The 129318-nt window shown below is 35.8% G+C and overlaps 24 protein-coding genes and 2 long non-coding RNA genes across 33 annotated transcripts; 13 read left to right on the forward strand and 13 right to left on the reverse strand.

Annotated features, from left to right (window-relative positions):
- Nucleotides 1-10630: 10630 nt before the first annotated feature.
- On the forward strand, nt 10631-11391 carry LOC110844453. Its single transcript, XR_002547433.2, has 2 exons — nt 10631-10920; nt 10993-11391. It is a non-coding gene; the product is annotated as an uncharacterized LOC110844453 (long non-coding RNA).
- Nucleotides 11392-12075: 684 nt separating this feature from the next.
- Nucleotides 12076-14040, reverse strand: LOC110844245 (2-oxoglutarate-Fe(II) type oxidoreductase ppzD). Its single transcript, XM_022090398.2, has 4 exons — nt 13262-14040; nt 12645-13017; nt 12477-12587; nt 12076-12410 (listed from the first exon to the last, which is right to left on the reverse strand). The coding sequence occupies exons 1-4, from the start codon at nt 13543-13545 to the stop codon at nt 12177-12179; spliced, it is 1002 nt and encodes a 333-aa protein (XP_021946090.1). The 5' UTR covers nt 13546-14040; the 3' UTR covers nt 12076-12176.
- A 44-nt stretch (nt 14041-14084) lies between these two features.
- LOC110844261 (facilitated trehalose transporter Tret1) lies at nt 14085-17094 on the reverse strand. Its single transcript, XM_022090419.2, has 5 exons — nt 15900-17094; nt 15674-15812; nt 15333-15604; nt 14906-15251; nt 14085-14802 (listed from the first exon to the last, which is right to left on the reverse strand). The coding sequence occupies exons 1-5, from the start codon at nt 16029-16031 to the stop codon at nt 14183-14185; spliced, it is 1509 nt and encodes a 502-aa protein (XP_021946111.1). The 5' UTR covers nt 16032-17094; the 3' UTR covers nt 14085-14182.
- Nucleotides 17095-21838: 4744 nt separating this feature from the next.
- On the reverse strand, nt 21839-23566 carry LOC110844855. 2 transcript variants are annotated; one of them, XR_004833972.1, is made up of 4 exons: nt 23408-23566; nt 23138-23311; nt 22264-23065; nt 21839-22191 (listed from the first exon to the last, which is right to left on the reverse strand). It is a non-coding gene; the product is annotated as an uncharacterized LOC110844855 (long non-coding RNA). The 2 variants fall into 2 exon arrangements; XR_002547463.2 differs by having other exon boundaries at nt 22300-23065; nt 23408-23565.
- Nucleotides 23567-23710: 144 nt separating this feature from the next.
- Nucleotides 23711-26600, forward strand: LOC110844935 (galactose mutarotase). The gene is made up of 3 exons (XM_022091270.2): nt 23711-25763; nt 25835-26073; nt 26161-26600. The coding sequence occupies exons 1-3, from the start codon at nt 25170-25172 to the stop codon at nt 26408-26410; spliced, it is 1083 nt and encodes a 360-aa protein (XP_021946962.1). The 5' UTR covers nt 23711-25169; the 3' UTR covers nt 26411-26600.
- On the reverse strand, nt 26487-32641 carry LOC110843102 (UDP-glucuronosyltransferase). 3 transcript variants are annotated; one of them, XM_035847727.1, is made up of 15 exons: nt 32289-32641; nt 31084-31338; nt 30856-30960; nt 29079-30777; nt 28919-29007; nt 28527-28843; nt 28323-28444; nt 28011-28239; nt 27869-27947; nt 27581-27778; nt 27447-27498; nt 27348-27364; nt 27131-27248; nt 26975-27059; nt 26487-26908 (listed from the first exon to the last, which is right to left on the reverse strand). In XM_035847727.1, exons 4-15 carry the CDS (start codon nt 29180-29182, stop codon nt 26657-26659), a joined length of 1662 nt encoding a protein of 553 aa, XP_035703620.1. In that variant the 5' UTR covers nt 29183-30777; nt 30856-30960; nt 31084-31338; nt 32289-32641; the 3' UTR covers nt 26487-26656. The 3 variants fall into 3 exon arrangements, with proteins under 3 accessions (XP_035703620.1, XP_035703619.1, XP_021944717.1); XM_035847726.1 differs by lacking the exon at nt 32289-32641 and having other exon boundaries at nt 31084-32253; XM_022089025.2 differs by lacking the exon at nt 32289-32641 and having other exon boundaries at nt 29079-30960; nt 31084-32253.
- A 422-nt stretch (nt 32642-33063) lies between these two features.
- On the forward strand, nt 33064-34391 carry LOC110843737 (L-selectin). Its single transcript, XM_022089765.2, has 6 exons — nt 33064-33258; nt 33352-33594; nt 33685-33848; nt 33937-33981; nt 34060-34080; nt 34174-34391. The coding sequence occupies exons 1-6, from the start codon at nt 33159-33161 to the stop codon at nt 34249-34251; spliced, it is 651 nt and encodes a 216-aa protein (XP_021945457.1). The 5' UTR covers nt 33064-33158; the 3' UTR covers nt 34252-34391.
- A 3697-nt stretch (nt 34392-38088) lies between these two features.
- Nucleotides 38089-41962, forward strand: LOC110843319 (ionotropic receptor 21a). The gene is made up of 12 exons (XM_035847175.1): nt 38089-38722; nt 38794-38897; nt 38987-39134; nt 39197-39310; nt 39424-39591; nt 39711-39765; nt 39878-39949; nt 40019-40377; nt 40461-40782; nt 40887-41098; nt 41187-41412; nt 41493-41962. Exons 1-12 carry the CDS (start codon nt 38673-38675, stop codon nt 41817-41819), a joined length of 2157 nt encoding a protein of 718 aa, XP_035703068.1. The 5' UTR covers nt 38089-38672; the 3' UTR covers nt 41820-41962.
- LOC110843763 lies at nt 41954-43092 on the reverse strand. The gene is made up of 3 exons (XM_022089795.2): nt 42920-43092; nt 42617-42833; nt 41954-42531 (listed from the first exon to the last, which is right to left on the reverse strand). Exons 1-3 carry the CDS (start codon nt 42978-42980, stop codon nt 42021-42023), a joined length of 789 nt encoding a protein of 262 aa, XP_021945487.1. The 5' UTR covers nt 42981-43092; the 3' UTR covers nt 41954-42020.
- A 633-nt stretch (nt 43093-43725) lies between these two features.
- On the forward strand, nt 43726-49021 carry LOC110842685 (adenosine deaminase). Of its 2 annotated transcripts, none has more exons than XM_022088468.2 (11): nt 43726-43906; nt 43992-45295; nt 45383-47156; nt 47258-47319; nt 47431-47556; nt 47647-47785; nt 47847-48081; nt 48165-48245; nt 48337-48390; nt 48465-48612; nt 48704-49021. In XM_022088468.2, the coding sequence occupies exons 3-11, from the start codon at nt 47085-47087 to the stop codon at nt 48924-48926; spliced, it is 1140 nt and encodes a 379-aa protein (XP_021944160.1). In that variant the 5' UTR covers nt 43726-43906; nt 43992-45295; nt 45383-47084; the 3' UTR covers nt 48927-49021. The 2 variants fall into 2 exon arrangements, with proteins under 2 accessions (XP_021944160.1, XP_035703150.1); XM_035847257.1 differs by having other exon boundaries at nt 43727-43906; nt 45380-47156.
- On the forward strand, nt 43849-44392 carry LOC110844377. Its single transcript, XM_022090563.2, has 2 exons — nt 43849-43906; nt 43992-44392. Exons 1-2 carry the CDS (start codon nt 43849-43851, stop codon nt 44390-44392), a joined length of 459 nt encoding a protein of 152 aa, XP_021946255.1.
- LOC110842686 (short-chain dehydrogenase/reductase family 42E member 1) lies at nt 45067-46236 on the forward strand. The gene is made up of 2 exons (XM_022088469.2): nt 45067-45295; nt 45380-46236. The coding sequence occupies exons 1-2, from the start codon at nt 45067-45069 to the stop codon at nt 46234-46236; spliced, it is 1086 nt and encodes a 361-aa protein (XP_021944161.1).
- A 716-nt stretch (nt 49022-49737) lies between the features above and the next one.
- LOC110842688 (trypsin-1) lies at nt 49738-50926 on the forward strand (the record flags this gene model as incomplete). Its single annotated transcript, XM_035847176.1, has 3 exons — nt 49738-50002; nt 50095-50517; nt 50608-50926. Coding segments are annotated over 3 exons (867 nt in total), but the record flags the coding sequence as incomplete, so codon positions are not given.
- Nucleotides 50761-52813, reverse strand: LOC110842687 (alcohol dehydrogenase). Its single transcript, XM_022088471.2, has 6 exons — nt 52264-52813; nt 51989-52187; nt 51701-51846; nt 51486-51588; nt 51104-51405; nt 50761-51047 (listed from the first exon to the last, which is right to left on the reverse strand). Exons 1-6 carry the CDS (start codon nt 52411-52413, stop codon nt 50913-50915), a joined length of 1035 nt encoding a protein of 344 aa, XP_021944163.1. The 5' UTR covers nt 52414-52813; the 3' UTR covers nt 50761-50912.
- An 858-nt stretch (nt 52814-53671) lies between these two features.
- Nucleotides 53672-56408, reverse strand: LOC110842684 (5'-3' exonuclease PLD3). The gene is made up of 7 exons (XM_022088467.2): nt 55590-56408; nt 55333-55507; nt 55022-55266; nt 54863-54938; nt 54511-54782; nt 54270-54432; nt 53672-54177 (listed from the first exon to the last, which is right to left on the reverse strand). The coding sequence occupies exons 1-7, from the start codon at nt 55700-55702 to the stop codon at nt 53812-53814; spliced, it is 1410 nt and encodes a 469-aa protein (XP_021944159.1). The 5' UTR covers nt 55703-56408; the 3' UTR covers nt 53672-53811.
- Nucleotides 56409-56608: 200 nt separating this feature from the next.
- On the forward strand, nt 56609-61319 carry LOC110843320 (SID1 transmembrane family member 2). The gene is made up of 15 exons (XM_022089280.2): nt 56609-57262; nt 57362-57504; nt 57596-57748; nt 57811-57958; nt 58040-58123; nt 58205-58548; nt 58632-59097; nt 59212-59583; nt 59654-59705; nt 59889-59967; nt 60068-60246; nt 60314-60540; nt 60614-60810; nt 60916-60967; nt 61047-61319. Exons 1-15 carry the CDS (start codon nt 56963-56965, stop codon nt 61107-61109), a joined length of 2859 nt encoding a protein of 952 aa, XP_021944972.1. The 5' UTR covers nt 56609-56962; the 3' UTR covers nt 61110-61319.
- Nucleotides 61320-61959: 640 nt separating this feature from the next.
- Nucleotides 61960-66719, forward strand: LOC110844544 (SID1 transmembrane family member 1). 2 transcript variants are annotated; one of them, XM_035847256.1, is made up of 15 exons: nt 61960-62841; nt 62926-63059; nt 63125-63253; nt 63342-63510; nt 63582-63668; nt 63747-64033; nt 64093-64363; nt 64435-64702; nt 65022-65105; nt 65164-65228; nt 65320-65414; nt 65496-65650; nt 65735-66048; nt 66164-66397; nt 66477-66719. In XM_035847256.1, the coding sequence occupies exons 1-15, from the start codon at nt 62650-62652 to the stop codon at nt 66537-66539; spliced, it is 2547 nt and encodes an 848-aa protein (XP_035703149.1). In that variant the 5' UTR covers nt 61960-62649; the 3' UTR covers nt 66540-66719. The 2 variants fall into 2 exon arrangements, with proteins under 2 accessions (XP_035703149.1, XP_021946460.2); XM_022090768.2 differs by having other exon boundaries at nt 61961-62841; nt 63122-63253.
- A 2050-nt stretch (nt 66720-68769) lies between these two features.
- LOC118434239 lies at nt 68770-70804 on the forward strand. The gene is made up of 4 exons (XM_035847178.1): nt 68770-69720; nt 69819-70145; nt 70210-70542; nt 70630-70804. Exons 1-4 carry the CDS (start codon nt 69134-69136, stop codon nt 70802-70804), a joined length of 1422 nt encoding a protein of 473 aa, XP_035703071.1. The 5' UTR covers nt 68770-69133.
- LOC110844622 lies at nt 70584-76842 on the reverse strand. Of its 2 annotated transcripts, XM_035848327.1 has the most exons (7): nt 76392-76842; nt 76222-76291; nt 76018-76110; nt 73839-73935; nt 73065-73771; nt 72738-72996; nt 70964-71498 (listed from the first exon to the last, which is right to left on the reverse strand). In XM_035848327.1, the coding sequence occupies exons 1-5, from the start codon at nt 76406-76408 to the stop codon at nt 73518-73520; spliced, it is 531 nt and encodes a 176-aa protein (XP_035704220.1). In that variant the 5' UTR covers nt 76409-76842; the 3' UTR covers nt 70964-71498; nt 72738-72996; nt 73065-73517. The 2 variants fall into 2 exon arrangements, with proteins under 2 accessions (XP_021946721.2, XP_035704220.1); XM_022091029.2 differs by lacking the exons at nt 72738-72996; nt 73065-73771; nt 73839-73935; ... (1 more) ...; nt 76222-76291; nt 76392-76842 and adding an exon at nt 71634-71967 and having other exon boundaries at nt 70584-71498.
- A 392-nt stretch (nt 76843-77234) lies between these two features.
- On the reverse strand, nt 77235-79721 carry LOC110844946 (E3 ubiquitin-protein ligase CHFR). The gene is made up of 5 exons (XM_022091284.2): nt 79372-79721; nt 79148-79258; nt 78429-79067; nt 77838-78354; nt 77235-77745 (listed from the first exon to the last, which is right to left on the reverse strand). Exons 1-5 carry the CDS (start codon nt 79588-79590, stop codon nt 77552-77554), a joined length of 1680 nt encoding a protein of 559 aa, XP_021946976.1. The 5' UTR covers nt 79591-79721; the 3' UTR covers nt 77235-77551.
- Nucleotides 79722-81416: 1695 nt separating this feature from the next.
- On the reverse strand, nt 81417-83762 carry LOC110844289 (altered inheritance of mitochondria protein 3). The gene is made up of 3 exons (XM_022090458.2): nt 83151-83762; nt 82928-83083; nt 81417-82792 (listed from the first exon to the last, which is right to left on the reverse strand). The coding sequence occupies exons 1-3, from the start codon at nt 83280-83282 to the stop codon at nt 81527-81529; spliced, it is 1554 nt and encodes a 517-aa protein (XP_021946150.1). The 5' UTR covers nt 83283-83762; the 3' UTR covers nt 81417-81526.
- An 874-nt stretch (nt 83763-84636) lies between these two features.
- LOC118434296 (phosphatidylinositol 3-kinase 2-like) lies at nt 84637-88615 on the reverse strand. Of its 2 annotated transcripts, none has more exons than XM_035847408.1 (2): nt 88144-88615; nt 84637-87220 (listed from the first exon to the last, which is right to left on the reverse strand). In XM_035847408.1, exon 2 carries the CDS (start codon nt 87096-87098, stop codon nt 85116-85118), a length of 1983 nt encoding a protein of 660 aa, XP_035703301.1. In that variant the 5' UTR covers nt 87099-87220; nt 88144-88615; the 3' UTR covers nt 84637-85115. The 2 variants fall into 2 exon arrangements, with proteins under 2 accessions (XP_035703301.1, XP_035703302.1); XM_035847409.1 differs by lacking the exon at nt 88144-88615 and adding an exon at nt 87641-88118.
- A 4787-nt stretch (nt 88616-93402) lies between these two features.
- On the forward strand, nt 93403-94450 carry LOC110844011. Its single transcript, XM_022090090.2, has 2 exons — nt 93403-93886; nt 93955-94450. Exons 1-2 carry the CDS (start codon nt 93723-93725, stop codon nt 94202-94204), a joined length of 414 nt encoding a protein of 137 aa, XP_021945782.1. The 5' UTR covers nt 93403-93722; the 3' UTR covers nt 94205-94450.
- On the reverse strand, nt 94432-95901 carry LOC110844010 (uridine diphosphate glucose pyrophosphatase NUDT14). Its single transcript, XM_022090089.2, has 6 exons — nt 95475-95901; nt 95328-95371; nt 95179-95243; nt 94858-95077; nt 94708-94784; nt 94432-94631 (listed from the first exon to the last, which is right to left on the reverse strand). Exons 1-6 carry the CDS (start codon nt 95553-95555, stop codon nt 94480-94482), a joined length of 639 nt encoding a protein of 212 aa, XP_021945781.1. The 5' UTR covers nt 95556-95901; the 3' UTR covers nt 94432-94479.
- A 2402-nt stretch (nt 95902-98303) lies between these two features.
- On the reverse strand, nt 98304-99829 carry LOC110843953. The gene is made up of 4 exons (XM_022090022.2): nt 99441-99829; nt 99245-99378; nt 98970-99111; nt 98304-98876 (listed from the first exon to the last, which is right to left on the reverse strand). Exons 1-4 carry the CDS (start codon nt 99678-99680, stop codon nt 98430-98432), a joined length of 963 nt encoding a protein of 320 aa, XP_021945714.1. The 5' UTR covers nt 99681-99829; the 3' UTR covers nt 98304-98429.
- Nucleotides 99830-103235: 3406 nt separating this feature from the next.
- LOC110843323 (muscarinic acetylcholine receptor M5) lies at nt 103236-128125 on the forward strand. The gene is made up of 5 exons (XM_022089282.2): nt 103236-105026; nt 114095-114566; nt 120020-120199; nt 120284-120533; nt 127003-128125. Exons 1-5 carry the CDS (start codon nt 104352-104354, stop codon nt 127223-127225), a joined length of 1800 nt encoding a protein of 599 aa, XP_021944974.2. The 5' UTR covers nt 103236-104351; the 3' UTR covers nt 127226-128125.
- The last annotated feature ends 1193 nt before the right edge of the window (nt 128126-129318 follow it).

Below are 129318 nucleotides of genomic sequence, written 5' to 3' on the forward strand. Positions count from 1 at the left end.
ATGCATAAGAAAAAATACGTGCACAATAATAAATGCTTACCCATCAATGATTGTACGATTCACCGTAAATTTTCAAAGTGCATAATTCTTCATGCAGTAATATTTTTCTCAATGTTTCTACAATTTGTTTGTATTATGTAAATATAATATCGATTTCTAAGGCTATTTTAATTGTTGTTTTTCTGGGTTAATAATTACGTTCCTGTCTATTTCTAGTTTATTTGTACTCCTGGTATCATGTACTTAATTATATTTAACCATAATAATTGGCTGAATTTCTCCAAAAAATATATTGAAGCAATTATTTTTTGAAGTTCAATAGATAGATTTTCCTTGACATTAACGTTCATCATACACATATTTACATATGTAAATTTTAAAGGCCAAAACTTACTAATATGCATGTATTTTGGTCAACTTCGAAATAAAGCCAAACGAATAAGTTTTATGTATCAAACTTAGAAAAGTAAATGTTTTATTTGTTTAAAAACATAATGTCTCAGCTAATGGACACATAGGGAATGAAAGCTGTACAAACGCATTCGTGTCACAAGCCTTCCTCTAGCAACAACCTTTAGAAATTATAGAAAAATCGTCCACCATGTTTGTTCTTAATATAAAATATTTCATCTCACAACTCAAACTTTGTACATTTATAAGTTCTGTTCCGTTTCAGTATGACCCAAAACAATACAAACTGAGAAATACTAATTGTAAGAAGCAGGCTGTAATTCTTCAGCTTCAGTTTGTTTCAAATTTTGCATACGTTATGCTGATGTGTTATCACACTGTATTCCATCCTATAAAGGAGGCAACACTAACGCAAAAATTATTGGGTTATGGATTTCTGTCTGCATATTTTTCTTGTCTTGTTATGCGATCTAATTTTATATTCTTTTCTGATCAAATTGTGACGCTTGTTAATGCAATAATTAATTTTGAGAAGAGAAACAACTACAATCGGAAAAATTGCAGTGGAAATGAGGGCTTCAGGGGTAAGTCTAAGTATTTTTTTCTCATCATTAAGGTCTAAAGGTAAAAAACAAGGCGGTATACAGTTATTGTAGTTTACCTCTCTATAATACTTCTATAATCTTCTCTCTATTAAATATAACTTATATTATATAAGTACAATAACTTTACGTCTTTACTCCTCATTGGTAAAAAATTACATATTTGTGCAGGCGAACAAGTGTCAAGGCTGGTTTCACTACTTGGACTATATACCACAATAACCACACCATTTCTTCTCATAATGATTCTGCTGATGGATTCCTGTATGCCTCCATTCCTTGGTTCAATAATATTGGTGACAGATCAAGGACCCGTGACCTGTGGGAAAGCAGGAATAGCGACAAAAATAACAATCCTGAGTTTTGAGTCCTTTACGTATATGAATATGATAAATCCCGTTATTCTGCTTCTATTCGGAATATTTTTCCCGGTAGTTTGCTCGATATGCGAACATCTGCAAATTTTACTGGAAAAGAGGTACAAGTTTGGAATAATTTGTTTAAAAATAATTTAGCCTAAATTAGTTTTAAACAAATACGTTCACATGTTATTATTTCCAGGATGTCAAAGAGTAAGCAATTAGGAATCGTACTGTATCGCCAACTTTCTCTTTTGGAGCAAAATTTCAACGCCTGCTTTCAATCTTTGTTCCTACCCTCTCTTTTTGCAGGCCAAGTTTTAATCTTCGTTTTTGGATTGTATACTTCCATTAAAATGCACATCGTTATGTGGCAAGTTCCTGGGTTAGCTATATGCCCTGTTGCAGTTGTCAACACTCTTGTAGCCATTGTGGCCATCAACAGAAAAGCATCTCATGTGTATCTTAAATCCAAGGAAATCATAAGTCTATGGTGGTCACAAGTCGGTGGCGCAAAAAAATCATGGAGAGCAAAATTCGTACGTTCCTGTGCCCCCATGAAGGTTCGATTTGCATCGAATTTCATTGACCAACTTACACCGTTGATGAGTCTCAGTTTGTGCGTTAATGAAACTGTGCGTTTATTGTTACTCTCAGCATGATTCTCCTGCAAATGTTAGTTTCAACTATAGTTACAAAATTGTATAGCTTTAAGAAATATTGTCAAAAACATTCCGTGAGTGGATGGTTGTACTCTGCGACGACCAAGAAAGATCCCCTCGTCCAGGTTGGCTCAGTTTGTGGAGAAAGTCTCAATTTCGTGGGTGGTTTGACACGTCAGCCAGCATCTCTTTGCTCGTCCGTCACCCTTCGTCCTCATCCATCTCTTACCCCATTGCATCGAACGGTGTGCAGTGCATGTCACCATCCACTTGAAAACTCACTCAACATCTTTAGCCTCTGCTTAAGCATACACGTGCCAACCTCTTGAAGAATGAATTTTGAAATGTGTCAAAAAGTAAAAGTAAAATCAATAATGATCCTTGAAGAAACCTTGTTGATCTTTTAGACCATCTTTCAGATGTCAAATGCACCTTTATCTGAATATTTATTGCTTAATATTCACCAGCAAATAATCAATCAACCATAATGATCCCACCAGAAATTATGCATTAGCGAGAAAACTTTGCTTTGACAAATTGCTCAAGAAATCGGACCAAAGTCATGATACCCTGCATGTACGTACATAAATATGTGTATGTCAGCATGAATGGTGTCAATGTCAATGTCATCGTCAACTGCTGTTACGCTGCTTCACTTTAAGGATAAGTAAAATATTGACAAAAAACGGGGAACATGTTGACTGGATGACTGATAGCTGTTTCCAAGCCCTGTGGGACTCTACCCTCCGCCGGTCCCCATCTTGAACATGAAATAGTACTCATTTTATTGCTGGGATAAGATGACGTTGGTAGCATTCACAAATAGTTTTTTCGAGATATCAATTAAAGTAAATGCAGACATCATTGAAATTCTCTCAAAATAGGTTTGAGAAAAAACAACAAAATTTATGCACAATATTCGTATCTTTCTTCGATTGATCGCCTTCTTGTAAATCGCTTGGGTGGTGTCGAGACTGCTGTTATATTTTTCTGGGATCCGCATCTTCATCCTTATGGTCGGTAGGGAAATTCCTATTTTCATATTTCATTTGATGGGGTGGGGGAATTATGAAGGCCATTTGTTACCTTATGTAGTCAGCTATGTCTTGGGAAAAAGAAATAAAGAAAATTCATGTCTCCATCTCCAAGAAGGAGATGACTACGACGACGAAGACGACGTCCACCTAAAGACATGAATTCCAATCTATTTCTTAATATTATGTTACATTACTCAAATCAAATATTATTGCAGGCAAACGCAATAGACGGTTGTTCATTTCAAGTGGTATTCCATTTCCTCCGCATGCACTACGAAGCGTCAATCTTGGCCAACCATAGTCGTTGCCCTTGTCCCCGAATGGAATGCTTTCTCCGCTCTCAACCTAAAAAATATAATTGAGGGTCATGGTAGACATATAAATGACAAACTCAAGAAAAAAATGAAAAGGAAAAACTTTTATCAAAGAATTATGATGACTTATGGCGGCTTTTTGACATTTGTGGAATTTCTAGCAGTTACACATCTTGAATTTTTAATAAATGCACCAGATGCAGACTACTGCAATTGTAAAGGCCTTTGTTTTTTTTTATTTATTTAACTAATATACAACAAGCCAATTATCATGAATGTTCAGCAGATCTGGAGACAATTTCATTCATGGCGTCAATTACTATCTCGCTTTCATCGCAAGTTTTGTGGCGAGAAAGGCCAGAGGGATCTTCCCTCGCACTGATCCCCATTTTTTCTTGCCACTCGCATCTTCCCTTGTGACGGCCGGGTAGAAGATGGTCGGATTTGTGCATCAATATTTCATGTGAATTTTATCCCCGGAATAAGATGAGGCGACAACCGCATTACATTTACACTTGCACCACTCCAAACTCCAGCCAGACCACTTCACACGGCCAGACTGAGAAACTGCGACGATCCAGAAATGTCTCACAAGTCCAAGTAAAAGTGTCGTGAACGCAAGAAGGGTCACAATTTTAGAGGATCTACAACGCAAAATATTCTCACATGTATCAACGTAAATTACACACTGGGCTATACAAATTTCTTATTTGATAATTTGTTTAGGAAAATTGAATAATCTTTAGTGTACGATATAATAATCAGTAGACTTGAAATTTAATTCTCATCTTATGTAATTCGTGATGGATTATTTTCTGAGAATTCGCTTTTATGTATGTAACAGCATTATTTGGCATTTTATCACTCCAAGGTTATGATAAGTGACTGAGTTACAAAACGAATTTAAATTAAATTTTTTTTTGTTTTTAAAAAAACCTAAAACCCGTGGAAAATTTGTCAAGAGTCACAAAGGTATCGTATCATTGTTTTCAAAAACATTCGACCATCCACACCACGGAGGGAGTAATAAAAGTAGTCCGGTCAAATCGGACAAAGTTTAGAAGCGGACACTGCCAACTGCTCCTGATTCAGGCTAAGTGAAGGCTGCACTGTAGGTTTTATACAAATACGTAGATTTGCGAGATTAAGGAAGTCATATTTTGTGAATCCCCTCTCGACATGAATTTTTGAACAAATTTATTAAATGAGTTGCAATGCTAAATACAGACTCTGAAATGTAAGACGCTTGTCAGAAGTACTCTTAATCGTAGACGAGAATGCATGCTTTGTGGGATAAAAGAAGAGAAATAAGTAACCATTGCCATTGAGCGTGTGTGTGGGGTGGGTGGGGGCGAAGACGTACGATATTGAATTATAAGGGGAATTATCTGAAAACCGAAGGGGAGGAAATCAAATTCAGTGATGATTTGATATTCGATCTGACAGACTGCAGTGGGAATGCATAGTACGCGCTTGGTGAAACAAGTGAATCGTAAGATTCAATTTTATCAGATTACTAACTAGCTGAGGCCATTCGGATTGAACACGAAAAATCATAAAATACTTTATGACTTGCAAAATGTTAGAAGTGTATAAGCTAAACGTAGTGCAATGCATCAAATTCGGAAAAAATTAACCCTTGTCAAAATAATAAATCATGGCCAGTGACTTGTTCGAACCTTAAGCTGTTTTTTTTGCTAGGTACATAAGGTCGTAAAGATAAGTGCTTGCAATAAGTAACCTGTCTCCTGAGAGGTGGACTCAAACCAACACATGGGTTGCAAAGAAATGAAGGATTTCGACTCGAGTCAACTGTTGTGGCGAAACTGATGCAGGTTTCGTAGGAGAAGGGATGATGTACGATTGGAAATGTTAGTTTGACATGGAATAAAATGTCAAAATCAGGATTTATGGTCCCTTTGCAAGTGTAAATGTTGTGGGGTTAAAACAGCTCAATCTGATATTATACACGTACTTCAAACGCAGCTGATTTTAATCTTGTGAGCAAAGACAAATAACAATATGGAGAAAGACAAGGCATTATTTTTCTGCATAAAGGAATTTCCGATTATGATGATTATGTGGATAGTGGATAATGTTGAGCTTAGGATTGGATTAGCTCATACTCTTTGTAATACACAAGTATAAAAAAAAGTCTCAAACTGCAGTGAATATTTTGGTTTAGGCCAAGGCATTTTTATATATTTCTTAACAACTTTTGTGTACGTACTTACGTTTGCTGTACTTACTACTGCTCAAGAAATACGAGTTATGCAATACAACCTAAGTTTGATATGGTAATCTGTAATAATGCGTGAGTTATTGCAACGCCTACACTTTTTTATTTATAGTAAGTATTCTTATAACGTAGACATTAAAATTACATAAAACCGATACCAGCAAATTTTAAGTTTGCAATTTAAAAATTGGCAAAGATGAAAACGAGAACAAGTTTTCTGTCTTTCTTGATGGAAAATTTCTCTACGAAGGGGAGACTATATTGTGCGGATCTCCCTTCGCCTGGTGCAACTCAACCGAACCGGTGATATGCGTATGTTGATCTAGCTACTTAAATTGTCTCAAGATTCTGACCACGTTCTCCACATTCTCGTCTCCTCTCCGGTAAACGATGGCTTTAACGGCTTTCTCCCTCTTCTCTCTCCTTTTCCTTACTTCCTCCTTCTTCGCCTCTCCTTTATTGACAATCTCAAACCCGAAAGTTGGACGGATTTTCGTGTGATCATCAGCTCTTCATCCAACACTCACGGTTGAGTATGGAGTCAAATTCAGCATCTGAATCCAGCTCTCTTGGTCACATGCTGATCACCCAACAACCATCGGCGACAGCATCTTATACCCCTCCAACTTCTTCCCCACGAAGAAATCACGTTCCTACTTCGTAAACCTCAACAAGCTGACATCATCTTCTTGGAAAATCCAATGTCTCCAAAACATTGAAAAAAATTCCCGAGAAATTGGTAAAGCAAAGGGAAACGGGTGTATGCATCTTCCGCACCTTATGAAAACTTGATGACAAGGAAAAGGTCCAAAATCCAGAAAAATGTGTGCATAGAATGCCTGCCAAAATGTGACAGTTACAGGACAGCCGCGAGTAGGAAGCAGCGAAAGGGGGAATATTTATGAAAATTCGAGATTCCAAAACCGCACTGATGTAGTGACGCAGACGATTGCGCTGTAATGGGACAGTTATGAGGATTTTACTCGACTTCGTTGAGCCTGATCGTGATCATGATCCCATCATGAAATTTGATATTCACTCGATAAGCATCGGCAAGAAAAGGTGAATAATCTTGGCACATAGTGTTGTAACTATTCAAAAAAGAGGGGATGATGATGACGATGATGGGAATAGGATGTGAGAGACATTTGGATTTTCAGAATTATGCAAATTCTCATTATTTTATTAAAAGTAAATGAATCAGGGAATTTCGAAGAAAGTAATACTTGAATTCATCTCAAATGCTCGAAATGGATTTGCATAATGTGACCATGTTCGCCTTGACATGGAAGTTGTCGACTTGAGAAAAGGTATTGTATAAGACTTTTTCCAATGCTGGGAAGAAAAGAATTCAATTTTAAAGTGACTTGGATTTATGTGATATTTAACCAAGGAATGAATCAAATGTCCCTGGTGAATTACAGGAACCTTGAAGGTTGAATTGAATGAATGCTATTATAGATTTCTTTTCGGAAAGAAAATCAACTCGAACAGTTAACGATATATTGATGCAAGTGAATCATTAATTCTGTTTTAAACTGTTTTGTTTTTCAAAATCAAAACAGCTAACAAAAAAATAATTAGTTTGCCAATTCTCTTTTAGTTATTCTCGTGTACTGACCAAGTTCATGAAAAAAATCCCCTTAATGTTACTCCTTGTCCTACATTTTGCCAATTTAGCCTGCACTATAGAACAAATTTCTTAGAGCTATATTTTGCTGAGTGTTCAATATTAAATCACTGACATAACTAACAATATCACAAAACGGAGATTCTGCATAACCGAAACCCTCGTCGCTTGTTCAGAAACCAATTTGGAATGAAAGAGAAAGACGAAGAAGCTATAAAATGTGCTTCTGATGAAAATGGGCACTTGGCTTAATGATGGACATGAAATGGTATCAGACCAAAGAATCACATCGATGAGACAAAACGTAGTAATGATCCCGATCGAAGGACGACTTTCTTTTTCTGTCCGCGACACACGACAATGACATGAAAATGCAGCAGCAGCATTCATGTTGTGTGTCTACGTATATTATGTATGTATGTATACACACAAGAGGATATTCACAAGGGAGAAGGGTTACAGAAGAGCTCGGGAAGGTGCAATTATTAGCTCAATTTCTTGGGCCAATCTACTCCAATAAAGACAAATGGAGAAGAGTTTAGAATGCAAAGAGGAGATAATAACGATCAATACAAGGAGTTCCTTCAGCACGGACCCATCCACTGCTGCTAAACAAAGCAACACGACAATAATAATGTGATCCTAGCAATTGGGACACTTTATGTTTTCTCTGAGACTGGGAAAACAAAATTGCATTTTTCTATTCTATTCTACATAGAATCTTAATTCATGATTCCAGATTTCACTCGGGGGGAACAGATGTAGACTGAGGAAAGACAAGACAAGACGTTTTCTTCCGTTCTGGTTGGATGCATTACAGCTCAAGTGAGACTTTGCATACGAAATGCTAATTTAAGAGACGCACTTTAATCTGTCGATTTGAACGCTGTTCATGTACAGTAGTCGAGCTACATAAGTAGACAGCTACCGGAAAATGCATGATTGTTAGGTTGCAGATTCTCCTCGAAAATGATGTTTAGAATGAATGTTCGAAACGAAATCATAATGGAACACTCAATTTCAAGTTAAATTTAAAAAGTAAATCAATTAGAAAAACAATAACAATGTGAAATTTGACTACGCTGAGGATCTCATCCTCTGGTTAAACAATTTAGAATTATCAAAATGATTTTACTTCTACAAATAATGTGTCACAATTTAGATAATGAATCACTAGTAAGAAAATATTATCAATATTTTCTACGGTACTTAACACCGGCCAATTCTAATAAACTTAAGGTCAACATTAAATCTGCTTAATGAAAATAAATCCAAGAACTGCTATATATTTGAATCGCTTTTTACTTGTGTTTTATTCAAGAAGGAGCCGGTTATTATAAAACGGTTATTTAGACAAAAGAAATAGCATATTTATACACAAAATCAATTGATTTCTTACTCATACATATAGTTAGCAATTGCACATCTAGAAATTAATATATTTACCCTGGTTGCATCAGGTATTTATTACTCATATTTCATGTACGTACATATGTAGACATGCCTCATTCCAAGATGTACAATCATCCCTTTCTCATCTTTTGCGTCATGCGTTGATTATATTATTCTTGAGAAAACCTTGGAAAAGAAAAAGGCAAAAGCAAGTGGGGGAAAGTTTGTGAAGAGTTTTCAAAGATTTTTCTTACTTCTTCTGGCTTAACTGGAGTTGACTAGAGTGAGAGTGGAGAATGTTGAAAGAGGGTGGAATGCGATATGATGACTTTGGTTGTGTGGCATGTGCTCGGAATCATGATCAACTTTTTTCACCCTCCTCCACCTACTCAACCATCCACCACCCAAACTACCTCTCAAGTCTGGACGACCAAGAAAAAGATGATAAGTGATGTTAAGGTAAAAAAAAAAGCTCATCTTACTCTTGGTTAACACCGACTTTGACTTTCTCCCACACGTACAAGAGATGATGGCTATGATGATCTCAAATATTCGGTTGTGTTGATGATGATTATGATTTAAGGCTTGCAGAGATGAGTATGAAAAAGTGACGACTTACAGTTATGTAAGTTATGAAATCTGAAATTACTAGTGAAAATTAATGGGTTGCATCCTCAAGTGTAAAAAAAATTTATATTTCAGTACATATCTTTAAATATGACTGACTCCATTTTTGGTGGAAAAGTATTTATGTAATTCCCCCACATTTAAAAAAAATCTAAAATCATTGAAGGCTAATTTTTATCTGTACTGGTCGGAATCTGAGATGATCACTTTAGTATTGTTCCATTTCGTCTAGTACTAATTCATGGAGGAAAAAATAACTTATCTATTTAGGATTAGTTGGTTTTACAGATATTTCCTGCATCCTACATAGTTCTTTCCCCATCGAAGATTTTACCCCTGTTAGACCAGATTAGACAAAGGAAAAATGCCCAAGGAAGGAAACCACATTCTATTACAGATAATTACCACGTATTCCCCAATGAAGAGGGGGATTTCGATGTAGGCATTGTAGACATATGTAGAGGAAAATGTTATCAAAGATGTTAGTTGTGCAGTTTTTCTTAACCATTGATTTATCCAGAAATAGTACGACATACTTACGTACCTCTTACATGCGCAATATGACTGAGCACTCATAACTAAGCAAATTCACAGCACTTCCTGGCTATTACATTTGCGGAAATCTCGAGAATCACTGATGGATGTATTTACTCATATGAAGCATATTATTCTGATTTTGATAAGGTCGCATCAAATAAGTATCTGCTTCGGAGAACTGTTTTACTTTCATTGTCAATTCATTTACATATTTTTGGTCTACCTTTGGAGTATTCATATGTCTTCTTGATTAGAAAAAAATGATTCCACCCATAATTTAATATACAATATATACCCCTAAATTAATCTAATATTAACTGCCCAAATTTATCGTTCAATTTTTTGGATGAATTGTTGTGTGATTGAATTACCCAAGATCGAAATTGAAGCTAAGACGAGAGTAACAATTATTCGTGTATTTTAGCTAATTTGATAAATAGTCTAGTGCAAAACTTCTGAAATTATTGAGTTCATAATTACTTGCATTTATTTTGCGTATGATATCATGCATATGTATTAGACTACTTGCATACTTACATAGCCACTACGGTTGAGCAAAAGGCTGAACTTGGGGTCAAGTTGCTCACACCGAAAACAAGGCACTAAAAAACTTATCAGTGACAGTGACCCTGAATACCTCGCTTTCCAAGCTCCAATTCATCACCATTTTGCCGTTGGATTAATCAATACGCTTACTTATTCAGAATAAAACTATGTTGCTGTTTAAATAAAAAGCATTGAGAAGATCTCTCGAGTAGATATATGTACATGTACACATAATTTTGCATTCATTATTAGCGTAAATTTTCATGCATGGGTATTCAGGCTAGGCTTGTATTTCTGGTATATTTCGCAAGTTAAGGTCAAAGTTATGTGCATTCATTGAACTATAATTTGTGATGGCAATTCATGCTGGATTTAAAACTTGGTGTTGAACTAAACTTTATTTATCAGTCCACGATTAATTATTTGTGTTCCATAATTATACAAGTTCTAAACAACTAAGTAATTACGGTAACAAGTCTTGTACTTATCTGCATATGTAGTTTTAAAGAGGTATTTGTACTACATACCCGCTAGAGATGCATGAACATTTGGATCACGTTAAAGGTAAAGTTCAAAAATATTTCGTAATTCAAAATCTAATGTCTAACCATACTCGATTTTCTTGCATTGTTTCAGAAGGAGGACTTTATTCAGCGTCACCCCAGCCCTCATCGTCTTTCGGCCACCATTCAATCGTCGTAAACGGGACACGGTTTCGAATAGGAATTTGTGGAATAATTTCTATCACTGTTACCATTTTGCTCCTGACTTTGCTAATAATTGTACTTTTGGCTGCCGCAGTTCTTCTTTATTCTCCGATTCCATTAATTAAATTTGACTTGATTGGTAATATTACTGGAGCTATGAACGCGAGTTTAGGAACTCTGGGTCATGCTTATATCACACCCGAGCTTTCATTAGGTCTGAAGTTTATTTTGTAAATTCAAATTTATTTAACTATTACTTACAGTAATGAGAGACTGTTACATTTTCAACAATGAATTTTTCCAAATAAATCAGTCAAAATTATTGAAATTATTCAACGAATTTTTTTATCATCAGCATAATAGATCCATACATTGGCAAGACCCTTTAAATTTTGTTGATGGTTGTGTTTGTGGCATTTATAGAAGTTTTAACAGTGTCAACACTAGGTTGTCCCCTATTTCCACAAATGCTGAATCCTAATAAAGGAGTACAAAGTATCCCGAACAGTATGCTTTCCACTAATGTGAAGGATTGTTGCACTCGAGTGACCACTTCTATTGGGCTCCGGGTAGGTCCTTCATTTGATAAACAGGCATATTTTTCTACAAGAATACATGTTTCATATATGTATTTTTTATTTCGCGATTACCTGAGTCACCATCGCTAATATCCAACGAGGACAAATCATCATCTTCGTCTTCAGCTTGACAATGACAATATGAAATTGCTAGAGCAATTTGAACTAAAAATAAATATTTCTTGAACATATTAATTTTAAGACAGATTAATTTTTAAGAGACTTGTTGTTTTGTGTATAGAACCGAGGAAATGAATCCAGAAAGTTCTTGAGTCAATACTATGTAGAAATTTGTGAATAAAATATTAAATCTTTAGTGCCCACGAATATTCGAAATGCATATTTATGAAAGGGACAATTGTATAGGACAAATAAATATTATTGATGTACAGGTGTGTCCTGGTTTTACCTGAAACTGTTGACCCAAAACCTTATTGGCGAAATTTTGTACTACGACTGCATACATTTTTATTGTCAATTGTTTCTTATGTGCTATACATAGTCCATCAGTTCATATGTATGATACGCAAATTAATTAATATTGATAAGCTGCCTTAACTTTTGCAATGATGTGTTCATACGCAGTTGGAGCAGTTGAAGCTTTATCATTCCAATAGTTTTCCTCACCGTTACAAAACTTCTGCAGAATAGATGATCTGCTTGTTAACGGGGAAATTATGGTTGAATTATCCGGAGCAAAAAAGTATGCGAAAGAATATCTCGTCATCCGCCTATCGATCTCCTTCCCTGGAATAATCACTCGGTGTTTCTGTATTAAAGTATTTAAAATGTTTTAACCCAACTCTCGATCGTTTTACTTTTTTGTTATCAATACCGTTGCTGGAAAGTAACCGGAAGTCCATTGTTCCAAAAGGTCTCCAGTGTTTACAAGAATTGAGCCGGGGATAGGGGTGGCAGAAGTCCACTTTCCCAAGGATGTCTTGACCTTAATGGATGCATAAAGTCGTAAATGTGTACATTGTACAATTTTCTAAGCCAATACCTCTAATCCACCAATGTCATCTTGAAAGAGTAGGGTGCACAATTCGTAGTCAGTGTGTTCCGCGCATCGAATAGTTCCTACCGGAATTTCTGTTTCATTTGGAATTGGAGGATAATAAATGGCTCTCAAGTCGCATTCGTTGCCTGCATTTGAGTCATCTAGATGAGTACAACAGTTGTTAAAGAAGTTGGGGTCATCCAGTCCTAGAGAACGAGATAATAGTGGAAGGAGAACTAATTTCATAAACTTCTGACACTCCCTTTTAAATGTGTCCATTGTTGGACTAAAATCTGGACATTCGAGGATTGGGCGTCCTTCGCCAGACACAAAGTCGAAACCTTCTCTTAACTCAAATACTGAGTTAGGATGAAGCCTGTAAAACAAGTTAATATTTTACGTATTTAACAAGGAGCCAAATTAGGGCCCGTTCATATATTACGTCATCAAAAAAATCGGATTTTCAGACCCCCCCTACCCCCTTTAACATGGGCAAGATAGGCACGATATCATTAGTGGTCAGACCCCCTCCCCCCTCTCATGTTGACGTAATATATGAACGGGCCCTTATATATTTGCATTTAATTTTAATTTAAAAAAATTATTAAAGGACTGTTTACAGTTCTTGTCCTGCTTTAATCCATCCGTGGTTCGTATTGATTGGTATTTTTCTATACTTTTCCTTCAGTTCCTGATCTAAATTGAAAAAATTTGCACTTGCGGTGAAAGCAGAATTAATCACCTCGTTTGAAATCCGATGATTTGTCAAATACATGAACCCAACTTTGTGCAAGGCATCGCGAATTTGATCAACAATTTGAGCCAGGTGGTTAGGAAATTTTGTAATGTCAGTGTTTGGTTCGGTTAATTTATCCAAATCGATAATTGGAATTATTGTTTCCATTGTGGTGAATGAAATAGATAAGATTATGAAGTATGAAATTCTTTCACAATTTATTTAAAGAAAAGCTGTTATTTCATTATAATAAATTGTGTATGCAAATATATCACTCTTCGTACACAGTTCTTAATGATCACAGCATATGATTGATCACTTGGAGTTCACCATATATCGATAAGTTATAACTATAATTTATAGTCGATAAATATTATTATGGTACTTGCATAGATATGTAAATTCTTCTGTTCAGATAGGAAATTCTTCAGTATAAATATGTAGGTCTTAAAGACATACATTTTTTATCTATTCTGCACTGCAAGGAACAGCATATGAAATCAATGTCGTATAAGATGATGATCATGATGCTTACTTATGTATCTCCTGTGCCCAATCAATTGAAGTTTGACCAGGATAAATAATTCTAGAATATTAGTTATACGTATAAAATAATTTACTGGCCATGTCTTGAGGTAATTAAATATATTTCTATATACACATTTGCATACATATTACATATTCTATCACAAAACAAATACATATACAACACATATGAAATATTTGTTCAGAATATTTGTAAATATAAGTTATGTAAAATATCATTTGTTATAAATAAATTATACTATTAATAACTTTAATTAAATTAAATTACACTACTTCGATACCGAAATAACCGAAATGCATTTTGCATTTTTTGTTTGCCCGAGAAACCCAACTGGATCTGTTCGGAAGTCTGACCTTTTGTTTCTGGAACAAATATGCAAATAAAAATGAAACCCAGACCTGCAACCGCAGCGTACAGCCAGAATACTCCAAAATAGTAGATTTCTTCCTTCAAGTAAGGGAATGACGTTGTTACGAGGAACACGCAAAACCAATTGTACCCAATTATTAGTGGATTGATCAGGTTTCGCACTTGTTGTGGGAGAATTTCTGCAACAATGATCCATGTGACGGGACCCAGACCAATTGCAAAACCAAAGGCGAAGATTACAAGCGCGGTGAGAGGGAGCCAGAGAAAATCGGTATTGTCCACAAGCAGATAAAAATATGTCCCAAGTGTAAGGCTGGAGAGAGTTAATGTAGCGGAAGATATCTTCAATAGAAAGGTGCGTCCAAAACGCTCCACGAAAAATGTAGACATAAATGAGGCGATTAACTGCGTTGTTGCCAGAATTATTGAGGACAAGTGACCACTCGAAGTAGTGGATGAGGAGGATCGGTCAAATATAGATGTAGCAAAGAATGTGATCCCGTTCACACCTAAATATGTCGTCATAAAATGCATGAATATTCACATAACTTAATTCTTGAATTTTGAACCAGTACATGTCATGTAAACAGTACATGTTTTATAGTTACATACCTGTTAACTGTTGTATAGAAATGACTACGAGGCACACAAGGATGGATTTATAAGTTGCTTTACTTTTCCAAATTTCTTCCCCTTGTGGATTGCTCGAAATCGTTTGTGAGGTGTTTTCCATATTTAAGGCAATCACTTTGGCAGCTACAGTCCCATGAATTTTCTCCAGAACCTTGAACCCTTGTTCACACTTCCCATTAGTAATGAGCCACTTTGGCGAGTCAGGAGCAAAAGCGATGAGGATTGCTGCGAGGATGAGAAATGTGCACGCGACGAGAGAAAGATTGCTCCAATTAAGAAAAGCACCCAATATGTAGGAAATAAGTATTCCTGAGATCATTAGAAACTAGAAGGAAGGAAAACAATTTTAACATATTTCAAAAATCTATGTAAATTGTATGCAAAAGACGAAAATTATTTATCTCACCTGAGGCATTATACCCAATCGGCCTCTTCGTTGAATGCATGAAATATCCATTACATAGAGCGGCGCGCTGGATATTGTAGCACCGACTCCAACTCCTCCCAAAAACCTTCCCACGTATACGAGAACAATGCCGTGTGACATCCCAATCGTCACCCAAGACAATATCAACATCGAGATTCCTAAGAGAGCAATGGTCCTTCGTGGTCCAACGTATTTGAGGGGAATTGCAGAGATTATGCTTCCAAGTATTGCGCCAAGAGGCCCTAGCCCACCTAAAGTATCAAATTTGTAACTACATAAATGTTAGCTGACATGGGGGCAGTAAAAAATGATGATCTAACCAATGAGTGCAATTTGATGGGAATTCAATACTCCAAACGTTGCGACATCTTTTATCATTGATGGCACCGCTGACGAAGTGTATCCCAAAAAACTCCCACATGAAATGCAGGGTGCACACACAGACAAAACGGAGACTGACTATTGAAAATGCAAATACTTAGAATACTGTAATATGAATTATTTTTCAGTTTTTTTGTAATTTATATTTTTCCGTGCTAATAATACCTCGTACCACCAAACTTTTCCTAATTCGTCGACCTCATCGCTCTGGTCCTGACCTGATTCGCCTCTTGACTTCCCTACATTTCTCCACCTTTTGATCTTATCTGACAAAGTGGAAGAAGCTGAAAGTGTCATTCTTCACCCCAACCTCGCTTTAAAATATCAATGTAATAGCTTTTGCTGTATTACGCAATGTCAAGTTAAATATTCAGCACAACAATTTGCTGATTCTGTACATATTCCACATTTTAGTATCTAGCATTTACGACAACAAATATAAATTCTGTACAGCACAGAACTTTTGAATAAAGTGTCCTTTAAAATGCTAAATCACAACTGACAGTCGTAACTCATAACCAACTTATTTTATAGACTACTTATCCTGACGTTGCATCTAATTTTTAAATTCATGACGCCAACTTCCATCAACCCTACACTAAATAAATATCCCCTAAATAAATTTCACCCAAAGTCCGTTCATGAGCTTTTAGTTATGAATGAATTATGTTCATGCATGGGAGGTGGTGGACATGGATGGTGCAAATTCAGGTCCCGATTAAAGTAGTCCGATTAATCACATCCATTTCGTCGAAAAGAGACAATGTGCTAACATGAGATCGAAATATTTAGATCCGAGCATGCACGGAGTCTGGGAATTCATAATCATTACATCAAATGCAGAGCAGACAAAAAGTTTGACGTATTTTTTTATAATTATAATGGTCGTGAATCTGGTTGAATTTCGCGTCCGGATTTTACTGGAAGTTTGGTCTATTGTAACTTTTTTTCATTGATCGTAATAATTGTTGGGATTTTGGAATTGTACTTTAAAGGTGCGGTGATTAGAGCATTATACAGTCTAATCGCTGGGCGCTCTATTTACAACTAACGACACAAGTACATACTAAATTAGAAATAATAATAATATTCAAGCTTAATCCAGATATATCCGTGGAGCATGAATTTAATTAACTAGAAGATATATTAATTCTATTTGCAACATAATGCATCATGCATATAAATATTTCAGAATCACACAATTAATATTTTTATATTAAGTAAGTACTTAGCTTAAACTTTATTTGACGCGATTAATAACACGTCTTTCAATAAGGCCAAATCCAACTGCACTGTAAGGATAAGGGCAGTTGAAGTTTGTCCGGATAACTTAAAACTTGTATTTATTCTTAACTTTGATCACATTCTATGATCCCACAACAGAGAAATTCAAACTAACAGTACGACAAGCCACAAAATAATGGCAATGTCAAGTATAAGGCTGTATACAGTTACAGACAGTATTTATTTATTGTATTTACATACATCAGGTGTTCCGAGGTAATGCTAAAAAATTAAGGTTTTTAGAGGTTTGAGAATCTGAGATTTTTTAGTAATACCGTCGCATTGTTAGGTCGAAGATGGTAACCTACTCATATATGGAATGTGAAATATTACAACACCGTCTTGTCCAATAACCATTTATCCTTGCGTTAAATAATTTAATGTATGAATATAATTTTTATAATCCATCCATTCATTAACAGCAACAGGGCGGATGAGAAAACCTCGAATCACCTGATGTACCTCTTTAAAGCAACTACATACACACAACCTTTGTTTTTAATACAGTCTTCAAAGCAGGGTTAATTAATATGTAATTCTATTTAGAAATAAATGTTAAATATTCAATATTACGCTGTATTCACAACTCTTGTCTTGTTGACTCATATTATTCAAAGAGATGGATCTATTTTATTCTTGAACTGTATGTATAATGAATAGGCAGTAATGTACCCCATTGACGTACTTGGTAACAAACCCAGGTTAGCCTAACAAACAGGATGCTTTTTCCAAGTACTACTATGCAATACATATATAAAAAATTCTCTTTACGTATTATGAATTCTCTTTATTCATTGATTTTCTTTCGTGCAGACTTCAAAATTAATTTGCATTGTGTCTTCATGAGTTTCAAACGTGAGAAGTTAACGCTTAAATAATTAAAGTTTCTCCAATTTCAGTGTGGGTGGGTATGGTGTTGATCTAACAAGGGACACTCACGACCTGTTGTTTGAGTCCAGAGTACCCACTATGTTTTTTAGAATCTACTAGGACCCCAGATGAAGGATCCATTCATATTTCCGTGTAAAATTCATATTTGGCGCCATGGCGTGGCGCCAAACTTAAAAATTTGCATTTTCGACCAACTTCAAACCCCCATAACTTTTGCATTTTATGTCGGATTTTCAAAATTTTATGCTTAAAATGATCAAAAAAGTCGAAATTTTTGACAAAAAAATAAAAATAAAAAATTTCTAATTTTTGCAATATTTTTAGGATTTTTTCGACGAACCCCCATTTCGAAGAAAATTACGAAATTTTGCGAAAAGTTAAAAGCGATAATTTTAGAAAAAATTTCATGGAATAAGAAAGTTGAACTCTTTGTCATGATTTTTGCCAAAAATTTTGAAAATCCGTCCAGGATTTCAAAAGTTATGGCGGTTTCAAAAATAAAAACATTCAATTTTGGCGAATTTGGCGCCACGCCACGTCGCCAAATATGAGTTTTACACGGAAATATGAATGAATCCTTCATCTGGGGTCCTAGTAGATTCTAAAAAACATAGTGGGTACCCTGGACTCAAACGACAGGTCGTGAGTGTCCCTTGTAAGCTGGATATTTTTTTGGAGGAACAGTTATACACACACACCAAACGGATGACAAATCATGTTTGTCAATCATTTGCAATGCATTTTTATTTTGAATTTAAGGGAAGCATCTCGAAGTGAAAATATTGCCAATTATGTAACAGCAGTTCTCCAAACGTACATAAACGCGTGACTTTCTCGGAATCAGAATAAAGGGAAAAATATATTTCGACGTATATGCACACCTCAACAATATGCACTTCCATCGTGATCGTGCACTTTCATCGAGCAAGCCATCGACCTGGGAGGTGTTTTTCCCAAATGATATAAATATAAATGAAACTAATAAAATGACACTTTAATATTTTCTGATTTTTTAAATGTAGCCCTTATTATATGACATTGAACTTGATTTATCCACTTTCTAAATTAGGCAGATATCGAACGAGCAAAACTATGTAAGTATTCATTATGTAGCCGTGCGGCGCAGTCAGATTTGTAAGAATTTGTTAGGCAGTATTAAGTAGATCATCAAATCGTGCACAGGTGCTTCTAAGAATGGGTTTACATAACATACTGCATGTGTCTGTATATATTATGGTCGTATTTCGGTTTATGACTAATTGTTACAAAAAAATGAGAATACATGCGATAAAATTTGGACTACCCAATCATATTCAAATGAACCACATTTCCTCTGTCGAAGACATGATGCTAACTAAACCAAATGAATGAATGAACACAGATATATTTTAAATACGACGCAAAATATGACATGTGCTGTGGGTGATAATCAATTTTTGCATTATAATTTCAATAAACCATCCATTTCATTCACCACCAGATGAGCAGCGTCTTTTAGTGGAGAATCCCAACCTTTCATTATGTACAAGGATTGATCCTATTTATTAAGCAAGCTGATTCAGGTTCGTTATAAGATGCAGCTGAAATTATACACCGTCATCCTAAGAACCTACCTCAACTAATAATATTAATTTATGTATGACTTAATCTTGTTGACAACAAAAAAGAATGCAAGAGAAATGCAGAAAATTTATTCAAGTGCAGTAACGGAAAAATGAGCTCATCATTCTATTATGCCTGTGGAATTAAATAATCTTACCCGTCGCAATTGCAAGTCTCCGTCATTAATTGAATATGCATGCACAAAGTCGACAATCACATTGGAATATTTTAATAATTTTGATGAAATCAATGTCATTGAAACCGCAGCTAATCCCAAGTTCAACGAACGAAAATTTACAGTTTTGTTGAAGTAAAGAAGAAGCATTTCCATGAAGAGTACCAAGGCAAGTATTGTGCCTTTCAAAGTGAAAGTGAAAGAAAAGTGAAGGCTGAACAAATTCGGAGGGGTGCCCGACTATACGAGGAAGGAATAAATGAATCGAATTCATATGATATGCAAGTGAAAAGTGGAAATGATAAATTTTGTAGTTGAGTTGTTGATGCTCATAAAATCTCAGCGTCCCGAAAAATCTCCACTAACCCAGTTCCACACATTTACCACCCCATTAAAACCCTTATCATTCATCCCTATTCCGCATCCCTCCCTTGACTCATATATCATCGCATTTGTTCATGTGTGGTTGTAGCTTGTAACCCTCACTTACTTATTTTTATCTTGGTCCACAAGCTAGCCAATAAAATATCGTCATGGGTTTATCAATGCGCTCAACTTCCCCGAAAAGTGCATAATCTACTATTTGCAAGACCAAACTGCACATTAAGAAGAAAAAATGATTTATCAGCTAAATGAGTATAACAGTAAAGAAGTATAATGTTCCTTTCTATTATTCTGCATGAGTTGTTAATTATAAGCACAGCGGACTGTCAATGCAGTCGCTCAATAGGGGAAGAAGTGCATCAAAGGAGAAATACAGAACAAGTATCCTCCCATCGACATGCCACATTATCGAAGGGATGCTACTGCATTTGTCATCTCATCTGGAAATGAGTGTCGTCATGTTCTCATATTGTACGGAGGATGTATTTCTTCCCATTCAAACAACTCCAACATAAAATTCAAGCACATTCGTATGCTTTCTTTTTACTTGATCCACTTGAGTAAACTTGGAATTTAAATAATTAATATCAGATTTCTGTATGAATCTGGCAATTTAACATAAATGAAATGGAAGCTGAAATCCGATGACGCTTACATTGAGACAACCGAGGCAAGTAATGCACATATAGTGTTGGTAATTAAGCAGATCTGTAAAGGGTAGCAATGAAAAGATCGGTCACCCTTTACATATTCACATAAGTAATAATTTAATCGAGTTGAAAATAAAATTCGTTTCAGGGGAACTGAAATGCAAGGCCATAAGAAATCCCAAGGGTCATCATAACCCAGGATCTCCTATCAATCTATTTTACAGTAAGTCATATAATGCTAGTACTGACTTGAGTAAATTATTCTAAATGTGCATCTCAAAACCCATACACGTGAGCACATCTGTCGAATACTTATATGATATATACATACTTATTACTCATTTTTTGAGCGCACAGAGCATATAATAATTCTATATCTAATATCTGAATTACAAATAATCCTAAGTAATTGTAAAAACAATCATGGAAAAGGAATCCACTACAGCCATGCTTTGCAATTTTAGTTGAAATATTTTTGAATCCTGACAGAGTACTCTATGTACACGTGTACATAAGTGTGTATGTTTGGATAAAGAAACAAAAAGTACCCAACTAGCTTACAACGGGTAATGCTTATTTAATCGTAATGTGCAGCTGCACTTTCTTGATTACAAAGTAGGATACAATTGGGCTGGGGATAAGTGGAAGTAATGAAATTGAAGTCAAGCCTGGAAAGAAGGAATTCCAGACGTTTGGCTGAACAAATTCTCAGATTACTTCTAAAGCTACAGATACACAACGACTTTTGCTCTGTTACCTTCTTTTATATCTTGACTACAAAAAACATAACCATTATTTTGTAGATAGACAATAAATCCGGATCGGAAATTAAGTTAGATTCAAGAGATCAAGCAGAAGAATGATCTCGTTGTTTTGAGATTGCACAATTTGTACATGTGTACAGATGTATGTATATGTACATGCATACTTAGGATTAGATATATACACCAACTGGTGAATCACTGCTAGAGTATTAATTATTTTCGTAAGAAATTATGCATTTATGCATTTATCAGTGTCAGAGGTTGAGGACGGAGTTAGAACTTGGAAAGGACAAAAAAGTACAAGCAAGCAAATGAATAATATGAGTGAATGATCTTATTATGAACAAATGTCTCTAAAGATTCTCAGGCTGGACGAACAATCGTTTCGTTTTATTAAAAGTCACAATTTCAATTAAATAAGGAAAACCTTAATGTCTTGAATATTTTTATTTTCATCCACTCACAGTGACGTTAAGGACACAACGACAACGATTATATGGTTCGTAACCAAAATTAGCACAATGTTCTCCAGGTTGAACACAGGGTCCTGAGCAACCATCCCAACCAGAACTTGAGCATCCCGTCGTTATTTTTGTGGCTGCTCCTAAGATAATTAGCAAGACGATTAACTTCACGGTGGTGACGTTTTGCAGCTTTATTCCCATGCTACTTCAATAAAGTACTTGCTTTATCTGAAAAGATTTTAACTAACCCAGAAAAAAATCTTTTAAATTTTTTCCAAAAAAAGAATTAATTTTAAGTCTATGTATGTCTATTACCAAAATACTCTTATGTAAAATCCAATGTTAACTTACTTACGAAGGATCAAGTGATTCGTATGCAGGATTATTTGCAATACTGGATAAATACATGTGTGAAATAGGACAGCGCAAGCATGTATTTAACAGACACATACTGATAACTTGAGCACCGTAAAAATTATGAATGGAAGTTTTTGACCAAATGTTTTGATGTAAATGCAACCAAACACAAACAGTTGTACATACCTTTTGATTTAATATTGTTGCAAAAAAATTCGTCAGTTTGAGCGACAACAAGATTTCCAGAAGTGCATACTATTGGAGAACATTAAATATCGTATACATACATATGTATGCAAATGTATACTTGGAAAAATGATGAAAATTATCTCCGTGAGATTTGTTTTGTCGGAAAAAGGCTTTCCAAAACCAAGTATGCATAATATTGATTCAATACTCGTACTTGTGGAAAAAACCTGATTGTAACAAATGCTGAATCCAGCTTATACGAAATTAGAAAATTTCCATTTCCATTTAAATAAGATTTAATTTATGCTTGAATCTGTTGAAATCCCAATGAATTAATTAATCGATCAATCAATTATGTAGATACGTATGACTTCACTTTATGTCTACATTTGTTGTCTTTATTTTAAGTGTCTTTATAATTTGACAAAAAATCTTGCGCACCACACGTTACATCATACATCAAAATAATTTTGTATATACACATATTGCCAATTTGCTTTACTTAATAAAATATTAGTTCGTTTTCACATGTCCAGTTTGTTGAGGCATTCAACCCATTCTTCAGCTGCACCTATGAAAACAAAAAAATTGGATATTGCACTGTAATCCCATGCAAATTAACTGTACATTTGTCTCAACTTACAAAAACTCTACAGGGCTAGAAAAGGCATGGTGGATGTTGTTCTTGTCTTTTTGGTTACGTGAAGCTGGTGTACATTAACCATAAAACGAAGAGAAAGAATATTAATATCGAATATGTAATCACCAAGTTTAGCGTCTCACTGCCTCCCTTGTTATCTGGCATCTTGCACTTTTACTGCAAGAGAAATTGCGTTGCATAATTTTTTAGCAAAAAAGAAAATATTTACACAAGAATTGTTACATAACTCAAGGACATAAAACTTTCACTTACTCGCGACCACAACAAATCAACACAGGTCAAGTGTGCAGAGCTCGCTCAAGGTCCCGACCGATACGGATAATCTTCACGGTGATTAATGGAGACGCGTCCGTTTTCGTGGACAGTGTTCTTCGGTCAGTGTCAGTACCCCGTTTGAGTGAAGCGACGGATAGATGGATTTGTATTTTTGGACCGAGCTAAAAACAGATTTCTCCATCCATCTTCAAAATATTATTGGAACCATCATTTGCTGGTCGGGAATACATAGTTTGAAAATCCCAAATATCAGTGTGTAAAATGAGCTGCTGCTGTCGAAACGGATTATGGAAGATGGCCAAAAGTGAAAATGTAATATGGTATTATAGAAAAAAGACGCAAAATATATGAGAAGACATACATGTCGGGAATGAATATGAAATGGAAATGAAGTGAAGAATTGGCTAATTTTCTTGTTTTCCATACATCCACTGAGAATTCTGAAGATTTCCTTTCCATACGTACTTATGTATAAACGAGTTAATAACTACGTGCAAAATTCTAGTTGCTTTGCGTCTCCGCAGTTTAGAATGTTGCACACAGTTTTACGACTCCATGATGTAACTTGTTACATCCATTGTGTCTCATAAAAAAAATGTAAATATTTCTTTTGCGAACAGTTAGAGCTTGTGGTCCTAAAACTCTACATTCGTTTCTGATTGTCCCAAAGTGCTGTGATTTCTTGTGATTAACAGTTTATCAAGTTATCTATCGTCACATCAATTCTTATTCTCGGATGTTACAAATTAATGATTTTTTTTATTTCGAGAATTATGCTCGGTGAAATATTGCGTCTGATGAAGTAATAGGCGTGGCCAGGAGTATTTTATGTGGTAAAAGTTTGGCAGATGTCGTATAATAGTGACAAATAGTTGGACGATTGCCATTTATCAAAGGTTTTGGACGTTTCTACTATTCACAATAAAATGAATGATTTTTAAATACATAATACAATGAGTTTTTCAATCTGTACATATGTAGATATGTGAATTTTTGCATGGATTTCCGAACTGTATAGTTCTCCCCTTACAGTTTTACAGACACGACTGTAAATATGTATTGTATTTGTATGTACATAATAAAATATTTTGTATGGCCTCTCAGTGGTAGATATGTGAATGCATGCCGTTGAAATATTTTGTAGCGCTATTTTAATTTCATAAATTTATGAAATTAAAATAGCGCCACAAAATATTTATATGTACATATTTATATTCGTACATGTCAATTCGTCTGTTTGCGATTTGTCTAATTGCGATACATGCTTATTATATTATTCTGGACAAGGGTTAACCTATTTCTGATATTAAGTGTCCCACTATTTATTTAATTTATATTTAGGGATTTGGCTTGCAATTATACTCGGGAAATCATTAAATTCTCTGAATAAAATAACAGTTACATACACATATTAATTTCGACAATTGACATAAATACCTAATGTGCATATGTATATGAGGTTGAAAACATAATACACCAGTATTTGCACTAAATATTGACTGTAACCACTCTTTGTTTCATAAAATATTACTTCAAATTTGCTTATCACTAACCAATTAACGTAGCGATAAGTAATTAAACTACTTGGTCATCTGATACGTCATCTGACCCCTCTTCAATCCCGTCTGATATAAATATTAAGAGTTCACTCACAATTTTAGGCAGTTCTCGTTGTCATTGTAAAACTACACCTTTGTCAGAAATATTGTTCTGCAATTTCACAATCCTTATTTTTAAAATGCCACTGGTCACCACTACTACACCATTCGGAATTTACACCACCCCGGCCAACCCCACGGTTCCCATTCCGGTCACCAAATACACGCTTACCAACACAATAAATTCATTCTCCATTTCCATTATCGATTATGGCGCAGCCCTCACAAACCTCATAGTTCCCGACGCCCTTGGCCAGTTGACAGACGTCGTTTTGGGGTTCGACACCTTGGAAGATTATCTTGGAATTACATCGTTCGAAAACCCCTACTTTGGGGCAAGCATTGGCAGGACATCGAATCGTGTCCGCGCCGGAAGATTTATTATGGACGGCCAACAGGTCCAGTTGAGTTTAAACGACGGTCAGAATCATCTTCACGGAGGATTTGCTGGATTTGACAAGAGACAATTTAAAGCCAGTATCATTTCCGGTGGAAAAGTTGCCTTCAGCTATATTTCTACAGGCGGAGAAGAAGGGTATCCAAATTCGGTCATGGCCACGATCACCTACTCCATCAACGAGGAGAATGAGATAATCCTCGAATATCTCGCAATGTGCGATGGCCCGACTCCCATTTCCTTGACCAACCACACTTACTTCAATTTGACGGGACATGCAAGTGCAACATATTTAAATATTTGCGCGCATAGAGTTATTGGAAATAATTATTTTCGTTATTTTTATAGAAAACCACGGCATCCAAACTCGAGTCACATATGATCACTCTGTATGCAAATGAGTATACGCCAGTAGATGAAAATCTGATCATCACTGGAGATGTGACCCCTGTACAAGGGACCAAGTTCGATCTACGAACTCCAAAAGATATCAATGAGTTGATAACTAACGACCCGAGTGGTTATGACCACAACTTTTGTCTGAATCGGGAAGGAGTTCCAGATGGAGAATTGGTCTTAGCTGCCAGGTAGAACTGCTTAAATTCATATTTATAGCGAATGTGCATCATGGTCAATAAGTATTTAATTTAAAATTATTTTTTCGTGGAAACAAGGGTTTCTGTTCCCAATCTTAGTCTAGAGATACGAACTGATCAACCAGGCTTGCAATTTTACACGGGGAATTTTCTCCCAGAAACAGCTTTACTTCGGGGGAAGGAAAGTACATACTACTACAAGAACGGTGCCTTTTGTGCAGAAACCCAAGCGTGGCCGGATGCTGTGAATCATAACCACTTTCCAAACGTTTTGCGCTCTCCAGGAACTGTGTATAAGACTATATCTGTATATTCCTTTATCTACTAAGGATATATTGTCAAGTCAAAATTGTTGACATTTCAGGAACCGTGTTAAAATAATATTGTTGGAGTAAACAGCAAAGTATTAAAACGGTTTGTATTTATGAATTAATTAGTCACAGTCATTGGTGTAGTCATTACATAATAATTAATTAAGTCTATAACACAGACTCGCATATCACATTTTTAAAGATAGACAACCCGAAAATTTACATTGTTAATACTTTTCGCTATTTTGAATATTAAACATAAATTAATTTGTCTTTTTACTATGTGCGTTGTTGTTCGTGCTAGTATTTGTTGTTTGAGAACTAGATTCATTACCATTGGAAAACATGAATCTATTTAATAATCTTTTGCAGATGAAAAATGTGAGATACGATCCTGCTAAAAAGAGCAATAATAGGAAAAGCCAACAATCCAAATTCCGCTTCTGATACCAAGACAGATGTCGACCCAGTGGTTTCATGAGATCCAGCTCTTCTTGAGTGTGTCTCATAACAAACTATTAAATTTATGAAAATTATTACATTACTTCCATTATTATTGCATAATAAGATAAACAAATTACTTCGACCCACCACACCCCTACATCCACGGGGTCGAAAATCACGTCTCTAGCCAAGTTGGCAAGCTGTGAAACTCTTTCCTTGTACCTTGAGCAAATTATGATTAGCAATTAGACCGACATATTTCGATTAAGTAAACCGCAGTGAACCATACATACTTTTTATTTGTTAAAATTTCTGAAATCGCATTTTTCAAGTTTTCTTCAGTAAGTCCAACAAAGTCCAAGAGTACTGATAATCCCAAGTCAGCACTTCTCTGAGCATTAAAATCCTGATCTACATATATACATTACATATTAACATTTTTTTTAAATTTGTACAAAAATATCTGGAATCAATACTTGAGTTGATAGTATTGAGATTAAAATTTCTTACCTCCCAAAATTGGGAATCTGTAGATTAAATATAAAGGTCATAAATAAATATCTTTTCAATCACAAAGAAACGAGAATTTGATCTAGTGCTACAACTAACGTGATCATAGGGACCTCATGGTAAAGAGCTTCCTGTGTGCTTGGTCTGCCAGCTAAAAGTGAAATTTCGATTAAAACCAATACCTTAGATTACCCGTCCACCACAAAATTCGAAAGTGAGTGAGTGGTTGTTACCTTGAGTTAAAAATCCTCTAATTTTTGGATGAGCTAGAATATCTTGCTGATCAACCCACGGTACCATGAGCAAATTCTTTGGATAAATTTCAGGCTTCTTTCCGTCCCACTTCCAGATAAATTTTATATTTGGAAAAGACTCGATAGTATCAAAAAATATTTTCTTGAGTGCAACCGGAAGACTTGGAGCTTTCGCGACTGTTAAATACATATGTACATCTCATGTAATTTATTGTAGTAATTTCTAAATTTACATTAATTTGAAATATCTGAAAACAATGTATGTACCTGTTCCGAAACTCATAAACAAGAAGCCGTCACTGATGGAGCCATTTTCCGTTCTACTGTTAATGAAGTTTTCGACATCCTATAAAAAGTATGTATGTATGTAATATGACTGGATAATAACATTTACTTTTTAATTGACTACCTTAGCCAATGGTTTCCTTTCTTTGTTTTTCTTGATATGAATCCCTTCGACTTTTGCCACTAGTGGGGGCCACGATCTTGGATAATCAGAGATGTAATTTCCATTAATAAGAAGGAGGTCCACTTTTCCTCTCATTTCATGCACGTCAGGAAGCTGGTCTAGTCCCAAAGTTCTGCTAAAAAGAGCTGCGTACCAGGGATACAATGCTACGTCCATGACCAGGTAGTACCTTTAATTTATAAAAAATTTAAATCGTAATGTTTCGTCGACTTTGAAAAATGTATGTTGCGTGTATAAATATGTGTGTAGTACAAAGGAAGTATGGTGCCTATGACCCGGGCAACAAAAGTCAATGGAACCGGCCTTGTGACATCGTAGTCCGGGATGGAAGCTGATTCGGAGCTTATCCCAAGATACTCATATTGTTCCGTAATCTTTATCATAGTATGAAATGATAAGGATTGTTATCACATATGCATCATCAGGAAGCATAATACAAATTCATACTCATTTTACCAGAGGTATGGGAGAGAAAAGTGCGTGTTTCGCCCCAAAATGCAACGCCAGGCCTGATGAGCATTCCGTAATCATATCGCCTATTACGAGGTCGATTTTTGGCTTCTTTGCTAGCCATTCTTGTATTTCAGGTGATGAAAGTGTCACGTCGCATACTTGGTAGGAGAAAAGGTCCATAACAACGAAAAGTGGAGGAAGAATTCCATACGCACGATAATTTACATCGAAATTGTCAGTCAGAAGACTTGACACCAAGCTATGTAGTGCTGGTGGTACAATTTCGGTAACCTTCTGATGAGCCATCTTCCCACTTGGACCTACATATACATACATATGTTCTTTTATAAAACTAATTTTTACGTTAGAAACATTTGTTAAATCTTTATACAGACCAAAGGGCGAAATGAACGTCACATTATGACCCTTAGCTAGCAACCCTTCCACAAGCGGCCATTCTGCAACCCTGTGACTATATGTGGATCTAAAGGTTTAATAAAAAAAAATGAACGGTTGGTTGCCCCCTTTCGTAAGGTACGACGCTTAATTTCTTACCCTGTATGCATAAACAGTACATTAGCTGCAAAGCAGGTTTTATGAGCTATGAAAATCAAACCAATAATTGGTACGACCAGACTAAATCTGTTCAACGGCTTCATACTGAGAAAATAAAATCAACTGCTCACTGTCAACACCGAACTCGTTGTGAAGTTTAGATTTTAAAATTACTGCGATACTATATAATCATTCGTATGTAATGCAGTAAACATGTGCTAAAGGGCTGGCCGAATAAACAATCGTACATGCATACACATATGTACGGTAGGTATGCATGGACATTTATTTTGTAATATCGTTTGTAATGTACGGGATTGATCTGGGAGTACAAATACTTAGGTGAGAAGGAGTGTGTCCAAGTCATTTTCAATTCAAGTCAGCGCAGTACATGAAATTTTCATGATAAACAAATTTAGACTAGGTTGCATATGACGTGAGTACTTTTTACGAGCTCTATTAAACTTTTTTTGACCGTGCAAGCATGGAAAAGTAAGGGAAGATATGGGTTGTTTTTGTGTTTCAACCACGACCAGACGATGTCTGGATGACATGACAAAAAGGCGATAATCAGGTTTTCCTTATTAAAACCTTCAACCGCATGATGCACAGATTGATGTACAAATTAAAATACTTGTCAAATTCCGAATCGGGTGGTTGCCAAACACATCGTAAGCAATCTATTTACAATATATAGTTACTTACATACATAGGTACATAGTTGTAAAAAAGGCCGTTGTGCTAAACACTGTTATTATTACTCAACATAAAAATTAATGACTATTTATTAAGAATTCCCAATTCGAGTGGAGATAAAAATCGAATTCTTTCGACTTTTCCTCGTTTGATTGTCCACACGAGAGGTGGGCCAACAAACACGTAGTTGCATATACAGATTTATGAACAGACTGACAAAGTAGAACCTGGAGCTGAGTGCGCGTTACTGAATATCAATCTTCATCATCCAGTTGTGGGGCGCACGTTGCCAATTTTTTATCGAAGGAGGAAAATAGCTTTAAAATGTGTAATATGTAAATAAATGATAACAATTTACTTGTACGAATATACGAATGCGCAATAACGTATCCTAGTGTAGTAGCATTACATGAAGGAGTAAATTCATTTTTAGCCCAAGCCATAGTGTTCATGCATACATGTTTGAACGATTAATAATTAACTGGAGAACAAAGAATAAGAAATTTGTTGCTTGTTAGTCATGTAGATCATATCCCAGATAACAATTCGCTCTGAATTCTCTTATGTTTCGATATTACATTCGCTTTGATATCGATATCGAATTCGCCTCGAATTTCCAACTTTCGAGATAAATTCGAGGAGATATCGAAGGGAAATGTCCGCCGATTCGACAGAGAATCGATGGAGAATCGTATATCGATTTCGCCGGTAAGTCTTCGCGATTTCGTCTTGAATTCGATGAATATGTAGGAGTTCATAACGATTTCTAAACGAATTCAATGCGACTTCTCCACGAATTTAATGCGACTTCTATACGAATTCACTGCGAATTAAGTAATAAATCGATACGATTTCTCCTATATTTCGAGTTAATCCAGCTTATAGTTTATTTTATTTATTCTAAATATCATGTAATATACATAACTGTTTACATTAAAATAAACATAAGTTGAATAATCAGATGACCCTGGTAGTGAAATTGGCCGCGATGTTAAGTCACTTCCTATTGAAAATATACTAATGTTATTTCTAAAATCTTTTCCAACAGTTATTATCGATTGTATATATTTGTATCTCATACGCTTCCCAACTCTATCTGCTACGTTCTTAAGAGATTTGTGTATTTCTTCGTCAACTGTGCCCTCGTCTGGAAAATTTGGAGTCCTAGGGTGAGCTGCTACCGCATCTGAGATTAACATATTTTTAAAATGTTTTAGAGTGTTGCATAATGAGATTGCATTATGAGGAATTTTAAATTCAAGGGACCAATTTTGGATACTATATGTAATATCGAAAGTATCAATTTCACCTTCGCTTTCTGAGCTAATTGTTTCAGTTGAACTTCCTTCACTCGTGTTACTTCCGACTTCAATTTCTTCCAGATCTTCTTCGAACACTTGTTCTAAATAAATGTTTTCCCCTTCGGCCTGGACTAGGTCACTATTTAAATTTTCCTCAAAAATTTCACTTCGTCTTTTTACAAGTCTTCTTTTTTGGCGAGCACTCAACTGAAAAAGTCGTCTCCTTCCCATGAGGAAAGATTTGAATGTGGCAGCTAAAATTACTTAAAAATATAATAACAGCGTGAAAGAGAGAAATCACAGTGAATTCTCTAAGGATTATTTACGAATTCGAGATTTAAGGCGAACAGTATATAGTCTCCTATTCCTGTAAGAAGAATTCCTATCGAAATCGGGGAGAATTCCTAACTACAATAACAGCGAATTCGTTTAAGAATTCATAGTGAAGTCGTTTCGAATTCGATAGAAGAATTCTCTGAGAATTCGAGTCTAATTCGTTACGAATTCTGAAATGAGCGTAATATCGAATTTAGGTACGAATAATTACCGAATTCGATGCGAATTCGATACGAGAATAATAACGAAATCTGAGAGAATTCGAGTTCTCTGTTTTAACGCGACATTCTCTGCGAATTCTCTAAGCGAATTCATAGCGACCTGTTATCTGGGATTAATGTTTATTTGTTTATGAATATTTAGGGTTCAATGAAATTGGAAAAAATACAGTAATAAAGTGACACTCGTTAATTGAGATAGCCTAGTAGTGCGATAACAGGACATTTTTAAGCACGGCCAATCACCTATGAATCTGCACGTGTGGGTCTTTGTCCTTGACAAAATTTAGTTCCAGCAACAGAACAACAAGTCTGGAAAATGGAAAATGCTAGCTCAAATACCCACTCCTGTCAAATTGTTTAAGGAGAAGGAGGATAAAACAAACACGCAATAATCGTTTGCCGGTCCGCTTTTTGTGTCTGACCAGTTTTTGCGAAACATTTCTTGGTGAATCATTGGTACTTAGTCCCACGAAGTCACAAACACATAAACAAAGCTGCACTAGCAGGTAAATAAGAATGCACATGCATTCCACTATGTACTCATCGCAATGGATGACGCCGTTACAGAGTAAATTGACGAGATTGTAATCAAGTCGAATAATTGTGATTGAATTTCATTGTAAGACTTTGGTTATCGAATTATAGAAACCACTTACTGACTGACTATATACGTAGGCTGACCGACAACGTTTAACAAGATAATTTAACTATGATAACTTTAATTGCTGTCCAATTTATTCATTCCGTTGTCCCTCCACCCTAAGGAGTTCGTGCATGGTTGAAATTAACCATGATTTGGATCAATTCGTCAAGGGAAATTAATGATGATATAACACGAAAATCTCTGTATTCGATATGAATGCATTTTAGAAAGTGCAAAAAAGGTGAAGGTGAGCATAATCAACAGATTGATCATAAACCCAGATTGGTGCAAAGTGGCTTTATTATTCATTATATGCATATGTATGTATACAGTGAGATAACCATAGATAAGTATTATGCAGTTCAACGCCAACATGTCAAAATTGATTTGTTTGTGTTTCTCATCTAGTAATTTCCAGAACAGTTATCATTTTAACCTGATGATGAAGATGACACTCTTTTGAAGGCAAGCTGGTTTGTAACCTCGTCGACTGCATGATCTTACAAACCTCAGCAGTACATACATGACATTAACTGACAAAAATTACAAAAATAACAAGAATTTTTTCTTGCCGTTTTGCTAAAATTAACAAATATTTACACGTTTTGTGCATAACATCACATCAACATTGACAATGACTGAAGGCAATCCACCAAATTAGCTTTAAAAAATGTACACTTCCGAATTACAGAGCTCGCAGGAAGTCATGCTCAGTATCATCTTTATTAAATTGTGTAATCCTTTCAATTACATTGTCGCCCTTTATTGACACATATTCTCACTATAAAATGCGATTCATACCCTTAGCATCCCTTTAAATCTCATCAGTCCTCTTCTCAACAAACACCTCTCGTTCTCTCTGTCAAAGAAAAAACGAGTTACCATGAAGGCAACCCTCTCACTAGTCACACTTGCTGTGGTCATTTCCTTGGCACACTCCCAAAGACAGCTCGCCTTCCCTGACCCCAGGTCATGCCAAAATAGTGAGTTTGTACAACTTAACCACAATTTCAACGATTTGATAACCATTTGATACTCGAAACTACAAGTATTTATACTGTTTGAAACAATATTAGGAGTTAGGCATACGACATGGACAGATCCCAGAGGGGTCACCCACAATTATTTCTTCAGCTGGGAACACCAAGCCACACAAAATCTCGAAGTAGATTGGTTAGATGCAAGAAATATTTGCAGAAGACATTGCATGGACACCGTGTCGTTAGAAACCCCCGCAGAAAATGAGTTCATTAAGCAAAAAATTTCCTCCGGCCGTGTAAAGTACATTTGGACTTCTGGAAGGAAATGTAATTTTAAAGGTTTGTGCCTCGTTTTCCTCCTTTGGTGCAATATGTCTGTTACCAAGTAGGTATGCAATTTTATGTGCAATCGTACTTTCCGGACTTTAGGGTGTTCCGAACGCCCTGATCAGCAACCAAATCTGATCAATGGGTGGTTTTGGTCTGGAAGCGGTGTGAAGCTCGGACCAACGAACAATAGGCAGAACGGAGACTGGAGCCATACCGGAGGCCAATTTGGCTATGCACAGCCAGATAACAGAGAAATTGCACAGGTAAAACCAGAGCAACCAATATTTAGTGGTTGTAATACTAACAGAAATTATGAGCAATAGTGAAAATGTCGATTTATTGTGTTTTCAGGGGAACGATGAAGCATGCTTATCCGTCCTAAATAACTTTTATAATGTAAGACACATTTTTGTATCCTTACATATTAATTATTATTTTATTATTTTATTACATTATTTATAAACTGTTTTTTAGGACGGCATAAAATGGCACGACGTTAGTATACATTTTAATTACCAGCTATTACATATATGCACATAGTTCTACGTATTTGTAGAGAAACTCACGCATTTCTTAACCATATTTCAGGTTGCGTGTCATCACCTGAAGCCCTTCGTTTGTGAAGATTCTGAAGAGCTGATCAACTATGTCAGAAGCAGAGGTTAATTAAAGAACTTGCCCTCTGCATGAGGTCAGCATTACAGCAAACTTCAATATTTATTTACACAAGTATGTTGTGCTGAAATACAAAAAAACTGCCAGCAAGCGTTTACGACGACACTTAAATAAATCATTTTCATCATAAATTTTTCAATTCACCCGTGAATTATTTCTGAAAAGTTGCTAAAAGCATGTGCCAAGATATACATAATTATGAAATTATGCATTTATTATCGTTTACAGCAAGATTCGGTCATACTATGAGAAGTACCTCAACGTTAATTCTCAGAAGGAGAATAATTATGGTTATTTCAAAATAACTGCGACTTTAAATATCTTACTTTCAAGTAAGACAAATCGTCTAATTATTTGTCTCATCGACATGTTTAACATGAGAACAAGATGATTGTACATAAGGGTACAACTTGTAAGCATTACTCATCACAGCTTGAATTGAATACGAATTACAGATGTTAGTAACTAACGTGTCGAGTTTACGTGTATGCGTCATATGCATTATAACAACAGGTTATTAAGACGGTTTTATAATCAACATTCTCACAGTAAATCTAAATAATAAACAAACTCGTAAAAATTTATTGGCAAATTTAAATAAATTAAAATCAGACAAAACCAAATGGAAAATTTAACGAGGAGGCTTAGATAGTGACGACTAAATTTTTATCTACTGAATTGGATGGAGAGTATAAATTATAGATCATAAAAATTAACGGCTACTGCTGGTGTAATTTGTGCTTTTTGCCGGTGTCCAGATACGTGTAAGAATGCCAATCTGTTTTTTTGCGATTTTGGAATTTTGATAAAAAACTTTGCTTATTTTTCATGAAAATTTAAGCAATATTTACGCTGTATAATTTATGAGTTAGTATATATGTAATGTATTCAGTTAGATATTTATGTATCATCATGAGACCATGAAAAAGTTGGCCTATGTATAAATATCTATTTTGCTTGCATATTTTTATATTAAGTGTATCATAATTTCCTACATTTTTATGGTCATGTACATAAGGTAAAAGTTACTTCGGATTCCCTTTGGATTATTCTGCAAAATGTATTTTGAATTTAATTTAAAAATTGTCAATATATTTTTCTTCTTACATTCATCAAATTGTTTCACGCATGCTGTAGTGTAAACATGCAGAACATGGAGTAGGAGTTATCCAAGAATATATTTTTTTATTTGATTCCCGAGGTCATAGAAAGCGTCCACCAGACGCCGTCATCCTTTTAAATTTTATATGATACACATTTGTCTCGTATTTATCATGCGAGACGTAAATATATTCGTCATCAACTTGCATTAATTTGTTTTTGGAGACCAAACTAAATGAACAATGCCAATTAAGCCGTTAGCCGCTATAAAATTATGGATATGACATTCCTTTCTCACTCGTAAATAGGCTGGAAAAACCTTCCCACAAGAGGTTCTATAATACATTTTGCCCTAATAACAAACATACCCTTATTTTTAATTCAATTTAATCATTAATGAGGGTATGTTGCTTTTCATTCCGATGACGTAAAAAAATGATCATGCTCTTATAATTTAATTTAGTAAATATATATTTATTTATGCATTTTGACACAAATAGTAATACCGATCAAGGATCTGTCCATAATAGATTTTGGTAAAAGTGTCTATTTCTTCTTGATTTCGAAATAGGTCCCGGGTAGCTCGAATGCAAACATCAAGCTCGTCACCTCTCGTTAAGGTGAATATAATAATTCCTATAGTAAAAAAAATTAAATTCGTAATGGGGAACGCATAAATATTCACGCTTGAACTTATTCTATTTTATGTAGGACCTTTAAATCCCGAAGAGGAATGATGTGTGACACAGCAAAACAAATTTTCTAAATCGGCTCCCAACAATTTATATTTCTTTGAGGAGCAGGGCATGCTGCATAGTGAATTATAGTGAGGAAAATTTTCAAGGTTCGTAATGTGTTTCAGAACCCAAATTGGAAGAATATAAAATATGCTTCGAAGTTTGGAAACGATGATTTGGAAATCATTCCTCTCCCAAAGATCAAATGAATTGCTGGTACGCTGGAGACGCCCAATGAGATCAGAATCATTCAAGTTAACACGTGCGGTTCCAGGAATCCTAGTATTTAAATTCTTAATTTTGTGAAAGAAATTCATTGCCCTCTCAGTTGAGAAATATTTATATGTTTTACCAATGGTTGCAAAATTGTTTGCTGATTGTAGCAGGATGTTGTGGGATTGGAAGAAGATAAATTGACCGATAATACCGAGCTATGTGTTCATTTTCTTTCTCGTCGAACCTTCCCAGATTTATTAAAAAGCTTTTTAATGCTTCAACTTGAATGCAGGTTAAAATTGGCAAGACTCTGCATCCAGTATGGGATCGAATGCTTTTAACTTTCTTGAAGTCGAGCGTTGTGGTTGATATAAGAATACGGTCATCTTCTTCTTCTCCTCTGGAAATTGGGATCAATTTACCCTCGTGTGTCTCATTATTTTTTGACTGTAGTGGATCTTGAACCAAATCTCTATTCATTGAGAAGAATAGGCATAAACACTCGTATGGTGCTTTCAAGACAATTCTTATCTGAAAATTGCAGACAATTTCGATAAGCAGGTTCGCATAAAAGTGCGCAAATTCTTACTATTTCAATTTAGTATGTTTAGTACCATAGCTAATAAACTGCATTTCCATTTGTCCTGGTTTACATTTGGTGATTCATTTTCTGTCAGTGTATCAAACATTTTAATGAGTGAGTATCCGTCCCCCAGGGTGTGGTCAAATTTTAACATAACAATTGAACCACTACCCCCTTGAATACTATTGACGATAATTACTTCCCACGGAGGAGGACCGTTGGCTTCAATGATTTTATTATCGTTTGCTAAAATGTTGACAATTTCTTCAAAAGATTTCCCCGTATACGATGAACTTGAAACTTCTCTGATGTGGTGGTTTAAATCCAAGTTTTTGACTTTCCTTGTAAACCCATATCCACAAAAGGTGGTTACAACTTTATAAAAAATGGAATCACTCTCTTTCAGAAAGCAATCTTTGAACTTTATTCTAAAATCTTCTGCATTTATTTTTGTCTTGAGTTTCATTACACCAATCACTACCATAAGGATTCCTTTGGAAGAAATATGCATCTGATCACACGATCTCAACGGAGTTAACCTCCAATACTTTGCTAATAAATTTATAACAACAACACGAGTTAAATACAGAATTAGTGCAATTGGGCCAAAAATGATTAAAACCAGTGGCCACAATAATGTTCCGAGTACTATGCTTAAAAACTCGCCCATTGTGGTTTTCTGCTAGATTTTGTCAGTCACCGTTAAATGAGAGAACTATTTTCTAGTTGAAGCGTCTCTTACGCATTTTCAGTCCGGACTATTTTTAACATAGGTATGCAAGATTACGCAAGAACTCGGAATTATCAAGTTTCCTGAGAAAGTCAACAGAATTAATAACCTTTCTGTACAATAATGATCATATGCAAATAGTTTATTTTATTGCTCGGGGGAAAAATTATAAAGTGTTTATTATCATACTGGAACATTCACAGTTTCCTGTACCTGTAAAACTGTAAACTGTAACTTGAACAGGTAAAGAGCAGCACATAACGATGAAGTATGGATCCAGCAATATTTTCCTAGCAATAATTAAATTGGCGTATTTTACATTTTACATATTATCTTATGATTATCAATGACATTTAGTCTTTCAGGAAGGCCTGTTAGCGAAAATTTGAGAAATCAAATATTGTAGAAAACTATTTTCGTAATTTATGTACATTTATTAGTACATTCCCCATTGAAATATATACTGATGATAATTGAGATTATTTAGATCAATTCTAAAATTAGACGTGGTGGATCGAAGTACTATGTATGTACATTGATTCGATAAAGGTCGTAATTTTAAATTAGGGAAAGTCACACGCAAATCAACGTCAAATTTTTGTTTGCATGCGAACTATTTTATTTATTCAGTAGTTCTAGATCTTGGTTAACATGTACCAAGGACTTGAGTTCGGGTGTTTTTCATGGCTCAAAGTTGGTGCAATGCAGTCTTGCCAAAGATGCAAAATCATGGACAGTAGTAAAATATTAGAAGTAACTGATTCCTCCACATTATTATATTATATACATATTTAAGTGCATAGTGCAATTTAAAAAACTGTATCAAAAGGGAATTTGTGCAATCATTGAGTAAAATCTGCAACGATGTTCTGTCGTAAGATTATTTTAGCTTGGCTAGTTGTAACGATCAACGCAATTTCTGCACAGAACAATCGACCTATATTCAAGTAAATAATTTTAGTAATTTTAATTATCTTATAAAATATACAAGCTATTAAACAATGTAATTATTAGACTATTTGGAAACTGGGAGACATATTTGGAAATGAGTAAATTTCTATCATATTCAATTCAGAAATTCGACGATGGAATTTCGTAATTTACAAACTTTCATTTTACATATGTACGTGTTCTTTTTGTAACCCACAATCTAACAATTTTCACAGGTGTCATACAATTATTTGGGACTATGAATTGTCGTGTGTGGTGGATTACATGAACTTTTGCAATGATGAGGTCTGCATCCCCAAATACCTTCACCAATTTGACGGTATCATGATTTTACATGGATAATCTAAATCTTTCGAGTCGTTTTGATTACTTAGCCGAAAAATGTTTTGTAACATTCATAATATCTAGGAAACTTTTCTGAAGATTTTACAAAAAGTATTAAAGTATCCTACAAGCAACAGTGTCAGTCGTATATTTTTCTATTATCCAAAAGCACCGATGTGATTCAGTTGCTACATTATGGAGATGAATTTCGAACAATTGATACACATGCACGGTAAATTTTTTAGTGTACTCATCACGCTGCGTAGAAAACCTAAATCTTTCAATATCTTACAGATTTTTAATTTGGTATGGACAGGAAGATAAAGTTTTTGAGGCTGACGACATTTGGAGAAAGCTGCCGAACGTCGTATTTTTTCATACCAAATTAAACCGTCGCCCATCAAGAAGGTTGGACAAAATATTTTAATTAAACAGAAAAGCAAAATATAAAATTTAAACATTTTATTTCACAAATGTAATTTTGTAAAATTTCTCTAAATTAACCTTGAAATTGTGTTAAGAAAGACGATCTCTTTCAAAGTTCTATCTGTGAAATGGCCCATAATGCCAAATTCGACTGAATCAGCCACAGGGATAATGGATTTTTGGAGAAATGGTCGTCTCGCCAAGGATGAGGACAGTTGGTTTCGTGATAAAACAAACAATCTTAGAAACCTTACTTTGAAGTGGTATGTAGTTATCGTGAACTACAATAATATACAACTATTTTGTACAACTAGAAACTTACCATTACTTCGCATTAGTAATGCGAATGGTGTGAATGCTACTAATAATTGATGATTTTTAGTCTCACGGTTGAGCATCCACCTTCAATCATTAAATACCGGAGTTTGGATGGATATGTATGTAAATAAGTCATTAAACTCGGTCTGCAAAATTGAAAGCTGTTTAGCCTGACCTTTAACTTCAATTTTCATTTATTTTCATTTCTGTACAACATGTGCATTTATACAGATTGAATATGCCGGGACCGAGATGGAAGTGCTAAAGGAGCTTGCAATCATAATGAATTTTAACTTTGATATTGTTAGTTCAACGAGAAGTACATTATTATGTAACCCGTTAAAACAGCAATTTTTGTTTACCGTTATCTAGCTCGACGCTGACCCCATGACCAAATGGGGAGGAGTTTCAATTGAAAATGGGTCAGAATTTCTTTATGGAGCAGTTGCTCGTCTTGCCAATGATGAGGTTGACATGGCCCTGGGCTCATTTATTGTTTTAACGAAAAACCTGGAATATTTGGACATGAGCATTCCCTTGGACGTGGCATGCACTTCCTTTCTCGTAGCGAATCCTCTCCCACGACCCAGATTTTTGGCCCTCATTCTCCCATTCCAGCTTAGCTTGTGGATACTGGTTGTGACAATTTGTCTTATTTTTGCACCACTCGCCTTTTACTTATTGGCCAAGCTGCCTTTGCATGCGATGGAATACAGAATGTTTGCCACAAAGTGAGTCAAGTTGAGTCAGTGAAACAAATTCAAGGGCGATGCTTCGCAATCGGTTTTACATAATGATTGACTTGGATCCATAGATGGAATTCTATCATTACGTCAATTTCAATCATGAGCCAAGTAGCACTCCACGTTTGGCCAAAATTTTGGCCAATAAGGTTGCTTATTGGATGGTATTGGATTTTCTGCTTGTTGATAACTCTTGCTTATCGATGTGCAATGGTTTCTTTTCTCACGATTCCACTGTTTGAACCAACAATTGATAACTTGAAAGATTTGGCTAATTCAAAATTTCGTGTTGGTGGCTGGGGTCCTGGACTTAAAAACTTATTTACGCAAGAAATTAAAAGTGATGATGCAAATGATGATAAAGCGAGGCAATATCTATCAGGAATTTACGAGGTACATACTCATTTTATTTATAAATAAAAGGGCAATTGTTGTGCCACTTGAAATCAGTTTCACTACCAGTACATAAGTGTTATTACTGCATTTTTGTGTAATAGCTAGTGCCAGATTATGATACTGGTCTGAATTTGGTGGCTGAAAGGAAATTCGCAATGTATGAGAATGTGAGATATCTCAAATTTATGCTAAGAACTCGAAATGTTTCAAAAATTGGATCTCCAACGATGAGAGTTATGAAGCAATGCATTCTGCCTGTCCATATTGGCATCGCTTATCAATGGAACTCTCCTATTGCGCCAAAAATTAATACGTACATATATACAACTAAACTTATTTATGTATATCTGTAATGAAGGCACATATGTATTCTACTGATTAAAGTTATGACTACTTTTTAGGCATATTCGCCGATTTCAAGAGTCGGGTCTCATGAGAAAGTGGTCCCAACGCCTGATTGCAAAAACGAAAAAGTACTTTCAAGATAAGTTGGAGGCAAGTTCCACAACAGACGATGAGCAAAATGAGGACGATTCAGAAAGCGAAGAATCTGAAGCAGAAGTCGCAGCAGCCAGTGGCAGCACTAAAGAGAGAAAGCAACGTGTCTTATCAATGCGAGATTTACAGGTACACATGCAAATATATAAGTATGCAAGGATAAGTACGCCTATATGCATATATTGATTTACGTACTGTTCTAATTTAAGGGACCCATATACCTTATCATATTTGGAATCAGCATTTCAATCATTGCATTCTTGGTGGAATTATTTACAAATCGGTCAAAGGTGAAGAGAAAGTTGCTTACACAAATTCCTAGCAGGTTTCCTCGCGGAACTTCATTTGACGTGTTCACAAAGATAAGCGAGAAGGCACTGAAGGTGAAGACGGACCGAGAGCTTAAAGCAATTCTAAGAGAAATGGGAAAACTTCCGAAGAGAAAGGATAAACTTAAAAGACTCGTAAAAAGGAAAGTGAGAGAAATTAGGAATTTTCATAGGAAAGATGAAATGATATTTCCTTATATTGAGTAAATTCAGCAGATCATTAATTTATCAAATTAGCAAGATTGTTATTATTTCCTAAGACATAATTATTACAAAATTTCAAATATATGTTTGTGCAAGAGCCAGATTATATGGCATAAAGATGAATGTAATAAATTGTATGGGTTTAATGAATGCATTATTTTAATTTATTGAAACTTCATAACTTATCATTTATGTAAAAGGGTATTAAGTGGATGCGCATGCAGGAACGTTCTCCTTAAAGTCACACGCACCATCGGCATTATTGGCACCCGAATTCCACACAAGACCTGTTCCGCAAACTCGAGCTTCTCGAATGCAGTGATGATCTCCAGTATATTCGACGGAACGGTTGAAGTCTTGAAAAACGTAGTTAGGTGAGCAAGCCGCGGTGCCGGCGTACTGGCAAGTACAACAGGTCTTCGGGTTCAGATTACAGCCTGCTTCAGATGGAACATCACAGGCCTTGGTGGCGGCGTTAAAGTGGAGACCAGCTGGACAGTTGTATTCTGAATAGACGCCATCCCGACATTGGTAAAAGATTGCACATTCACATCCTACAGGTTCGTACTCGCAATTTACGGGACAACGGGGATCAGCGACTGGCTCCTCTGGCCCCGCCGTGGTTTCATCTTCAGGAACTTCTTCTGGAGCCTCAGTAGGTGGGTCAGGTCTCGTTTGATTCCCGCTAACATGACATCCTGCCACATCCGCATATCTACAGGGTTTTCCAATTTAGGGAGTTTATTAATTATTTACATCCTTTGGGTACTATTTTTACATATTTTGATACAACTACATACTCGCATTTGTCCTCCTCATAGTCGAAATGCAGCCACCCTTCGGGGCAGGTAACAGGATCGACGTTGCACCTACTACAGCTCTTATCGTGAGCTCGCCCATTGTCACAATGGATGAATCTCGTACAATCCCACGGATGAATTTCGTGGCCGTTAGGTTTGTCCAAACAGTCGTAGTAATCAACGTCAGAAATAACACCGTCACGACCTAGCGTTCCAGCTAAAAATCCAAACAATAAAAATTTGATATGTTTGAATTATTTATGCATTTAGAATAAATGTTTACTAGTTTAGTTTCCAAAATACCTTTAGCGTCTATGCGAGCAATGCCAATAATGGCAAGGACGAGTACGATTTTGAAGCTCATGATGCAAATTGACAAGAGGACTGAAAACTTTTCTTTTCAAACCTGGAAATTTTTCGTCATAGATTTTTAGAGGTGGTTAATTGATGCTAGAAAAGGTTGTGATAAATGGCTCAACGAGATTGCCGTTTTATATCCGGACCACTGAGCGCGTCACGTTTATTGTCCAGGATCAAAATTAATCCGTTTGAGCAAAAATTTTGTTTTGACGTTTGCTCGATAAATTACTTTAGCTGAAAAACATTTTTCTGACGTTTTGTAGGAGGGACAATCGACATTATCTCTCTTAATTAATCTTAGTTATGCTGTGATTTTTTTTCATGGAAATGATGTGAGGATTAGTGATGGGAGAAAAATGCATTTACGTACAAATGCTAAAATTACAAAAATTAACAAAAAATCCTTATATCAACATGCAATTTAGAAGGTGTGTAATAAAGTTGTGATCAATCAGTGTCCAAGTGAATTATTTTTATGGCTCGAATTGATCATCATTAACGTTAGGGTGATTCTTTGAACCCTTGCTTATCCTTGGTTCAATTAGTCATTTCACCAAGTGCAATGATAGGACGAAGTTTTTATTGCATCGTGTCGGTGTGGCCAACTACAAGATAATCCGTATCCATTTACATGATGATTCATAATATCCCATAATAATTCACCGACATTTTAAGGCTTGCCTATTATTTTTTTATATGCAAATTACACGGATTATTTTTAATGTAATAAATAAACAATAAATCACGGTAAATCAAAAATATATAAAATCGGAACCGGGGCAGAGAGTCTATTTAGCAAAGTCACACTTGCACCAATCTGCAGTCCTCAACGATCTTTACTCATCACAAAAATATAAATACTTGTCGCTGCTATGAATATCCTGAAAACCTTTGTCGTACTCGTCATTATCGTAGGGGTCTACGCTGAAGGTAACTAAATGTATTTTACATGTGTGCATTTTTCTCAAAGATGACAATGACACGTAGATAATGACCTATGGATATTATTTTGCAGACGATCCCCGCTGTCCAGAAAACTGTGAATACCAGCCAGTTGCCTGCGAATGCGCTGTGTTCTTCCAATGTCGTGACGGCGTCTACTCTGAGTACCGCTGTCCGAATGGTCTCCACTTTAACGCCGCCACCAAGGCCTGTGACCGAATTGAGAATGCTGCATGTTCCTTGGAGCCTGAATTTTGCTGTGAATGTAAGCATATAGGAGAGCCTTGCAAAAAGGACTATATTTTCCAGGACTACGACCGCTCCGTCCAATATACCGGGGATGAAAATTGTCTGAGGGAGACTCGCACGTGTGGACACGGATTAGTATGGAACCCAAATGCAAATGATGTCGGAGGAAGCTGTGATTTTACTCACAACATTCCAAATTGCAGAAACAATACTATTCAACTTTAATTTGTATCAAATATCATTTGAATCAAATCGCTTAAAAATGTAGTTTATTTATTGTGTGTTACAAAAAAGTATGCAGTTCATCGGAGCTGTTATTTATAAATATATATCCATATCTGCATAATCGAAATTATATCTTGTTTGACTCCAACATGCATGGCACCGGGCACGGTTTTAGATATATGTATATTTTATTTTCATATAATTTCGGAAATTTTATGTCTTAAAAAATTTTCTGAATGGGGCTTGCTGAGATGGTGACGCAAGACGGCCGAGATAAATATCAATCTGAATCTGAATATCAAATCCTAGCTATGCATAAATACATATTTAAGTTTGCCTTATCATAAAACACCACCACCAACCACCACTGATGATCCATGTGTGCGTATACGTTATGTTATATGTATGTACACTTTAGCTTGGAATAGCCCGTGTTTTATCCAATGGCCGAAATATCTCTTCATTTCTACTGTCCCAATGTTCTAATTCAATAATTTTGTAACCAATTAACTCATAAAGACAGCCATAAAGAAAGTTTTCAATTTTTTGCAACTTCTGTGGTTGATTATCTAAGACTCTATCGAATTTTGACTTCGCCGAATTCGTAAATATGTGCATAGTGCTTAAATAAAACCCGTCGTTAATTATCCATTCCTCAACTTGTCGATCTGAAAATGCGTGTTCTCATTGTGGGTGGGGGAGGTTACATTGGTTTCCACATTGGTCTCGAACTGGCCTCACGCCAACATGAAGTTACACTATTTGATCTGCATCCCCCAAATCCGGTCTGGTATGACAAATCCGAAACATGCCCCCTTCCATTTGTGACGGGGAGCATTTTATGTCTCCCCGATTTGGAACAAGTTCTCTCCCTCTCTAAAGCAGAGGGTGTCATCCATTGTGGTATTTCATAGTTACAATTAAATCAACATACATTTACTGCACATGAGCGACATAGTACGTATTTACTATTTATGTAAATTACAGCAGCGCATGGAATGTCCTCCAGAGAACAACTTCCATCCGCTTCATCGCTTACCGAGTCGATCAATATTGATGGAACAAGTCTACTCCTCAAGGTCTGCTCAGGACCATCATCTTCCGTCACGAGTTTAGTATACACGTCAACTTTTAATGTGGTTTTTGGCTGCGACGAGATCATCGGAGGTGACGAAAACCTTCCATACTTCCCCCTTCATCGACATTGGGACAATTACTCCATCAGCAAAAGTGTGGCCGAGCGTCTGGTTCTTGCTTCGTCTGGAAAAAATAAAAAGTTTCATACGTGTTCTCTTCGCTTAGCGGGAGTGATGGGAGTGGGAGAAACTCGTCACCTCCCACGAATCGTAGCTTCTCTGCCCTTTCTCAAATTCCGGTATGGCAACGCTAAGGTACAATTTGTGGGAATAAAGAACGCTGTACAAGCTCATGTAAAAGCGTTAGAAAAGTTGCACGATGACCCTGATGTGGTTGGAGGAGAGGCATATTTTATCAGTGACGGGAAACCGATTGAACATTGGGAGTACTTCAGACCCTTAATTGAAGGTTTAGGATATACATATCCCAAATGGGTATTGCCAGTTGGACTCATGTGGATTTTTGTACTTTTGGGACAATTCTTTTTAAGAGTGTTTGGGGAAATATGGGGGGCTGGAAGAGGATTATTTCTGTCGCCGGCAGAACTGCTGAAAACGTCGGTGACACACTGGTTTTCGATTGATAAAGCAAAACAGCATTTTGGTTATGCACCAGAAGATGTAAATGATTTAAGTGGTGTGCTACATGAATATAGGAGAAAAATGGGGCTGTCCCCACTCCTAAAATTTAGGAAAAATGATACTTAAAGGAAGATTATATCAGTAATGTCTCTTGTTTCTTTTAAGTATGATGCGTTCAGTTTTGTATTTTTCCATTAAAAGTAATAAAATATTTGTGAGAGAAGCATTGTACAATGTACATCCTTCTGGACCTCATATCACCTCCAGCCTATGACAACTTTGATTGACGTGTGAGTTATCTCAAGTAGGAAAATAACAGACGAACTGAGGATGAGTTTTCATTGTGTATTGTATGTAGAAAATGCTGACAGCAACACTTTTCCCTCTGACTGTTACAACAACCACAGTTTAACTTTCTCAGCCTTAGAAACTATTGGTTTGTGGACTGGGTTTTATCAATTGTGTTACGAATCACTGGATGCTGAACTGGACAAAACAGCTATTATAGAGATTCATATGTATGTATATATTGTCAGTAATCCATAATTAGACTTTGACCTTGACTGGTCTCTCTCAAAATTATCAGTTCATGCAATAGCCTCATCCTTCCTCGACTGATTTTATTGATGTATTGTTATGGTATGAGGTTGATGTAAAGAACCTACTGAACTGGTCACACACCCACTTTCATCACTCAAATAAACAAATTCACTTTCAATCAAAAATTAAATAATCGATAATCACTTATAACTTATCAGCTATCAAAGAGTTTCCATTAAATCATTAACGTACATATTTATATGCATGCATCTATGTGCATACATACATATGCCAAAAATCATTAACTGCATAACACCATTGACTAGCACAAGCTGTATTACCTTTGATGGTTTGGAATTAGACTGGTCATAGCATACTAGACATAAATCTCTTGATTTTAACTCTAAAGAAAGTGATTAAAGTAAAACTTAAAAATGTTTGGCGTGCAACGAACGAATCGTGGCGGTCATCTTGTCCTTGACACGGTTGACAGACCACTTACTCGGGTAAGCTATTGGATTACTCGATTTATTCAAATAAAAAATCGTAATCACGAAATCTAACCAATATTATCTTTAAATACTGTTATTTCCATGAATAATAAAAGGTGGAACTACACGTACATATTGATGGATCCATACGGCATGAAACAGTGTATGAAATTGCAAAGTAAGGATTTTAGCAATACATTCATGTTTTTACTATTTATGCAAAAGTTATATGGGTTCGATGGACTTAAGATTTCCTAATATAATAATTTATTATTATATTATACTTCAGAGAAAAGAAATTACGCCTCCCAGGTCGTGGCACCTTTGAAGAACTTGTGGATTACCTCGTGGTTAAGAGTCCTACTGATTTGTGTGGATTTTTATCCAGATTTGACATCGTTCTTGCTTGCCTCAAGTACAGATTTATATATTTAATATTGTCGTAATTTATTAAATAAGTGTACCAGATCGGATGAAGTCAATTAATGCACGTATCACATTGTAGGGGAGACCTTGTTTCGATTCAACGTCTCGGCTATGAATTTGTAGAGGATTGTTCCAAGCATGGGATTATTTATGCGGAAGCCAGATTCTGTCCACACATACTGATTCCCGACGATATTATCGCTGAACAGAAAAGTCTGGTGAGTCAATATGCAATTTGTTACTTTTTTTATGAATCTTTGATATATTTCGATTGTTCAGGGCGAGTCAACCCCATCCAGTAAAAAATGGGTATGGGATGTTGCGTCTGCTCTCATCAAAGGTTTGCGACAAGGTCGGACCGAATTTGGATGTCACGTAAATCTAATTGCAACCTGCATCAGGGGAATGACGCCTGTCTGGTATACGGAAACGATTGAACTTTTACTCGATAAGAATTTTCATGGCGGGTATATTGCCGGGTTGGATATTGCGGCGTTACCAGAAACAGCGTGTGGTACAAAAAAATACAAATATATTTCAATACAGATATTTTTTCGGAAGGAATTGCTAGCAAAATACTTAATTACGCGGTTATAGAGTCACACATGATTGAAAAAGAAGCTCTGGATCTTTTTGATATGGCTGTGAAACATGGAATTCACCGCACCGTTCATGCTGGTATATATTCGGTTATTGAACCAGTAATAGTTTTGATTGATTTTAAGAAATAAGTTTGCGTCATCATCTCATATTTCCGGTTTATTCCCAGGTGAATCTGGTGGAGCATTTCAAGTGATGAACGCACTCGACTTACTTCACGCAGGTTCGAAATTTTGATAAGTCTATAAATGGTTAAGTCGTGGTTAAGTTAATCGTAAGGAATTTGAATTCGCACAGAAAGGATTGGTCATGGATATCGGATCGTGGAGGATGCTTCAGTTTACAATAGAGTCAAACAAGCCAATATACATTTAGAGTGCTGTCCGTGGTCCAGTTTACTCACTGGAGCAGTTAGTCTTGGGACGCATCCTCATCCCATTGTCAAGTAAGTATTTTAAATATTTTACAGCTTTCTCTATTTAACTAAATAATTATTATTTACTTTAGCTAATTTAAGCTTGGATTTTTATTCATAGATTCTTCCAGGATGGTTTCAACCTCTCGATAAACACTGACGACCCCACAATGACTGGGACTAGGTTGGATGACGAGTTCAAGCTTTTGTCAAACTGGGGATTATGTGAGGCTCATTTTGTGCGTGCCAGTTTTAATGCTGCTCGATCGTGCTTTCTTCCGGAAGGAGAGAAAAAAGATTTAATACAAAAATTGGGCAAGAATTATGGAGCAATTCTTCTCTAAGCTGTGCATTTGTACACATGACTATAATTGCTTTTAATTCCTTATGCATCCTTTTATTGAAATAAAATTTTATTGTGACAAAATATTTACAATAATATTCAATCAACAATGTCAACAAATTCTAGGTTAAGAATAGTTTGAATCTTTAAAGGGGAATTCTCCTGAGACGAAAGCATACCTTAAACACAGATTAATTAATCAGTTTATACATAAAGTGAACGAGTTATGTACTGTGCGGGTGGAGCTTAAACCTACGGCCTCCTGAAGTACCTTGTGCTGAGACTAGGGTTTCTCGTGAGTTTAGCTCCATTCGCACAGCACATAACTAACTCACTTCAAGTTTAGTATATCGACGATGTTTATTAATTAGTCATGCGTCATAATTGAGATACACATTAACCTTGCAAATTTTTGTGTAAATGCTACGTTTACAAGGGCATGCACAATTCTAAGGTCAAACACGATCTGGCGAAAATCAATTATTGACTATTGCATAATTAATTATCCGCAATAAGTACTTTGGCAAATGAAATAAAGGTAACATGAAGAAATCAAACAGTCTTCATTTAGTTACTAACAATAAGTTGTTGGTTGAGCATACGGTAGTATTTTAAATATGGTAACAGTTTGCTCTTCATCATTATTTTTCTATTATTTCGTTGTTATCCATCAGTTAATTTTTACACTGATCAGTTGTAATGTCATTAGTGCAATTGATTCTTCTAAAAGTACACGATGGCGTCCGTCAACCAAAATAAGTTCGAACTTACAAATTTATTTATTATTTCATAATTGTCAAAATTAGTGAAAAATCAGTTTTGCGTTTTTGTTTATTATCCCCAAAGAATATCCTTCCGTTGCTGACTTCCGGATCGTCGGTGGAGAATTAGTCACTAATCCTGAAGAATTTACATATCATGTATTTATCGAAAAAATTTGGAATTCTACCAAAATTTTTAAGTGTGGTGGGGCAATTTATAATGAAGAAATAGTCATTACCACAGCCCACTGTTTATACTTTCCGAAAGAATTGGGTGGCGAATTGGCTAAACCTAGGAAAATCTGGGTCACGGCAGGTTGGCACATATGATGGATTAATGAGAAAACGTTAAAAAATTCGTTCCTTGTTTGCTAGAAAACATTGTAATATTTGATTGTAATGTTTTAGGGACGCATGATCTGATCACGAAAGACCCAGAAGTTCGTAAATTTGAACAGGTTTCTTGGGCGAGTGAGTTGTACCCGCATCCGCTTTTCCGCTATACAAATTTGTCGTCAAATGGCTCCCAAACTCAGGGTCAAATATTTCCTGTTCATGATATCGCCCTTATCCGTCTCAACAAACGGTTAAGATTTACTGAACGAGTACAGCCCATCCAACTCCCGGATTCGGACAACTTTATAATCAAAGGAAATGGGACAGTGGTCGGATATGGGAGGAAGGAAGTGACGGGGCGGTGGACGCGAGTGCTGAGAAAGGTGGACATTCCTTTAGTGGAGTGGTCAAAATGCAAAAAAGTTTTCAGTGGAGTTGCCAATGTGTCACAGGAAATGTTTTGCACGGGGACGAAGGAAGGCGGATTGACCCCTTGTAAGAATTTATGCCATTAGTCTAGTCGGGAAACTGGTGACCTTTTATGAACCAATGAAAATTAACACGATATATTATGCATTTATTAAGGTCAAGGTGACTCTGGTGGAGGTATAACATGCAATGAAGATGGTCATTCAGATCGGAAAATTCTATGTGGAATTGCTTCATTCGGTGCAAAAAATTGCGCAAATTTTTCTGTTTATACAAGAATTTCGGCTTATCGAACGTGGATACAGAGCATTGTGGGGGATGGCAAGGAAAACTAAGTACTATTTATTTAAGACTTTTCAATTACAATTAAATAGAAATTAAGTACATGTAAATTATTTTACTCTGTTCACAAAAATTGCTTGCTTTAAGATGTAAAGATATAAGATGCAAATATACTGTAATTATGGAATATCAATGGCCACACATCCTTCAATTTTTCCGTCTTTCAAATCGTCCAGTACATCCTGAATTTCTGTAAAATTCCTTTTCCTGATTTTACACTGAATTTTCCCATCAGTTGCGAGATTTAAGGCCTCCTGTTCACCGATAAAAAGTGAAGTCCTGTGTTTTGACAGAAATTTGTATTGCATACCTGTAAATCTAACCGCGTGCCCACAATGGATCCTCGAATGGTGATAGCATTAAGCACCATGTCAAAAACGTCCACCTCAAATTTCCCTGGCGGTAATCCAATAACCACAACTGTGCCTCGAGGTCGCAAATATTTGACTGCAATGCTGATAGCTGAGGCTACGGGAGCGATTATCAGTGCGCCGTGAGCACCAGCCCCTCCGGTGAGAGATTTTATGGTAGAAACAATGTCTTGAGTGGACACGTTCACGGTAGCATGAGCACCAAGTGAGGTCATAAAGTCACATTTGGATTGCGAGGTATCTACAAAATGATACAGCCATTGTCACCACAATAATATGCGATCGAAAACCAATCGATTATTTAAGTAATCCTGAACTCACCGACTCCAATAACTCGCATTCCCATCGCAAGTGCGTATTGGATCGCTGCATGTCCCAAATTTCCAGACCCACCGACAATAACAACCCACTGACCAGGATGTACCTTTGAATATAAATATATAAATATAAACAAGTGTTAAAGCTATTGAGCTACAATTAATTATGTACATATTCCAATGCTAAGCAGATTGGACCTCTTTTACTTATTTATATACCTCTGAAACTTTCAGGCCTTTGTAAACAGTGACACCTGCACAGCTTATAACCGCAGCTTGTTCACTGCTTAACGCCTCCGGAACTGGAACAGCAAAGGCCGCATCAACAATGCAGTACTGGGAGAAAGTTCCATGAGATGTGAAGCCTAGAATTAAATGATAATGATTATATGGATGTAGATTATTTATCATTAAAGTATTGGATATCATTAAAGATTATGTATCAGTTTTTGAGAAATTAAAATATTTGACTGGTAAAATGGATGAAATTTAAATGTTTTCAAATACCTGTTCGCTTCTGCTGGCTACACACCGTTTCCCATCCACTCCAACAGTGTTCGCATTGACCACATGAGGAATGAAGCCAAGGGACAGTTACTCGATCACCAATTTGCAGAGTTGAATTGACATTGTTTACAGATTCCCCCAACTTGACCACGGTACCGACTCCCTCGTGACCAGGCGTCATTGGGAGAGGACATTTAACCTGAAACCAAACGAGGACACATTCTACATATTCATTCGTTCTATCTATCCACATATATACAAATATGCGCACTGACCTTCCAGTCCCCCATTTGCACGTGGACGTCGGTGTGGCATACTCCCGAAACTTCCAAGCGAACAAGGACTTCACCTATCGATGGGCTGGGAATGGGCACTTCTTGAATAACAAGAGGTGAGCCGTGCGAAACGACCTGGGCAGCTTGCATCGTGTGTATTTTCAAAAATCACTGTATCTGTAATAGTAGTAATAGTACAAATATCTTCGCAGAATATACAAAAAAAGTGGATACTTCCGTTTTGCCAAGTTGTTAACAACTATTGTTCCTGTTTGTTACTCCGATATTGAACTCGACGTTTGATCTTTTTATATATAGCACTCTATGAAAGATTATTGTTAACTTTTACATTAAAATGTAAATATTTTGAAGCACGTACACACGAATCTTTGACAGAGGATGAATCCACCTGTTCTTATATTGGAGATGTGAGTATTATGGATGTAGTGTATACATGCACATGCATGTTACGTGGTTTTGGTCTGATAATGCTATTGTTTTAAATATTGTAGCAGAGATGCGAGTTGGCCGTCACGTAGACTAGAATGACTCTAGTGAATTCAGATATATAACCGGTATTGCTACATGGAAAAGTAGAGTAAAATTGGCAAATACCATAGTGTACTCACAAGCTAAAAGCATATGAATCAGAGTGGGTGGATAATCGATCCAGGCAGGAGGACTCACTCCGAAATCCCGTGGTCTGCTTCGGATGTTGTGTAACGAAAGAATTGCATGGGTTAATATACATACACAAAAATAAATTAATATTCGGGAGTTGTCTCTATGTCATTTTATTAAATGTAAATTGATAATTTGGTAGTTTGAAAGAACTCGTGTGTCACGGTTTATAAACTGGACTCGGAGAATATCATATATATTTCAGCATTGGAGACTTGGAGACTGTATGGCCTTTTTCTTTAGTGGGTCCCGTAAGGATGATACAGTTTCGAGGAGTAATTGGCAAGATGCTTGCATGCTTATTTATTGATACGTAGGTTCGGTCAATTAGTTTGCATTTTCAAGTTCTGAACAGATTAGTTGATCGTGCATCTGATCTGAAAACTTCAGATATGCAAAATCTGTATCTGAAATTTTAGGATCAGGTTTATCGCCTATCTGTTCTGAATTATCTGATCCGTTCGGAACTATACACACTTAGGGGTAATTTATGTTATAATTTCTAAATAAAACACTATTTTTGACATAATAAATTACCCAAAGTAAATTATTCTGCAGAATAGCATAAATATGTAAATATGCACTAAAATTTGTTGACATGATTTATGTCCATATTTCACTAAAATTGTAATATAGTAGGTCTATTGTACGTTTTACTGAACAATAGATCTAAATATTTTGATGCATTTAAAATAATTTACGACACTTTTTATGTATCAATGTTTTCTTCATTCGAGATGCAATAAAAAGTTTAATTTAAATACGGCGAAGACAATAGGGTAATTTAAACCGTTTTTATCATTCAAAACAATTGGATAATTATCTATGAACATTCGCCCAAGCTGTATGTTGGAATTAAAATCTGACTTAATACATAGCATGTACGAGAAACATAAATGAAATGGCGGAACTAATGGCATTTGAAGATGCCGTGCATTTTAATGGGGTTGGATATTCATCAGGAAAGACTTCTTCTAACGTGAGCGAATATTCCGAGTTCCAGTCTCGCTCAAAGACGGAGGCGACCTGCATTCTCAAATCGGCCCCTTCTCCCCCCGTCCTGTTTGCAGGTTTCGCTACAAAACCAACCCCCCCAGACGCAATAAAATAGTCGCCCGACCAATTTGACGTCCCGATGTGAGTAGAAACATCTGTGACAACGTACTTGTTATGGTTTACTCGAGAAAATGGGATCAGTGCTTGGTCCTCATCCGCAGGAACCACATACATTTTCTGTGAATATGAATATAATAAAGTTTCTCATTAAGTAGTCATATAATTCAATACTTCCCGATTTTGACGACTACTGATGACTTTTGTATTACCACTTGAATATCCACGTTGTCATAAGCTTCTGTCATACTTCGCAACGACGAAAGAAATGCATGTGCCGAAGAGCGTGTATTGCTCCATTTTGCCATCAATAATTTGACTGATACCCCACGTAAAGCAGCATTTCTAAGTGTATTGTCCAAATCTCCCCAATATCTGTAAAATCACACCAATCAGTTCGCTCATAACTGACATATTGACATACTAACAAAGATATGTGTATGTAAGTATTACCGTAGTGGGGGATCAAACATTATGAGTGGAAAGTAATCCATAACAGCAATATGAATAAATTTTTTAGCATCGTCCATCACATGAAATATTGCGTCCAAATCAGTAGTTCGCCCATTTGGACATAGTTCTGGGGGTGCGCTTGAGACAAATGCCGAGTATGAAATGCCGTCCGAGGTGACTGACACGGGGACATCTTCGTTGAAGGGGGACTCATACTCAACTGGCCATTCTTCTGGAATTTGAGCAACTTCAGTGCCCAACTCCCAGTATACCTAAAATTATAAAAGGTCATAATTATAAGCATTGGCTTCGCGAATAGTAGCTAACTGAAATTGATATTTAGTGTCCTCACATCAAACGTCTTTGCCATATCTCGTGCTATGCAAGGACAATTCTTAGCCACCAGTCCAAGTTCTTTGACTTGGGTGCTGTACTTGGACACAGGATCAATGCAAAATTAGCATAAAAAACAACCTAGTTCGATAATTTAAAGTCATATTTATTTATGTACAGTGCTCTCCAGTCCAAGTTGGACGACCCCAAGTACACGTGTTTCCTGTCAACCACCCACATTTTCGTGTGTAAAATTCCTGCATTGAGTAGACGCGTAAAGTTTACGTCGCGAACATCTGCGCCAACCGCTTGTAATTCCCCAATGTCTACATTGGGGAAGGAATCGGTATCAATATGTTTGACAATCCTGATTTGAATTCCATTTCTTGCGGCAGCAAGCAGCCCATCAAGGATTTCGTCGCCCTATGCATATTTAGTAGAATATATATGGCATATCAGTATCATGTGCTTTAGGATTAAGTAGCTTACCTGGTTCGAAGTAGGGTGAGGATGGTTAGGCGTGTCATAATCACGAAGTGTCCAATAATACGACGCAATCTCAATTGTCTCCGTCGCAAGAGTGATAAGATCAGACCAAGACTGAAAAGTAGTTGAAAAAGTGGAAGGGGTCATTCCATCAGGAATTGTTTCCGCTATGGACAAACTGATAAAAAATGGTTAAAAATACAGGACCCTTCATGTAGACATGTATAATTTTTTATTAATGTGCAGATGCCTCAACTAACCTGCACTCGTTTCCACAAGCCCACTCATCCGGATCTCCCTGTCGTCTTCCCAGGACACAGGAGCAATGCAAAATTAGCATAAAAAATAACACAGTTCGATACTTTAAAGTCATATTTATTTCCGTCTACTATATATTATAATTTAATGAGAACTTGTTAAAACAATTATTTCATGTACGAATGTCTGTAATGAGACTGTGTCATTTAAAGGGCAAGTTATTGGACACGATGAGTTTATTGTTATCTGACAGATAAGTCGATTATCCATTTTCACTCCCGTGGGAACAGGAATGTGCAGATTATGTTGGCTAAATAATTACTGGACATCATGTTTGACATGTCATTTTAATTGATGCACAATTTAATTAATTTTTACTACAAAAATTCAGATACTTTTATCATACTTCATAAATACATATATGTACATAAATTCCTACTTATCAGTGTGTAATATTCTATCAAAACTAGTAAAATGTTATGTTCTCAACTATTTAATTGAGTCCTAATCAAACACTAATCTAATCAGTAAATCTTTTTGTGAACGACTCGGCTACTCGCTAATGAATTTAAGTAATGAAGAAGCTATTTTTTAATAAGCTCACAATTTAAGTACTTATGTATGTAAGGAATGTATGTAGATCTGACGAATAAGTAGGTACATTATTTATAACAACATTTCTATGTGGACGGATGGTATCCATAATTTAAAGCTAGTCAATGATAAGAATAACTTAATCTATGCATAAGTAGGTAATCTTACTTATTTATCAATTGAAGTTAGTTTTGTTTGATCATGTGTATTAATCAGTCTGACGATAACCTACCTACCTGCTTATCTACAACGACAACCTTATCTCATCCTCTGCCGAACCCCGTCGTCCTTCTCCAATAGCAATAATCCAACATATTCACAATCTCATCAACCGTTGTCACCTCAAATCTCCATGTTTGCACAAACCCAAAATTAGCATCAAAGACATATGTACATTAATACACTCACTCAAACATCATTGCGTCACAACATGTAGTACCTCATTTCCTTGCAATTATTATTAAATGTACACTCAGTTTGCTGATTACTCATCAAATACACCATTTGTACAAGTACACTGAATATCCTCGAAATAAGCTTTATGTACATATTAACCGGCATATATTTCATTGAGTATTTATTCATTCATCTTTTTGTCATTTTTCTGCAGCACTTTCCAACTACTTAATTCAGAACATGCACCTGTCTATTTGGACAAAATTAAAATTTTACGCTTAGCATTTTTATTATTAAGTCGTTGAACTTGCAAACAGTGCCAAAATCACTGTTTTTTGCATCTCGGTAGACTTATGTTGTAGCATATTTGTTGAATCAAAGCAAAATGCGATTCTCGTCTCTTGAAGTCCTTAATTCAATAATATATGTGACACTCATTTCAATAAGTTTTGCGACTTGCTTTCCACAACAACCTCTGCAACCTCAAGATCAACGTCCTCCAAGAAAGGGTTCAAATTATCCTTCCCTCCCGATATCTTCGTCTGCAAGCGACGACGAAGTTATCGTAAGAAATTGTAGGTCTATCAAAGGTGTGGTGAATAGATTATATGAGCGAGCAGTCAGGAAGGATGAACCACTGGTCTTCATTTTCTATGTGGATCGGAAATATTTTCAGGATGCTCATGTACGTGAGATTTTTAAAGATCAGATTAAAAATTGAAGAAATATGTATATAAATGTCTTTACTGAAATTAATATGATAAGTTTGTTTACTATCTTGCAGAATACCAACTTGAGAATAGAAATGGAAGTTGATTACAGGACGACTCTCAATGAGCCTGTTCTTTTTGCAGTAGGGCAGAGAAAATACATCAGTACATTTGAGCTGCCCCAAGTTTTCGGAACCGAAAATGTTACACGAAGCACGTATGTGTACATATTTGATATTACTAATTACAAAAATTACTGAAAGACGAATTATTGTTGTTTTTATTTCCTTGTGTATGCATCAATGAAGACCAATATATTACACGGCAGGAAGAACACTTTGCATTCAAAGAAAGGATGCAATTATTGAGGGTCAAAATATTACGGTCCGTGTTACAACTTCGAGTATTGGATACATTAGTTATCGACTCAAATTGCATCTCACTTCGGATTTTCAACTCCCGTAATTATTGACTCGATTTGTTCAATTTTTTATGTAAATTAATATTAAGACTGCATTTGTAGGATGGGGAAAGAAATTTATCTCGACGTCTCACCTTCAAATACGAAATATCTAGGTTTTCAATCAAGTAGACCTGACCTTGGTGTTGTTAAAATTAAGGCCTCTTCAGCCACGGGATCATGCATGACGCTATCAATTCAACCCCCACATGTGAATAAACCTATCCTAAGAAACTATATTATTATTATTATCCCTTATTCTACACGTATTTATTGCTGTGAATTTTTGTAGTGCCCGATTTACGACAAAGAGGCAAGTGTGCGGCATAAAGGGCTTTGGCAGACCATGTCGTTCTCTGCTGCCATGACCTTGGAGGTACTTGGATACATTTTAAACCATATTTTTATTTGTAATGTATTTCATGTAATGAACAAACTATGCTACTTTGTCAATTAGTTGGTCAATCGCTTTAAAGATGGATTTGTTGTTGTGCTTGTGGCTCATGATTCTGACAGTAGGTGTTCAAAATCGGGATATATAAATCCTTATGACCTACCACCAATGCCAGGAGGAGGAACTAATAGCGTTGCAGGTGGAACAAATAACAAGTCCCCAATTTTCGGAGCTGTATTCGGGAGCGGTCCATCCCCTCGAAGTAAAAATGTGACGTTGATAATCACAAACGAAAGTTCCGTGTCTGGTTGGATCGTGTTCCTTGTGATGGCAATTCCAGTCTTTGTGACAATTCTCCTCGTAGTATTGGTCACCTGTCTCTTCAGAAATCGACACAATTGGATGAGGTACTTGTAATTACGGGATAAATAAGTAAAATTCCTGCGCATAATTCCAAATCAAGTTTAAAATTCAACTTTTCCTTATCCAGAGTTGAAGCTGAAAAGCAATTTAGACTGGCAGAATCGGAATCTGGTTTCATAAGTTCGGCAAAAGAATCTGGGGTTGCGCGACCACAACGTCTCAACATGCAACCTTCAGACGACCTGGTTCTCCATGATTTGGGCGTTCTGCCAAGTCCCACAGAAGACCCAGAAGATGCAGACTCTCCTGAAAGTAGACTAAATAGCTCGAGAGGTGAAGGTATTTTGAGCCCAACAATACGACGTCAACCCTCTGACTATTTAAAAGCACCCATAGAACGTTTCTATGAAAAGAAGGATGGTCAAAACAGTGGTGGAAGAATTCGATGGAGAGCAAATCTTAAAATCGGGGACTTTAACCAGAAAAATCCATTTGATACGAAAAAGTCTGGACGGCGATTTTACTGGACAATTGTTATCGTGGCAATATTTTATTGCATTCCTGTGTATCAACTCATTTTACATTACTTGAGGGTGAGAATTATTTATTTATCTACTTAAACTTGAACTGGATATGTGCAGATACGTATTTAGTCACAATTTTGCAAGTATTAAGTATGATATGCTAATTTAATAATTTTTGGTCAGGTTCTATATCGAACCGGCGATTACGACCTGTGTTACTACAACTATTTGTGTTCTCACCGACTTGGACTGTTCATTGATTTTAATCACTTTTGGTCTAATATTTCGTACATAATCTTTGGGCTTGCTTTTATCTTCCTCGTGGGTCGTAGGGCACATGCTATGAGTTTGGTGAAGATTTCAACAAGGCAACTTAGTCGAAGGAAAAGGACCGGGGGTGCTACAGGCTATATTGTCGAATATGATGATCAAACCCACCCTGGGTATCTGAAAAGATGTTGTGGATACGCAAAAATTCCAACACAATTGGGACATGGGATCCCTCATAACTGGGGCATTTTCTATGCCTTAGGAGTTGCACTTGCTATGGAAGGAGTACGGTTGAGATTACCTATTACCCTTAATTATATCTTGTATTTATTATGTAAATACACAAATCTTGCAGGTACTATCTTCCGCCTATCACCTTTGTCCAAATCAATCAAGCTTCCAATTTGGTAAATATTTATGGATATTGTATCCATGTATAAACAAGGCAAATTTTTCTAACGATAACAAGACCCTTCACAATTTCTAAAGTGAATTTGGTTTTGATTTTGTGAATTTTACAATTTGCAACTATCACGTGCATTTTTTTCACTCTATATTAATTGTACCATGAAATGTATTCCTGTTTTCAGATACCTGCTTTATGTATGTGATATCAGTCCTAATTTTGTTGAAAATTTATCAGTTCCGACACTCTGTGTATTTTGGAGCGTGAGTAATTCTTACTATATTGATAAATTTGTGTGAGTGGTGTGGTTCTACATATCACTGCAAGTTATGCTTATCATTGAACATTTATTTATTCCAACAGAAATCATACATTCCTTATTCTTGCTGCTTTCGTGCTCATTTCTGTGATTGGTCTGATGTTCGAATTCCAGGGGGATGGAGCAAAAAAGGCTTACAGATGGACATTTATTGGTTTCCAATTTGTCGCAATGCTACTCATTGCTACATACTTTTATAGTTTTGGATATATTCGATCTGGTGGTAAGAATGTGCAAATTAGTCTGTATTGATGCGTACATATGCCTTCATTACACTTTTGCACTTTCAGACAACCAAGGTTTCCTCACAGATATTAGAATTCTACGGAATCTTGGTCAACTAAAAGATCAGCAAATTAATGGAGATAGACTAATTCTCCCACTAATATCTTTACTCCTTGGAATTGCTGTCCTTATCTATTGTGAATTGACAAACATTGATTTCGCGACATACCTTTTATACGTACTAGTTTCCAATGTAATTGGTTCCACATTATACTATGTGGGAATCATGAAGGTATATAGATTCATATTTAGCTCACGTAATGGTTCCTAATTTTCATACAACTTTGATTGTTTTTTTACTCCAGCCATTACATGGAGAATTTAAGAATAACACTTGGGTTCAGCCGTGTCTGTACTTTTTGGGGGCAGGAATAATCGGTGGATTTGCAGTCAATTACTTTGTTCGGTCCCCAGCCGCGTGGGAATTATCTGCCGCAGCATCACGAGCTGGGAACGAAGAATGCATGGGCTGGTGGTTTCCATTCTATCCGTACTACGACAGGTTAGGCCTTTAAAACTAATTATTATCCAGATGATTTATACGGATTTTTTATGTCTAGTATAGTTTATTATCGCTATTAATATTTATTATGCATAAAAATTGCAGTCATGACGTATGGCACTTTCTCTCTGCAGCAGCTCTCTTCCTATCATTTATGGTACGTAATAGCTAATAAATTCGAGTACAGATCTTTAAAAGCTATAAAAGTGGTGCATAGTCAATATTATTTTTTCCAGGCTTTACTTATTGTGGATGACGACTTGTTGACAACTCCTCAGGATAAAATCCACGTTTTTTAACAGAACTCATCATCATTTACATAAAATATTATTGGTAATTAGCCTTAAATGTGCTACCGCGGCTGGTTGTCTATATTAATGGAGAGTCTGGCCATCCCATAAAAAAATATATAAATAAGGTTATTGTAATAATCTGAAAAATTAAATCAGGATGCAGTAAGCATAAGATTAAATGCCACGTGAATTATTCCAACTCCGACTCCCTCGAAATATTTCCAAGAACACGCATTAACAACAAATAAACATTCCCATGTACATATTTGTGTACATAGTTTGTTAATTCTGTTGTATTAAGCGTTCCATTGCCTTACTTTTGATACAAATACTGAATAAGTGGATCACACAATGCTTTTAGGTGGTAGATTACAGCGCAATAAAGAACAATTTGCGACATTGCTTACGTAAAAGTTCAGTCGGTCACAAGTAATTTAATTTACAAACCTATTCATCCAGTAACAAATACGTACATATTTATTAACCGTTTTTTCTTAACTCGACAGAGCTCACAATTCTGGAGTCAACATCGCACTTGATTAAGCGAAATTAAAGTTTCAGTTCATTTGTGCCAATAAGTTCGTCGTGGTCGTTAGTTTCGAGTTACATGCGAGCATAAATAAACTGGGCATAATTTGTAATATGATAACTTATAGTATTTCAAAGTTCCAACTTCCAACTACCCCAGTTTAGGTCATTGTATTTATATTAGATACATGGGGCAGCCATGGACATATAACTTATAACTTAAAATTATGACGTATAACTTAACTTATAATTATAAATATACGTCGCCTTATGGCGTTTCTATGACTTATAACTTATAAAATAAGTTATACGTCATAATTTTAAGTTATAAGTTATATGTCCATGGCTGCCCCATGTATCTAGTAAAGAATAGTAATAAATATTTTTTATTACAAAATTGAAGGTCACTGGAAGACCGAAAATTACATATTGTGTAGTTATAGTTTGTCACTTTGCATCGAAGATAAGACTGGAAGCACAAAAGTTAAATACCTGCTTTATCCAGTTTCAGAATTCATAGTGTTGTATATTCATTAATCTTTTGCATGTCTTGAATGCTAGATCATACGTAGAGACGTGCATATGTGCATCGTGACATATTATATTACTTATAGGTGATAAATTAGTGGGATGGGTTGAGTAATTAACGATTGTTGATGATATTTTTAACATTCCAAAAACTTTTCCGACAATTCGGTGGTAATAACAACTCCATGCGTCATTCAACATTATACCATGTGGAGGACAAGTCTGCTCCAAAGACGTGATCTCAAGGATTGAATTCAGCTTGCACACATGCAACTCAGTAATTACAGAGACATTGTCCATAATGGTAATGGAGTCTTTGAATCCAAGTGCAAAATGTGGTACATTTGTACTTGTGTGTGTATCACAAGTAATTATTATTGTTAAGTAATACATACAACTCCAGATCTTAGGAACTCTACAAGTGAACTCGACCAAAGTGTTAAACGAAGGGAAAGTGAGACGTTGAAAGTGTTTGATCAATTCGAAAGAAATGAGATCATTACTCAAGTTCGGAACGATGATTCAACTGATTTTGTTACTTTTAATGAACACAGTGGTGAAAGGCTTGGAGGTTAAAAGTATAAACGCATCTCTGGAGAACGTCTATAATTTCCCAATCTCTCGGGAACAAAAACATATTTTAGTATACGAAACTATTGGAGAGTTATTCCAGAAAAATCACGTGAGTCGATTTGTGACGTTACAATATTATAAAACACAAAATCTCGTTACATGTATAACTTACATTTGGTTCTAATAATTTTAGAAATACAATGCACTAAAGGTTATTTGCTCAGCGCAGCAGATCGTCGAGATCAGCTGTCCCTTAATTATTACAGTGACACAAAAAAACTCGGTTGTGTTTTGGACAATACCTGCCTACGAATATCCAAGTTCAGAGTCAGTTGAATACAATTTCGAATGACAAGCATTAATAAACTAATTTCTATTATGATGTTTAGCAGCACAGAACGAACGATTTGTTTCGACGACGAGTCACTAGAAGAAATGGTGACGGTAGAATTGTCCACTTGCAGCAAAACGCCGATACATTACTCATTGTCCGTCCAGTTAAGAAACGATCTCCAAATAGCGTAAGGAATTTATCGTAATTGTATAGTTGTACTTACTATATACATTTTCATTAAGTCCGTAATTATATTTTATTGTAAATATTGGCAGCCTGAACACAGTGACAAGATCACAATTAACGCCATCCTCACCAACTGTGTACTACTTTCCACCACTTGCGAAACGTCAAGAAAATAGGAATAATGGACAGGAATTTTTTTTCCTTCAACTAACTTCAACATCAAATTACTGCATGGTCATGTCCATTCAGAAACCAATTGTAAGTAAATTAATATCACTGAACATTTCGCAAATTTAACATCCTGATGAATGCACGGTGTAAATGTGTAGTGTCCAATTGGAGAAATGACGTTGGAAACCATGATGCACAAAGGTCAGTGGATGACGGTTTCAGTGAAAAGCGCCATGACCTTGCCGGTGAGAGCCAGATTACACTGATGAGATTAATAATTTGAAATCCAAATTATAAGTAACCATTCAATCAATAAATTTTAGATGGAAGATTTTCCTTCTGGGTTTTTTATCATGTTTCTCCTACTTCCTGACGACTCTTGGTGTAATCATGTCAGTCTCGGGCAGCCTGAAATTAGCAAAATTTCCTCATACACAATGGAAACCTTGCCATCCCAAGAAATAATCGCCAGGAGGAAAACAATCCACTTCGACATCAGTATAGGACTTCCTACGGCAAAGTATCACGTTGCCATTTTTATTCCACTCGGATTATTTCTGATTTTTATCAGCACTATCTTCATTATTCATTTACACTTTCATCGAATAAGGTACAGTGCATGGTAAATAGAGAAACGCGTTAATCTGGGCATAATTATTTTCTTCTCAGATGCAATCTTATAAAGTGCGAACCGTCCTCATCTACACCTACGTGCGCCTCTGCGGGTGAAAGATTTGAGGCTTTGTACATTTCTCATCAATGTTCAATCAGGATGGGCTCCACAGACTCCATTTTCCGATCACGGATTCAAATTTCAGAGCTTATCAATAGCCACCCAGAACGGTTAATGGTGCAATCAAAGCGATACTACATGGCTGGGATTCTTGTGGCTTCGTTTTACTGTGTTCCAGTTTTTCAACTAATACTCAGCTATCATCACGTAAGATTAAATACCATGTAATAAGTAATCTTCGTTTACAAGAAAATTAATTTCGTGTAATTTTTACACAGCGTTTAAGAGAAACAGGGAACCTGGACCTGTGCTATTTTAACTACATGTGTTCTCACATGCTCGGAATGTTTCACGATTTTAATCACATCTATTCCAACATTGGTTACTTAATTTGTGGCCTCGCATTTATGATTATCGTCTACCTAAGGCAAATTACTGTAGAGCAAGACTGGTCGACTAGAAGGGCAACTAATTCTCCAGAAATTGGAGTTATCGAAAAAACATTGGCTTCTTCTGGGAGCAATAATAGTAACATGTGGCTTCCACGTAAGTTATAAAAATTTAATTTCGTCTGCTTATTTAAAATAAGGGCTTCAGAAATCCCTGACAAAGTTGTTGTTTCACTACCACAAAATATTAATCGGCAGACAATAGATAGAGTCCAATCATAAAATGCATTTGTTTGAAAACGCACAGAGCATGAACAATATCATGGTCACCTAAATACATACGTAGTCAGAAATTAGACAAGGTTGTGATTGCTGTAAAACCACAGATTATTGGTTATCAAACAGGCGATATAAATAACTAGTCAATTATGTAACAACATCTATAACATATACGTTTGTACGTTTATACTTTACAGAAATTATCCATTATGCAGTGCAGAAGTATCGAGCCCCGATGGATATTTCGAAGGGCGTCTTTGTTCATCATGGACTTTTCTATGGTATAGTCGCAGAAATGTCATAATGTTACACTATGAATCTATCATATTCTATTTCTAGCCATGGGGTTCTCTTTGTTCATGACCGGTATAATGAGTGGAGGATACCACGTTTGTCCCAATCATGTGAGCTAATGTTGATTTTATTCGCACTTTGTGAATTAAAAAATTAAGGTCAGCCTAATTTACTAGCCTTATTTCTTGTCGTCCCAACCAGAACAATTTCCAGTTCGATACCGCTTTCATGTATACCATTGCTGCATTGGGAGTAGTTACAATTTATCAATTTAGGCACCCCACGTACGTATCTGCGTAAGTGCTTATACTTTTATTCAACCATAAGATTAATTGAAGAATTAAACAGCATTGTGTAAAATTAATTGAATTCAACAGAAGCATGACCTTTCTCGTCCTTGCGTTGGTAGCGGCATCCACAGTTGTTGGACTTTTATGGGAAAGCTACAAGTTTAGGCTGTTTTTCACAGTGACGCACATCACATTTTTACTTGTGATCCTAGTTTATATTCATTACGTAGGATATATTCGAGGTTAGAAAGACATTGATATATATCATTTGGAATTTGAACAGGTTATAGTATCAATAATTCTTCAAGTTATAATCATAACCGTAGTAAATGGAGTGACGGTAACCGAGTGGAAGAAAATGTTTGAAATTTTGAGACAAAAATGGACTGATGACATCAAAAACTGGCGACTTCTCCGCTTGCAATGGGACACGTGGAGTAGTCCACATGGAGAAAATAACAGCACCGTAGTGCTCCCGGGACCCTGCCGACTTATATTTCCAATTTTGGTAGTCGCGTTAAACTTTGGAGCTCTGACCATGATTTGGACAATGATGAGAACAGCTAACTTTGCTTCCCAAGTACTTGCCGTTTATGTAATCAATTGCTCAGTTTATTCGGTGTATTACTGTGTTATGAAGGTACTTGCTAATACTTACTACAAATTTACAAATACTTTGTAGATGCGGTCAAATAATATTCGTTATATGCAAGTAGCAAGATTAAGTCAGGTCTGGGTGTATCTATTTTATGTAGATGGTGCATTACGAATGCCGCAGCATTCTTTGGATTCAACCAGCAATTTATTTAGTAATTTCTATTCTTTTGTGGACATGGTCGCTATCTTATTTCGGGGATGTGGTCACGTTATGGGAAAGGTCTCCAGCGGAATCTAGAGCTAAAAATGTGGAATGTGTTTGGCTATTTTGGTATGACAGTCATGATGTTTGGCATTTTCTTTCTGCTGCAGCCCTGTTCAGTTCGTTGATGGTAAGATTAATATGAACGAATTAAATCCTTACATGAAAGTGTATATATTGGTTAAGGAATATTTTGGCTCTCATATTAGACTTTGCTGACAATGGATGATGACCTAATCGAGAAACCGAAGTCTGAAATCCCAGTGTTTTAAAAAAGTCTGCCTTGAGTTTACTGATATTTCTTAGAGCGTAATTAATTTTTGATTTTTGTAATATAGCTAAAACAGCAGTATTAAAGAAACAATTATTACTACATAAAGTATACTTTAATTTTGTAACATGTACAGCTTTATATAAAACTTGTAATAAACTGTTGGAAGGTGCAAATAATATAATGCTGCCAAGTCGTTCTAGAATTTCAAGGCTTTAGGTCGTTCATGTCTATATTGTGTTTGGGGCTAGAAAAATTTATCTCTCTATTACAAATTAATTTTTGAAATAGAACATTTTAAAAAATTCAAGAGATTTAAACATTGAAATCTACTCAGTTTTCTATGTAACTTCTGGATGATGACAAAGCCATCGCAATTTTATAGAAATGAATGTGTTTGTATTTAATTAACACATGGTGGAATACCTCGCAATTGTTTCTATGCGATATTATTTTTTAGTATTTATAAAAAACACAAAAAACAGTGAGGGTATTCATTACGAGTTCGCATGTTCGCATCGCAACATAACTTTTTCGAAATTGCGAATTTTGCGAAGCAACGAAGTGAAGACACTTTGCAAATGAAAAAGTTCGTAAAATTTTATTAAAATGTCTCGAATTTTGCAATGGGAAAAATACGTTAATTTCCATTAGTTACCGAAATTTTGCATCTGAAATTTACCAAATAAGAAAATTCAAAAATTTGAATGGCACAACTTTGGTAACTAATGGAGATTTATGGACTTTTCCCATTGCGAAATTTGTGAAAAATATTTTGCGAACTAAATACTAGCCTTGGAGATACGCAAGTTCGCAAATCAATTTTCAAGCCAAATTGTTTTGCGAACTTGCGAACTTTATTTTTTTGCGAACGTTGCCAACGATGCGAACTCGAAATGAATACCCTCAGTGCAAGATTATTTGACACTTTATCAATCTATAAGGTTACGACAAATGGCCGAGTTACAAAATAAATTTTCATTTTTAGAAAACTAAAAATTGTTGAAAATATGCCATTGGTTACAGTTTTGGAAATGTAATTTTGTAACCGTCATGTCCGTCTGTCTGTCCGTCTGTCTGTCCGTCCGATCATTTTACGATAACTTTCGTTAAACTCGGCCTAGCGACTTTAAATTTGGTATACATGTAGTATGTGACAAATGAGGAGTTAAGTTTGAAGATGGGCGAAATCAATTAAGTGGTTGACCTGTGGTGGTCATCTGGGTGGGTGGAGTATTTCAAAATCCTCGTTGAAAGCTGTAAACTGGCATTGAGATTGCTAATGGTGTCTAATTGAAGAATATGAATTTAAATTGGGAAAATTTCCGACTGGAGGGACCCGATACCATACCGATTTTTGAAAATTATCCATCGAGCTGAAATTAGTGCAGAGATTGCTAATGGCCCCTGATGAAAGAATATGAATTGAAATTGGTACCATTTTTATGTGGAGGGACCTTTAAGGGGGTGACCCATATCGATTTTCAAAAATTGTATTAAAAAGATGAAATTAGACACTCGTAGAAGACTGAAATTTGGCACGACCCCGTGGGGGTAGACCAGATTGAAAAATATGAACTAAATATTAAGATTTTTTCCACAGAGATTTAACAAGGTGACCCACGCTGCTTTTTATATTGGTAGAATAAAAATAAAATTCGGTATCATGGGTAAGGGCACATCAGACTAAAGAATATGAATAATGTTCATATTCATCGAATATGAATATTTTTGTGGGCCCAGCCCAGAAGACTGAGACCCGTACTGGTTTTAAAATTGGTCAAGGAGCTGAAATTTTGCATGCTGGATTGTGGGAACATTTTTGCCGATTACGAATAGTAGTTGGTGCAGGTCGTCTGACTAAAGTTTAGAAGCTGACACTGACCCTGACTCGGGCTAAACAAACGCTACACACTGGGATTTCAAATTTAATTTTCGAAATAGTACCCTCGAGATTTTGATCTTAAAAAATCAAGCTAAAAATTACGATGATTTCATCTTAACGAATTAAATCTCTATGTCTGCCCATTCAAAAGTTATTAAAGGTCAAAGTCGTTGGTACACACGACCATGGGACGTGTACCAACGATTTAAAAAATAATTATTTTACTTGTAACTCCACCATTTGTCGCAACCGTTAAAAGACACAAGAGTTACCTAGATACTAAATGTCAAGCAATCGTGCCCTCAGTGCATGTAAATGGTATTATGCGGAAAATCCAGACGATCGATTTGCTATTAGTAATGTGTCCTGTTAAAATAAAACCATATTTTGTAGAACCTTCCATATTTTGCTCCGGAAATTGTGATAATTGAAAATAAAGTTCAGAAATATGGGAGACTACGTGCGCCCGAGTAAGATAAAGTTGTCCCCGGGAAACAAGCAAGCTCCCCCCAATGTCGGTATAAACCAAGAGTCTGTCTCATCCATCGTCCCACCCACGGTACCACCCAAGACACCTCACTCGACACTGATTTTAAGCCATCTAAACACACTGAAAACCAACAGGAGATACTTTGCTGGAATAATGCTAAACACAGAAGATGAGGGTGGGTTTTTGACATTTTAACCGCTGTTACGACGAAACAATTCTCATGCTTAAAAATGAATTAGATGAGGAATTCGAATATCCTGGGATTAACGTCCCTCGGAGGTCGGAGAGGTATGGCCCTGCCTCGCTAGTTCAACCCTTGGGCAAGTCTTCCTCTGTCAAGTCTCTTATTGAATTGATGGACGAAACCTCCAGCCTCAGCTGTCTCGATCGTTTCCTTTTTAAGTTTTGCAAGCCATGTCAACCCACAAAATCATTTCACCACTCGGCCGAAGGGATTAAGACCTATATGAACGCATTGGACACCGAATGGAGTCCGATTCTGGCATTGTTCGAGTGGCCCAAACTGCCAGGAGGCCAACATAAGAAGGCTCGCGGATTTAATTACGTTACGCACTCTATTTGGATACTTGCATATGCTGCGGGAACAGCATCGAGCAGTGACAACGACAAGGAAGAGTTTTATCGGGAATGTTTCGAGAATATGCTTTTGCAAGCGGAAATGATTGGAATTTTGCTTCAAAACTTTGTGTCACCAGTGAATGAACTGGAGAAATTGTTACAACCCTTGGATGATTTGACGACACTAATGGACGTGAAATTGATGACTCCAGTTTATTTCGGAGTCGAGTATGACGCATAGATACATATTAGCAATGTTTAGCAATGATCATAATCTGGTAATATTGCCGGTTTATAAAAAGTACTTTAGTTAATTTGTGTTTTAGCGCTGGTGAAATTTTTGACGAAGCCATCATTCCTGACTCCCGGCGGTACAAGATGCGTGACTACATCAAGCTCAAAATTTACACAAGGGATGTTCAAGACATGGAATGGGTAGAGTTTCATGACTTAAGGTTTCGCGATCAAATGACACGTGTACAGAATGGCCTCACGGATATCGTAGTTAAGCTGAAAATGATTTTGGGAGCGATGCCATCCGTGCTAAAATTGATCAAGAGTGCTAGTGGCAAGAAAAGCAGAGGTCTTCCCGTCCTTTTGCCTCACATGATTCGAATGAGAAATAGCCTCAACACTTTGCTTCAATCCGCAAAGTAATTTTCAAAGAATCCGCTAATATTTTTAGTAATGTGGTATTTACAACTTTACTTATTGCAGGCTTTCCCCAGATAATAGCAAGATGATGAGATCAATATTTATAAAGACTCAGCAAAATGTACAGAGCGTTATTGAACAAGCGGTATTTTCAATGACAAACATTTGGGAAGTTATTTTGATGACGAGACTGGCCTACAACTATGTCGCCACATCAGCCATGTCAAATGGTTCCATGAGTTCTCTCGAGGAAGTTATAAAACGCCTTTCTAACAGCGACAAGCGATTATCGCCGAATGTCGACTACAAATGGAAGCAGTTCTATGACGTTAATTGTGCCTCGTTGCTGAGAAAAGTGCCAGTTATTGTTAGAAATAGTGTGGAAATGGCTATTCAGTGAGTATTCATTTTTCGGACACTATTTATAGTATTACATCTTTTGTACAAAAGTTATTACATATTTATTTCATATTAAACTCTTAGTTTGGACGGCTTCAGCAACCCAGAAGCTCAAATTCCATCCAAGAAAAGTTTATACACGCGTCAAAGTCAACAAATTGATACGCCCATGGTTTTACCGATCAAACAATTATTACAGAAGACGCCTGCGTCTGAACCAACTATTTCACATAAACCTAAAGTAATAATAAATGTGTAATTGGGCTACTTTTTTCGTCATATTTATCTTTTCGGGTTTTACAAAAGTATACTTATGCACATACATCGAGAGACTTATCTTAGAATAGCTAGTTTAGAATGATGTAATAGACACAGGTATTTGCATGTGTACTATGGTCTACAGAAACTATGTATATAGGTTTATTAAAACTAAATATGTTTATTGTTATCTAACTTCTATACACAGACGTATTGATCCATACGATCACTTATATTTTTATATTTTTCTTATATTATACAACAATGAAGCCGTATTTTGTAGATTGGCTTTTCTTGAGTTATTAAAATGAGACGAGTCTTGTATTTATTACCTACACTTTATATTTTTACTTAAGTCGTATAAAAAAATTAAATTTACCATTATCACAGAGTAAAATAAAAACAGGTATGTCCATGAAATGCTATAAATTGTTCTCCTGTTTGCGAGTATTGTTCATGGTTAAAAACTCTTGATAAGTTGGTGGTGGATCATCAGTATCGATGTTCTTCGTACATTCGTTGATGTATAAAACTGAAGGAAAATCGTGTGAGTTGTCGACCACTTCGGAATATGACGGCGCAGCTATGATCGAGATATTTTGAGAGATTGGTGTTGAGTTGGGTGGACTTTGCCTCGTCCAGATATTGCTGTTCTCATCTTCATGTGCGTTACGAGCTCTTTGACTCCTCACGACCTGCATTCATTTAGAATTTACAACAAATGATTTCTAGAACAAATTTTCAAGTTTATACAAAGCTTTGAGAATGTCGTATCGTTCATTTGATTTGATAAATATATCGATAAAAAATACAAAACGTAATGAACTTACGAATACAAGGAGTAATATTTTTATTACTGCCACAAGCCCCATGGCCATAATAGGATACCAATCCATTAGTGTGAAAAATTTAATTTTAGCTATTTTGTGCACCAATCGTATTAAGTTTAGCGTTGTGCACTTCTTGTACTTCTTTATGTTCATATGCAATATCGACTGCATTCTGGTAAGCTTATTCACTTTTAGATTCACCTGATTGAACGCACGTCATAGAAAATTAATCTGATAAGTACTTAGTACAGTACATTACAACTAATTATAAGATCAGGGTACGAGAGGATGTCTGATAAGATTCTGTAACACAACACAATGGATTGACTAGACAGCACTTACCTGCTAAGTAGCTATTTTTGGCCTAACATGACATGATTAATGTCAAGCTGTAATATTGCCCAATCTCGCATATTAATATGCCAAAACGTCAATTGAATAATTATCATTTAATGATAAATCTTTCACTGATACATATAATGAACTCTGAGAGCCATGGGATTACCAATACTTAAATACTATTTAACTCCGTGATCATAATAATTTATGATTCATAAATGAACATTTTCTATTTGATGTCCAAGACTTAAATACGCTTCATCCATTTTATACACATGTTCGCATATACATGGTTATATATAGCCCTGTGCATATATGTACAGTCTTAGAAACCAGGGCGTGGTTCAAGAAAAATCTCATTAGAAAGGTATTCCAATGTTTTTTGCTAGCAACGGCATTCAAATATTTCGTCGAAAAATTATTCCAGGATCATAAGAGCAGCGTTATCTTACAGATGATCATGATCAAGTTTTGTAGTGAGATGAGCAACACAAAACTTTCAAAATCTTTGGTATTACTAAATACATTGTAACATGTTATTTCGTAAAAAATGTTACAGAATTATTGAATATATAATTCATGAATAAAGTGCAACAACTATACATAGGCACATAGTTGTTGCTGCAAGTCATCTCGTTTTCTGGCGACGAAATCTCTTGAATTTTGCGAGTACTTGACAAAGTATTACCAGATTTAAATTACAATTATACAGTTGATCATAACTAGATAATCAACCGAAAAGTTAGTAACTAATTACATACGTACGTATTACATTTGCAGCTATAAGACTGTAGATATGAAATGATTAGGTGTTCGATGGTGTTCTCCCAACAACAGCGCTTGGTTCTGTACAATCTCTACAATTTACATATTGCGGGGGAGAAATTGGAAAAATTGCAGGCGTTGGAAGATTTTCTACACGATTTTCTACACGAAATGTAGAAATATGTATTCCTCCAGTGTCGATGTCTGAAGATGGTTGAGTATGCAATCTGCCGATATGCTGTCTGCACGTTCTGAAGACCTGAAAATTGGAAAATATTTTGTGTATATAAATACATTAGACTGACATTAAAAATAAAGTGCCCATACAAATAAGGAGAATATTAGAAAGAACAAGGTTAGAAGTGTAATCCAAGTGATGGCAAGTAATCCAACCATCGTAAATATGTGTACAAGAAATTTAACAGGGTAGCTAAAAATTCACAAGTCCAACATACGAAGCATTTATTCCAATCAAATCGAGAATAGAATAAACTACTTACTAATGACTAGGTACATACATATGTAGCTCCTCTCGTAAGACACTAATGATGCGTGGACACTAATTAGCAACTTGCAATCTATGTGAAAATATACAAAAATCATCCTAGTATCATAAATTACATACACTGATTCGGGGAAATTGCATGTTTTATAATCTAATTTCATAATAATTGAGACAATACTTTAATTATCAGATCCTATCATAGACTAGAAAATTATGGATAAGAAATCTCTCAAACCTCTTAAATTATTTTAATGTAAATTACAACATGCTCACAGTCATCTTTCATAGCCCATGTTCAAGTATTCTTTGTATGTTGGAAGGGAACCATCATGTCCCATATGAACAATTTCAGTATTAACGGTAACTACAGATTCATAGGTCGGAACTTGTTCACTTTCTCTTTCAACAGTGTGACATGATCTGGGGTTAAAATGATCAGAAGAATGCAAAGTCTCTGTGGTGCAAACTAATGACGAACGTCCCGAATTTGTAAATGACTCGTAATGGAATGGCGTTGTCCATATCGTCACTAAATACATTATTAATTTTGGGTTAAAAATTTGTGTATCTCAGGTTAATAATTGTATGTTACTTACTTTGGGATGGACCTTGCCAGACCTCTGCTCCATGACCACTGATGACACAGTTTTGAAGAGACGCATTTCTATACATCTTTTTTATAAGAAAAAATAGCTGCAAATTCATTAATACAAAAGTTGTTACATACTTCCAATTTAAAAAACAGTCAAACGTTAACTATTGATTATAAGTTACCACTATCAGAGTCACAATAGGTGAAATAATAAGTATAATTATTTCTAACGACATTATAAAAATAATACTTGTTCTTATACGATCCGTATGAAGTAAATTAGTCTCTGGCAAGGCTAATGGCTTCGCAGGAACATTAAGTGCCTAAATCATTATTTTCCACGATGCGAAAAATAATATACAAAAATACAGAAAACACCCACAGCATAAATAAACAATTTATCACTCATGAATAACAATAACAGAGAATAGCACGTTCGTATTTGTTTACACATTAATTAATCTTATCACATAGAATCGCATAACTTTGTGTTTGAATTATTAACAGGAACAAATATGTAATTCATGGATAATGGAATATTGCTTTTCATGTGTACGCTGTGTCTTTGTGAAGCTAAATATGAACTACGGCAAGTATTACTAAACCTTATAGAGTTGAAACTGATTTTAATCCAATGCATAAAATTAATTTATGCTTCAAGGGGGGGGGGGAGTTGGCACCTTTTACTAGTAAACTTGAGGGGTACGCTCTGGACTGCATATACTTACACAAACTGATAAGGTTTGAAGGTGCTACATGTTTCATGTCTTTTTATTGTTGAACTAATTGTATTTACGACAATTTTGTATTGGGAATTATCCACAAATCTGCACTTATTTATTAATATGGTGCTTTTATTTAGAATTTCTTACAGTATGCATATAGTATTAATAATATTAATCAGTGCGTGCGATGCCCAATAGTTTGTGCAATTTCTTGGATTTCAAAATGATTGCAGGGAAATTAAAACTACAATGTAAATCTATAATTATTTGTGCAATATTATGAACTCCTATCATATTAATCCAAGCTCTTAAATAAAACAAAATGACAATATTTATTTGTAGAACAGCATACTGTCCATAAATCCTCTATGCGATCCTGCTCGCAAGGCATAATTAAATTACGCATGGATGTAATAAATTGTTTAAATATATGCAAACTGGTAAAAATTCTCCTCAAACACTCACCGCATCAAAGTGACCTAATCCTAATGTCCAGCTACCAAACTTAAGAATGCACACTTGTTCCTTAGGGGCCGTCCATAAATTACGTAACGCAAAAATCGTCATTTTTTAGACCCCCCCTCCCCTCTCGTAACGGCATCGTAACGCTTCTCGACTACCCCCCTCCCCCTTCGTAACGTAACATAAATTTGATTTCACCGCAGGTGATTTACTTAGCATTCGCAATGCATTGTGGGGAATTTTGGGGCCGCACCGATGAAAGGAAAGGGGGGTATCTCTCATTCTGTTACCACAAAATAGAGCCAAAAATCCAGTTAATTTTTACCTGTATAACCAGGTTATTTCGGTTACTCCATTCTGAGATATTTAAGGTCAAACTTTTGACCGCAAACTTTTTTACATTGAGCTAGAAAATTTGTGACAACTTTGCACTTAAATATTTCAAAATGAAGCAAATGAATTGATCTGGTTGTACATATCTATGTAAAAATAAACTAGATTTTTTGGTATATTTCTTGGTAACAGAATTGAACGATGGACTCGTTACCCCCCCCCCTCCTTTCTTGACCGGTTCCGCCTAAAATTCCCCACTGTAATGCAACCTTTTCTCAATTTACACCTGGAAAACTAATGAAAAATGTATATTTACATGCGTACACTGAAACCCTTTGGATGACATGAATTCAATATGCTCGGCGTATCCTATTTGGCGAATTTTAGTCGAGTTTATTAAATGTGTTACGTAACAAATTTTTTATACCCCCCACCCCCTTCATAACAATTCGTAACGCACTTCCCATGACCCCCCCTCCCCCCCTCTTGCGTTACGTAATTTATGGACGGCCCCTTATAATGATGGTCAACGATGGTGAGGTTACAGTAGCTTTTCAAGCTATAAAAGTACGTATGTAATCATACTTATTTATTTATGTTTCAACCGATTAAGGTAATTTTTATACTGAATGAGGTTTAGTAGGCAAATGAAAAAAGATCTACCTGCAAGGAGGGACCCGAGCACCTTTCGGAAAGGTCCTTCCATTCGGATACAACAAGACATTCGAAGTGACGCACTTCATATTCGGATTGACTCTGCAATTTTTAATAATGCGAAGATAATAAATACTCATAAAAATATTTGTGTGCATTATGTTTAACAGGACGACTTTCACCATTGCATAATGCAATGTCGGGTGTCCAAACCTTGCGGTACTCTGAGAACGCTGATACCACTCTCTTTTTCGTCCCAAACGAGTCGATTATCTTGCCAACTCTTTTATGAAAGGCAAAATAACATCAATTAAATATTTTTAAAAATCAATTCAATATTGTTTTGCTTCTATAAATATTGTCATGAGTGAATAGGTGATTACATAACGCATCCAGACATCCATATTCATACGTTCCTCGCACTAAAATAAGCAAACATGTTTTACTTTTCTCCTTTTCTCCACAACCCCTACCTATTATCCACTTATTTATTAGTAAATATGTAGCTGCCGTCTCACAAAGTCAAGGCTTATGATGGAAAGCCCCAATTTGTCTGTAGAGTTCTCTAGATAATTGCAAACCTTGTAGTTGGAAAACAAGTTATTAAGCAACTTATCTCGACTTGCTGTTCCCGAGTGTTCTTCAGAGTTTTCCATTTTCCTGAGGAATGGGCCTCTGGAGTTGCCGTAAGTCGTGACTGTCTCATCGTCATCACCGCCTAAATATGCAAGAAAGAATGGATTATGTACAACAATGGATTATGCAATATGCATTTGTATATATATGTATATATTTTAAGTTCCCGTATACAATACTCCACTTCAAAATACAATAATATAAGAAATAGCAAATGCACTGAGATTTTTCATTATGTTGGATTTTGCAAAATTCAGTAACTCGAGAGCTTTGTGTATAAGCATTACACCGAAAATACTGTTACTGGATTCTTAAATAATGCAGTTAATTTAATTGAAGTCCATCTACTCATAATGAGTTAAGATTTATTATTTGATTCCTATATGAAAGCATAGTTAATGGAATGCATTATTAGAAGACGTCGGGCAGTAAACATGTTAAAAATGATGCATATGTACATATACTCAATGGCGTACAGTCAACAGTGATCCCATCGTCAATGTCATATCAATTTTGTGTTTTCGAGGTTTTGACAAAAGGCAAATATAGCATGTTGTTCTCTCAAAAAAGTACAGAAACAATAACTATAATTTTCAATTTTCGTCGCTGTTCTGAATAGTTTACGTCGTGGCGAACATATTTATTTCATCATTTATAATTTACACGGAATTATCAGTTACAATAGCCATCTTGTTATTTTAATTAATTAATTAATTGTCGGGACATGGATGAAAAATCCAAGGCTTCAGTAAAATAAGTCAAAGCAAGGTAATCATGATAATAAAACGTCATATATTTTTTCTTGATAATTCCGGATTGAGCTTGTTAAAATACAATGCGTTTATTTCAACAATCAGAGAATAACTGTACACCATTTATTATTTAATTAAACAACTGAACCTTATAGTTAGTCAATCATCAGAACATCGTTGTGTAGAAATGGTTCAAATTGATTATTATTGAAGAGTTGAGGAAAGTGGTTGTGCATTGCTTGATGAGTCATATTTTGTGGCATTGCTGGAACGTGAAAGAATGGATGATTATGTCCTGCACCACGGTGAGGTGGTCCAGGAGGATTCATGTTCAGCATCCCCGGTATCACTACAACAATTGCAAAAATTACGCAATGAAATATGCAAGCTTGATGAATTAATCCCAAACAGTGCATGTATAGATTAGCTCTTTGCACTTACTCTGGTAACCGGGGACTTGAGCTCCACCGCCAGGTAGTCCACCAGTTGCTGGGTTATTGTTCTGATTTCTTCCCCTTCTGGCACTTCGTCGATGAGGGGGTGGTGGGGCATTACCGGCTCCACCGCCAGCTGCTGCTGCTGCTGCTGCGGCGGCTACAGCCGCTGTATTATTCCTTCGTCCCCTTCGACCTCCACCCCCCCTTCCATTCATTGCTGCGTTCAACAGCTCCAAGTCGAACATAAATCCTTGAGGCATCGGATGTGGGGCAGCCATTCTTAAGACATTCTTCGCCGCTTCTTTCTCTTTCTGTCGATCCTTAATTTGTATGTCACGTTTTTCCTTAACATCATTTCCAGCAAACTCGTAGACTTTATTTATATAGTTCCCCATTTCAATATGTTTCTTGGGAGGCGTATTAATGGGGCTGCGGCAAATTGGACATTCTGGTTTCTTTTTTAGCCACTCGGAAATGCAGTGGTGACAGTAAGTGTGGCCGCATGAGGGAGAAATTGACGGCTGGAAGTTTGCATTATTAGTACAAGTTAATTTCTATAAGTACTATTTATTATTGGAGATTGGCTTATTATTACCTCAACAAACACGCAGGAACAAATGCAGCAGCTAAACTCCGATTCTAAAATATCTTGAAGTTTTTTATTGACCTCTTCCTTATACTGTTCCTTAAAGAATAAAACTTCTAAATCCCTCTTCTGCTTATATTCTTCTCGCTCAATTACTCGTTCAACCCTCAAAACTTCATTTTCGGCTTTAATACGCTGCAATTGGAGGCTAAGGTGGTGTATATCAGTCTTTTGTTTTTTATTTGATTTAATTTCAAGGAAAGGAGGAGATGATTCAAGGGCAAATGCAGAGAAGGGACGTTTTGAGGGAGAATTTGTCTTTTTTGTTGAGGCTGATGACATGGAGTCGTCAAGTAACATTACACTGTCTTGTTCATTTTGTTGCTTCTTATTTGCATGATCAACCACCTCTATTGAGGGCAGACCCTCGTCTTCTTCGTGTTTTAATGATAACAGCGATTCTTGATCGTCCTCTATAGTGATAGGATTGGAAGCATTACATATAAGCTGTTGGTTCTCTTTATTCGTTTCGGTAAAGCGGTACGTCAGCGCTCCGGTGGGCACTAATTGAACGATATCTTGGTGATTGAGGGGGTGTAACTGATCTTTAATCACTTTTTTGGTAGCTACTGTGATACCGTTGGTGCTCTAACAAGTAAGTAAAATAGAGAATTAAATTTTACCTTCTCTCCGTTTCTCTCCTCAAATTTATTACAACGAGAACTCACCAAATCTCTAATGAACCACTTGTCATTTCGATACTCTAAACTGCAATGACGCCGTGAGATCTGCAAAGAGTTGAGGGAAACGTCGCAAGTGGCGGCACGACCAAAGAGCATCTATATTTTGATTACATCCAATTCAAATCATATCTTTTATATTAGTAAACATTTCGCGTTTCATCAACACTAAATGTGATTTTTGTAATGGTCATTCTTTTAAGTTTACTTACATCTTTGCGTCTTAATAAAATTACAGCCGGAACATCATTGTCTCCAGTGGTGTTATCAGCCAGGCTCAATTGGGCTGTCGTAAATGCATTATCTTGAACTTGAGGTTCCCCTTGTGCTGCTGGCAGACGAGGATGACTTGTGGCAATTGGAGGTGTGGAGGTCACATCCACAATGCTCCCTGCCCTAGACGAGGTGTCATCATCCCCCTCCCGTGGCATATCCAACTCTATGATAAGTCTTGATCCAAAATTCACAATTACTTTATTTTAATTACGTCAAAAATTGTAATTTATAATTTTTCTGCAGAACCACTGTTTCTGTTTGGTTGGGGAGAAGAATTTGAGAGAGGCCGGGCGATTGTCGTGGAGACGTTATGAAATAATGGGTCTCAATTTATCCCAATTCCGAGGTTCCGGTAGCATCCAAACCTTCGTGATAAGCTGCTATAAACTGATGAGTGACATATTTTCCATAAAAAAGTATTGCTATTTAAACTTAATTTAAATTATAGTTACTATAATTTAATTAAGTAACCTCCTGCGAGGTTGTATATTTTTGTGGAAAGTCCCGTTGTTATCATAACAAAGGTGAGCAGTGCACAATGGGGCCGCCTTATGGTAGGAAATATCAGAAATTATTTTATGACTTTTTTTGAGCTATTTATGCATATGAGGTAGTTTGGGGACGGATGAGACAAATTATATGACTGTAGTGCGACCACACCCCCTGGGGGAGGAGTTATCTCCATTTGAAGGGGTGTGGCTTTGAAAACTATTGCATTCGATAGATCTTTGAAAGCTCACCCAAATTCATATAAGTTACACCAACGTACGACGCTTCAGAGCAAAGTTATTGGCCTCCAAGCATCGAAATTGTGCATTCTGCGCCAACTTTGCGCCCTCGTGGCGCAGTGCGCGACCTCATTCATGAGTTCGTAGCTATCTCAAACGACGCTACCTATGTTGGGCTCTCACCCCAAGAAAGTTGCCAGGTGATTACACGCCCCGTTTGGCCGCAGGAATTTTTTGAAAATCGTCAAAAATATAGCCCAAATAGCCTATATCTGCACACTAAAAAATATTTCGTTGTATTTGTAAACCAAAATTCGAACGTTTACAATTTTTTTGCTGGACCTCATCCTCAAATCTCTCACCCTTCAGCCATATACCGGGCTTTACTAGGTTTAATGCTAGCAGCAGGGAAGTCATATACATTACGATTTCTAAATAAATTTTCACAAATATTTTTGAGTGTGCAGATATAGGCTATTTGGGCTATATTTTTGACGATTTTCAAAAAATTCCTGTGGCCAAACGGGGCGTGTAATCGCCTGGCAACTTTCTTGGGGTGAGAGCCCAACATAGGTAGCGTCGTTTGAGATAGCTACGAACTCATGAATGAGGTCGCGCACTGCGCCACGAGGGCGCAAAGTTGGCGCAGAATGCACAATTTCGATGCTTGGAGGCCAATAACTTTGCTCTGAAGCGTCGTACGTTGGTGTAACTTATATGAATTTGGGTGAGCTTTCAAAGATCTATCGAATGCAATAGTTTTCAAAGCCACACCCCTTCAAATGGAGATAACTCCTCCCCCAGGGGGTGTGGTCGCACTACAGTCATATAATTTGTCTCATCCGTCCCCAAACTACCTCATATGCATAAATAGCTCAAAAAAAGTCATAAAATAATTTCTGATATTTCCTACCATAAGGCGGCCCCATTGTGCAGTGTGAGTGCGCATATCCACTAAAACCACCACCAACAATTTCTTTGTCCAGTCATTGTAGGGTGGAATTTAGATGCTGCATGTTTTTTGTGTGATAAGCTCCTAGGTTGAGGACTGCATGAATGAATGGATTTTGTCTTATCTTTCTTATACTATCAGTTGGAATTTTGTAATTCTGAAAATCAGAATAAAGTAAGCTATGCAACATTAATTCTAGATTTTAGAGGTAATAAGTAGTACAATAAATAAGGAATGCTGGAATTTTCTATTTGTATGCATTAATCATTAATCAAGTGACTTTGACATCGTGGAGCTTTTGTTATTGGTTATATATTGTAGCATATTTATTTGTATGCATAGGACTCAAGTAATACATTCTGAAATACGGATTTATAAGAATTTTAGTCAGATAGAATCAATCCCGAATGTTTATGCTAGTTTGAACATGCGATCTGTCGATGAGGAAATGGAGGAAGAGTTATTGTTGGACTGCTCCTTGTTCTTCCTGTCCCTCCTTCTTTTACTGCTATTATTTCTTGACCTCCGTTTAGACTTTTTCGGTTTCCTTGTCGTGGACGATGGGGGAGTTGTTGTAGTGGTGGTCGTGCTGGTTGTAGTGCTGGTTTGAGGGGAATGTTTAGTAGTTTTTATTACAAGTTTCTCTTTTTTGTTGGAAGACTCTGCAATGTTTGTACTTTCTTCTTCCAAAATTGCAATTTCCGGATCGTGAGGATCATCGTCGTTATCATCTTGTTCCTCAGATGAGACTGGGGGAACAGGGCTAAGACTATTTTTCTTCCCTCTTCCTAAAATATCCTGGATGGAACCTGCATCCCCACCAACGGTAGAACTAGTCGTGGTGGAATCACTTTTGGGAACGTTTAACCTTAAAAGTGGTTGTGTTCTCGGGTTGAGTTGACCCTCTCCATAACCACCTTCTTCTCGCACTTGAGGGGCACTCTTTTGCTCGATAACCAATTGGATATCTGGATGGTGGAGCTCAGGAATTGCAGCTTTTTTGTACACACAAGCGGACAACTTTCTCTGATAAGGATACACCGTGCACAAGTCACTGTACGTGAGAACACTTACTGGTGGATTTTTTATGGCGAAAATTTCTTTTTGAAACACGGCTGGAGAAAGGATAGATTGTTTTACAACTTTGGTGGTTGATAACTCCTTGACCGGAAGAATTGGTTGTTGTTGTACAACTGTATCCACTTCCACTGGTGGTTGTGCCAGGATGGATATGTGGGGAGTCTGAGGAGGGTGGTAATATTGAACTGGTTCTGGTTGTGTCACAAGGTGTGGTTGTTGATAAGTATGATAATATACTTGTTGTGGTGGGGATTGATGCTGAGGTTGTTGTTCTACAAACTGATGAAACACATGCCCTTCAGGTGTTACGAACTGCTGCAAAAGTGGTGATTGAAGTACTGGAGGCTGGTGAAAGTACTGATATTGTGGCTGGTAGTAAAGTTGTTGAGGTTGCTGCGGAGGCTGAGTCTGTGCTGGTGGAAGATAAGCATTCTGTGGTCCAGGGGTCACAGGGTCGCGAACTATTTGTGGAGGTCCTGCTGGTTGTGAATGACTGCTGCTGATGAGTTCCCTGTTTTCTTGAGCTGGTTGTTGACCATGCATTACTTCATTTCCATACTGGTCCACTAATCGAATGGGTCCAGGCGTATAAGTGACCTGTGGGGAATTAAATAATCCAGTAAAGAAGGGAGATCCTAACTAAAGGGTAGACAAAATTGATCGGAGAGTTGAGAAATAAGAAGATAATGCTATTTATTGTGTAAGAATGGATGGAAAATAAATTCAGATAACCTGTTGTGTTCCAAGTTGTTGACGTAGTTTGATGGAATTTTGAAGATTTTCTGCCAGAAACTGGGTCGCTTGTTCGGACGTTGTCGCCTCCTCCAAAGCACGTGTGGCAGCTGCATGTTGCTCAATTACTTTGCTCCCGTAACCGGATGTAATTATCTACGAACATTGGTATATCGATATCCTGTTGTATGCGCTGGAATGCTGTATAGTTAAATCAACTCACGCCACGTTGTGACCTTATTATGGCATCGCTTGTTGTGGGTGTTACTTCCCGAAAAAATACGCGTCTCCGCTTTCCCTCTGTGCCACAGAAGTGTGCAACTCCCACGAACAATAGGAGCAAATGTGTCTTCATATTTTGCTAAAATTACTCTATCCTCGTATTGCACCTATTCTGAAATGACTAATAAGAATGCCTCAACTTTTCAATAATAATGACACTAAAAATCATACGCAAGTCAGTTACTTCTTGCGACAACTTCCAATTAACGACTGGTGATGATAGAGTAAATTGCATGTCAGAGCAAGTCCCCTTAGTTTTGGGACCTATAACCTATGTAATTGGTCCAAAATGAAAATCGTCCAAACAACAAACACGATAGGAATTTCATTGTTTTTAAGAAGACGATTGAGTGGATGGAATATAGGTACGCTGATTGTACCAAGTATAGTGCATACTTCTAAGAATCTAAGGGTCTGCAGAAATTGGTAAATAAATAAGCAGCACTTAATGGTTGCAGGTAGCCTAATTTTTGATCTTGAAGTAGCTTACTAAAAAATGCCCCATAAAAGCAGAAAAAAGATTTATGATTGTAACACCCCACATGACATGCACGCAGTTGTATAGTGCTATCAGTAACTGGTACATAAGCTGTGAGAATATCACCAAGATGCGAGTATAATGATGAAATTAATTGCACCTTGTCGCTTTGATTGTACACTTCTTGATGCGATTTTATGGGAAAAACTTGCACAGTTGCGTTAAAGATGAACTGAATGAATTAGACATGTATTGTCCATAGATATGTACATACATACAGATAGGTGATATTATATGTTATGCATTGATATACATGTATTTATTTAACTTTATAAGCTGTAATATGTATAAATGTGTACATTACAAATGTATGTAAGTAATGTATATTATGCCAGATGCTGAAGGTAGCTAGAAATGGTCATCTTTGATAAACTCATACCTGAAGGGTCATCGCATCTAAGTCTTATATAAGTAATGTTTATAGTTTTAGCAATTGTTGTTGTATTCATACGTCAAGTACATGCAACAAGAGAATTTTTTTAACTATTTTACATACCCCTTGCCGATCAATAATTGAAAAAATGTAAATTATCTTCCACAAATATACATAGTTGCACTTCGACAAAAAAAGTTGTTTTATGTATAATTTGATTACGCCTAATTTTAGGATGCATCGTGACTTTAATTTTTGGTATTCCACTTGGCTGATCTTGACATTTCTTTTTTTGTATAATGATCTGTGGGGGAATGTTGTTGGTTACATAACTGCAGCTATTTTGTTGATAATTTTTATGACACGTCGACTGTATGCATATCTATAGATGAGAATTTGTTTTGGAAAACGTGCATGCACAAAGAAATTGATTGAAAATCAATACCCAAATGAAAAGATGATTGACTGAATGATGCGTTTCATGTAGATAATTTTGATTTAGAGTGACGTGATTGGTTAGGCAAATTACATTTGTGATACCACAAGCATCCATTAAATCTTTTATTGATAATCTTGTTTACTACATAGATATAAATTTATACATAACTTTAAAATGTGCATTTATTATGCGGGTACCTACCTTTACACTGCTTTACTAATTATATTAATTGTCATATTTATATGTGCCGTAATTCTAGCCTAGTATTTTATAAGTAATTATTTTAGCAAACAACCAAGTTATCAGATTATTGTAATATTAATTATAGTCTGCATGCAATTTTCATGTCGCATGAATTGTACTTAATTAAACATGTGAAATAAAACTACCCAATGATTAATTAAATTAAATATGCATTAAAATGACAGACGGATATTTCTAGCAAATTATAGAATCCTACAAAACTGAGTCACAACAATCATAAGTCTAAAGGCATGTACACAAAACAATATTTAATTCAAAATAAAAAAATTATCAACATTTAAGTAACCAGTCTTCAACCAGATTTAAAAGCAGGGATGCATTTTCTCAATATTTTATTGTACCTTTTCCCATCTTCACACGAGGGTGGGGTGGTAGTCTCGATATTTATTGGTTTGGGAGTGGTTGCCTCTGTTGTTCTTGGTTTCAAATTAGGTCCACGTGGCTTGATCTGAATAACTGGGGAATTTTCGTGTCCAGGTTTTGCACCCGGTAAAGGGCGTCGAAGAGGTGGTCGCCTGTTTCTAAGCAATCCTGACAAAGGCGACTTATTTGGCTCTTCTTCTTGTACTTCTGCTGTTTCTTTCGGAGAATCGGCTTCAGTGCCGTTTTGAGCGGTTTGATTATTTTCTACGACGACGGTCCCTTCCAGGGCGTCCAAGTTTCCGAGGACTTCGTGGCTCTCGGGGTCTACTTGCGACACAATCGGTGCTTCTGTGCTGGTAGTTGTTGAAGAGCTGCCTCCCAATCTACGATTCCTCAAGTTGGCCAAAGACAAGGGGCTTTTTCTCGGAGTTTTGCTTTGGATTGCAGGTGCTTTTGTCGTAGGTGGCGACGCAATTAATGAAGCTTCAGTGTTCTTTTTTGGTGTCAGAAACCTCTGAGCGGATGCCTGTCTATTGGAAAGTCTATCCAAAGCGTTTGGCTTCCTATTGGACAGATTTCGAGAGACTGGTGGTAAGCTATCTGATGACAAACTTGTTGCGTTGGAAGAGATATTAGGAGAATCATCGGAATCAGCAAAAACCGTAATGGCATCCGATGAAGATTCATGCTCAGAGTCTGGAACCAAAGGTGTGAGCAATGTCTTCTGCGCGATGGGGGTTCCTGGCCGATGTCGCATCCTTCGATTCAGTGGAGCACTATCTTGTTGGGCTTGAGCATTGTCAACTGGATTTATAAAAGTTGTAGAACCACGGCCAAGTGCAAAAGGCTTACGACTTGCAAACACGTTGGAGTTAATTCGTTGCAAATCAGCATCATTTAAATTGGGAGATTGACGGGGTCGGATTTTGTCAACATTATTAGCATTGTCACCATCGTTTGTAGATGTTGCGGTGGTGGTGGTAAATTTTTTCCGGCGAAGAAGGGGTTTGCTATCAGTGGTTTCATATTGAGGTTGGATCTCCACTGGGTACAACTTCTCAGTTGTTCTGATTTGCTGACGACCGTATTGCCGTCCACTTCGAGAAAACGACCCCCTTGAGGGATTTGGGCTAGTAAATGCTACTGGAGTTTCCGAACTAGTTGCAGGGGCATTTTCCACGTTTTTTACCTTCGCTTGATATGTTCTCCTCTGCCCAACAAATCTCTGGGGTCGTGGAGATGATATTTTATTATTATCATTATTATTCTTATTATTATTGACAGCAAAACTCGGTCCTCCAGCATAATCAATAACCTTCTTGGGCTTCCTTCTACCAATAGTTTTTTTATTGTCTTTTGCATTTCCTGTTTCCTTCTCATAATTGGCAGTGCTGCTCTCAATATTGATTGATGGAACTCCACCCTCATTAACATTCTGGTCTCTTCGCATCATATCGATGGAAGAAGGTCGCCTCTTTTTATTAGCACCATTACCGTAGGATTTTTTAGGTTGGAAACCGGTATCCACGATTTGACTAAATGGGTTATAATTGTTTGTTGAAGTGTCAACCTCGGAAGGAATTGTATATCCCTTTTTCTTATTTTTGTTTTGACGATCTCCACCCCAAGATGTAATTGGTTGAAGAGTCGATCGTCGCTTGAAAGTGGGTTTTATCGTAGTTGTGGATGGGGTTTCCGGGGTTATAAAGTAGGATTGCGCCAAGGGGACGAGATCCTCAAATGACTCTGCGAAAGCATCATCACTTGGTGCATTTCTTTTCAAGGGGAAGCCGTAACCTTTCTGATTAATTTTTCTGGGGAATTCAAGGGCATTTCCTCCCGTTAAATTTAGACACAGAATCACAAACGTAGCAGTGCAAATGATAACGTTATTGGGATTAATAAGAGTCATTTTTTCAAAGATATCAAGATTTCAATGATGAATGACTTTTGATTTGAGGAAGGTGAGGAAAGTTGTACAGGTTGGTTTTGTGATACGGATTACTGACTCACGATCGTAGGTTTGGCAAAAATCTGAAAGAGAATTTAGTTTATATTAAGTATTAAGACCTGCATTTAAATCATCGTTATACTCGATTAACTTTAGTGAACTCAGATTTTTATCTTTTTAAACAATTTGACTCGAGAATTTCTGTTTGTGGTTAAGATTGTGTTACAGAAAGCATTCTCTAATTCATTTTGGGTACCACCCTGATGTTAAGTGTTAATATGATGTGTTCTGATTAAATAATTTGATCATTTGTCGAAACATTTTGTTGAGTTTGCCAAAAAGTGATGAAAATACGGAAAAGGAACTGAGCACCTAAATAAGTATTATTGATGTACAAGTCTTACATAACCTATCAAAAAATGCTCGCATTATATAATAATTGTCAAAACTAGAATATATATCATTTGAAATTTCAGCACAAAATTTTTATATAGATTGCATACCATTTAACAACCAATTCTTCTGCTGAGCACGACACGGAACACCTTACATATGTGCCAACGACGCCTTTCAGTTTCTTTGTTTCTACAGCATAATGCTGGTTTTCTTTACTTCATATGAAAATCACTTTTAGTCAAATATCACTAAATTTTCAAAACTAGACGAGCCAGTCCCACCTTCCGGAATTATATCTTGTGCAAACATGCACGCAATGTTTTCGTATGATTTCAAAATTCAACACTTATCAAACTGTATAATTAGTAAATAAATAGGATTATTGTATCACTTTTTGCTCGCCAACACTACTTGAGACGTGGGAGGCAACAATCAATCTCATGTAACAATGGATGGATTCGATATAAATATTTCTTCACACCAATCAGGTCAAGTGCTCTTTTAACTCTGACTGACTCTACTTTTGTCTCTGGGATAAAATTGAGACTTGATGTTCAGATTCATAATATAGAACCAATACCAACCAATCTCTTAGATTTGGATTACTTACAACATCGTATAGTGAATTAGTGATCTATTTTGGTTGAGTGGAGTCGGGTCGTCTATCCTTCGACTTCTCTCAAGGGAGTTACTCTTTGATACTTTGGGTTACTGGTACTACAATCACACACAAAGTAGTCTCATGTAAATTGTTCTGCAACAATCACTCAAAGGCCGAAACAAAGGAAGACAAAAAATGGTTGTCATCTTTGGGTTGGGACAACCAAAATCCAATCACAACAGATCAGACGTACAACTCTTTTTAACAACTCTTTTTGGACCTTTGGTAGTTCACTCACTTTGCGTAAAGTCAGCAATGTGCATTCCAAGAATGCCAAAATTATTCTTGAGTTAAAATAAACTCTTTGGCAAATGGGAAAGGCACGTACTTACATCTGCACATATATAGAAAAAAATGAATCACACTAAATAATATAATATTTCAGCCACTTGATTATTCTGCTCCAACTACATTCCACTTATGATTAAATAATGATCTCTGCTGCTGCTGCGTTGTGATTCTGCTGATGCCGGTTTGGTTGACATATCAAGCGTAAAGCGTTTTTAGTTAGGATATTTCTTACGAAGAAATTTCTAACTTTCAGTTTCGTTTCATTTGATTCGATTCACAGTTGTTTTCAGTAATAGCAAAAAAAGTACGGATTGAAGCACTTATCTTCACATCTAAACGAGATAATTGCAACGTATGGCAAATGGCACAATGATAATCGTCAGTTATGGTATTTAGACAAAATCAGAACATGATGTACACTTCAATTTTCGTATTTTGCAAACAAGCAAAAATAGATCATTATAAAGTTTCAGTAGGTATCAGAAAGCTTACTTTATTAAAGAAGAAGATTATGATAATGATTGTTAATGCATTTAAAAGTTGTCAATTACACAAGCCATATGCACGAATGCATTTGCATGCATGCATTCTTGTACTAGTTTTTAAGCTATCACTTCAAACTATAGATACACAATCCTCCTGCTCACCTATATAAATACATATTTAGGTTTCTAGCTGCGTTTTGTAACTAGTACATGAAAATGAAGCAGGAATGGTAGAAAGTAAAAAAAACGTCACGTCGTCATCCCCAATGAAGATGATTAATGTAATTTATTTTTGATGTGCGATATCTTCTTGAAATCGCCCACTTGGTTGTTGTGATACATATATTTATGTACATACGTATGTACATTCTGATAAAGGTAAAAAGCGTGCTCAAAAATTCATGACTGCCTGGTGAGTGGAGTGAAGATTGTCAAGCCTACCTTAATTCGAATGCACTTCTTCTTACGCAATCATAACAGTGCCTAAAATAAGTGTCACAATCTAAAGATTCATACAACATATTGTACGACTGGCATTAAACACCCACGATTTGAAGTAGTTGTAATATACATAACTGTCACTGTCAGAATTATCTATGTAGAAACAGGTAGGGTTCTTGTGAGCAGTTAGAGGCATGTATAAGGATCGTCTTCTCGTATTATTTCTACATTTACAATTATACAATTGAAAGGGAAGTATATTTTTATCGATTATAATTACAAGTTTAATTGTTCATCGCACTTTTTGTCCTAATTTTACCGGTGCAATACCAACTTATGTATATATTTGCGTGCCTGAAACGATGCGATAATGGATTATCAGGTACAGTACAGGAGACATGGAGTTATATAATAATAGAGGGTGCAGGGGAAGTTTGACCACAAATAAATGCATTTGTTTGCTGATTTATGAAAGTTATGAAATTTCTTAGCAAAACAAATTAATCGATTTGAAGACGGTAAAACTGTATCGCATATATTTTGTTCGAACATACATTAAAAAATTATTATTATAATTTTCAGCTAATAAACTTTTGTATTGCATTATAGCGAAAATATATATGTAACAAAGTCGTGTTTTAAGGAATTAATCTCGTCGACAAATTGGTTATCTTCATTTTTGATGCGTGCAATAATATAATCTTGTGCAACAAAGTGCATAATATGCATCATGCACTGTTCAAATATCTGATTGCAATAAAGTGAAATTGCAAAAATCCAATCACAATTAAAATGCAACTCACGACTTCATGACAAAATACAGATTCAGTCAGCTTAAAATTTTATATTTATTTTCACAAATGCATTACTTATCAAGTAGTATGTTCACATGTTCAGAGTTTGCAAGGACATATTCAACAACTTCAGCGTAATATCGTATTATCATTCTCATCCGATACATTATAAATTATAAAATCACTACCATTAAATTGTTTCGGTGTTGAGCAACCAGACTTTCTGCAAAAAAATTTCCGAAATTAAATAACTCTGACCAATGCAATGGAAAATTGATTGACACAAATTTGGCAAATAAATATACCTCATAAATTTAACTCGCTGGGTTTACGAGGTTAAGCATAATCCCTCCAATATTTTAACTTTTAGTACTTGTACTTTTGTTTTGTTCAACAATTTGTTGTGTTTTTAAATTCCTCTGCTCTTTAAAGTACAACTGAACTAGATGCAGTCCCACCATTGGCACACACACTATCGTTATCAGATATCTCGCTTTTGGTAGCTTCATTTTTATAATTTAACAATAGTTACTTATTGCAATTAAGACATTTAATAGCGAGTTTAATTCACGATATCAATGTGACTGTATGGCTGTGAACCTACTTCGAAGTTTCCCCGCTGCACAATTTTTTTCATGATGAAAATCAACTTTCATAATAAAGTGATCGGTTTTCGGAGAATTTTGACCCCTAGCTTCCTAGGCTGACCTATATGCCCCGTGTTACAATTAGCCCTTAATCCTCCTCAAATCGATCGTATGCTTTTGTCCTGTCCCTTACTTGTATGCAAATATAAGAGACTTACATGTTGAACATGAAAAAATAATTTTTTTGTGTATTATATGATCCATAAATACATTTAATTGTGGTTTGAGTTTTGAGTGGGTTAATTGGGTTTGTTACTTGCATCAATTGATATTGTTGATGAAAGCATCCTATATTTTGAACCAATTGTAGATTGTATTTAGGAATAGCCAAAATGATCTGGCATACATATGCGACAAACTTTACCTGAAATTGTTGTTGAATCTCAATCACAGTTTCGTATGGATTTCTAGTTGCACTTTGATTAGGATTTGATACATCTATAGAATTTGTAACAGAAGTTACATATAGTAAATACTATCAGCAATATATGTATAATTATAATATTATGCCTGTGTGAATTATTTCCTTTTCATGTATAGAAATACTACCACACACAAGAATCATGACAAAACAAAAGGCGTTCCCGAAATTTGAAATTTCATATTAACGAACATTACAAGATGAATTGTTAAAAAAATACAACGTTAGTAAAACATTCCATGCCGATTTAGGCTCAAGCTATGAAATAAAAATCGCATCGTAGAGAGGTTAAGATTAATAACAAAACTTTAATGAATGACAATATTTAAAAATCTTAAAACATTTCGTACATATTTACTTCAACAACTTTGAACACAGGATTACATATATTTTTCAGCTCACATGATCGTTGCAATTATTAATTAGTGCCTCTTTGATATTGCTTCTCTATTGTTATGAGAAAGTATTTAAACTACATGATGTCCACACTTTCCCAGTGATTATTCATCCGCATCGAGAAGCTCCGAACCCGAACAGTCCTGAAGGAATACATAGGATAAAATGGTATGAATTTTGGAATTTTTGAGAAAGAATTGGAAACTGAGTCGTGTTTATCAAAATAAAATTCAAATGATGATCGAAATTCGGCATTTGTTGCTTTCTGAAGGAAGAATTCTGAATCTTGTAAAAATCGCATGAATTTTGAAAATTTAAAAGAGAATTTGGAAATTGCGAGCATTAAAAGTGGTATGTACAGTTCAAAATAAAATTCACGATTTTTGAGAAGATAGAAATTCCACAGATGTAGCAAATTTCTCAAAAAATACAAAGCAAGAAAGAGTTTTGAATCTTGTAAAAATCGGATGAATTTTTTCTTTAGGGTAAAAATTTGAAGGTCATTTTAAACTCTAAAATTCACGATTTAACAAAAATTCAACCTTTCCAATCCTACAAATATTAATACAAAGGAAGAATTTGTAGAACAAAAATGGTGTTTCGCGTTACCTGAAGGAATGCAGGACCCTTCGCAGCAATCTTTATTCCTTTCGCATCTATCATTGTTCTTCAAACACTGGAGAACAAAAACGACGTATTTGTCACTTATGCTCTAAGATCTAATAAGTTCGGATACTCATTTCTTATTAATTACCTGTCCACCATTGGGATGATCAAAATTGTTTCCCGTCACATCACCATTTACTTCCGAAGGTGTTGCGATGAGAAGAACGGCAACCAATAATCCCAGAAATATAACGGTAGACTTCATTTTATCTAAAGCTGCCGGAATCTCTGCTAAAAGTTTAAACCCGATAAAAATTCGTAGCTATTATTTCGAGATAACAAAGTAAAGCGTAATCTGTACAAAATATAATTTGTCGAGGTTCCAAATGAGTATAAATTTATTCTTTCAGCTTAATCAGGGTATTTCGTTTTTTGGGCAATTTGTTTAAAGAAAAATGAATCATATGGATGATTAATTCTATATCTTACCACGTATCTACGTCACAACGTTGGGTTTGGTTTCCTTATACAATTTTACAGCAGAATTTTTGCTGTAATAGGCCTGTTTATAATATGAAGAAATGGTAACCATTTCCAACAGGGTTTGATCCTATTGGAAAAAATCTTCCCCTAAGCTAGGATGGGATGGAAAAGGGGAAATTATCACCACCATTTTAATGCTTGTACATATGTACAAGATTCACCCTTTGTTGAAGGACGCTGGTAATCTGGATGGTAAGAAGGATGGGATCATAAACTTGTAAGCATAAAAGGATGGAGACAAGCAAAGCAAATATGCAACTTGTCAATTGTCCCAACTAGACTTTAGGACAATTTTGTCACTTGCGTAGAAAATTGTTTATTAAACACAGAGTTTGAAAATATTTAGTCCACTGTATGTGGTGATGAAATATGTAGTAGTGTAAAAGACATTTATAAGTCTATGCATCTATGTTTTTGTTTTAAGAAACCATGAATCATTATGAATGATACGTATTTGCACGAGTTGATATCGATGCGATAGCTTTTTTACGGTGCTTCTGCGTATGTACTTTATACTCTGCGTATTGAATTAAGGTGATATCGAATGGTTAACTGGAATAATATTAGTTCTGTAAACATTTCGGTATTATACTTCATGACTGATGTACTTTGATCCAGTAAACAACTTAAATATACACCTATTACATTTTGTTCTGTTTACTGCGTTGAAAAATAACAAGTCAGGAGTTGTTTAGCTCATCCATCATCAATGCTTTTGTGAAATTCAACTGCCCTGGTACTTTTGTAAAGCTCGCAAATATTTTTTGCAACCCACTAACAAATCTATTGCGTACTTATTGTGCAGATCAAAATATTCAAATATTTTACGCACAATTTTTGTATAGTTTTACATCAAACAAATCTTAGCATTATGTAGAATATTGTAATTATTAGTATATTTAAAATGTTCAGAGAAAAAGAAAGTTTGTTACATGACCGGGATGAGAGATCCCGATTAATCCAAGACCCCATAATTTGGACAGGAAGCCATGAGTCCATGGATCAGTACCGCTTCGGGAGGGCCAAGAAGAAGAAGAGATTCCAGTGGGTGATCTTTTGCGGTGTGACGTAAGTTTTCCAAAACACCTATTCGTACCACTGATACAGAGATTTTCATTCATTCTGATTTATTTCAGGGTGTTCTCATTATTTTTATTCATTGTTCTCACTACAACGATTATGAGACTGACGGATAGTGAAACACCGGTGGGAACAGCACCCACTACAGCGCATTCACCTCTCACCACACAATCCAGTATGCCTCCCCCGTCTACCCTTATAGATATGTTACTGAATGTGACATCTACGCGTTCTAAACCTTCGACGCCATTGTCGACAAGTTTGCTATTTTCAACAGAGGCGGACCACATCAACCAAATTACGTAAAGGTTCGCTTAAGATATTTAATGGATACTAGTCAGAAAAACTAACTATATACAATGTGTTTCTGTGATTAGTATGTAAAAATTCGAATTAATTATATGCCAAATTGGCTCAATGATAAGTATCTGATTTATGTATTGACTGCTATTTATAAAAAATTGATGCAAGTCTTGTGTATAATTATACATATACCTTTTATCATAATTAACAGAAATAAATACGCATCGAAATGGTGTATGCAATAAAATATTTATTACAACCATAGTTTGGGACTAATTTTATTTTGGTGCTTTGTGTGTAAGAAACCAGAGAATTGCAAAAAGAAATCCACCAGGACTAGGAACGTTATCTTGTTCAATAAACTTTCGAATTTCAGGTACCGTCATTTCTACAACATCAATAAATTCACCCTCATGCTCCAAACCGCCTCCTATATAGGTAATAAAAACGTCACTTTAAATGACAGATACATAGACGAAAACATTATCGTTTCATAGACTTATTACCTTCATGAACTTTCATTTCATCAGTAATTTCTGCATAAAACATGTTATTTTTGTCGCCACTTACACCAACTCCGGATCTAAAAAATACGACGTATGGTCACATCATACATAGTGCATGAATTCTGTCGAAGTAAAATAACTAAACTACACCTGTAGCCGATAACTTTCTCAATCTTGTCCAGAGGTACTTCATAACCACACTCTTCTAAGATTTCTTTTTTCACAATTTCAGCCAAGGAAAGCTTAGGATCGTCCACAATTCCTGCACAGAGCTCAATCGTAATCCCGTTCTTGGCCGGAACTTTTGTCCAATCCATATCTTTCACTGAATTGTCCCCCGTGGTAGGAACGGAATTTCCGTAATATACGGCTGACAGACACAAATAAGGCAAAGGATAGCATTATTTGGTCAGATAATGTCACGAACAATTCAGTTTTTAAAGCAGTTGAAAATTAAATTTATATGAGAACCTGGGCGAAACTGCTTTACGAACACGAGTACGCCTCGTTTTCGGTTGAATAAAATGCAAGAAACACTGCAAAAAAATAATCAAAAATAGGGTTAAGAATAAGATTTTATATGCCATATTAATGAAGTTGAAAATAATTTGTTATTTTACCTTTCATGAAGTTTAACAAAATCCCAGAAGCGTTCTTTCCCGTTCTGAAAAGTTACAAAATGCTACATAAAAACCAAGAACTCGTGAAGTACAGGAAATTCTCAAAAGAACATATGGATTAAAGACAAAATATTGAAAAAATTAAACCTGCTTGAATGTCATCCTTAGAGGTTTCAAAAACTGAGATACAGGCATAGGCTGCAATTTTACGTCTTGAATGTCTTCCATGTTCACAGGTTAAAATATTAAAAATATATTCTAATGGCAAATAACTGGGTTTGCAATCAGGAGATTATAATGAAGACACGTCGGTGAAGCAAATAAAAATATTGCAAAATATTGATCAAGCAAACCACTCAAGAAGAATTAACATACTTCAAAAAATTTTGCGGTCTACATTTGACAAAGTTGGGGCAGAAGAGTCTGCATATGCACGTCGTATGAAGATAACTTGTGCCAAACCCCGAATAATTTTAATTGAATAGTGAGATGAAGATAGTATTTATAGGATAACATAAAGGTTTAATTAATGACACGTATTTTTATAAGATTGGTAAACTGGACAGCATGTTGGGAGTACTCATTTAAAAATAATTTCTGCATTAAATTTGTCGTGTACATATACATATGTACACTAATATGTAAGTACGCAAGCATGTTATAGGATTGCTAACGACTAGGTAGCATGAGATCAGATGATGATTTGTAATGTTTTAATTATAGCGTGGTTGTAATATCCATAAATACTCGTAAGTATGAATAGAAATAACAAAAATCATTTGAAGTACTATACGTCTCAATGAATGATATTATTTAAGTACACTGATCAAAGCAATTTCGAATTGGATTCAAGCTAATTTATTATTTCGAACCCTTGTAATTTTGAGTCCATTTTTCATTATGAGGCATTTCAAAAGTAAGGAAGAATGCATTAATTGTGAATGAGAAAAATACAATGGAAACTGGATGACCTAACTTGGCATGATTTTATACTTTTATTTTTGAGTTATATACCTATACACATAAAAGGAAATCTAATATTGTCATGATCAAAATTGACGATTATTGTCTGGCCCCTTCATTGATTCTTCTAAAATCGAGTCCATAATTGGTTGAGATATAAATTGTCGTCTACCAACCATTAATATAAATTAAACGCTAAGTCTGCAATATGGATGTAGGTATTTACAAATTTTCGACTTTCACCTTTTGTCGTTACCAATCAGTCCGATTACTTTGATTCAGAACTGTTTGCTGTTACCGTACGGTATGATAAACACATATCCGATAAGCCTAACTTTACGCGCAATAAAATGGGGAACAAAATCCGATGGTTAATGATTTAACTTTAAACTAAGAAGCTTTTTCATGTAGTCTCGATCTGGGACAAGAATATGCTTGCAACATAGGAAGTGAAAAAAGTATTAAGCTTAAGAAATCTTATACCGAATAGACTCAATATTCATGGTAAGCACGTGGAAAACTCTCACTTCGACTATGTAGTACATAATGTACATGTCTGTGTATGGGTATGTACATGTGTATATATGTACTGAATTATAGGAATAAAACCTACTTAACAATATGTAGATCCATAAAATAAAGTACTCGTTTTAACGAGAAAAAAAATGCCAAGCCGCATGAGTAAGCTTAATTGAAGAAGAAATACAGCAAGATAAATCAGAACTGTGAGCGAATCAAAGAAGATTTAGACACTTCCAGAGTATAAAAAGAAAAACTTTCTTTGATAGTTTTCTTCGGTGGCTAAAATCTAATTTTAACTTTCACCTGAAAATGCCACCTTCATTTGCCAAAAAACAGAAGCAAAGCAAAGCAAAGTTCAGAACAAAACAGAAGCAAAGCAAGCTAGAACAATGTACATACGTAAGCTTCAAACCCCTCTCTTCCGGAAGGGAATAAACTAATTGACCTAGTTTGGCCTTGATAAGTCAATTCAGTTGAAATTTGTCAAAGAAATTATATAGCTTTTAACTTTAATCCCATTTGCAGTCCAACTGTATGATACTACTGAAACACCTACACGGTGGTTAGATCGAATATGCATGTAGTGTGGTCTGATCCTCGAATAAGGAAGTCAAAGGATTTGCTGCCAAAGTGCGCACATACGAACTTTCCCCACCCGTTTCCTTCGTTTTTGCTGAAATTGCTTGCATTAAAATCCTCCATGTTTCCACTCCAAGCAGAAATAAAAGTACGGGATAAGGCAATGCAATTTTCAGCCCTCACCACCACGCTCATTTAATTTATCCCTGCCTTTGTACTACAGGCTGTCCATATGTACATACATATGTAAGTCCAACACCGCAGCCCTCCATCGCTCTCTGAGGGAAAGAAAAGTAGGAAAAAACGGAGAACAAAACTTGATTTATCTCTCCTCCCCATACCTTGTTTCTATATTAAATATACTGGAACGTATTAGAGAGAGGAGTCAATTTATAGCTGGCGTATATAGGAATATAGCATGAATTTTTGCATCTGAGATACAACTTGAGTTTTCAGTGTGTGGCCAGAAGAAATTTAATAAAAACGTTAAATGAGCTGTAAACCTTGATGGGCATGCCTAGGATTTCACCAATATTCGACTATGATATATTAAGTACAATCCACTGCAAACCTTGAGTAAAATCATGTCCTACATTGAAGTAGCATCATGGCGACAACACGATGGCCCATCATCTAGACTACGCAATCCTTCTGATTTCTCAGCTACGAGTTACTGAAACTGATGAAAGTCCAAAAAATCAATAGTTAAATCGGTTTCACATGCATGTATGCATCATCCTTTACTGGTCCCAGTTTCCGCTTTCCATGCAAATCTTGGTTGCAGAAAGAAACTAACCGATGTTAAATATTATGTATCACGCACATAAAATTACGATAAATTCAGAGTCAGTAATAAATAATCATGTGTAGTTACATTTACAAGCAAGCGTCGATTGTGCGACATAGCAATAGTACATGTGTAATGTTTATGCCGAATCGTCGTCGTTCCTTGAATTTATTGTTCATTTAATTTATCGAAAATTCAGTATATTTAACAAGGGTGTTCTACTGCCAAGACAGCAATTATATGGACATTTATTAGATCATTCTTGGAACAAAATGTGCTACCAGCATGCCATAATAAGTTGGCCAAGAGTACTCGATAAAATTTGAGACAAACTCTTGAGCAATAGTTTGATCAGGATCGGTTGCACAGGAGGCAAGGATTCCTTGTAATAATGCCAAACCTGTGTAACCACAGGACCCAATGTGATCAGTAATTGATCCTGCTTTCTTGAGTAAAGTGTCACTACTTTTGCCCCCTTCTGCAGCAGAGTCCCTATCAATGTCCAACCTGGACCAGAGAACGCAAAGGTCATCGAAAGGTTGAGCATCTGGGTCGAAGGGATATGGACTTGTGGGGTCAGTGGAATGGTAGTGCGAAAGGTCACAACTGACTACCACCGCCACACGCTTCTCCTGCAATTCTGATTTCAAGAAAGTCCAAATGTCTCGTCCTATTTTCACAAGATCCGGAATTTTCTCCTGCATAGAGTAAATTATTATTTGAGAGATCAGATCAAGGTGAAAACTAATTGATCTATTTTCTGGACAGAAAGTCGGTAAAATTATAAATACCGGAACTCGAGCATAACTTGTTGGCATTCCAATAATTACTGACTTCGGAGGGGAAAGAGACTGAGCTTTATACGCCTCGTTGATAAACCACATTGGAATTGCCTCTCCCCAATTGAGAGGTAATTTTTGATTGTCGGGAGCCCTAATAGGTACAAATATATATTTTAGCAACTCCCCTACTTTTTATATATATTTTTAAATTATTTAAACTTAATTGGTCATCGTTGTGTCTATTTATACATGAGAAGAATATTGAAATCCTTTTACATACGTACCCTACCATCAGCATCTCTATCAAGTTTCCACTTTCCTTTAACGAATCCACTAGTTTTATTGTAATTTCCGTATCGATTTCAATATCTGCCTTGAAGTTCACCCAATCACCGTCCCACTCTGCACTTCCAGAAGACTGTCACAAATCAGAAGCTATAAAATTGTCCTTTTTAGCATCACAGTAAAATGTAACTGTACCATTGTGTTCCCATGTGCCACGAAATTCTCTCTGAGTCTCAATCCATGAGGCGTGGTAAGAAAAATGACATTGGGTTTACTTTCGACAAGTATTTTTGCCTGCAGGTTCATGGCGGCGTGAAGTTTGAGACAGTCCCGTTTTGTGTTGGGCCTGTATGCCGGAACTTTAGTCAGGTCTCGAGTAGAAGGATCCAGCGAAATAGCTCCATGAGGAAAAATGTAACAGCCGACAAGTGGCATTGTGTTGTTTTTGAATTAATTGCTGCTTTCAGGGACGCTCTGTCACTCTGCCTGTCAACAACTGGGAAACTGGTTTCAAAAACTGACATTCAGTAATTATTACGCACATTAGACCATCATTCACTAAATCTCTCTTAGGCTCTGCTCAATGTGATATCCATAATCAACATACCCTCGATATTATAATAATGTTATTGAGCCACCAATAACAGACCTACGTGTTCAAGCATTGCATTGGGTAGATAGGCAAACATTTATTTGTTCACACAACCTATAGAACAAAACTACAAAAAACGCCCATGGGATCATTATTGAGTGTAGTATATGTATATGTAGTACACATTAATGACTGGAACGATCTCAATAATGAACATTTATGTATTTACATATCAACCACGCATATAACTACCTATATTTTCAAATAAGGACGGCACACTGCACAGTTGGCATGTAAAAGTACAGTAATTTAGATGGTGTTCTCTCTGTATAAACATAGGTATATACATATGAAGCAACAGTTAGCTATATTTTAATATATTCACCTACATACTTATCTATCACTTCAATTTTCTTGGAATTAAAAAAACTTACTTATATACTTGGCCTACCTACTTTTACATGAGCATATTTAGGAGGAGTACAAATGCAGTTAATTTTCTATATTATACCCAGAATCAGCGAGCTAATAAATAGAAAGTTGTTCACATCGCCAGAGTTAGAGCGCACAAATGTACAAGGAAGGAGCCCATCCGCATCCCTTCTTGAGTTAGGCTGGCACTAACAAAAGAAAGTCTGCCATCCATAAAGTTTTGCTCTAATCTAACTTAACATGGCTTTCTCCAATGCCACTTTCCCACTTTCATCGCCACGTGGGCACTGCCTACAATGAAAATTAAAACGAATAAAATTCACACGTAAGAACACTTATTGGGATTGAAGGCTCTGTAAATCTAAGTAACGAGTTTCTGTATATGCTCTAAATGTCACACTGATAAATAAGTCTCTTCAAAGGGCAGAAGAGTCCGTGCTGACGGAAAGGGATAAAATTTAAAGCAAGTATTTATGACCCTTCTCTTTTGGGAATTTATCCAAGTACTGAATTTGACCTGGCACCTGGCTCGTTGTGACTTTGGGATGGTTAGATAGAATTAAAGTGATAGGACAAAGGTGACCATGATTATATTTACATGCATTTAAATTCCCAAACAATTAGCCTTGCCTGTACGTATGCACATGCTGCACTGAAAACTTCTAGTGAAAGTAATGGAAGTGGAGTTAAACCTTTGCCATAAACAAGGATCTGCAATCTAATTTTCTTTAGGAAATCTGCTTGTTTGTCACCAGGTTTACAGACATAAGACTCGCCATAAGAATGCAATGCGTTTTATTTGGTTTACAACGAAGCTTTAGACTAATTGGCATCAAATTATGAATTAATTACTTACAAACTACATAATCGGTATATGTATGTACGTATAGATAGTATACATGCGCTTAATTGTAAACATATTGTATATATATTGTATAGATATGTAAATATTACCATATCCAACTCATGATTTTCATATCCATTACCGTTTAAGAAATTTATTCCGAATTTATTTCACCGAATATATATTAAATGTTTTCGCATACTTTTCGATCCTGATAATTCGTTGAATCTGTTGTATTCATAAAGTATTTATGACACGAAACATTTAATTGTCAGTCCAGAAGTAGTAGGTTTGTGTTTAGTATGTCATAAACTGGATAAAAATAACCGGCTTCTACATAGGTAAAAATTTCAACTAATCAATTTTCTTTAGTGGAAGTGCAATTGTGCTAAATTGATTTTTATTGATAAATCGTATACCTTGATATCATGTCGTCTTTATCTTAATTGACATTCAGTAAATACTTATTAGGGACATAAACCTTATAACGGACATGCACATATGTATATTTACAGAGTTTTATACTAAAAAGTTCAATCTTATGTTCCTGTCGAGTAAATGGTTGAAATATTTGTTGTTGATTGTTATATTTACTTATAAAATCAATTGTAGTTTAAAACGAACTAGCATATGTAGCACTATGATAGTTAGTAGTTAGATTAGTATCGTATGATACCCAAATAGAAATCTGCAAGGTAGCACATATTAGTAGGAGCTGGCTGATATGGAGTCGATTTTATTGTGGGCAAATAAATATGTAAAAAGCAATTTGAGCATCGTGCTTACTGGTGTATACATTGCAGATGGGAATTTGATTGCTTTGGCTTCTTACTGTTCTTATATGTATGTACAACAACCGATATCAAACTATTTCAAGAAAACTTTCTCGTATTAAATTTACCCTGTGTAAATGTCTTAAAACCAAGCACATAACTTTGTCTAGAATCTTGTCATTAAACCAAATTACTAAAAAACTAACTAACTAACTACATCCGTACTTTGAATCTAATGGTAGATAATTTCATCGCAAATTGTGATGCGTAATCGGAAAGAAACAGTACACAATACTCCACAAATCTACACTTATGTATTTTAGAACTTTTCTTTATGTGAAAATCGATTTGAAAAATAACAAATGAATGTACGAGTTAAATTGGCGAAGTTAAGTGGATAAGCATCCTTGTTTGAAAAATAAAGAACAAGGGGTGTGGTTTGAAGCGATATTCAAAACAATATAATGATGGGAGATTGCAGAGTAAAAAGACACGTGTGTACAATGTGTGAGCATGTACTTAACTGAAGGTTCACGTTCAAGCCTTGTTCAGTACTTACTTTTGGTAAAAGTTGCGATTCTACGTCTTCCTTGATCCGTTTATCTTAGAACACAGCAAAAATGTTCTCCTGTTCCTTCTTTTCCTCCTTTTCGGTTCTCCTATATTACAAACTGCATTTTGGATTTTCATATGTATGCAAATCCTCTCCTCTAATATGTACAGTATGATAGGATGCTCCACTTTATTGGCTTGAACCGCCAAAATAAATAGAATAACAAATAAGCCTTAAAAATGATGCATCATTAAGATGCGGTACAAAGCACAGCGATAAGATTTTGACTGCGGTTCTCCAATCCTTGGAGGTTTTGAAAGACTAACAAACAACGCACGTGCAGGTTTCTTTGCATTATATGACCATAAATTAAATTTAACTAACTTTTATGCTGTATTTTTATGCGTATGATTTTAGGAGTATGATTTGGTTGCAAAGTGCACAGGGAAAACCACCTGCTGAAAGGTTAGGTAATGTGAGCCTGATCCTAATCCTTTAGCATTCATTCGTTAATAATGTTGAATATTAGTTTATTCATGTAAATAGTCAGTTGAGTTACACGCACATGTGAAAACGTCTAGGGTTTCCGTTGTGTAAATATTTTGCTGGAATTTCTAAATTCCTTCCAGAGAAAGTACTTAATTGTGATCACTTACTTATTAATTATCCCTGCACATTGTGAAATAATAGATAAATACACAATCCTGATCACAAAGTATTTTTAGTTTTGTTCATACTCTTTGCGACGAAACTTATTCATATTGGTTTTTCGACTGGATTTTTAGTGTCTGCAACCTGCAATAATTTTAGTGCATACATATGCAAATACATATTTTAAAAGTTTTGAATGCTATCTTTACGAGATTGAATGCACACCTTTCCCTTCACAAAGCTCTCGTATCAAAGAGATTCGTGGGAAGTTGTGAACGATTCCCACAGTTCAGTAATACCACATAGATTGAGGCAAATAACGAAAGAAAATCCCGAATCCGGGTAAACTGGTCTCAGTTCATGCCTGAGCGTCGGTGGTGTGAGATTGCTGTGAGTAGTTTACTTTGGGAAAAGTGAGATTTATTTTGAATTCTCCAAGAGCTTTTTGAAGAAAAAACTCAATCTGTCAATAAAATTAGATTACATTACCCACTACCTGCCAAAGGAAGACTCGAGTACTCAGAACCTCAAACGTGATAAGTGTCAAAGCCAGTTGATCCCTTCGTTACTCGTCGCTCCTTATTCACGTCAGTTGAGTGATGGAAAACACAAGTTGAGTGTATAAATTCTTTTGACTTTCAACTTGAGAAATTGCCGTTTTGATGGGTTTGGACATATCCAAGTCTCTTCAAAAATAGAACACGCAAGATTCCCTTAATGAAGCTTAATCCTGCTTGATACTGCGGATTTATCAAATCCTTGGATGACGAAAAACCAAGCGTAACGAAATTATTGACAGATCCTCCAGCAGAATTATCAAATATCAGTGGTGCATTTTTTGTCCTAGCGTAGAACCTACAAACATAGTAAACTCGAAGCAAATAGTGAGTTCATCTCTGACAAGAAAGGTCACGGTTGTCAACTTGTAAGCCGCTACATATAGTAGTATAACGTTAGTTCAGAATAAAATAATAAAACAAATTTATGTGCTATATGAACAAACCCTGTCAGTATTATTACCTGCCGACCACTCAGATACTCATTCTTCCGTGTTCAACCTAAAAGAAGAGATCAAAGCAATCCAATTAATTGAAAGCTTTAAAAGTCTAAAGTACATTTATGCATAAGTAGTGCTAAAAATTAAGTATTAGAGTTTGTCCAAGAATTAGAGGTAGTATAATTAATCAACCTGTGACTATTAACTACAGCAGTTCAAACAAGCATACCACGTTCATGAAAACCTGCCCAAACCTTTAAATAAATGATGGATGACGCTTCCGCTGAGACGTTTCTTTCGCAAGAAGTCGGCTCTATGGATTTTCGCCAAGAAGATGACTCCCTGCAGGCTGCTGTTGGCACCGGTAGCTGGTGGTTGTCCGCAACCATGTCTTCTCTGTTAATGGAAGAGGACCCTTCGGACAACTTGGCCTCTGACACTTACTTCTCCACCAGTAATTTTACAAACTCTTCTTCAAACAATTTCACAGAGTTCTCTGAAATGCCCAAAGAAATGAGAGAAATGTCTCAAAGTGCAAGGACGAGTGTGCTTATCTACTCGATAATTTGGATCATTGCATCCACTGGAAATCTAACAGTGTTTGCCTCTTGCTACCGACAGTATAAGAAGCACAAGAGTCGAATCACTCTTCTAATCCTTCACCTTTCTGTGGCAGATCTCATTGTGACTTTCTGCCTGATTCCAATAGAGATTGCTTGGCGTATGACTATTCAGTGGTATGGGGGCAATATACTGTGCAAACTCTGTCAATTCATGCGAGCATTCGGACTTTATCTCAGCTCCATGGTTTTGATCTGTGTAAGCTTTGATAGATTTTTCTCCATCCTATTTCCACTCAAATTTGCAGGTGGGAAGCACAGGGTCAAGGTCATGCTGGGATTGGCATGGGTCGCATCTGTGATATTTTCTCTGCCACAGGTAAGCAACCTCATAAACCTCATAGTAAATATATAAGCAGTTCTATGATAGTGTCAACAAATGCATACTCAGATTGTTAACCAATATACACACGATCTAGATAAATTTTGTATGTCAAAATAGCAAGAAATTTTGTACGTGGCCAGTTTAAGGCAATCGATATTTCCTTCGTTATTTTCAAAAAGGGCAGAGATGCAAAGTGTATTCACGTACTATTTAAGTAAGCTAGTAAAAGGTCAATGGAGAATACTTATGCAAGTATGAATATCTGATTGCCCCAATTCTTCTAGCTGAATATTTTAATGCTAGTAATATTTTGACCTTACTACTAAACGCATGTTTATGATTGTCGTGGTGTTTTATAATACGGTCCATAGTTTAATACGATAACTTTATCCTTTTTCTGCTGAAGAAAACAACAAGCAAAATCAACGAACAAAATCGTTTGAAGTAAATTCCCTTGAGCTTTGTTACCATTTTTCGCTACTTCGTGGGCGAGAAAGAACTCTGCTTGTGATGGATGTAGAAAGGAAGTAAAAGTGCAAACAGTAGTTATTTGTAGTTGTCTGGTAAACTTCTGGTAGCAATTTTACTTTTATCATGTGCATATGTAATCCATCAGTTGCAAACATGCATATACATATGTACATATGTATGTACGTACATGCGCCGTTTTTCTAAAATTATGTGCATGTTAAGCACAATTTTGGTAATAACAGATTGTAAATCTTACGCTCTAAAGTTTATGTACGGATCTGTAATTAGATATTTGACCCAATTCTATCTTAAAGAAACACAAAAATTACAAATTGAGGGTAGATATTAGACAGACCCAAACTTGAAACATAAAGTCTAAACAATTGCATTCAGATTCATTTTGGTTGTTTTAACAAAAACCAATCATAGCATCCGAAATTTGCAAACAGGGAAACATTTCTACTGGAGAAGTTTTCACGTATGACTTGAAAACCTTCAGCTGCGGTTCCCTTTTTCTCTAGCTTTCTCAAGTGAAAGTAGTGAGGGTGGGGAATGGTAGAGTAATTATTATTTTAAACTTTATCACAGTCTCCATCTATTTAATTTAAATACGACAAAGTTGGAAATTGAAAGACAATAGCAGAGCGTGTTTATTTATATTGTTAAACTAAAAGATCCGAAAGCTAATTTCGTCGGCAAGTGTTCATTGACCGTTAATTTTGCTCATGCCATTCACTACAATAAGTATACATATGTATGTATGTAGTATTCATGCATATACTACAGTGTGTGTGAGTGTTTATAATTTTCATATTGTGCACACTTAATATATGACAAACTTGAAGGGGGTTTGGTTGAATTAGAAAACAAACTTAATGTACATAAAGCGAAGATAATAAAAAAATCAATATATATTCGACTATTTAAATGCATACATATGTACATAGCAATTTCCTTTAAGTTTTAAAAGTTTGAAGGAAGAAAGCGTTGCAGCATTCACTTTCTCCAGTTCTGAAATCATAGAGTCTCATATTCCCCGTTGCATATTTATCTATCGGGCAGTGCGTACAGACAATGTGTAAGGTAGAGAAAAGTTTATCTTTCTCTCAGCTCTTAATATATGCAGAGCCATGCTTTAAACTTTGCATGTTAGCAATATTTTTTACCAAAGTTAAGACAATGCTCTAACTTATTTTAAATTCTGTTCATTTCTCGCATATCATTCGGTTTGGCTGGCTGACTGACTATCTTTCAGGCTGTGTGAATCTGTATGATTACAAGTCGCGTCATGGAGTCATCACTATTCCGTGCTTTACATGCTCAAGTGGCCCTATTCAATTTCTCATTTGCGAGAAACCTTCATAAATTTAAATTATTATCTACAAACGACAAACCCTTCGTGCGCTTTGACTTGACGCTAGAGGTAAAACTTTCAAGGGGAAATGTGGAATTTGCGAATTAACATACCATGTTCAATGCTATGGCATAAAAATAATATATGTAGGAAAAAGGTTATAGCACATCCTCATAAACTATGTTTTTACGAATATATGTACATAGTTCATCGAGTAAGCATTTTTGTAATATCGATTTTTCGTGATCCAATCCAATGCATTCCAAATTTTGTCGAAAAAATTCCAGATTGTTCATTACATGTATTGCCTATTGTTACACATTGTATGTACATGTAATACACAATATTGATAAAATTTATAATATTATGTAGTCGTATGATGGCATATGTTACACGTTTGAGCGATTTCATTTCGACCTTTATTCAGTGGTAATAGATATCAGTTTGCAAAAACTGGTCTGAAGCCTATGACACAAAAGATAGTGTAGCGTTAGCGTATAACAAACAATACAAGTAAAAATCGATGTGAGAGGAGTAATCCGAACTATAATTAGTGAGTGATATACCTAATTATTTATGTCAAAATGCGATGGTGTCAAGTGATACATACACTCAGATTTTGACCAGGACAAATTTAACTTGGTCAATCAACACGCCATAATGAGTAAATATGAATTTTCGAAATTATTTACGACAAAATTATGGACTTTCAAACGAATACGAATTTCAAAACTTCAAGAACAGCTTTGCTCGAAATGAACCCCTGGTGGTTCTAAAACCCATATTAAAAAATAAAATTGTAATTTTCTAGCACTAATATTTAAGGAGAAGGGAAAATGTCAAATAATGTCAATGTATGTACATATGCAGAAGTTTTAACATGCTGAACAGTTACACGTCCATGAATTTTTTCGCAAATTTTGTAGATAATTAACAACTTATTACTTCTTTACTGGTATACTGTGACTGTAGCAAATATTGGGAAAATCGATACATCAGAACCATTTAAATCATGATATTATTTGTAATTAGCTTAGTTTTATTTTCAGGTTATCGCAATTTTATTATGAAATGCATGATGGAAGAGGATTATCCAAACTATTTGTTGATTATTCCTCAGACTTCCAGATTATTAGATAAATACGAGTCCATGCATGAACGTCATACAGTGAAAAGTTTTAATCCTGTAACAACGCACATTGAGGAAAGGTCACAACGGATGATGTGCTCACTTGTGCATAACGTCGGACGCTGTGGCTGTAAGATTTTATGGTTTGGCAAGAACAAAAGGGACGGTAATAAGGCAAATTTACTTGGCAAAAAGTCAAATATATGTATGTCTAATGACACCTGGAGCAAGTATATACAGTGAAGTTCAAGAGTTTCAAAAGGAAAATTGCAACAAAACTGTTTAGCATACAGGCTCTATGTAAACTGGCTTTCACAAGACAAACAACACATTAAATCTCATATTGTTGCATTAGCATCAAATTAAACTGCAGTACAATTTTTTTCGAGACGGCGCATTAGACAAAAGAAAGAAAGACGTAGATATGGAATTCGATTTTGCAATAAATGTTTTTGAATTTATTTCCTCAGCTTATCACACAAAATCAGATTAATGAACTCATGCTCCTAACCACGAATCCCAAATTCCGTAATTTAATCCCACTAATGCATTTGCGTTTCATATAATGAGTTCACAGTACAATATTTCATTCTTTAAACCACTCCCATTACCGAAAGCGATTTCACATGCTAAGTAAAAGTATAAATGTGTGTGCAGTACCCCGCATGTAAGATGGTTTAGATGAGAAAGCAAAATTGAATTGTGATTAATCGTACCTGCCTTCCATATATTTACAAAATGCACAAAAATGGGAAAAGACTACAGCTTAACTGTTTGAGAATTCAAGACCACCAAGGCGTTTTAAAATGGTGAGAAGAGCGGAGAAAGTGTAATGTAAATTACAGTCTGTTAAACAAGATCGTCACAAGCGAAACACGAGTTTCGAGTTGTAGCGGATTCGATAAGTGGAGAGTAGGTTGTCTGGTTATTTAGCCATTCTCGCAATCTTCTTCTCCATAAATCTCTACAAATGGTTTTTTCATCTCCTTCTGGTAGCTGCCTTCTGGGACTTAATAAATTATGTGGATGGCACTGCGGAAGACTAGAAATTATACATGTTGCGAGAGACATAATAAGAGTAGGAGACCAGTTAGTAAAGGCAATAGCAATGTCGTGGTAGTCCAATGGTAAGGCGCTTGTCACTTAATCAAAAGGTTCCGGCTTCCGGACCGTGGAATTCATTTTTTGTCATGATTTGCCATATGCATTAACTGGTCTGCAGCAATTCCTAATGTACTTATTGTTCAACCTTTACATATTACATATATTTGTAATTTATGATAATTTGTCCGGATTTATTTCGCTTTAATTCCGGAGAATGAAATGTTTATTAGTAAACTGCAGCATAGACAACCTTATCTATTTAAATACTTAATTCTTTCATTTTGTATTGGCAACTTTATAATGGTAAATTACAATTATTAGAAGTAAAGTCGATGATAAAATATTACGGATATATTGCATCACATCCGGTTAATATATCCACATGAAATATTTGTATAAGGTACCAATTTTTGGAATCCAGTAAATAATTTGACTTTCTACTTTCTCCGATAGCAAAAAGTAGATAAAGCTGGTCCATGTGTGAGTTATGTATGATTTCGTTGTGGTGTGGGATGCAGGACGTGCAATCTTAATGACCTGCGTGTCTGATCATCAATCTCTTGGTAATGACCTGACTCTACTTAATTTTGTCAATAGATTCTAGAGTTACTACAATTCCCGTGTTTCGAATAACCTTTATTCCACACGTTCAGCTAGTTCAATATATATCATAAAAGCCATCATGGAATTTCTTGCTGTGATACCCGAAAATTACATTGCAATTTCATCAATTCTAAATCAAAGTGAATGTTATTGAACACAAGTTGTTGTTTTTGTAATGAAATACCACGCGTAGGCGTTTACAGATTACTTTATTCCGTTGAATGAAATCTGAAGAGTTGTAGAATGCCTATTGTTCAAGTGTTTTTTTCATGTCGTGTCTGCAGTCAGTAATTAATGCTGACTCTGCGTCAGAGAAGAAAAATGTTTGGTTTATCAACGTCCTAATCAGCTTGCCACTCCATTCACGATCCTATCAAAGTGAGTTCTTGGCTTCAAGGATTTGCCAAATACGATACCTTGAGAAAAACTTTCTCTCGAAAGTGATATGATACTTATTTTTGGGGGAAATGTGCAGAAATACGAGTATGTTGTGAATACTGCCTCATGTCATTAAGCAGACCAGAATGTGGACATTAGACACAATACTCAGAAAGCCGGATCTAAATTGGGGTTTTATGTGCAAAATGCCCCATAATGTTACATTCTATACTTTACCTTTAACTATGTTTGTATAGAGGCGAATACACATAGCTCTTCGCAATAATTGAAGGAGAGGTGTGATAGGATGAGGACGGAAGGAACCAAGGAAGGAAAATTGTACCTATAATTATAGATATAACAAAGCATAAGTATGAATGTATCTTTTAGTATTTGAAATGTAGTTTCGATGTCCACATAATTGCCTAAAATTTGTGTCTGTATGAACTTATGTTCGTACACATTGGAGCAAGAGCTTACGTACTCACGATTGAGAGTAAAAACTAACTGTGTGTGCAACCTTATTTAGCCCGAGTCAGGGTTTATACTTGTAAATATGTCATCACTACAATTTTTTCCCGTCAGCTCGTTTATTTCTCAAATCATTTTATGCATACTTCAACGGTCCCAAAAACATTAATTTCAACTTTCTCTCACTTATAAAAACTTGTAAAACCAGTGTGGACCACCCTGTTGCGTCCCTCTGATAAACAAATTCTTGAAAATTCTATTCCTAGATCTATGTGCACTTGAGCGTTCGTACCAAGTTTAAACCTTCTACAATTCTAAAAAACAGTGGAGATCACCCTACCCAATAATTCCTAATATTCTGCACCGATGACTCCATCCGATCTTAAAGACCCAACCGGTCAACCTCTTTTGAGTGATCTTACCCATCTTTGAAATTGCTCATTTGCCCGTAGTAAATTTGTACTACAAAGTTCTAAGTCGTTTAAACGAGTTTTACTATAGTTAGGGATAGACAAACGTCAGACGCAGATGACTGGTCTGGTACGTAAGCCCTAAGTCGAGCTAAAACTGTATATCTATGAAAATTGTGTGAAAATATTTTCTATAAAATTCTGTCTAGTAAAGGTTTAGACCTACTTATCACTTACGATTAAATTGAATGGTCTATCAATATTGAAACTTGCAGCAGAGTGTTTTTATCTATTGTTTGTCAAACACTGCTAATATAATTCGAATGTAAATAAAAAGGCACATCCTGGCATGTTCCAACTATCACCTTTCTCCTACCTTTGTCTATTGACAGAACTTCAGTATTAAACAGGTATACATCATATTTGCACCAAGAATTTTGCTGCATATTCATACATATTTAGATGTATGTATCTATCATGATTTCTAAACCGAGGGGAATGTATGTTATATTTATTGATTATAGATGCATATATATCTCAGATATTTTTAACACATGCCGAATTTGGCTATATAACTTGAAAGTCATCGCAAATAAAACATAATTGAAATTTCCTTGAAAGTTGTACCCTTCAAATTGTTTCCCTATATTTTAAAAACACTTTACGTTTTGATTTAACCATAGCAAGCGGTATAGAGGTGGAACTGGAAATATAATGGATCATTTAGACTTTTATTTGGATATCATCATAAATTCAAACTACCACCCTAATCATAAGTATTGCACAATCGTAAACCGATGATTATTATACAAAGAATCATCCACTAATAACATATTCGAAGTCGCATATACGAAAACAATCTAATCTAATAGCTCCCAACAAGCTAGCAATATCAAATTGCCAAGCTATCACAAAGTACTATTCCTGTACTAACCGTTAACAATATGAATTAATAGTTGACAGTGGCATCCACTTACTCGCCATATACATACAAATGTCAAATAATATATTTAACTGTATAGCCTCAAAATATGTGCAAAGATCTGGAAATATCAGATTAGACACCCAGCAGGATGTCATTATTGTATCGATGGAACAACTCAATGCAACTAATTTGGTTGAGTGGACACCAAATATTGAAATGGAGAAACGTCAATATTTAGTGTCCACGAATGTGTCAAATCAAACGAATGAACATCCCCAGGAACGAGTTGCTCATTATTACTGAAGATGAGTTCTTGTTATTTGGTTGGATTATGAAGCTCGTTTCCTCTCTCTGGTTGCTGATTGAAGAAACTAGAGTTTTCGTGAGTCGATTGAATGAAATTGAGAACGGAACCGTCAACGCTATTATTTGTATTTGGCTTTCCTACAAACCCAATAAACTCTTCAATATATGATCTTGCTACTTTGAGGCTTTGTGAACAGAAAAGATTTTCTTTGCAAAGTATTTCTCAAAAAACCTTTGTGATTCTCAACAAGGTAAATATTCATACTTAGCAATACTTCCAAACAAGGCATACGAGATTTAACTACAGGAAATACTTGGAAATAAATTTGTACTTTTTCCATTTGGCAAAGCCCTGAACGTTCAAAAACAAAATTAATTAGTCAAAAAGTTTCAAATTGAATTGATTCAATCTCAGACAATCGCTCACTAATTGCCAATATCAGTCGAATGTTCTGAAATGCATGTACGATGAAAATTCTAAAAGCTGCTTAAATAACGCAAACTTTCCAGTTTAGCGGAATCAACTGGTTCTTCAAACCATAAAACAAAGGACTAAAACAGATTTATTGGCTCAAGTGTTTTTGAAATCTCCCAACTCAACTACAATCATGCAGCATGCCGGCTAGTTTTATGTATGAATGTCTATGTTTGCTTGTGTACCTGCCACTTTTGGTCTACTTTGTCTGTATGACGTCCACTGGAAATAAAAGAATCTGGCTGTTGAGGTGCTTAAGAACTGAGATTATAACTGTTCCTTGCAGTAAGGCAGAGGAGAAAGCATTATTCTGCTAACGTCCTACCCGTATACATATTCTTGTGATTTATAGTTTTTCATTCTCCCCACTTTCTTAGAAATTCCCCATTCCATACAAACTTTTTAGTTGTATGGTGAGTTTCTCGCATTCTACATTGTCTTCCCAGGTTTTATGTATGCATTGTTGTCACAAAGAGATTGTTTTAATGTCAAGATTGTGACTGTCACACAGCCCGTTGCATTATCCCTTGAGTTACAGATGACAGTAGTGGAGTTGAGGAAACCCACTCACTGTATTTGTTACAAGAGAAATTTACTTATCTCGCCCAAGAGAAGATTCAGTAGGCCAGGTTATGTGAACATGAATTTTAATGGATTAATTCATCAAGTCCTTAATTGCTAATTGAATTTATGATATGTAGCAGTAGGAAAAAATACATAGTAACTTACCCTCTAATTCAAATGAGATTACATTACACATGAGTCAATCTTATCCATCGCAGTCGTCGATAATAAAACAAAGTACTTGTGCTGCACACAGTTTTTGTCTGCAGTCGTCTGAGCTGCAATTTTAGTTAAGTCGCCAGCCAACTTTCCCTCAATCTGTCAGTCAGTCCAACAAGTTGTCTCAGTAATTTAATCCACTTAATCCAGTAGCTTCCTCGCCGCAGTTGGGAAGAAGTCTTTAAGGAATAGCAGAGATGTAGAAAAAGTTATTTCCAGCGTTTGTTCACTTCAATTCCACTCAATATAATCCAGTCTTTTCCGTTGGTCGGTCGAAAAGCTTGGAGAAAGTAAAGCCTTCCGTCATTCTGTCAAGATTCATTTCTTTCCTCGTCACCACCCTCCCTGCTGCATTTAATTGCTTGCCTGTTTGAATGCATGAGCTGTAATAATCTAAACATCTTGTGTGCTGCGAATAATTATGCCCTAGTTCACTTTAAACAAACCGTGTATAATTTGCATATTAAACGATTACAAAATCCCCAAGGATTCTAAATTTTCTCCGGTTTCTTACTTCGAGAACGGTTAAGGTGACTCTGATTTTAGTTGAAAGTGATATCTCAGTGAAAGTAATTCTTTAGTAATGTAAACTCAATCTATTTATAGAAAATAATGGTAATTAAATTTCACAAAATTATTCTTAAACTTTACAGGCTATCTTCTTCAGTGTAGAAACTCATCCAAAATTCATAACATTCCGGCAGTGCGTCACTTCATCATTCCTCTCTTCCCCTGAGGACGTCCGAATGTACTCCATTTTCTCCGTGTCTGCCATGTACTTTGTCCCCTTGCTCGTGATAATCTTTACATACACGGCGATCCTGTTGAAAATTATACGAAAATCGAGGCAACAACAAAGTAACAATGCACTTTCCCACCCAATCTCGACCTCAGCAACACCTCCGATAAACAACAGCAACCCAGCCAGCAATGCTCTGCGACGAGTAAACTCAGCTTCAGCGTCTCATTCCATGTCAGCAAGCACATCACTTCCGATTAATCCCAATCTGAGAGTTAATCCGAATGGTGGCAATGCAAGCAGAGATTCAATTGGGACGTTTACACCATCGCCCAGCTCCAAGGTTGCTACTGCACTGCGTTTCAACTTTAGCCAATCTTCTATTGGTAAGTACACATTTAGGAAGACAAATTTATCGACGTTTTTTTGTATTGTAAATACTGCTGAAGTTACAACCGTCCACACATTTAACTAAACATTTTGATAACATAAATTGAAAGTTGTCTACATTATTTTAAAACATGACGAAATTCAAATCTGAATTGTAATTATGGTTTGGATGAAGTCAATTGAAAGTTTAAATTGTATTACGATCAAACCTATTTAATTTTTAAGTTGTTAGCACTATGACTGATGCAAATGCAAGGTTGCAAGAAAAAAGGTAATTCTAAATAACACCAGTAGGACAAGTCTCAGACATTGATAACTTTCTCTTTGGCATGATACTGAAAGCTTAAAACACGTTTTGCGTAATTGATTTCTGTACACAAAAATAATTAAGAATGATACTGTTACATGGTTCAAAAGCCCATCAGTTTCGATTACATACATATTTGGTAGTTGGACAAACTATGAAAAACACTGAAAAAAAGGATTCGACATTTTAATACAGAAGCACCGTTCTTGCCCATTTTCGAACTCATCCAATGCCTTGTTGAGAGCACCAAGTCGGTCAAAATCGGTTCAGTGGTTCGTCCGCTAGCGTGTCGCAGATGCAGACACAAACACACAGACTTACCGGTTCCATAACCCCTGACTCGTGCTAAAAACATAATGTTTTCACTATTTATATGCAACGCAGACATCTGCCAAGGTAATATAAAGCTATGACGCTTATTCTTATCGTGAGTAGATAGGTAAAGCACATTTCATAAGCAACGGAATAATTTCTAGCTACCAATAACCTACGTGCCACATTGGAGGGGCTGAAAAATTTAAATGTGGACCTATCGAAAGTGAAACTGGGTTTAGCCAAGTTCGTCTCATTCCTTCGTCTACATATATTTACTTGTAAGAAGGGATGATACAATATTATTTTATTACAACACAAAAGTTAGCCAACATACTGAAGCATTTCTTCTGAACAACATAGTACAAACAAACCTTATTATTATCTTATTCCAAGAAACAAACAACATGTTCCTTGATTCAGGTCTCTCGAGGTTTATCCCATTTTTACAAGTAACTTGGAACTCGTGCTTAAACGCTGAAAACTTGTAAACCATACAAATGACCTAGCTGTATGATTGTTTTAGCAAAATTGCCGGGGGTAGATTTCACTGTTGTGCTTACATAAAAGAAAAATTGAAAAAGCGAACCCATTTATGTACTTATTTCTGAACGCAGTAAATGTTTGCAATTAGGAAACCAACAAATACATATGTATATATATGTTAAGCCAATATTGCTGTTCAACAAGATTGACTTCATCGCTGTGTAGAAAATACAACAATTTCGGTAAATATACCCAATCTCGCGTTTGCCAATTTCAGCTGCCCACTCAACTTGGAGAAAGTTTGTAAATACATATGCACATACAAATATACATATGTACTTACATTCATTTTACGATATGAATATAAATATTTATGTAGGTTGCATTTGCTGCATGACTGTATAACTTGAAAAGTAATTTTTCTGTGAAATACGTTATTATTTGGCAGGCAGTATAGCCCTTCAAAATTATTAGTATAAGAAGGTTTTTTTTCTTAGGTGAGGCATAGTAACCATGACCACATGAAAAAATGCATGGTTATGGCGAAGCCTAAGTATGCGAACAGACCCCCCCTCCCAAAATTCCACTCAAGATTGTGGCAAAACGGCTAATCGTATCAAAATGGTGTAAAAGGCAATCGTGCAGACCTTGCTGGGTAGATGATGCCAGTCAATAAGAGGGGCATGCCAATCTTATTTCAACGCATTTAAAATCGATTTTAAACTTTCAAATGACTGGCAAATTCACTTTTACCATGCAATGATAGTGTCAAGCCTGATATTAAATGTGCGGAAATCTATAACGCATCATTTAAAACAAACCCGAGCGAAATCGGATAAGGAATGAGAGACTTTTCTTGGTCGTATATGCAGCCAGTTAATTATAATGGGTCTTCAGTACTCATAATAAATCCAAGTTTCTATTAGCAACCAGCACAAAAGAAGCATGATCTGTATGCAAACCTTTATGTTCATTTATGCACTTTAAGAAATCCAGTATTAAAATGTACCAAGCGGTATACAGAAATGCCTAGCAAGACGGCATTGATAAGTAAAACTGTGCGGTAATAGGTCGATATTAAAGCCTAACTATATCGGTAGCAAATCTTACGCACATAATTTTGCTATTACCGATAAGCAGTAGCAACCACTGAGAATTTAATTACAGATTTCTAAAAGTGTATGTATGTATATATGATGTTGATGCATTTCTTTACTATGAGTCCACGAGTGACGGGGGAATTTAATTTGGTACGTCACGTATCCACACCCACTGGGGTGTCTATTATTGGGGACAACTTAAAGAGACTTAAAAACAAAAAATAAACTAATTCTTTAAAAAAAACTTAGGTGAGGCTTGCTTAAAAGGAGAAAACAAGCTGTTATCATCGTGTACTAGAATAATGTGCTAAATCAATGTTCATCTCACCATTTATAATTTTCGGTAAATAGAACAGCAAAGTGTATGCGTTTGGGACCACTTGCCTCGCCGTGGGCCGTTTTATGATACAAAGAATTCAAATAATTTAATAATTTATTAGTATTCAGATCACATGCGGCAAATATGTCGTATGTAACGATACAAAATTTTTGGTTAACTTTGTTATCCATAATCGATTGCTGATGAAATTTATCAAGCGTATAGGTTAAATTCCAATGCACAATATTACATACAATTGCAGAACATGAATTTTAAAAATCTAGACATATTCTAGAAATATATTCAAAGATTAAAAATTCATAAAGTAACAAAGTTTAATTACAGCAAAATTGTAATATTCACGTAAGATGGCATATTTATATTCTACAATCAATCACGGCCCACGGCGAGGCAAATGGTCCCAAACGCATACACTTTGCTGTTCTATTTACCGAAAATTATAAATGGTGAGATGAACATTGATTTAGCACATTATTCTAGTACACGATGATAACAGCTTGTTTTCTCCTTTTAAGCAAGCCTCACCTAAGTTTTTTTTAAAGAATTAGTTTATTATTTCTATGCTTGCAAATATTTGAGTGCATTTTAAGAGTCTCAGCACACAATCTTTAGTGATCTATAAAACTGCGCTGTAATATCAAAAGTGAAGTCTGGTGTTTCACGGAAAAAACTTTCCACCAGATTCATCAGCTATATTTTTAAGGTTCTGGTTTTAAAATATATATATGTAAAGGGTTAATACAAAAAACGCAATGTGAGAAAATACCATTATAAATATTTTCCAAATACTAATTTTGATGAAATTTGCTAAACATTGAGTTTAATAAATTAGAAAATATCTATGCACAAATGAATACTTAAAAGTCATATTTTATGTGGGTAACAAAATCCATTTGGAAAATATGTTAAGAGAGTTGAAAACTGGTGCTCATCTAAGCACTCAAAACAGGAACATCCCACAGAAACTTTAACCAACAGATAACAGCTGCAATTTACTTTCCCAAGTGTGTTGAGAGGGTACCATCAAGAATGCATCTGATTATAGGTTGCCAGAGTAAACCCAATCGTTTTTGTCCTCGGAACCATCTCTTATTTGTCATGTCACCAACGAGTGTTCGCACGACATGTGCGACCATGGCCTTGCGAATTGAAAGCCGATGCTCGTTATTCCTTTCATGGCGGAGGGAAATAAAATAGTCTAACAGAATGTAGACCGCAAGGATATTTTTCACTTGAAGGGACCCAAATGACACGACCTTCTCACACGGCACCAGTTGCCCATTCCAGTCTGTGTAGCAAACACAAGCTGTTTCCTTGTTTAATAGACCACGAAGAAACTCTTGCAAATCCTTTCGTCTAACCATCACCCTTTGTAAATTTCGAACAGATTCGAAGAAAGAAGTGTATGTACTCCCACTCGAAAATCCTTTCGTGCACTTCCCATTCAACAAGAATTTATTGGAGTGGTTTTGATCGGAATTTTGGTTTGGTTCGATCTATGTACATATGTATGTACATTATGTAGATACATCATCATTTGTCCGATAAATGGTTCATACTAGTGAAAGTTATTGCCTTTTAGAAAAGAGTGCGCCTTGAATCGCTCGCAAATTTGAGTTGTCACGTATTTATGTACATATGTATCCAGACTGCATGCCAGTTATACCCTGACGTAAATTAGTGTAGTTACATATTTACATACATGGTTTGGATATCTCTGATAGCATTATTTATTTTTAGTATTGATGTAGGTGGGAGTGTGACCATACGTGGAGGTAGCTTTGTATTATGTACGTACGTATATTTCAACGAAACTGGAGCTTAGGATTCTAAGGAAATAGTGGAAATACATGCTGGTCACTGGCTATATGTACATACGTGTTGAGCTTTCTTTCAGACTCGAGCCCATTTTTTGATCAAATGAATTGGTTCCCTTTTCAATGCTTCTGAGATCGCAATAAAGAGCAGACTTATTCTGGTTTTTGCTCTTATTTTGATTAGTATTGCTTCTTTCAAATACCGTGAAGATGATCATACAGAGTCAGTAATAATAATAAATTACGAATGAAAAGGTTAAAGTTGGGTTTCTTTTGCTATTGATTGATACATCTACTTTTGTGAACCTACATCATGATTCATTTCATCAGGATGAAAGTAGGTGTAAGCTATGAATTACAGTAAAAGTGAGCCTTCAATATTAGCACATTCATAAAATAACGCGTACATATTTCCCTTGACTTTAGCTTCCACCAAGATAAATACGTATTTATGTACGTTGATTTCACTTCGCATGAATTACAAGTACCATACATAGTGTAGACGAATGTTCCATTATTTAAATTGGGGTCAGACTTTAATGGTAATATTTAGGTTGTAGTGGGAGTAAATATCAAAAAACATGTGTAATGTACCGGTGAATAACGAACTGATTAATCTAGTGGTAACCCAACATTTCATGAAATGAAAATGATGTCGGATATGATATTGGGGTTCAAAATACGTGGAATCAAAAACACAAATAATACACGGACTTAAATCCCTCTTTGTAGGATTAAATAGGATTAATGCGCTCGTGTGTCATGTGGAAAATATCATATTGCAAATTTAATGGGTAGACAACAGTCAAAATCAAAATACATATTGTTGACCTTTGTGTGCACGTTCATTTAATGCTGGTGATGTGTCTTATGTTCAGACAACCAGAGAAATTTCGATAAATCCAGCGCTTCAGCAGCGGTGTGATCATCAATACATAGCCTTGGTACATGTAACAAAATAAAAAAAAATTGTGTGTATCTATCTAATTAGAAATTTGTGTTTGAGCGTTTCTTAGAAAAATTTAACATGCGTATCAGTGATAAGTTATCACTAAGATAATTGATAAGGTTTCTCATGTTATTTCAGAAAGAACACAGAATCGGAGTGCAAGTGTTCGATGGAGCCGTGGAACCTTCTTAAAAGTCCCTGGAGAGGACGATTGCCAGAATACTGGATGTGCATGTGTTGCTGACAATAGTACATCCAACCCTAACAACCAATGTCACTGCCAACTTAAAGGACAGAACGATATTGACGAATCTCTGGGTATTTAGAAATTCACCTCATGAGAAAATTTGCAGTTTAGAAAAAAATAACCTCTGGATTTTCGTACTATTTCATGTATTGCAGATGACTCCTCAACTTCAATATCGATGAACCCACTGACCCCAATCAGTGTTCCTATGGCAAGCACTAATAACGAACAGCTATCGAGGACCATGTCGATGCGAAGTAATGGGAAGACGCAGCTCATTCTGAGGATGAGCAGTAATGCCACATCAAATATTACCAGGGCCAAGAGCCGGACCTTGAGATTGACAATCGTCATCCTTCTGGTATTCATCCTATGTTGGACCCCGTACGTCGTGATGACACTATGGTGAGCATTAGTTTAGCGTGTGATCACTTCCTTTGTATAGTTGAACCGTCCATGACTTTAGATTAAAACTTTGAAGTCAACATCATCGAGTGCTAAGGGATATTACTTTGAGTTTACTTTGTTGACTTTCTCTTTCATCTTGAGGAGCTCGTGGTGTTTGAATGAGAGGAAGTGTGAATATACAAGGTCACACAAGTACAGTTTGCTTGCAAAGTTCAGCAAGATGATCAATGGACGAGTTGTTCTCACGTAATACGAGAATGAGACTATTCACACACATCTATACGTCTTTTGGAGATGTGGTGTAAACTATTGATGGGTTTAAATTTACTCGCTTGTGGTGATGGTAAATTGAATGGATAAGAAATATATATCTTCTATGGCATGTCGTGCATACTTGAAAATGGTAGCGTTCATAAAACTTTCATATAGATGAGTGATGTATGGGTTTGACAGGAGATAGATATGAAGTTGGATTGGACCCAGCTTCCAAACTTCTTGCGGCCGGTCTCATCTCTCAAATTGTGTACGTGATAAAGCAGAATGGTGTGATGGTCAGGAGGAATGACAGATCAAATATTGAGGCAGTTTCGGAGCAGTGTGCACAAGTAGATATTTGGCTTATTTTCATGGAGAAACTACTGAACAAGTCCTGCTTGGCTGGTCGTTGTGTGAATATTAAAGTAGAGAGGAATTTTACATGGTTGACCAATCATATTAAAGTGATGCATATTTTATCTATGTATGCATAAGAAGGAAAAGTTTGTATTATTTTTCCAGAAGATTCGAAGGATAGTTTAAACGCCAAGCATTTACTATGAAATTTGTCCTTGACGGATAATCCGAATGGGCTGAAAAACTTGTAGCTTTTATTGTAGTGTCAATTTTTAGGATAGATTGACAGAATATGGTGTTACATATAGCAAAGTTTTTGAGTCTAGTAAGAGGTTTACATACGTAGATAAAATTAAACACCAACGGATTTCTGAGAGAAATAAACCTAAATCATCATGGCTTTTTCATCACATTTAATAGATTGGTGAGATTTTTATAGTGACAGGTTCTTAATTTTAATTCTAAACTTTGAAATCCACGCAAAAGTCATTAATTTATGATCATATACTCATAATAACATCCAAGTTATACTATTTTCATTATTCATATTGGCAGTTGTAAACTAAATTATTCGATTATTATCTCCTCCTGCCTTCGCTTGTCGAGTGAGCTCATGCTTCAAGTTTTGACAAGCTGGACGTTATTTAATTTTGCGAGAAGGCTTGCTTTCAAAGCAGTCTCAGATGGTACTGACTTGGAAATTCAGAGAAAGCGAGTATGTGCACACAGATACTGTGAACAATGGCTAATCCTAAATCTAGCTCATAAGAAACCTGTGTTTCAACAGAACGAGGAGTTATGCACGTACACATGTAGTTTTTGTAATAGGCGTAATAAGTGCGTCATTGTGTGTGTGTGTCTGAAACACTGGAGACGACTTCAAAAATAGCACATTCACTGCGAAATAGTGCGAAATATTTAAAAATACATCATTTTCGTTGACGTCACGTCTTTCTGCTATCGACTCTCTGCATTCCTGAAGGAACCCGTTCGTTCATCTCAAAATTATTCCCAATTAAAAAAGTTCTGCACTTTCATTACGATCCGCTCATGAAATTACGAAGCTAAAGTAATGAAATGTAAATGAAGCTTCTTTCGCATGATAATTGACATTCTCTCATAAATCCTGCAAGTTTACTTTCCTCCTGCCAAATTAGTTTTCCTCCTGTTACCGTATACTTAATAATCATTCAACCATTCAAGTTAGTCAGCTTGATAAAGGGCGATGACGAGTAACATTTTTACCTCTTTTACTTCTTAGCGACACTGTGAGAACTTTCTCTTTTTGTGGGGTTCCCTTAAATTAATTTCACTTTCATTGAAACTATGCATTTGAAATGTTCTTGGAATCAGTAAAACGTGAATGGGAAGAATGGGAGGATAACAATATCAATATTAACGGGCGCTGATGAGTGTTTACGTTTACGTAAAAAAAGTTTGATCCCCAGAAGGGATTTTATGAGAACGTGTAAGAAAGTTGTTGCGAGCTCTTCAATTAGTTTTATGTCCGTGCTTGTTTTTTATAAAAGGTTTGGAAGTAGATTTGCGAGAAGTTTGGTTTCCTGGTACATATTTTGTATTATGGACTCGATCCAGTCCAAGATGATTTAGTGGGGTGCAAGTTTATTCACTCATGAACAATAATGACAAGGTTGGCTGGACAATCTTGTACTTATCCTGAAGTTTCCCATTGTATAAGTAGTTTTCTTCTAAAACTGCAATACATATAAGTATGCACTTTATTTATGCAAGAGGTATACATATGTATCTTTCGTGTGGTGAAAGTTCATTCTCAAAACCTACCACACAAATCACAACTTGTATTTGCAACGTCACTTGCTATGGGTAATTACTGCTGCATATGTCTGATTTACTCCACCTGTACATATTCGTATTTATCCATTATTTTGGGTGGCTGATATGTATCTGTAATTCGTTACACTTTGTATGGTAATGTACTTTCTCCATCACCGGCCTCAATAAGATTACTTTATGGTTCCTCCTTAAAGGAGGTATGTTTGCACTTGTCTCAGAATTTATGATGATAAAACATTATAGTATAGACACCTATTACGTTTATTATTGTGGTTTATTGTAGATGTGAGAGTGACGTGATCTTATCAGCAGGTAGTAATTCCATAAACCCAGGAATACAATTGTGAATATTTCATACTCAAACAAACCTCCATTTAGAAATTTATAAGAACCGCTATAATATCAATATTGCTATTTAATAATGCTAGTATTGGATTGCTTTCTTACAGTTTAATATAAATATCTGTCACACGGCTTTCTCCGTATAAATATGTCTCGTTTCGATATACAAAATGTACCACTAAACGAGGTCTATAAATTGTATCTTTATTTTTAGTCAAACCTTTGCACTTGTACGCATTTACAAATACATTTGTAGGTGTACGCAATATGCAGACAAATTGTTAGGGAAATGAAGCTCAACGAAATGCACTACTTCTCTATACTTATGCGCTTACGTACATACCTATGTAATACTCGTCCTCAGTTGTGTCTTACCTAATAATCTGAGCAAGAGGAATAAAGTTGAAATCACCATGCACCTTGCAACCTCCATAAAAATAAAGTCTAGAAAGTTGATGTCCTTTATGTGACAAATTCATTTTTATATTCAAACACTCAAACTTTTTTGTGAATCTCTGCAGAATTTGACAACGGTTGTCAAATATACTGCAGGTCACTGCAGTATACTGTTAATATTGAACTGAAACTATACGAATACATATAAGTATGTGCAGAAAACGATATGTGCATATATCTATAATATACGTATGTATATACACATATGGTACGTACTACATAGTCTTCAGACATTGTTCATTCAATCATTAATCTAAATAATATGGGTTACATACAGAAGTTGTACTCTTGGGCAGAATAAAACATTATGGACAACGCCTGAGAAAGGCAGTACATGGTCTTTTTACATGTCGACTTATTTGTAATGAGCACACGTTTGTGGAATAAAGTATAACTCTCAAGGTATAAAGTCTGAACACCTACATATCTCTAAAATACAATTTTGTGAGACACTAACATTTACTGCCATATTTAGTAGGCTTCAGGCTGGGGTAAAGTCTGGATTAATATTTCATTTCGTAATGTTGATCCTAACCTGATTTGAGTTTCAAATGAAAAATATATTTGCATAACCTAGTTGCACAACTTGGAGACAAATAATGAAGAAGATTTTATAGTATTATTTTCTTCGTCAAGTTTATACCTTTAATCGTAATAATATTCTCTCCTGTTGTTTGATGTTCCGAAGGCTTTCCAAGTTCTCTCATTACAGAATTCCGAACGATTAAATATTAATGCGCACTTTTGGCTTAAAATACATATTCAGTAGGAAAGTTGAGAGATAAAGAACCGTCACTAATTTTCACAATGGAGGAATGTTGATATAAATTAAATATTTGTGGAACGTGGTTACATATATGAATGCAAATAAGTATGTGTGTAAATATAAAGAACATTTTGAGCAACAATTTGCCCTCTAGGAATGAAGGTAAAATTCTTATTAAAATCCAACGGAACGCATAGCATCTTATGTACTCACGTACACACGTATTCTATTCTTCATAACTGGATACATAGATTTTGAATGTGACAGACGTTGTGAGTATCTGGAGAGAAGAATGAAAAACAGGAAGAAGAAAACCGATAAATTCTTTGTAATGTCCTCATAAAAATTCATAATCGACCTCACTTTCCACTTTCCCTCTACTTTCACTGACTCTCACCTTCACCTTTTCTATCCGGAACAAACTTTCGTAGGATAAAATTAGGAATTCTACGGCACAGCATTCCTTCTAATGCTAAGTAAATTTAGAAATAAGCAACAGAATACTTTGCACCTTTTTTTAGGGATTTCAAAATATTATAGCATGTCTAAATTTCTCCTACTAGTAAGTTAAATACCAATTTTACAGCATTTCATACCTGGAATTTAAACCACTAAATTTTCTATCTTGGCAAAGAAATAATGAGATGTTTCCTATTATAAAATATATGTACCTATTCAACCTGGACTTGTGCCAAACCAAGAACATTAATTTTTGGTCTAAATCCCCCTGTAATCTCCTCCTTCTAATGAGTTGAATGTTTTATAGATTAAATATTATTTCCAAAACCGTGGATCTCATCAAAAAAACATACACATATATAAACACCATACCCATTTACTTATGTAACATTTTTTTAAAAATCTGGATGACGCGAGTTTAAGACTCCATTTCAAAATGTAGATTAGGATAAGGAATATTTCTAATTCTAGTTTGTGGAAAATGAATGACGTTAACAGAATTTTCTCCTGGATAGTTTGTAATTGCTGGATCATTTAATTTATACATATATCTGGACGCAAAAATAGTTCTTGGAAAGCACAACATTGTCCAAAGGTTAACTCGAACAGTGATATGTTTGGAGATAAGCTACCATTAAAAATTGTACTCGCCTACTTAATAGGTATATAAATGTGTGTTTTCATTACGAAAATCTTCGCTCAATATATTCAATCTTATCAAAGGAGCTTAGGAATACCAAGAAATACGATGAATTTTGGTGTCAACATATTTACGTAGTTACGTATGTATAAGCTTATTTATGCAAACTCGTGGATGACGCTTCAGCTGTTTTCGAGTTGGGTACGCTGTCAACTGTACGAAAATCTAGCCCTGTGGTTCAACGTTCAAGGCAAAAAAAGGCAACACACAATTTTCAAGATGAAAAACTTTCTCCTCTTTCTCATACCTTATTCTATCAAATTGGTTTCCTGATATAATCAATATTTTGGAACCCAACTCCAGAAATTAATAGTTTTTGGTCGAGCATCATTTATTCTTTTTAATAACTTTCACTCGCTCCCTGGTCCTTTGAAACATTGCCATTTTCACTTTGTTGGGGTACTGCCAAATAAGTACTTATGTATATATTAGAAAACCTTTTACAGTACAATTTAGTGCATCATGGGTTTAGCTGCCCCGTGGCATTAAATCATTTTTATTGTTCAGCGTATTTTCTCCTCAGGGAAGTAGTTTATAAAGTTTTACTGTAACTGCCTATTTTTATCTTGAAGAGTGCCAATCGCACATAGTAAGATGTGCGGGTTTGAGAAGAATTTTTGAGAAAATGCGGAAAAGAGTTGACACAAAGCTGACAATAGTGTCGATTATGACATTGCAAAAAAATAGAGAAAACTGTCAACAATTCTTTTGTATTGTCTCGCAAACTTCTTCAAACAAAAACTCAGATAGCACTACATAGAAATAACTTCATCTTGGAAGTTTTTATATATTTTGCCTACTCAGGTGTAACTTCTCTGAGCAGCACAAAGAAATGCGGGTACGTTCAGGAAAAACTATATTCAATGTTTTCAATGCCCGTTTATAATTCTTTAAAATTTTCGTAGCATTAGCTAAGCTCTATGAGCCTACATAGTTAGTCCCGCTTAACCCTTTAAGGGGACCAAAACCACAAAAAATTATGGGTGCAAATGGGTTGACATACGTAACATACGTAAGTACATACATGCATGAGTACAAATGGAACTAAACCTCTAGGATTTTTTAGAGAACTAATGTGGAACTGCAAAATTCAAACACCACGTAATCTCCTCTGTTTGTGTATAGTTTCCTAATTGACTGAACTGTATTCAAATCTATGTAAGCATTTACAAATGCGTACTTGTAAAAAATATTTAGCATTCAGGTAGCACATCATAAGATGACACAAATTGTGCATTGGAAATTTGAGTTCGTAACTGACGAGCTGAAGTTATAAATTATATTATGTATGCCTAACGATTGGTCGTACTTTACAGGTACTGCTTTGATTGGGCAACGGCACAGAGGGTCGACCAACGCATTCAAGATGCCCTGTTTATGATGGCAGTTGCAAATTCTTCTGTAAATCCTCTGGTCTATGGCAGCTTTAGAAAAAATTGCTGCGGTTTGACGAAAAGAATGAAACGAAATAAATCGCGAAAGGATGTCCGGCCCAGCACGATCAAGGAAGCATTGGAGTCACAAGCGTCCAACAACTGAGGTGAAAACGGTCATTGTCTGAAAGCTAATATTAATAATTCCACTCGAAGAAAATGATGAATTATCTATTAAGATTAACTAAGGGTATACTGGACATTAGCAAAAAACTATTTTGTATGGTCCAATGTTAAAGATTAAATTTTATTGAGGTCAATATTTATTATTGTTACACCGTGCAAGATAGTTTTCTTAAAACTCAACATACTCTTATGGTAGAATATTATGTGGAATGTTACATAAATGCATGCTCAAATCAGGGCATTTTCCACAATTTTTCAATAATGTACATATATTTCACCATGTAATAAAATTTGTATTAAAGGACCGTATGCTCTATTGTGAAATGGAAAACATTACAGAAATGAGAAATATAACATTTTGTGGTATTCAACTGATGATAAACTACAAAATTAAATATTTTATGTGATATTGAAACGAATTTTATCTGTGCATAAAAATATACATTTTCATGTCTAAACAGTATTGTGGATGTTGATCAAGTGTTACCAAATAAGTGTATGCATACATCTATATATCTATTCAGTAGCTGCTTAAAGACTTATAAATTGAGTGTTATACACACAAAAATGTTTTACCTTAGAATTATTAAAATAATTACGACACCATGTATTGAGTTGTGCATTTATCAATATCATATTACTGTTTATTTTTTAATGTTCTCTCATCCGAAATATTTAACTTATGTAAGACATGTATAAGTAAATTACTATAAATATATATATGAACGTACAAGTATGTACTACCACAAGTATTTATCTAAATGTATTATTTTCCAAACTCAATTGCAATATTTGCTACAAATAATTTTAAATATGTATTTCCCTAACTATTTAAATGTAATAAAACGCCAAAAAAATCCCAGTATATTTGTCCAAAAAAGTGAATAATAAAATTTTTAACCAAAGAGAATATATGTATGAAGTACATATTTATATAACACTTGCTTATTTTGCAAACTCCTCCAATTTCCTGTAACGTCGCACTGCGTTTCCTTCCACTTCTTGGATGAAATCGCATCCAATTTCCCTTCACATCCTTCCCATCTTAATCCGATATACAATTACGTTTTATTGGAACAACTTCAATGCACTCCAGCAGAGAGTAGATAATGTTGAGCGCAATTTGAACCAGTCAAGGCAAGATTTTACTTACAAATGGAGTACAATTTCACTCATGTCATGCATTGAAACATGATGAGTAGGAAGGATGCTCAAGTAGAGCAAGAAAGCAAGTCTTTCCTGCACGTTCAAGTCCGAGCTCATTTCTATCTTTTCGCCAACGATTTCTACTCGCTCGTACTGCACAGATTTCCAATAGTTTATTTAAGGGTGCGTTCTGGAATTTTTAAGCATTCATTTTGAACTATATAACGTATTTATTTCGTGTAAATGTACTTTCTCCAACGTGTTTAGAGTGATTAATACGTGTGCATGCGTCCATATTTTTCTTCAGTCCAGAATTTGTAAATTAGTCGTCTACATACATATACATATGTACATTTTTCCGAGTTATTATAAGCGGTTAAGCAATATGTAGCCCTACGAGTTTACGTGATAATATTAATTATTCCTTAATTTAAAATTAACACTTTGCGAAATTACATCAAAATAAGACGCATGAGAATGCACGAGATTTGCTATGACTCATCCTCAGCAATAAGTCTCATAGCTTATGGGAAATACGAGATTTTCCTCATTCGCCACAGAGTTAGTGAAGAACTTGTCTTCAAGGTCTTATCTGGTCAGTTCAGTCTTTATTGGAATTCCATAAGTAGTTCTGATCACTGGATCAGATTCTTCCACCTTTATGATCCTACAGTTATACCGTTGGTCGTCCAATTTCTCAAAACGCGAAGAAAGAGGAGACTCCTCTCTCCTTACGTATAAGAAATAAGAGAAGTGCAGTGTGCAGTTCAATTTATTTATGTCACTTCTTTTGGAAACAAGTTGGGGCTTCGGCTTCCCAGTCTAAGTCCAAAGTTGACTTATCACATTTTCGTCATTCCACTTTCACTCAAATGGCTAATGGATGATGAATGAGGGAATCAAGAACGACTAAGATGTTCATTTTCT

The sequence above is a fragment of the Folsomia candida genome, unplaced genomic scaffold (assembly GCF_002217175.1).
Source record: "Folsomia candida strain VU population unplaced genomic scaffold, ASM221717v1 Fcan01_Sc002, whole genome shotgun sequence".
In the NCBI taxonomy this organism is placed as follows: Eukaryota; Metazoa; Arthropoda; class Collembola; order Entomobryomorpha; family Isotomidae; genus Folsomia; species Folsomia candida.

Bases quoted from the DNA above. Each gene is read 5' to 3' on its own strand.
- LOC110844245 (XM_022090398.2), bottom strand. From the start codon at position 13,545: ATGGAAACAATAATTCCAATTATCGATTTGGATAAATTAACCGAACCA. The intron at 13,018-13,261 runs GTAAACAGTCCT...CTTGTTTTACAG, and splicing joins ATTAAAGCAGGACAAGAACT to GCTTCATCCTAACTCAGTAT. The intron at 12,411-12,476 runs GTATTGATAACA...ACTTTAATACAG, and splicing joins CCGGTTACTTTCCAGCAACG to AAACACCGAGTGATTATTCC.
- LOC110844261 (XM_022090419.2), bottom strand. From the start codon at position 16,031: ATGACACTTTCAGCTTCTTCCACTTTGTCAGATAAGATCAAAAGGTGG. The intron at 15,252-15,332 runs GTGAGATAAATA...CCTTCCTTCTAG, and splicing joins GATTGGGTATAATGCCTCAG to TTTCTAATGATCTCAGGAAT. The intron at 14,803-14,905 runs GTATGTAACTAT...CGACATATTTAG, and splicing joins TTCTATACAACAGTTAACAG to GTGTGAACGGGATCACATTC.
- LOC110844935 (XM_022091270.2), top strand. From the start codon at position 25,170: ATGCCACTGGTCACCACTACTACACCATTCGGAATTTACACCACCCCG. The intron at 25,764-25,834 runs GCAAGTGCAACA...TTATTTTTATAG, and splicing joins ACTTCAATTTGACGGGACAT to AAAACCACGGCATCCAAACT. The intron at 26,074-26,160 runs GTAGAACTGCTT...CGTGGAAACAAG, and splicing joins GAATTGGTCTTAGCTGCCAG to GGTTTCTGTTCCCAATCTTA.
- LOC110843102 (XM_035847727.1), bottom strand. From the start codon at position 29,182: ATGAAGCCGTTGAACAGATTTAGTCTGGTCGTACCAATTATTGGTTTG. The intron at 28,240-28,322 runs GTACTACACACA...TATAAATTAAAG, and splicing joins ATAGGCACCATACTTCCTTT to GTACTACCTGGTCATGGACG. The intron at 26,909-26,974 runs GTAATTTGTTTA...TAAATTTAATAG, and splicing joins TAGGGGTGTGGTGGGTCGAA to TTTGTTATGAGACACACTCA.
- LOC110843737 (XM_022089765.2), top strand. From the start codon at position 33,159: ATGAAGGCAACCCTCTCACTAGTCACACTTGCTGTGGTCATTTCCTTG. The intron at 33,595-33,684 runs GTTTGTGCCTCG...TCCGGACTTTAG, and splicing joins AAGGAAATGTAATTTTAAAG to GGTGTTCCGAACGCCCTGAT. The intron at 34,081-34,173 runs GTTAGTATACAT...ACCATATTTCAG, and splicing joins ACGGCATAAAATGGCACGAC to GTTGCGTGTCATCACCTGAA.
- LOC110843319 (XM_035847175.1), top strand. From the start codon at position 38,673: ATGAGTAAATTTCTATCATATTCAATTCAGAAATTCGACGATGGAATT. The intron at 38,723-38,793 runs GTAATTTACAAA...CAATTTTCACAG, and splicing joins AAATTCGACGATGGAATTTC to GTGTCATACAATTATTTGGG. The intron at 41,413-41,492 runs GTACACATGCAA...TTCTAATTTAAG, and splicing joins TATCAATGCGAGATTTACAG to GGACCCATATACCTTATCAT.
- LOC110843763 (XM_022089795.2), bottom strand. From the start codon at position 42,980: ATGAGCTTCAAAATCGTACTCGTCCTTGCCATTATTGGCATTGCTCGC. The intron at 42,834-42,919 runs GTATTTTGGAAA...TTGGATTTTTAG, and splicing joins TGCTCGCATAGACGCTAAAG to CTGGAACGCTAGGTCGTGAC. The intron at 42,532-42,616 runs GTATGTAGTTGT...AAAACCCTGTAG, and splicing joins TATGAGGAGGACAAATGCGA to ATATGCGGATGTGGCAGGAT.
- LOC110844377 (XM_022090563.2), top strand. From the start codon at position 43,849: ATGAATATCCTGAAAACCTTTGTCGTACTCGTCATTATCGTAGGGGTC. The intron at 43,907-43,991 runs GTAACTAAATGT...ATTATTTTGCAG, and splicing joins CGTAGGGGTCTACGCTGAAG to ACGATCCCCGCTGTCCAGAA.
- LOC110842686 (XM_022088469.2), top strand. From the start codon at position 45,067: ATGCGTGTTCTCATTGTGGGTGGGGGAGGTTACATTGGTTTCCACATT. The intron at 45,296-45,379 runs GTATTTCATAGT...TGTAAATTACAG, and splicing joins AGAGGGTGTCATCCATTGTG to CAGCGCATGGAATGTCCTCC.
- LOC110842685 (XM_022088468.2), top strand. From the start codon at position 47,085: ATGTTTGGCGTGCAACGAACGAATCGTGGCGGTCATCTTGTCCTTGAC. The intron at 47,157-47,257 runs GTAAGCTATTGG...GAATAATAAAAG, and splicing joins TTGACAGACCACTTACTCGG to GTGGAACTACACGTACATAT. The intron at 47,557-47,646 runs GTACAGATTTAT...ATCACATTGTAG, and splicing joins ATCGTTCTTGCTTGCCTCAA to GGGAGACCTTGTTTCGATTC.
- LOC110842687 (XM_022088471.2), bottom strand. From the start codon at position 52,413: ATGCAAGCTGCCCAGGTCGTTTCGCACGGCTCACCTCTTGTTATTCAA. The intron at 51,847-51,988 runs GTATTTGAAAAC...ATTTAATTCTAG, and splicing joins TAGCCAGCAGAAGCGAACAG to GCTTCACATCTCATGGAACT. The intron at 51,589-51,700 runs GTATATAAATAA...TTATATTCAAAG, and splicing joins AAGGCCTGAAAGTTTCAGAG to GTACATCCTGGTCAGTGGGT.
- LOC110842684 (XM_022088467.2), bottom strand. From the start codon at position 55,702: ATGACTTTAAAGTATCGAACTGTGTTATTTTTTATGCTAATTTTGCAT. The intron at 54,939-55,021 runs GTACATAAATAA...GTCCAAGTACAG, and splicing joins AACTTGGACTGGAGAGCACT to CACCCAAGTCAAAGAACTTG. The intron at 54,433-54,510 runs GTAATACTTACA...GTGATTTTACAG, and splicing joins ATGTTTGATCCCCCACTACG to ATATTGGGGAGATTTGGACA.
- LOC110843320 (XM_022089280.2), top strand. From the start codon at position 56,963: ATGCGATTCTCGTCTCTTGAAGTCCTTAATTCAATAATATATGTGACA. The intron at 59,098-59,211 runs GTGAGAATTATT...ATTTTTGGTCAG, and splicing joins TCATTTTACATTACTTGAGG to GTTCTATATCGAACCGGCGA. The intron at 60,541-60,613 runs GTATATAGATTC...TTTTTACTCCAG, and splicing joins ACTATGTGGGAATCATGAAG to CCATTACATGGAGAATTTAA.
- LOC110844544 (XM_022090768.2), top strand. From the start codon at position 62,650: ATGAGATCATTACTCAAGTTCGGAACGATGATTCAACTGATTTTGTTA. The intron at 63,060-63,121 runs GTCAGTTGAATA...TATGATGTTTAG, and splicing joins TACGAATATCCAAGTTCAGA to CAGCACAGAACGAACGATTT. The intron at 65,415-65,495 runs GTAAGTGCTTAT...TGAATTCAACAG, and splicing joins CACCCCACGTACGTATCTGC to AAGCATGACCTTTCTCGTCC.
- LOC118434239 (XM_035847178.1), top strand. From the start codon at position 69,134: ATGCTTAAAAATGAATTAGATGAGGAATTCGAATATCCTGGGATTAAC. The intron at 69,721-69,818 runs GTATGACGCATA...TTTGTGTTTTAG, and splicing joins CCAGTTTATTTCGGAGTCGA to CGCTGGTGAAATTTTTGACG. The intron at 70,543-70,629 runs GTGAGTATTCAT...TTAAACTCTTAG, and splicing joins AGTGTGGAAATGGCTATTCA to TTTGGACGGCTTCAGCAACC.
- LOC110844622 (XM_035848327.1), bottom strand. The intron at 76,111-76,221 runs GTTTGGACACCC...TAAAAATTGCAG, and splicing joins CGTTCTCAGAGTACCGCAAG to AGTCAATCCGAATATGAAGT. The intron at 73,936-76,017 runs GTAGATCTTTTT...ATGAATTTGCAG, and splicing joins GCTCGGGTCCCTCCTTGCAG to CTATTTTTTCTTATAAAAAA.
- LOC110844946 (XM_022091284.2), bottom strand. From the start codon at position 79,590: ATGCCACGGGAGGGGGATGATGACACCTCGTCTAGGGCAGGGAGCATT. The intron at 78,355-78,428 runs GTAATAATAAGC...GCAAACTTCCAG, and splicing joins GTTCCTGCGTGTTTGTTGAG to CCGTCAATTTCTCCCTCATG. The intron at 77,746-77,837 runs GTAAGTGCAAAG...CAATTGTTGTAG, and splicing joins TCAAGTCCCCGGTTACCAGA to TGATACCGGGGATGCTGAAC.
- LOC110844289 (XM_022090458.2), bottom strand. From the start codon at position 83,282: ATGAAGACACATTTGCTCCTATTGTTCGTGGGAGTTGCACACTTCTGT. The intron at 83,084-83,150 runs GTGAGTTGATTT...CAATGTTCGTAG, and splicing joins TAATAAGGTCACAACGTGGC to ATAATTACATCCGGTTACGG. The intron at 82,793-82,927 runs GTTATCTGAATT...AATTCCCCACAG, and splicing joins AACAACTTGGAACACAACAG to GTCACTTATACGCCTGGACC.
- LOC118434296 (XM_035847408.1), bottom strand. From the start codon at position 87,098: ATGACTCTTATTAATCCCAATAACGTTATCATTTGCACTGCTACGTTT.
- LOC110844011 (XM_022090090.2), top strand. From the start codon at position 93,723: ATGTTCAGAGAAAAAGAAAGTTTGTTACATGACCGGGATGAGAGATCC. The intron at 93,887-93,954 runs GTAAGTTTTCCA...GATTTATTTCAG, and splicing joins GTGATCTTTTGCGGTGTGAC to GGTGTTCTCATTATTTTTAT.
- LOC110844010 (XM_022090089.2), bottom strand. From the start codon at position 95,555: ATGGAAGACATTCAAGACGTAAAATTGCAGCCTATGCCTGTATCTCAG. The intron at 95,244-95,327 runs GTAAAATAACAA...ATTTTTTTGCAG, and splicing joins TTTGTTAAACTTCATGAAAG to TGTTTCTTGCATTTTATTCA. The intron at 95,078-95,178 runs GTTCTCATATAA...TGTGTCTGTCAG, and splicing joins CGTAAAGCAGTTTCGCCCAG to CCGTATATTACGGAAATTCC.
- LOC110843953 (XM_022090022.2), bottom strand. From the start codon at position 99,680: ATGCCACTTGTCGGCTGTTACATTTTTCCTCATGGAGCTATTTCGCTG. The intron at 99,112-99,244 runs GTACGTATGTAA...TGTACCTATTAG, and splicing joins ATAGAGATGCTGATGGTAGG to GGCTCCCGACAATCAAAAAT. The intron at 98,877-98,969 runs GTATTTATAATT...TACTCTATGCAG, and splicing joins CAAGTTATGCTCGAGTTCCG to GAGAAAATTCCGGATCTTGT.
- LOC110843323 (XM_022089282.2), top strand. From the start codon at position 104,352: ATGATGGATGACGCTTCCGCTGAGACGTTTCTTTCGCAAGAAGTCGGC. The intron at 105,027-114,094 runs GTAAGCAACCTC...TAAACTTTACAG, and splicing joins TGATATTTTCTCTGCCACAG to GCTATCTTCTTCAGTGTAGA. The intron at 114,567-120,019 runs GTAAGTACACAT...ATGTTATTTCAG, and splicing joins CTTTAGCCAATCTTCTATTG to AAAGAACACAGAATCGGAGT.